The 144,179-nt window shown below is 43.4% G+C and overlaps 2 protein-coding genes across 17 annotated transcripts; one reads left to right on the forward strand and one right to left on the reverse strand.

Moving 5' to 3' along the window:
- The first annotated feature begins 5,358 nt into the window (after nucleotides 1-5,358).
- Nucleotides 5,359-79,224, forward strand: AMOT (angiomotin). Of its 11 annotated transcripts, XR_014507199.1 has the most exons (15): nucleotides 5,374-5,483; nucleotides 8,205-8,342; nucleotides 35,215-35,380; nucleotides 40,596-41,489; nucleotides 55,570-56,071; nucleotides 58,357-58,501; nucleotides 60,124-60,210; nucleotides 64,319-64,464; nucleotides 69,908-70,057; nucleotides 71,792-71,982; nucleotides 72,624-72,746; nucleotides 74,317-74,549; nucleotides 75,197-75,433; nucleotides 76,236-78,643; nucleotides 78,764-79,224. XR_014507199.1 is itself a non-coding variant. In XM_083423521.1 (14 exons), the coding sequence occupies exons 4-14, from the start codon at nucleotides 40,654-40,656 to the stop codon at nucleotides 76,334-76,336; spliced, it is 2,751 nt and encodes a 916-aa protein (XP_083279647.1). In that variant the 5' UTR covers nucleotides 5,374-5,483; nucleotides 8,205-8,342; nucleotides 35,215-35,380; nucleotides 40,596-40,653; the 3' UTR covers nucleotides 76,337-79,224. The 11 variants fall into 11 exon arrangements, 7 of the variants coding, with proteins under 7 accessions (XP_083279648.1, XP_083279647.1, XP_083279650.1 ...); XM_083423521.1 differs by having other exon boundaries at nucleotides 76,236-79,224; XM_083423524.1 differs by having other exon boundaries at nucleotides 5,386-5,866; nucleotides 76,236-79,224.
- Nucleotides 79,225-91,626: 12,402 nt separating this feature from the next.
- Nucleotides 91,627-140,856, reverse strand: ATP7A (ATPase copper transporting alpha). 6 transcript variants are annotated; one of them, XR_014507184.1, is made up of 24 exons: nucleotides 140,668-140,856; nucleotides 128,068-128,208; nucleotides 125,685-126,174; nucleotides 122,598-123,335; nucleotides 121,498-121,722; nucleotides 119,784-119,947; nucleotides 118,467-118,628; nucleotides 117,034-117,110; nucleotides 116,133-116,358; nucleotides 114,155-114,388; nucleotides 113,651-113,742; nucleotides 113,194-113,321; nucleotides 112,880-113,034; nucleotides 111,997-112,131; nucleotides 109,118-109,312; nucleotides 108,754-108,936; nucleotides 107,280-107,493; nucleotides 106,107-106,253; nucleotides 104,251-104,393; nucleotides 103,563-103,766; nucleotides 103,354-103,471; nucleotides 101,372-101,474; nucleotides 97,463-100,412; nucleotides 91,627-97,311 (listed from the first exon to the last, which is right to left on the reverse strand). XR_014507184.1 is itself a non-coding variant. In XM_083423367.1 (24 exons), the coding sequence occupies exons 2-24, from the start codon at nucleotides 130,878-130,880 to the stop codon at nucleotides 100,136-100,138; spliced, it is 4,596 nt and encodes a 1,531-aa protein (XP_083279493.1). In that variant the 5' UTR covers nucleotides 130,881-130,921; nucleotides 140,668-140,838; the 3' UTR covers nucleotides 91,627-100,135. The 6 variants fall into 6 exon arrangements, 5 of the variants coding, with proteins under 5 accessions (XP_083279493.1, XP_083279492.1, XP_083279495.1 ...); XM_083423367.1 differs by adding an exon at nucleotides 130,836-130,921 and having other exon boundaries at nucleotides 91,627-100,412; nucleotides 140,668-140,838; XM_083423366.1 differs by lacking the exon at nucleotides 140,668-140,856 and adding exons at nucleotides 130,836-130,921; nucleotides 132,484-132,692 and having other exon boundaries at nucleotides 91,627-100,412.
- Nucleotides 140,857-144,179: the final 3,323 nt, after the last annotated feature.

Raw genomic sequence — 144,179 nt, forward strand, 5'->3', positions numbered from 1 at the left:
AGGTGCTTCACATAGGCAGGAAGAACCAACTGCAGAAATATAAGATGGGGAACACATTGTTTACCAGTAGTACATGTGAAAAGGATTTAGCCGTCTTAGTAGACCATAAGTTGAACATGAATGGGATGCAGCAGCAAAAAAAGCTAATGCTACCATCAACAGTGTCCCAATCAAGGGAAGTAAATAGATCTACAGTGGTACCTCGGGTTACAGACGCTTCAGGTTACAGACTCCGCTAACCCAGAAATAGTACCTCGGGTTAAGAACTTTGCTTCAGGATGAGAACAGAAATTGTGCAGCAGGAGGCCCCATTAGCTAAAAGTGGTGCTTCAGGTTAAGAACAGTTTCAGGTTAAGAACAGACCTCCAGAACGAATTAAGTACTTAACCAGAGGTACCACTATTCTACCTTGGTTAGACCACACCGAGAGTACTGTGTGCAGGTCAGGGTATGACCATTTAAGAAATATTTAAGTGGTGTTTAAGAAGGATATTGACAAGATGGGACATGTGCACAGGAGAGGTTCAGGAAACCAAGCCTTATTAGGAATGGTTGAGGGTGTTGGGTATGTTTAGCCTGGAGAAGAAACAGAGAAGAGATGATAACCACATTCAGATATCTCAAGGGCTGGCTGCTACATGGAAGATTGAATAAGGTTGTTTGCTCTGGAGAGTAGGACCCAAACCAAGGGATTCAAATTACAAGAAAGGAGATTTTGACCAAACATTGGGAAGAACTTTTTGACGATAAGTGCTGTTTGATAGTGTCTTAAGCCAAGGTTGGGTGGCCATCTGTCATGGATGCTTTTGTTGAGATATCTGCATTTCATCCCTTGAAGTCCCTTTCAACTCTATAATTCTATGATTAAAATAAAGTCTCACAGTAAAAGATTCTGGCCCCACAGCAGACCTAAAAGGTAAAGGTAAAAGTACCCCTGACTGTTAGGTCCAGTTGCGGACTACTCTGGGGTTGTGGCACTCATCTGGCTCATCTCTGGCAGGAAGGGAGCCAGTGTTTGTCCGCAGACAGCTTCCAGTTCATGTGGCCAGCATGACTAAGCCACTTCTAGTGAACCAGAGCAGCGCACTGAAACGGCGTTTACCTTCCCGCCAGAGCGGTACCTATTTATCTACTTGCACTTTGGCATGCCTTTGAACTGCTAGGTTGGCAGGAGCAGGGACCGAGCAACGGGAGCTCACCCCGTCGCGGGGATTCAAACCGCTGACCTGATCGGCAAGCCCAAGAGTGGTTTAGACCACAACGCCACCCGCTCTTAATCTCTTAATCCTAATCTTTTAAGATTGCCTTGAGGTTACCCAAAATTTTAGGGTAAAGATCTCAGATAAGTAGGTGGTGTTTTGCACGGTTTAGAATTATTCAGAATTAACAGTTTTCCTAATACTTAATTTAATATTTGTTTTACTTGTATGAGTTTTATTGTTTTGGATTTGATCATTGGATCAAACTTGCACAGCCTTGGCAATAACGCCCCCCTTTTAAATTTAGTACAGTATAGTATGTATAGTATGTATTGTAAATCTTTCAAAGTGCTCCTAAGTGAGCATGTAACATTTTTTTAACTCTCTATAACAATTATCAGTAGTGGGCTGCAATTTTTAATGCTTATTCAGAGACAAATTATTTAATTTCTTGTTTATGGTGGGAAAGAAATTGCTTCTATTCCTTCCTTCCATGAATTCCCTAAATTTAAATTTATCTGAAATACCATACATGTACTCCTGAATTTGCTTCAAGTCTGAGGGTGTAATTCTCCATGTACAGTGGTGCCCCGCAAGATAAAATTAATTTGTTCTGCAAGTTTTTTCGTTCTACGTTTCGTCTTGCGAAGCAAGCCCATAGGGAAATCCGTCTTGCGAAGCACCTCAGAAAACGGAAAACTCTTTCGTCTTGCGAGTTTTTCGTCTTCCGAGGCATTCGTCTTGCGGGGCACTACTGTATTATATTGCATTAGCTTTCCTGATTATAATCTTCTGTCCAGTTGCTCCATGATTCACCCAGAAAATGGCAGGAAAGAACTATATACCTATATTCTGCCTCAAATTTTATCACTTTACTCCTATTTTCTGGGTTAGGGTTGCAAATAGATTGTTTCTGGAACCAATTAACACAGAAATGAGTGCCAAGTTTTCACTAGATTCCACTAGATTTCCAGAAGTGACTTTTATGACACACGAAAGTTCAAATATAATACAGAAATTAACAGTTAGGGAAACTGAATAAACCACCATACTAATGCAGCCTGAGTTGAAGGATAAAGAAGAACTTGCTATTCACTACTTCAGAGAAAGGCTAAAACATGAAGAGTGCTGATATGATAAGGTTTTTGGGGGAAGCAATAGATTGAGAGGAGACGATAATCCCTTGGGGATACAGGATAAATTCTACACTTTACCAATAACAGGATATAGCTACTGAGAAGTTTGAAGATATTTTCCTGTTACAGGAAATCCAATTATACTCTTTCGGGGGGGTTCGGAGGGTTGAATCTTTGCAGGAGCAGCATAGCTGATTTTTAGTCCGAAGCATGAGCTTTGGACTTAAATGCAAATACATGGCTGAAGTTCAAATAATTGGTCTAGCAATGGAGGTGGCAGTTGGAGAGAAGGCAGAGGAGAGCAAACATTTGGAGTACATTTAATAAGTAACCGAAGATAAAAGGGTTAAAGCAAAGAGTGTTGCACCTTAAAGGCAAACATTACAGAAGCTTTTTGAAAGTTTAAGCCATTGTAAATGTTTTGGTCTATAAGCTGCCTCAGGTCTTAGTCTGTGGCAGCAGAAACAATATATGATGCTACTCTTACGATGTATAAAGGCTAAGCTTGGAGAACATGAAGTTGTTTGAACAGAACAGAGGAACCTGGCTTGTGCCGAATAAGCACATGGGTCCACCAAGCTCAGAATTGTCAGCACAGACTACTAGCAGATACCACCTCTCCAACATTTCACACAGGTTATTTATTCCTCTGCTTTGCTTGGGGAAGCTGGAGTTTGTTTTGAACCCAGGCCTTTCTCTGTGCAAAGCCACAGGTTCTACTTTTAGAGCTGGTTTGTTAACTGTTTGTATTTCTGTCCCACCTTCTTTTCTCCAAGGAGCTCAGTGTGGCATACAGGCAGACCCCCCTTTATGCATCATGTTCAATATGTGTGTGACCATGTATACGCACATCCAGTGGCGTAGCGTGGGTTGTCAGCACCCAGGGCAAGGCAAGTAATTTGCGCCCCCTAACCCGTGGATTTTAGCAGGGGGCAGAGAGCTGCAAGTGCGAGCGAGCGCCCCCCAGATGTTGCGCCTGGTGCGGCCGGCCCCCCCCCTGCACCCCCCACGCTACGCCACTGCGCACATCACACCGAACCCAAAAGTGACCTTGAAACATCACTGAAGGGGTGGAACAGGGTGTTTGTAGGCTTTTCCAATCAGTTTCAATTACATGCGATTCCACTGATGTGAATGCCTCAGAAAATAACCCCCACATAAATGGGGGGGGGGGGCTGTACACAGTTCTTTCCCCCTCTTCAATTAATTCCCACAACAACCCTGTTGAGGTAGGTTAAGCTGAGGGTGAGTGGCTGGCCCAAGGTGACCCAGTGAGCTTCATGGCTGAGGGTCGGGATCTGAACCCTAGTCTCCCAGGTCCTAGTCTGACACTCGCTACTATACTGGCTCTCAAGACCAAAAGGGGAGGCAGATTCACCGTTCAGTGTGAGAGCTTGTATTGCAGCCAAATACTGTATTCAGGTTTTGAGTTTTGAAATGCACTTGAGGCATCAAAAATTGCTGAGAGAGAAAGAGCATAACCGCCCTTATAATTTCATCTTCTTTCACCAGACTTTCCATGAATGTTGCAGAAAAGCTGATGTAGCCAGCAGGAGCTGCTGCACAATCAATTTCTGCCCTTGCAGCCCTGCTGCAAGACAGCCACCTAGGCTATGAAGTGTGAGATGGCGGTAAGAACCTATGTCTGCTGGGAGAGCATACATGTCCAGGCTGCAAAACAAGAAAAACCCTTAACCACCTACAGTTATCGCAATTCACAGGTGCAAGCTCAAAAGGGTACGTTTGGGCTGGTTACCTCATACTGGCATCTCCTACTGGGACCTTCTGCATACAAACAGATGATCTGCCACTGGGGTAAGACCCTTCCCAACTATGTTTGAATCTTCAGCTCTTTAGAGCAGTGCTTCCCAAACTTGGGTACCTCTCTCTCTCTCTCTCTCTCTGTTTTGGGACTACAATTCCCATCACTGCTAGCTAGGGGGATGGGATTTGTAGTCCAAAAACAGCTGGAGACCAAAGTTTGAGAAACACTGTTTTAGAGGAAAAGTGGGATAGAAATTAAATAATAAACGCTATGCAGAAGCAATGCCTCTTACTTTTGTTCTTGAGTAACAGCATTATGTGGGGACGCGGGTGGCGCTGTGGGTAAAAGCCTCAGCGCCTAGGGCTTGCCGATCGAAAGGTCGGCGGTTCGAATCCCCATGGCGGGGTGCGCTTCCGTTGTTCGGTCCCAGCGCCTGCCAACCTAGCAGTTCGAAAGCACCCCCGGGTGCAAGTAGATAAATAGGGACCGCTTACTAGCGGGAAGGTAAACGGCGTTCCATGTGCGGCTCTGGCTCGCCAGAGCAGCGATGTCACGCTGGCCACGTGACCTGGAAGTGTCTCCGGACAGTGCTGGCCCCCGGCCTCTTGAGTGAGATGGGCGCACAACCCTAGAGTCTGTCAAGACTGGCCCGTACGGGCAGGGGTACCTTTACCTTTAACAGCATTATGTATGTCTGTTCACAAGCAAGTCTTACTGGGTTCAATGATGTTTACTCCCAAATGTGCACAGGATCACACACACTCCATGTGTGCTTAGAACAGTCTTGTAACAAGAGCCTTCTAGAGACCCTGTGGTGTGGTGTGCCAGCTAGAACTAGGCCTCAAAGTGACCTTGGGCCCGCCACTGCCTCTCAGCCTAACCTACCTCACAGGGTTGTTGTGAGGATAAAATGGAGAGGGAGGAGGGGACCACGTACATCACCCTGGCTCCTAGGAGGAAAGGTGGGATGCAAATGCAATGAAATTAATAATCATTATCATCATTCTACTGCCCTCCAGATGTTTTGGGTTACAACACCCACAGGCTGATGTGCTTGCTGACAGGGGCTGGTGGGAGTTGTAGTCCATCCAAGACGTCCGAAAGACACCTGGATTGGTGAAGTCTGCTTTAGAATGCGCTTCTGGTAAATCAGAAGTGGGTCCTGGTGGAGGTGCTGCTGCGATGCATGCACTGCTTGCCATAATCGACGAGACAGCAAAGGTTGTCCTGGGCAATGGACTACATTTCCCAAGAGCCTTTGCTGCTCACCGTAGCTGCATGCTGAGGATCGTAGCTGAAGTTGGCTGGTAAAAGTTAACGAGAGGAAGAGGGCGGCTGCCTGCCCTCGTTAACCATGCTGGCTTCCGAGGGCGAAGGCGCACGGTAAGGTGGATAGGAGGGAGCTAGGCGCCGCGTGGTGGGGGGCTTTGTCCAGCTACTGCCCTTGCAACAGCCAGTTTCCTGGAAGGGGGAGTTTGTGAGAGTCGGTGAGCTGCCGTGCATGGCTGCTTTGCAAGCCCCGATGCAAGCGGGGTCTGGGGCAGCTGCGGCGGGAAGGGAGCAGGGAGGTTGAACCCGCCGCCTCTAATCCGCCCTCGGAGCGGCTTCGTAGCTGCTGACGAGTAAAACAGAACGAGCCTTTGTGGGAGTTGGAGAAGGAAGGCTTGCCTGCCTCCTGCGGGGAGAAGTGTTTGGATGGGGCGCAACTTAATGGCAGAGTGTGCGCAGGTGGAAAGTCCCAGCTTCTGACCCTGGACTTTCTCCAGGTAGGTCTGGGCCCCTGGGGGACAGCCTTGGTCTGAAACCCTGGAGAGTTGCTGCCGGCCAGTGTATACAATACTGAGCTAGGTGGACAGATTTGATAAAAGGCAGGTCGGGGGTAGGGTTAGCTTAGCGCAAGAAGGTCTCGTTTGCATGCAGAAGGCCCCAGATTCAGTCTTTGGCAGCTTCAGGTAGGATTGGGAGAAAAACTCCGGAGAGCCGCTGCCAGTCAGTGCAGGCAATACTGAATTGGATGGATTAATGGCAGTGCCCGATATCATTCCCGTTCCAACACCTGCTGCACCAAGGCTGGCTGCAAGATCTGCCCGTAAATTATATATTTAAACCATTTCCTTCAAAACCAAGAAAGGAACGCCCACTTTGCTTTAGCTTTATATTACACCATTAGTGAACATAGTGTAATATTACACCATTAGTGAACATGAAATTTGTATATACACACACACACATACACATACACATATGGCTGCAAGGTCCCTAGGGCTGGAGCAGGTCTGTAGCCAGATATTGTAATATTTTGCAAGGGTAATTGCAGAGCATTGTTTTTTGTTTTCATTTAAAACTGGCCCATAATGGCTTTTCAAAAAGGCCTGTGGAGCCACATACCACCAGTAGGGGGTGCTACATTTCTATTTGCATTTACCTTTTCCAAGGCATAAAAGTGACAGGATGAGAAGAACCACCTTTAGTTTTGCTTGCCTGCAGTTTGTATGTAGGGTTGGATACATGACAGAAGTTTATAAAATCATGCATGGCATGGGGGAAATGGATAGAGAGAAGTTTTCCTCCGTCTCTTGTAATAACCCTGGTGGACATACAATGAAGATTCAGGGGACTTTAAAGAAAGCACCTCTTCATGCAGCACATAGTGTTATATTATGGAACTTGCTCCCACAGGAGGCAGTAGTGGTCGCCCACCAACCTAGATGGCTTTAAAACAGGATTAGACCGACTCATAAAGGAGAAGGCCACGATGGCTGTGCTCTGCCTCCGCAGATGGGAATTGCTTCCGAATACCAGTTGCTGGAAACCACCAGAGTGGAGAATGGCTTATAGGCTTGAATCCTGCTTGTGGGTTTTGCCTTGGGGCATCTGGTTGGTCCCTGTGAGGAGAGGGTCCTGGACTAGATGGGTCATAGGCCTGACCCAGCAGGGCTCTTCTTTTGTGTTGTTATAAATGCTGTGTTTCTAATCACAATAAGCATCTGCATAACTGGGTCATTCTCTCGGCTTGAATGGGGTTTGAATTCAGCAGAGACTCTCCGAACTTGTTCAAGGAGGCTTCCCTTGTGATAGCAGCACTTTCTGTAGAACCAAGAACATCTAGCATGGCCTGTACATGGCCAAAGCAAATTTATGCCTCCTCTGAATTCCTTGTTACAGTACTTTCTCTGATTCCAAGAAAGTGACTCTCAAAAGAATCAAGAGCCACTTCATGGTACTAATCGTAGGCATCATTATAGCATAATAGTAGCATCATAGCACCATCAATGTACATGGCATGTTCTGGGGAAGAGCCATAGCTTAGTGGAAGAGCTTTTCCAATGTGTGCAGAAGGTCCTGCTATATTAGATCAAATATCTATGTAGCATTCTGTTCCTAAAAGTGCCAGCCAGGCATTTCTGGGAAGCTTACAAGTCTGGCACAAACAACCACCACCCTTTTGTGTGGTTGGTCCCCAGGATCATGCCTAGAAATCGTTGATTTGATCCTGCCATGCTGGCTAAGGTAGATGGGAGCTGACGACCAAAATACCTGGAGGGTATCAAGTTGGAGAAGATCAGTCCAAATCTCCAATAAAGCCATACAAACTGCTGGATTTGTTTTCCTTGGACCTAACACAAGGGTGTGTGGAAGGTAGATCTGGTGATGGATCTCTTGAGTGATTTATCGTGACACCCAATCATTTTATAAGAGCAACAATGAAACAACTTTTCCCACCTAAGATGCAGACGACCACATTTATTTTTTATTTATTTCACTGCATTGCTATCCCGCTTTTTTCTCCAAGGAGCTCAGTGTGGCATCCATTGTTCTCACCTTCTTCATATAATACCCACAACAGCCCTGTGAGGTGGATTAGGCTGAGAGGCAGCGACAGACATGCCCCCCCGCCAGCAAGGTCTCCCAGGTCCACTGGGAGATTTAAACCCTGGTCTCTAAGGTCTTAGTCCAACATTCTAGCCACGACACCATGCTGGTGTAATGAGGAATGCTAACAGGGGGTGGCCTTTTGTGTCAAAGGGCTGTATAAGTTCAGTTCAGTTCTGGTGCATAAAAATTCCTCAACTCAGAATATGTATTATTCTGCTTATTTATTAGTTGCTTTTCTGGCCAAGAACTCACGAAGCTCAGAGAAGGGAGATAAAGCAACAGAGCATTAGGCAGAACATGGAGTATGGATACAGACAAAGATGTGTATGAGAGAAACCGAACTGGATCACCTAAACTCTCTTTAAGGTAATAGTAACAAATGCACGTGTTTAAGGCTTTGTTGAATGTTAGAGCTGGAGGGGACAATGAATGGTAACATAAAGAGAGTTCCATTACTGCAGGGCCGCCACCAAGAAGGCCTTGTGTGCTTGCCAGCCTAACTGACTTCAGCACTGTTTTTTCAATTCTAACTGTGTGTTTTTTTGAACCTGGCTCCAGCTGGTAGATTGTGAGGTTCTAGTATAGGGTGCACATCTATATGGAGAAGTATTCATTGAACTGCTGGGTATTTGAATGGCTCTAGAGATGCAAGCAGGTCATAGGTCTCAGACTACTTTAATCCCCACCAAGAACCTTGAAGGTAGCACCCAGATGTGCTACAAGATTTTGCAGCTATGTATATTAAAGCCACCTGATAACTGTCTTCACCCACTGGGGAGACAGGAATAAGAGAATGTAAAAGTGCTTCCCAATGACCTGTATGTGGAGCCTTTATCCTGATTTTTTTGCAGGGAGGTTAGACAGTGTGGTGCTAAGTAAGTGTAGTCCCACACTCTCCAGTGCATTTTTCTGCCACCTTCCTTATCGCGAAATGTCTGATCTTTTAGAGAAGTGGATTTGTTGCACAAGACCTCCCAATCAACTGTAAATGCACGTCCTGAATTTGCTGGTATGTGTTTGCATCCTACCTGAAAATAGTAGTGTCCTATTAATATCCTGGTTGTCTTTGATATAGACAAATAGGGAGTGGCGTATTGGGAATTTATGGGTTATTTCTGTGACTTTTAATCCATTTTAACAAATGAGCTTGAGTTAATCTCTTGTGGCATGTTTTTGAACTAGTGAAGATTCCTGCGCACTTTGCAGCTCCAGAGTTTTTAAGGAGAAAAATTCTGCAGATTCTCTTTTCAGTGGTCCTTCTATGGAAATTTAATACTGATGGCTGCAGTCTCCTGTTCTTTCACTGACAGAAGACCTTCAGGGTACCCTTTTGTTCAGCACCATCCCTGTTGCACAGCTTCTTAATAACCTGAGATAGAGCTCTTTCCAGCCACATTCCTATGGGAGGCAATGGCAACAAAAAAGGCATTTTGGAGCCTTCCAATTTGTTTGCAGAGTAGCCCTTGTGTTCTCTGTTCTTTCCGTGGACCAGAAGTAACCTTTTGCTCAGTTGTGTAACTTGGCTTGAGAAATGCACTACAATTTAGTGGCTTTTACTAGCTCCTTTCCTGCGCTGTTTCCTGTATTCTGACATTGTAGTGTGATCTATTCATGGAAAATCGCAAGCTTCCTTTATCTGGCAGGCCCTCAAGAGTGTGCTGCTGCAGCTCACGGAGTGGGGGGAGGGAAGGAGGAACATTTGGCAAAGGGAACCTGGGATGTCCTGCTCCTTTCCTTGCTCCTTTCCTGTTCAGCTCAAGTTGTCGTGTCTGGCTTTGTTTGGTTAGAAAACGCAATGCATTCCTGCTCTCCTGAAATTAAAGGAAACTGGTCACACAAGAGCTATTACAGTACAGTACAAGAGAACTGTTTCTGAAAGGGTAAAGGAACCAGCGTGCCTCTTTTCCAGAACTTCCTAGAGCTGTCTTTCAGTCAGGGCTTTCCTGACCACCACCACCATCATTTTAACCTAATAATATCTTTACACTACCAGTGGATAGCGAAAGGTTTTTCTCCCTCTCTCATAGCGCTAGAACTCGTAGACATCTAATGAAGCTGGATAGTAGAAGATTCAGGACACGGATGAAAGAAAGTCATTCTTCATGCAGAGCAGAATTAAACTATGGAACTCTCTCCCAAAGGAGGCAGTGATGGCCACCCACTTAGATGTCTTTAAAAGAGGCTTAGGCACATTCATGGGGGAGCATAAGGCTATAGGCCATGAAGACTATGCTCTGCCTCCATGGTCAGAAGCAACAAATGCTTATGAATACCAGTTGCTGGAAATCACAGAAGGGTAGAGGGTTTTCTTGTGGGCTTCTTTTTGGGGAATCTGGTTGGCCACAGTGAGAACAGGATGCTGGACCAAATGCTGGCTGGGCCATTGTTGGCTTGATCCAGGAGGCTCTTCTTATGTTCAGAGTTCCCAATTTAAGACCAGGGTATGCATTGCAATGATATCGGATTCAACATTCAAATGATCAAAGCTCACAGATTTCCCACCAATCTTCACCAGTGCCTGCATGAGTCATGGTGAACAGACTAAGCCAACCAGTTCCCAAAGGCCAAGCAGAACAAGTACATCTTCAGTGATTGTTGAGGAAACATTGGTGGGGGAGTCAAGTGTCCCTTCAATGGAAAGGATTTCTACAGCCATAGTGCCTATATAAGCAAGAAGGCCCTGCTGTGAGCCGCTGCAGAATAAGCTGTAGCAGCCCTCCCAGCAGATCTCAAGGCATGGGTTGACAAATGCTGGTTAGAAACACTCCTTGAAATACCTTGTTCCCCCAGGTTTATCCCAAATTTCATTTTCCCCCAGAAAATATGCAAAACACTTTGTACAAAGTTTTGATTGTGCTATTGGCTAACTGTAACTACTCTGGAATGGTCAACCGTTGAAGGTTGTGGACTCTCTTTGCTTGCAAGTTTTTAAGTAGAGGTTAGATGGCCATCTGTCACGGATGCTTTAGTTGAGATTCCTGCATTGCAGGGGGCTGGACTAGATGACCCTTGGGATCCCTTCCAACACTACAATTCTGTGATTCTACAATTCCATGGAAGTTGCGCACCACTGGAGGCCTCATGCCCATTTTTCTTTGGCAGGGTGGTGGAACGGGGTATGGCAAAGGGCAGTGGCCAAGAAACTTGCAGGACATAGTCCACAAATCTGGGGTCTTAAAGGCAAGTCACCTTTTTCAGTCACAAGGTTTTCATTTGTGTTACATTAACAAGGAGCCCCCCTGCCTCCAGATTCTCATTGTACTTTGTGGTGTGGGATTATTCCCAAACTATTCCTGTCCTTCATGTGAGTTTGTCAAATGCTTTGGTTCTAAGCAACTACCTAAACACTGAATGTGTCTTTACTTGCCTCTTCCCTGAGGTGACCCTTTCCCCCCCACACCTCCAATTCTTGATCCTCTGTCCTTTGTTGATTTACCTGCTGAAATGTACCCCAGTTGTGGTTGTTGATGTGTTATATGTACTTTAATTTTTTTCTTTATTTAAAACATATTTCAATAAAAAACTAAATTACCAACCAACATATCAGCCTGGATTCCTAGCTAGTCAGGGATGGGGAACCTGTGGCCCTTTAGATGTTGGTTGGAATTCAACCCCGATCAGCCTCAGCCACCATGATAAATGGTCAGAGACGATGTAATCTAGCCCAGCAACATGTGGTGAGTCAGAGGTTTCCCACCCCAGGATCAGGCAGAGTGAAGTTGAGGGTCAGGGAAGTGGTGTGCCTAAGCTAGACAGCTGTCCTTGGGTGGAGGAGAGGGGCAGACCATGCTGAAGTCTGATACAGCTGCCAGGCAAATTGGCTTCTGCATATGGAATGAGAAGGGCTGGCATCCTGTCGCTCAACACAGAGCAAAATGTCTTCAACCAGTCCTGGTTTTTTGTTAAGAGCAACATCCAAAACTGTCCCATTGGTACATCTCACTAGACCAGTGGTTCCCAAACCTTTTCAGGCCACTCCTTGCCCTTGGTTCCTTAAACCTCGTTCCCAGTGGCCCTTGCATTACTGCCTTGATGGCTGTGGAGGAAGTAAGTGGCGGAGCATGAAAGGTGTTGAAAAGCAAACTTTTTGAGTTTCTTGTCCATTGCCTCTCCCAGCTTCAGAGGCACCATTACAGTTCTTTGCCAAGGGCACAAAGGAGCCTAGGTACACCTCTGATTCTAGTATACTCAGGACTGTAGCTCTGGGAGGGGAATTGGCGGGGAGGGTCTTCTAACAACTCAGTGCCCTTTATAAACTCCATCTCTCAGAATTCTTTGGGGGAAGCCATGATGGTTTAAAGTGGCTTCCTAGTGCTTTAAATGTATGGTGGGAATGTGCCCTTTGTTTCCTTGGGATTGAAAAGGGCATCTCATGGGAACTTGACAGGACATGGCAGTGAAGTACTGTGCTGCAAAGTCCTAATTGCAACTCCAACCTTTGCCAGGACTTCACTGTGTGGCCTCGACTGCACTTGGCCACAAGGGGCCTGTCAGTACCATGCAGGTAATGCTTGCCTACCCGGCAGGGTTGTTTGTAAGAATTGCTGAACTTAATGTGTGTGAATCCGTGCGAGGAAGATGGCTTTGGGTCTTCTGTGTGAGATCGTCTGTGTCCTTGTGGAACTTAACTCTGCGTTAACGCGGGACAAGATCCTGCAGCAAAATCAGGAGCCTTTTACAAAGCCTACTCCGGAGGGGCGCTGCCTGAGACCGGGCTCTTTTGCAACTCTTTCTGCTGCAGAAGCCAGAGATGACAAAAGAACCGTGTCTCGCCTCCCTCCCTCTCCCTCTTTGCCAATGAGCGCGACTGGCAGGCCGGGCAGCCAACGGAAATCTGCAGCTGGGCCGGCTCGGGCCAGTGAGCAGGCGGCGTGTGGCTTTGGGCAGACCTTCCTGCCTGCCTCTCCTTCCAAGCCTTTGGTTTCCAAAGCGGCTGCTGTTGCTTTAAAGTCTTCGGGAGGAGGGCGCGTCCGGAGCGCGCAAAGGCGATGGAGATGGGGCGCTTGGCAAGGCTGCGGCGGCGCTGAGCGCGCTCTCCCTCCTTGGTTGAGGCTCCCCTAGGCAAGCGAGGGGCTGAGTCTCTCCGCTTCCCGGAGGCACTCCGCTCCCACTGCTCCCTCCCTCCCCCCCTCCCCGGCCATGTTTCCTCGTTAGCGGGCGGAGCGCTGAACGCCTGCGCGCAAGGGGAGAGCGGCGCTCTGGAGTTTGGCACCAGCAGCAGGCAAGCGATTCTTTCTTGCCGCCCCGGGAACGCGGGGATGGGCCGCCTGCACGCTTCTGCCTGTCCCCCGGGCAGCGGCAGCAGCTCCCGCTGAGACTGTGCAGAGGAAGCGCCCCTTTTCCAGCCTTTTCGCACGCGACAAACTGAGTCGTCGGGACGGACGCCCCTACCACCCCACCCTTGCTTTTCTCCAGCGGCACCGTTTCCGCCCCTTTGGACCTCCGCCTCCGCCTCCTGTGATGCTGGGACGCGCACAGGTTTGGTTTCTTGGGCAATATATATGTTATATATATTAACCCAACTTTTTGAAAACAAAAGTATATAATTCCTGCATGTTGAAGGCAAAAGGCTGGTGAAGGGGTTTTGCAACTGGGAAATCAAGTTCCTTCCAGTATTCCTTCTCTCTCACGGGCCTGTGTGTGTGCCAGGAATGAAAAGTTATGCACTTTTGTTTCCCTGCGACAGCAACACCCTTAAGACGAAAGTGGCTTCTCTGGCAATTCGTAATTTTACTTAACATGGGGGAAGATATGCAGGAGCTACCTGGTGTGGAACCTGATGGATTTTTAAAGTTTTAGCCCAGTTAGATTTATCAAGTTATTCTCCAAGTGGGCTTGTCAGTCTTCGCTGCCAAATGACAACAATGACAACTAATACTTTATTTTGCCACTCTTAACTTTTTTTGTATTATTTATTTTCTTGCATTTACACCCCCCACTTATTTATCCAAGGAGCCAAAGGTGGCACACATAATTCATCCCTTCCTCATTTAATTCCCACAACAACCCTAGATTAGCCTGAGACTGGCCCCCAGGGGGTCAACCCCAATGAACTTCATGGGCAAGTGGAGATTTGAACCCTGGTCTCTCCCAGGTCATGATCCAAGACACTAACCACTACACCACACTGGCAAATATGTAAACTGAACCATAACAGCATCCTTTCTCGCAATAATATTTGGATGGAAAGTAACGTTAGTTAAAGGGGCAACTGGATAGTAGAACTTGAGTACTGATTTTTAATTTGAATTGTTTATCATTAATTCCTGGCTTCCTTTGTTCCAAATCAGTTCCATCTATGCTTAAGCAGAGGGCCCAGTTGTTCTTGCCTCTTACACTTCTTCAGAAACTGCTTTCTGTGCTTTGCTGTCAAGCAAACATAAGTGAGCAGTATGACTTTTCAGTACCTTTTTTAATGGGCATTCTTTAAGTGGGTGGAAATAGACCCAAGCATATATTTTGGTAGTACTGTGTGTCTGGTCAATACTGGAGCAGAGCAACCACATTCCTTGCAATTATGTATTATTTCGTCTTCAGTTTTTCCAGTTCGTTTTTGTCAACTGTTTTCAAGTACAGATGAAATTAAAGTACAACTGAACCAATTAACAAATAACCAAACACTTCAGGCTTTTCTCCAGAAACATTGATCTAAAGAGTGCACCAAGCCTAAGAGCATTAAACCACATTCACTTGCAATTAGATGTTTTATTTCTTTTGCTAACAGAAGTGATCAGCCACAACTCAATGTTTACCTGAAATAGCACCAATACATTACTTGGCTGTGTATATAGCACACATGGTGCCTACATACACCATGCTCAGGCAAAGCATGTCTGTCTGTATGTCCTGTGGTTCCATCTCTTATTGCTCCCAGGCTGTGTCACAGGGCAGAGGAGGAATGCCGTGGAACGGGTGCTCCACCCCTCCAGTTAGCTTCTCAGTTTCCCACGGTGGGGTGTGACACAAGCTGGCTCCTTCCAGTGCTGTGCTTCTGGGATTCTTGGACAAGATGGGATTGGAAGGGGCTGGCTGGATGGGCGGGATGGAGGCATGAGCATCCTCATTTGTTATATGTGGTTTGCGTGCAAATCATTGCGGTTGCAGAATCCAGACTGTTGACACTTTGCAGAGCCAGTAAACTCTCCCAGGTCAAGTCTATGTGGTCACTTGCCTCTTCCCATTGATGGTGAAACAGTGATGGTACCACCTAACTTATACCAGCACTAAGGGTGAAGCATTTTACAACTTAAGTGAGTGGTACTGCCCCCAGGAGGTGGTGGGATTACTTAGGGGGCAGCAGGGAGGCACTGGAGGTGTAAATGACTATCAGACTTTGAAAAGATGGCATCACTTGCTCAAGTTCATCAGTTTTATTGAATTAGTTAAACTCAATAGTTTTAACTGGATTTTGAATCAATGTGTAATTAGTTGTTACTGTTTGGGATTTCATTGTGTTGCTATCTTCCTTAGTGGCTGCTGTAAACCGCTATTCTGAATAATGCTTTTTATAGGGTAAGAAGCGCTGGGGATGAGCTTATGGAATCAAGGGGGCAGTGGCCCAAATTAATCAGTTTTAAACTATGGAAGGTTTCCCCAATCAACTGGGCAGCAAAGAAGAAAGAAAATGGGTAAAGAGACTGGGTTGTATCTGAAGGCAGCTCTGTTTACGGAAGTTTTTAATGTTTTTAATACTTTGGGCTGGGTTGTCATCAATATGCTGATGACACCCAGCTTTATCTGTTGATGGATGGCTGCCCTGACTCGGCCCTGGACACACTGACCAGATGCTTGGAAGCTGTGGCTGGAGGGCTGCGTGGGAGCTGGTTGAAGTTAAATCCTTCAAAGACAGAGGGCCTCTGGCTGGATCAGGATGACATAGGGTTGGGGGGGCCAACTCCCATCTCTTGCGGGGGCTCAATTAGTGCCAGCGCCTTCTGTCAAGAGCTTGGGTGTAACCTTCGACGCCTCCCTTTCCATGGAGGCACAGGTTGCAGCCACAGCAAAGGTGGCATTTTCCCATCTCCGCCATATTAAGCAGTTGGCCCCTTACCTTTCTCTCCCTGATCTCGCCACAGTGATCCATGTGATGGTCACCTCCAGGCTTGCTCGTTGTAACGCGCTCTACGCGGGGCTGCCCTTGAAGCTGACCCAGAAACACCAGCGGGTGCAGAATGCCGCGGCGAGGCTCCTTAAGGGGTCCTTGCCGTGGGATCACATTCACCCAGTGCTTTACCAACTGCACTGGCTCCTGGTGGAGTACAGGGTCAGGTTTAAGGTGCTGGTTTTGACCTTTAAAGCCCTACGCAACCTAGGACCCACATACCTACAGGACAGCCTCTCCTGGTATGCCCCGCGGAGGACCTTAAGGTCCACAAACGACAACACTTTGAAGGTCCCAAATCGCAAGGTGGTTAGATTGGTATCAACTGGGACCAGGGCCTTTTCAGTACTCGCCCTGACTTGGTGGAACGCTTTGTCACAAGAGACTAGGGCCCTGTGGGACTTGATATCTTTCCACAGGGCCTGCAAGACAGAGCTGTTCCACCTGGCCTTTGGTTTGGACCCTGTCTGACCCTTATGTTTTGCCTCCCCTTATGGTTTTGATCCATGGGCTACTTTTAAAATGAGGCTGCATTTTAAATTGCATTTTAACCTGTATTTTAAATTGTCTCCCCCCCCCCCATTATGTTTTTATTGTAATTCTACTGGTGTTAGCCGTCCTGAGCCCAGCTCTGACTGGGGAGGGCGGGGTATAAATAAATTTATTATTATTATTATTATTATTATTATGTTTTAATATTATGTTGGGAGCCGCCCAGAGTGGCTGGGGAAGCCCAGCCAGATGGGCAGGGTATAAATATATGATGATGATGATGATCAGTTATACTCAAAGTAGACCCATTAAAAATAACAGGCAGGACTAACTTAAGTGCATTATTTCCAGTGGGATTATTCTGAGTAGAACTTGGTTCAATATAACTCATAATTTTTAATGCAGATATTAAAAAATGGAGAGTGGAAGTATCATTGAGAGAACCATTGTCCCTTTTCTCTCCCAGAGGAGGAAATACCTTATCCAAAAAGATCATTGCTACAACTTGCTTGTGTGATCAAAAGCAAAGTATGTAGGCAGAAATACTTTTACACATGCAGATTTGTGTAAACATTTTTTTAAATGGTGCAAAATTAGCCCTACTTAGGCATTGTTAACTGTGTTAAAATCTTTGGTTGGGGCAAGTTCTGCTCCCTGCCCCCAATGTCTCTTCAGCCTCACTTTGATTTTTTCTGATCTATTGTATTCCATAGAATCATAGAATAGAATCATAGAGTTGGAAGAGACCACAAGGGCCATCGAGTCCAACCCCCTGCCAAGCAGGAAACACCATCAGAGCACCCCTGACATATGGTTGTCAAGCCTCTGCTTAAAGACCTCCAAAGAAGGAGACTCCACCACACTCCACAGCAAATTCCACTGTCGAACAGCTCTTACTGTCAGGAAGTTCTTCCTAATGTTTAGGTGGAATCTTCTTTCTTGTAGTTTGGATCCATTGCTCCGTGTCCGCTTCTCTGGAGCAGCAGAAAACAATCTTTCTCCCTCCTCTATGTGACATCCTTTTATATATTTGAACATGGCTATTATAGCACCCCTTAACTTCCTCTTCTCCGGGCTAAACATGCCCAGCTCCCTTAGCCTTTCCTCATAAGGCATCGTTTCCAGGCCTTTGGCCATTTTGGTTGCCCGCTGAAGTTTACAGCAGCACTGATACTTCCCTCCCATATCACCCCACATAGGTTAATTTTTAGTACGGTACGGATAACAGAATGATCTGGTTTGTATATCGTGATAAGCCAAACCATGACTTATTTCGTGTGCAGGCTCCCATAGAAGAGGCTGTGGCCTCCCTGATCTTTTTGCTGCTGTGTTGAATCATAGAATTGGAAGTTGGAAGGAGTTAAGCTATGGTTCCGCTTAGTGTGCCACTTAAATCTGGGCTTTTGGTTTAGCTTCCTTAGGTAAAGGTAAAGGTACCCCTGACCGTTAGGTCCAGTTGTGGACGACTCTGGGGTTGCGCGCTCATCTTGCTCTTTAGGCCGAGGGAGTCGGCGTACAGCTTCTGGGTCATGTGGCCAACATGACTAAGCTGCTTCTGGTGAACCAGAGCAGTGCATGGAAACACCCTTTACCTTCCTGCCGGAGCGATACCTATTTATCTACTTGCACTTGACGTGCTTTTGAACTTCTAGGTGGGCAGGAGCAGGGACCGAACAACGGGAGCTCACCCTCTGGTGGGGATTTGAACTGCCGACCTTTTGATTGGCAAGCCCTAGGCTCAGTGGTTTATTTTTTATTTTTTATTAAGGGTTTTCTTGTTTTACAGAAGTAAGTGTAATGCCTCGTTGTTGTTTTTCCATGTAACATTTTTACAAATCCATTTCATTTGTTGAGGCATTAGGGGAGAAGAAAAGAAAAAAGAAAAGGGGGGGTGGAGAGAGGGAAAATGGAAGGGGGTGGGGTCGGGTGGCGGTGTTTCTATTGTGTTTAATGTATGTAGAGTTTGGGGTCAGCGTTGTTTGTGTTGTTCACTTGTGTTCCTTTGGTGGTGAGAGAGGTTGGGGTTGGCCTAGGGTGTGATTGTTTGCTTGTGATTGGCTGTGGCGATCTTTGTTTTCGTGTGTGAGTGAGGTGGGTGGGTGTTTTGGATCAGGTTAGCCATATTGATTTGTATGCTGTTGGTGGATTATTGTCATTGTCCTGTTGGGCTGTGTATGTGATAAAGGGGAGCCATACCGGGGTGAAGGTGTCTTCTTCTGTTTGTCTAGGCTCAGTGGTTTAGACCACAGCGCCACCCGCCTGGTGCAACCAAAGCTTATCCTAGCTCATGGTTTGTTTTGGAGAACTATATCATAAGTTCAAAGTAAGACAACATGCTATGGCAAACCATGGCTTAGCTCAGTGAGGCATAGTGTCAGAACAACCAGAAAGGAATGAAGTGACTGCAGTCTCCTCTCCCTGAGTCCATATACTCATGCTAAACTTATGGTTTGACTTGGTGTGGTGTCTGAATACCAAGTATGTTTATGACCCTTATATTGTTACGTAGCAGCATGGTAGGCCCTGCAAAGGGATTGGTCTGGGCATGTTGTTGTTGTTGTTTAGTCATTCAGTCGTGTCCGACTCTTCGTGACCCCATGGACCAGAGTACGCCAGGCACTCCTGTCTTCCACTGCCTCCCGCAGTTTGGTCAGATTCATGTTTGTAGCTTCGAGAACACTGTCTAACCATCTCGTCCTCTGTCGTCCCCTTCTCCTTGTGCCCTCCATCTTTCCCAACATCAGGGTCTTTTCCAGTGAGTCTTCTCTTCTCATGAGGTGGCCAAAGTATTGGAGCCTCAGCTTCACGATCTGTCCCTCCAGTGAGCACTCAGGGCCGATTTCCTTAAGAATGGATGCGTTTGATCTTCTTGCAGTCCATGGGACTCTCAAGAGTCTCCTCCAGCACCATAATTCAAAAGCGTCAATTCTTCGGCGATCAGCCTTCTTTATGGTCCAGCTCTCACTTCCATACATCACTACTGGGAAAACCATAGCTTTTACTATACGGACCTTTGTTGGCAATGTGATGTCTCTACTTTTTAAAATGCTGTTTAGGTTTGCCATCGCTTTCCTCCCAAGAAGCAGGCGTCTCTTAATTTCGTGGCTGCTGTCACCATCTGCAGTGATCATGGAGCCCAAAAAAGTAAAATCTCTCATTGCCTCCATTTCCTCCCCTTCTATTTGCCAGGAGGTGATGGGACCAGTGGCCATGATCTTCGTTTTTTTGATGTTGAGCTTCAGACCATATTTTGCGCTCTCCTCTTTCACCCTCAATAAAAGGTTCTTTAATTCCTCCTCACTTTCTGCCATCAAGGTTGTGTCATCTGCATATCTGAGGTTGTTGATATTTCTTCCAGCAATCTTAATTCCGCCTAGGGATTCATCCAGCCCAGCCTTTCACATGATGAATTCTGCATATAAGTTAAATAAGCAGGGAGACAAAATACAGCCTTGTCGTACTCCTTTCCCAATTTTGAACCAATCAGTTGTTCCATATCCAGTTCTAACTGTAGCTTCTTGTCCCACATAGAGATTTCTCAGGAGACAGATGAGGTGATCAGGCACTCTTTAAGAACTTGCCATAGTTTGCTGTGATCTACACAGTCAAAGGCTTTTGCATAGTCAATGAAACAGAAGTAGATGTCTTTCTGGAACTCTCTAGCTTTTTCCATAATCCAGCGCATGTTTGCAATTTGGTCTCTGGTTCCTCTGCCTCTTCTAAATCCAGCTTGCACTTCTGGGAGTTCTCGGTCCACATACTGCTTGAGCCTTCCTTGAAGAATTTTAAGCATAACCTTGCTAGCGTGTGAAATGAGTGCAATTGTGCGGTAGTTGGAGCAATCTTTAACACTGCCCTTCTTTGGGATTGGGATGTAGACTGACCTTCTCCAATCCTCTGGCCACTGTTGAGTTTTCCACACTTGCTGGCATATTGAGTGTAGCACCTTAACAGCATCATCTTTTAAAATTTTAAATAGTTCAGCTGGAATATCATCACTTCCACTGGCCTTGTTATTTGCAATGCTTTCTAAGGCCCATTTGACTTCACTCTCCAGGATGTCTGGCTCAAGGTCAGCAACCACACTACCTGGGGTGTACGAGGCATCCATATCTTTCTGGTCTGGGCATAATACATACTAAATTTGTTTTATTTCATAAAATTTACATGCCACTTGATTGTAAACAGCAACAGCAACCCTCAAAGTGGCTGTTGCATCCAAGGTATTTGAGAACTGATGTTAACATCTCACTCTTGCTTACAAGACTAAAATGAAACTGCATTGGAATGAACAGATATTATTCCACCTTTGCAGTTCAGTGCAACCCATAAAAGACTTAAACACTGCATGTTCCTGTGAGTTACAAGGCAGGTTGTGCTCTGAGTTTGACCCATTATTTTTTCTCCCTTCTCTCAGGACAAACAAGTGAAGAACTAGTCCAGTGGTTCCCTAACTTCTTTGCACCCCCACCCTGTTGGTTCCATAAACACATCCCCAGAACCCACTACGCAACACATAAAAAGCATTATTCCCCTTGCACAACCCACTAAGGAAGATAATACATGAAATTCAAAACTAATTGCGCTTTAATTCACAATCCTGTTGAAACTGTTTAGTTTAATTAATTCAAGAAAACTGATGAACTTGATACGAGCTTTTCAAAGTCTGATATTTATTTATGCTTCTAATGGCCCCCCTTTAGCCCCCTTGCCTCTTAGAGCCCCCTAGGTTATCCTCCCCAGGGGGCAGTGCTACCTACTTTGGAAACCACTGAGCTAGAGTGCTAGGTTTCGTAGTTGCAAAGATCTCTGATTAAGACAGAAATTAGTTCCTCCTGTTCCATGGTTATGCTAGCATGTGACTAATGAGATCTCCAGAACTGGTGCCATCAGTCCAATCTAATCCTAGCTTAAGGACTTGTTAGATTCAAGTGATGGGGAATAGAGAGTTTGACCCTTTAAAAAATGTAGTTTACCCTCCAAGAAAAATTCACGAAGGGAAAATTGCCCTCAGCAGTACACATGGGAAATCTCTGGCCCTCCAGTTGTGGTTGGGCTCCAACCCCCTTTCTCCTGGGTAGTGCTACGGGATAATGGTAGTTAACTACAACTACCATTATGTTGTTGAACTACATCTGGAGTGATGCATGTTCCCCATCTCTGGCCTGCAGTGAGGCTTGAAGGGTGTGTTTGTGTCTGCTGTAACATTGAAGTCTGCCAACTGGAGCCAGATATAATATGGTGACTCAAAAGGTAGAACTAATTGCTTCTTGGCCTGCCTGATCCGCATGCTGGGATGACCTGTATATTTCAAGTACTGTACAACATTTTAATTACTACTGATTTGAACGTAGGAACATAACAAGAACCCTGCTGGATCAGGCCAGTTGCCCATCTAGTCTACCATCCTGTCCCCGCAGTGCCCAACCAGATGCCCATGGGATACCTGCAAACAGGACCTGAGCACAAGAGCGCTGTCTCCTCTCCTGTGGTGTCCAGCAACTGGCATTCAGAAGCATTGCTGCCCCCCAACTGTGGAGGCAGAGCAGAGCCATCCCGGCTGGTAGCCGTCAGTAGTCCTCTCCTCCATGTATTTATCTAATCCTCTTTTAAAGCCATCCCAAGTTGGTGGCCATCACTGCCTCCGGTGGGAGTGAGTTCCCTAGTTTAACTATGCACTGCATGAAGAAGAACTTCCTCTTATTTTTTCTGAATCTTCCAATATTCAGTTTCATTGGAGGTCCGTGAGCCCTAGATTAAGATTGAGAGAGGACTGGGATCCCAATCTCCCAGGTCTTAGTCCAACCCTCTGAATCGCTACACCACATTGGCTCTCTCTATATGCATAACTACTTGATCCTGATAAGAACAGGAGTGCACACCCAGACCATATTAGTACTCCTCCTAGACTCAGGAGACTGGCAGGTGTCAACTGGTGAAACATCCCAGGGCAAGCAGGTCAACTTCCAGTATTTGATAGTTCTGGGGTGGGCATGGCAAGAGAGTAGGGCCGGGCAATATATCATCCCAAACTGGTATGAAGTCCATATCGTGACATCAGTTTCATAATTTTTGACTTGGCAATCATGATGCAGGGAAAACCGTGAAGCCAGTCAATGCCTCTACATAGCTCCATCCTTATTTCAGACATAGTGATATATCAGTGTATCACAATGTTTAGCTGGTGATATATCACAATGTTGAAAACCAGATATCGCGCAGCCCTATCGGAGAGAGGTAGGTGGGGATGGAGCAGGAGGAGGAACTCCCAGCTCCCATTGTGCAGACGGAGGAAGCTAGACAGCATTTGCAGTGTCCTGACTCAGTCCCTTTTGAGAGTTTAGTCTTACTGCCATGCCTCTTCTTAGGTGAAGGTAATTCGGGGGTAGTTTTAATAATACAGTGGTACATCGGTTTTCGAACAGCTTAGTTCACGAACAACTTGGAACCCAAACGCTGAAAAACCGGAAGTAGGTGTTCCGGTTTTCGAACTTTTTTCGGAAGCTGAACATGCTCCATTTTGAGTCTCCCTGTTGCGCTGCTATTTTGGATCCCCCCCATTGTAATTCAAGCCTTCCGTTTCCGTGATTTCCTGTTGCGCTGCTAATTTGTGCCCCCTCCCATTGTAATTCAAGCCTTCCATTCCCAATTGCAGTGTTCTGTGGTGGTATTTGGAGGTTATATTTGGTGCTTTTGTTTTTGCTATTTATTTTGCATTTTTTGTTTTGAGGCTTTTTCAGTTAATTTGTTTTTGGGACTGCGTGGATCCCAGTTCAGCTACTGATTGATTGATTGATTGATTGATTGATTGTGTGACTGTGGAAATGGATAAAAGCCCTCATCCAAACAATGACTATAACCAGTTAAATAAATTGTTTAAATGGTTAGTAAGGAAATGATTATTTTTCTCTTTCCAAAAAAGTACAGCAGAAATATTGTCCAAATATAAACAGTTAACTTATTAAACCTCACCATAATTTCATAATTATCTATCTATGTATTTCTAATAGTATATCAAATCAGTAATTTTTGATATAACTGTAAAAACTACTCTGAAAAGTTATTATTCCAAAAATGAAACCTTCATATGGTTGTAAATATTAAGATTATACCAGAAAGAATGAGTCTTTCTGTAAAAAAAATTATTTAAATCAAGCCTTACTGACTAGTGATTTAAATCGTGATTTAAATCGATTTGATTTAAATCAAATCCACCCTGTACAGTACATTGATTTTTGCTTTCATTTTATGGATCAATGGTCTCGTTAGATAATAAAATTCATGTTAAATTGCTGTTGTAGGGGTTGTTTTTAAAAGTCTGGAACGGATTAATCCGTTTTGCATTACTTTCTATGGGAAAGCGCACCTTGGTTTTGGAACAGACTAAATTTGAGAACCAAGGTACCACTGTACTGTTTTATCTAGACCAGACCAATTACAATATGTGGCATCAATTCATTAGTATATAATAAAGAGTTATACTATGATAAAGTAAAATTAAAAAGTTCTGCTGTGTGCCCTTTGAAACCCTTTCACATACCCTGGGCAAGGGATACGCACACTGCTAATGGGGAAACACTGCAACAAGTAATTGATTACTTGAGACAGGGTGTGTATCCTGCTCTTCAGTTCAACAACTTCACGGTGGTGTAAGTGCTGAGTAAAAAGTAGGTCACAAATATAAATCTGAAAATTGAGAGTTCTGTGACCAAATCCAGCAGAGCCATCAAAGAATCCATTCACCACATTAGGGCCAACCTAAATGCCACCCTGTGCTAATAGTGGCTGAGAACTTGTGTCCCCTGTTCAAACCTTGCCTTTGCCGTCCACTCATTGGGGGCCTTAGTTAAGGCTAGGCTCCTGCCCTGTCTCTGACTCACCCAATAGAGCAGCCGTGTGTCTTACCTTACAGAGGTCAGTTCTCTACAAACAGTTTGTGTGTGTCTGAAAGGCTATCCACTGCGAATCCAGTTTAAAGATCCCCAAAAGGAGAGATCAGGGAGGCCTGATCCCTAATTTGCAGCTGGGCATCAGGCTGAGTAAGCAACACAGGTCACCTGTTCACAGCAGCGCTAAGGTGTGTTGCTGTTCAGATCATAGCTATTATTACAAAAATTGTGGGTTTTTTGTAATTAGCACATGCAAATTTTATGTAAATCTGACCCTCTTCTCTTTTTCCCTTTTTGGCAATGTGCAAAGGGCCACCCTATCAGCAGGTCATCTACAATAATTATAATATTGGTCTCCCTTACAGAGCATTGTCAGGATTAGTGCGATAATATACTGCGAAGCACTTCGGCCATAATAAAAGGGCTTTCAGTGCTAAGCACAATTATAATCTCAGCTGGCATTTCTTCAAAAGTATATTACAGTGGCCGGGACAGGGGAGAGGGGGCATGGATAGGTGGGTAAATTTGTGCGCTTATCTGATCTCTCTGTGTGCACTGCAGCTTGACATTTTTGATCCTTGTTAAAAACGATATGCTAAAAAATGCTCCTCCCCCCCCCATTAATGCAGATGACATTGATTTGAGCACTAGGCAAACTCACATTGTGATCTCATGTGGTTTTCATTAACTGGGACCCCAGAGCAGAAAGAGAGGCCTGGGCTAAATAAGCAGAGGAATGGCAAAAACCACTCAAATAAATGAAGATGACGTTGAAGCATTCTTGGGATATTTGTGGGATGGGGCTTCTAACAACAGAGAGGAAAGAGCAGGACCCGGATCGCTAAGGAGCAAAGCAAAGGGAATGGAGCTGAACTATAACTCCTAAATTCCTGCTTGTGTTGGGTCACTGGCTCTTGCGATAGGAGTAGAACTGTACTGGGTAGGCTTTTTGGCCCGCCTAGCACTTTCACAATGGGTGTGTAAATATTATATAGGTTTCCCAAGTGGGCAGTGCTGTCAACCTTCCCTTTTTTTGCGGGAAATTCCCTTATTCCAGCACCGTTTCCCGTTGCTATCCCAGATTGTTAGATATCCTGTAGACTGTCCCCGGGACAGGTGAGGCTGCTGATCCCTTATTTTCAAATCTGAAAGTTGACATCTATGCACTGGGGATTATGAAGGCGGGGGCACTAAGAGGCAAGGGTGTGGCAGGGGGGTCCCTGGAGGTGTAAATGACTACCAGAAGTTCATCCATTTTGTTGAATTAATTTAACGAAATAGTTTTAATTGCATTTTGAATTAAGGTGCAATTCATTGTCTCGGTTTTGAATTTTATTCCTTAGTGGGTTGCTTAGTGAGAACTGCTATTATGAATAATAGGGCAGAGGACACTGGAGGCGAGTTTATGGAACTGAGTGGGGGGTTGCCTGAAAAGCTTTTGGGACCACTAGGAATCTTTTGCCCAACATGGGGCTCGAACCCATGGCCCAGAGATGAATGGTCTCATGCTCTAGAGACTGAGCTATCTCAAGTCCACTTGGGGTTTCTGGCTTGGAAAGAGCTTTTAAGCTCTCTGCATTGCTTGTTGGGCAAGGCCCACTTAGCTTACAGGGTCTAGGAGTGCTGGGGAAAATCTCTCTCCCCATCACATGCTAGCCACAGGGGTGGCTCAAAGAGTTTGGGTATACATGAATTTCGTGTATATGCAGAACTCTTGGAATTGAACTCCCCATGTAACATGTGATCATACTGTGTTTGGTTCACTTTGGAGAATTTGGCCCAGCAAATTATTATTATAATACTATTATTTCGGTCTGAATGTGTTCTGGTGCTCCAGTTTTGAACTTTAATTGATTGGGAAACGCTCAGATCACATGGGCTGTGGTTACAGCTTAAACTCCTTTCTTAAAATGGCAAGTGGTTGCTGAAAATGAGCTTTTGCCTTGCATCACCGGGTCATAGGAGCAATTTCCATTATGCCTTTCGCCTGTACGACTCCGTTGCCTTAGGAGCTGGGAAGCTGAGCTCATGCTAAGAATATGTGTATGTCTCCCGCAGTCTCACTTCTTGTTTCTAATTAACAGGAGGTGGTGGTGAGGGTGACTCTCACTCTCTGGAATGAGGATGTGTAATACTGGCCCTTGTCCATGCACCTGCTTGGTGCCACACCTGTGTGATCACCTGAGACACAGTTGGTAGGCAACTGGGATAGGGGTAGCTAAAGCAGAATAATTGTCAATGCGGCCCATTTCTTTGTCACTGTATTTACTTAATTGGGACCAATTGTGTACACTTCAGTATAATTGACTTTTAACTCTAGTTATACAGAAAGCTGAAAAGTCGTTGTTTTGTAAACATTCTTCTTAGCCAAGCTTTCCATTCCATGCCTTTCTCCTGGTCATTTCACTCTCCTGTCAACATGCTCCTATTTTTTCTGCTCTACCTCAAGGGTCTTGGTTACTTGAAGAAACCCCCAAGAGTTCCACAGGCTCTGAGTTGGGTCCTTTAGGATTTCTGTCCCCTCTGCTTTTGATCTCTGTTGTTTGCTTATGGGAATTTTTAGTTCTGGGCAGAAGCCACCTTTTGAAGTTTTCATTATGTACTGCACAGCCTGATGACAGTGATGCCTCAGGCTGAACAGGACACTGAGCATTTGTCCTTTTTGCCCAGCCCTTTTCTAATGGATTCACTTTCACAACTCTTCCCCATTTTACTAAAGGGGGGTTCTTTCAGGAATAGCTTTGAGTGTGATGTACACTCAGAGGTTTACTGCTGGGTTGAGGGCAGAGAAATGCTTCTGATTCTCAGAGACTTCTCATAAGACTGTCAACACAGTTTCCTTCCTCTTGCAACTCAGGTGGATGCTTGTGTTGTGCTTGCATTTTTCAAACATACTGAGAACCTTCTGAGAATAGTATGAACCTTCCACTGTGAAATAATAGTCTACTAACCCAAGCCTTTGAGCCCTCTAGTTTTATTTATTATGGCTAACATTGGATTACTCATAGGGGCAGGCCTGCCCTGGTGCCCTGCCCACAAAGGGAGGTGAACTTGTTCTTTCCAATTAGGAATATTTCCCTATTAATTTCTTGGCTGGGCTCTTTTCAGGGCAGGTTATTGCAGGTTACACCAAATCTTGTGGCCCACTTTTCTTAGTTTTGCAAGCAGAGGAGAAGCACTTGTATGTGCCTGTTACTGTTTCAGTTGCAGCAGACAATCTGACAAATACCGTATTTTCCGCTCTATAAGACACACTTTTTCCCTCCTAAAAAGTAAGGGGAAATGTGTGTGCGTCTTATGGAGCGAATGCAGGCTGCGCAGCTATACCAGAAGCCAGAACAGCAAGAGGGATCTCTGCGCAGCGCTCCCTCTTGCTGTTCTAGCATCTGGCCTAGCCCCTCAGTCCCTTCCCCCACCTCCCGGAAAAGCCCCCAAGAGCTGCGCTCCCTTTAAAGAGCTGTGTGGAGCTCTTGGGGGCTTTTCCCCAAGGAGTGAGAAGGGCAGCCGGTCAGTGACAGACTGCCCTTCTCCCTCCTCGGGGAAAAGCCTGCAACTCCACTCCACACGACTTGTGAAAGGGAGCGCTGAGCAGAGCCTGGGATGCATACAGGCTCTGCTCAGGGCTTCCTTTAAATAATTTTTTTCTTGCATTCCCCCTCTAAAAACTAGGTGCGTCTTATGTTCAAGTGTGTCTTATGGTGCGAAAAATACGGTAGCTTGCAGCACTCTCTGGAAGTAGTATGTGGCATAATTTGCAAGTACTTCATCCCCCATGTGATCACTTACATCTTGCTTATTTCATTCCATATTTTTCAAGTGGCCTTTTTGACATTTGAAGTGTGCACTGCATGGAATTAGGATAATTGAAGCGGTTGCAGGATGAGTTTGTAGCCCTCTCCAGAGAGTACCCCCGAGGCACTGCGCTCCATTAACAACACCTTTGCTTCAAAAACATGAACCCATTCCTCAAATGTCCTTGATACCCTTCCAGTCCCATGGCAATGGATCATGTCTTCTGGTTTCCATTCCCTAGCTCTGGTTGATGTGACCATCAGACACTCTCTCCCTGGTGATGAGGCAGCACTGCAGGTCTAAGCAGGGTGAGATGCCTGCAGGGTCTCTGATGTGAGGTGAAAGTGCTGTGGCCTGCTTCTTGAGGGCCCCAGCCAGGAAATAACCATTCAAAATGGAGGAAATGAGGTGACGATAAATATAGGAAGGAGAAATAAAGGAAAACACAGTATCAGTGAAATGAACAGGTGAGCAAAAATAAGTACCGTATTTTTCGCCCTATAGGACGCACTTTTTCCCCTCCAAAAATGAAGGGGAAATGTGTGTGCGTCCTATGGGGCGAATGCAGGCTTTCGCTGAAGCCTGGAGAGCAAGAGGGGTCGGTGCGCACCGACCCCTCTCGCTCTCCAGGCTTCAGGAGAGCCCCACCCCCAGCCCCACAAGCTCGGGGGAGAGCAGGGAGGCGGAACGCCGCCATCCCATTGTCCCCAGACCTGGTTTGGAGGCTGGCGGCGGGGAGAAGCCTGCTCCTCCCCATCGCCAGCCCCGCAAACTCGGGCGATAGCGGGAGAGGCGCGGCGCACCTTTCCCACTGTCCCCCGACTTGGTTAGAAGGCTGGCGGGGGGGAGAAGCCTGCTCCTCCCCATCGCCAGCCCCGCAAACTCGGGGGATAGCGGGAGAGGCGCGGCGCGCCTTTCCCACTGTCCCCCGACTTGGTTAGAAGGCTGGCGGGGGGGGAGAAGCCTGCTCCTCCCTGTCGCCAGCCCCGCAAACTCGGGGGACAGCGGGAGAGGCGCAGTGCGCCTTTCCCACTGTCCCCCGACTTGGTTAAAATGCTGGCAGGAGGGAGAAGCCTGCTCCTCCCCGTCGCCAGCCCCGCAAACTCGGGGGACAGCGGGAGGTGCAGCGCACCTTTCCCGCTGTCCCCCGACTTGGTTAGAAGGCTGGCGGGGGGGAGAAGCCTGCTTCTCCCCGTCGCCAGCCCCGCAAACTCGGGGGATAGCGGGAGAGGCGCGGCGCACCTTTCCCGCTGTCCCCCGACTTGGTTAGAAGGCTGGCGGCGGGAAAAGCCTGCTTCTCCCCGCCTCCAGCCCCACAAGCTCGGGGGACAGCTTCCCGCCCCAGCCCCGCACCTGGGGGGGGGGAAATAAATTATTTTTCCTTTATTTCCCCCCAAAAAAACTAGGTGCGTCCTATGGGCCGGTGCGCCTTATGGGGCGAAAAATACGGTAAATAAGAATGAAAGAATAGGATGGTGAATAAAATGGAGGAGAGATAAGATCAGGTTGGGGACTACAAGCTTGTGTGAGGGCATGACGTTTAAGCATGTGGGTCATTACACTAAGGCGTACATTGGACTGATGCAGGCAGGTAAAATTGTGCTGTTGCTGTTGATCGATTGAATATTGCTGGAATTTAGGCCTGCAGAAAATGGTGATGACTTTGGAGGTAATTGATTTTGAACTTGGTCACACAATCAGGAGCCAGTCTTTGTCATCTTAATCATCCCAGTCAGCATGAGAGAGGAATTTCTGGGCATTGTGGCTTATTCGTAAATATTCATTGATCCCACCCAATGAAGTAATCTCCTCTACCACCACCCCTTAAATAGATTTATAAGATTGAAAACTAGGATCTATGGAATGTTTTTGGCGACCAAAGTGTACTCTGGAGAACAGAGAAATGTGTGTCTGTCTGTTTAAAACAACAGCATGTGAAACAAGTAAATGGGATTATCCAGTTGACACTGAGAGAATATGGCAGCGAAGAGGCAGGAATAGACTTTCACGTTGTCTAATACAAATAAAGCCCCTCTTTCTTTCTAATGAAAAAAATGATTTGGGCTGCTTACAGCTTGGCAGAAGCAATTAACAGTAAGACTTAGGAGCCTTCACTTTAGGATTTGTGGTACCTCAGCAGGCTGGGGGGAGGAAGGTTGGAAAGGTGGAGTCAGATTACTTTGTCACGGCTGCATTCCTCTATTCAGGTACCCCATCTGACCTGTGTGTGTGTGTCTTTGAAGGTGACTGCATAGAATCTGTTGGGGAACTGCCAACAGTTGGGGAACTGCCACTTCAAAACAGTCTCCTTGCTGAGGTGAACAGCCTGTTCTGACCATAGTTGGTGCTTAGCCTGGGAATGTAACATTGGATGCAGTCATGGGCATGGTAACACGCATGCCTTTGTTCACATCAACCAATTGCACCTTCTGCGCATTTAACACGCATTCAACCTACACAGTTTCAGCCACATGCGTGCTGGATGAAATTGCACAAAGTGGACAGCTTAAAAGCCGTTTTTGCACCAGGTCTGCTTGGGCTCACCCTGTGTGAAAAGAGGTTTTAAGCTCTTTGCACCACTTGCTGGGTAAGTCCTGCTCAGTGTGCTAGCTCTGGGAATACGGAGAGCTATCTCTCTCCCTCCCACACTAGGCGTCGGGGCATCTCCAAGGGTTTGGGTATATGCGATTTTCATGTATACACAGAACTCTAGGAACTGAGCCTCTGTGTGAGATTCAGTCATACTGTACTTTAAGTAGGGCTACCTTTGGAAACTTCAAGGAGTCCAGAATGCTGATTACAGCCAGTTTTGGAGAGCTTGTGACTCGCTTCCTGCCACAGCTACACTGATTCCCAGTCTGTTTTCAGGCCAAAATCTGAAATGCGGGCTATGACCTTTTGAATCATTAATGACTTGGGACCAGGGTGCTTCAAGAACTCTCTTTCCCCTGATGAACTTGTCCTTAAGATTTTCTGGAAAGGCTGCCCTTTGCATCCCACCAGCATCTGAGCAGTGTGTCTGTTTGGGATGTGGTCTCTCTCTGTGGCCATTCCAAGTCCGTGGAACTGTCTTCCTAGTGCAGTGATGGCAAATCTTTTAGAGACCGAGTGCCCAAACTGCAACTCCGAACCCACTTATTTATCACAAAGTGCCAACACAGCAATTTAACCTGTATATCTCTTTTTCCCCCCTGTATGTTTCATGTTTCTTCTTTATGACCACTGTTTTAATAAATAATCCTTCATAAAAGTTATTGCATTACATTCTTCATTAAATTTTCTTTCCATTGATATATAATTTTATGGTATAACTCAGTTCTATTTTTCTAAAAAAATGTTTAGGGATACTCTCATATTGACTCAAGAAAATCACCACTGGGGGAAAAATAAATACAGTTCAAATTGGGAAAAATAAATACAGTTCAAATTGGGAAAAAGAAATACAGTTCAAATTGGGAAAAATTAATACAGTGGTACCTCAGTTTTTGAACAGCTTAGTTCTCAAACTACTTGGAACCTGAGCACTTCAAACCCAGAAATGAGTGTTCCGGTTTTGGAATGTTTTTCGGAAGCCGAACATGCTCTGTTCTGAGTATAACTTCCATTTTGAGTGCCACACTTAATTTTCCTAGTGAGTGAAGGCAGGCCGGGCAGCAAGCAAGCAGGCACCTGCCGCCCACCAGCGCTGGGTCCCTCCGCTGCCGCTGCCGCTGCCACAACAGCAACCACCCCCTCCTCCAGCTCTGGCGGGCCCGGTGCTGAGTGAGGGAAGGCTGGTTCGGCCCTGCTGGGGCAACTGCGCGCGTGCCCACTGAGAGGGCTCTGAGTGCCCTCTCTGGCATGCGTGTCATAGGTTCGCCACCACTCTCCTACTGGGTCCTGCCTGGCCCTCCTTTCTTGTGGTCCTCTGTTGCAAGAGGAGGACTTTTCTTTTACAGCAGATATTTGACCAGCTGGTCTGTTAAGGTTTTAGTCTTTGTATTTCAGTCTGAATCTGTCCCCCGCCCCCCCGTTTCCCTTGTATTTCCCTTCACTGCTTGTTATTTTAACTATGTTTGTGTTGTGAGTGGCTTTGGGCATTTTTTTTTTTTTAAATGGACAGCTGAAGTAAGAATGGTTTTAGTAAGCTCCTTGTAAAACATGCCAGAAAGGTTCTGCTTTTCTGTTGTTCTAAGACTTGGATTTACCTTTGCTGGAATGTTTGTTGGCAGATGTCTTTAGGAAGCCTTTTCCCGGCAGTTGTGCTGGCTGCGGCTGATGGTAATTGCAGTCCAAAACATCTGGGGGGGCAGCAGAGTGCCAAACACTGGTACATCCTTCTGAATCTAGCAGGAGGAGATTTGTTTTAGGAAAATAAGAAGAACCTTCGGGTTCAAGGCAGTGTCCCATCTACAGCATCCTTCTCTCACAGTGGCCAACCAAATGCCCCAATGGGAAGCCCACAAGCAAGATTTGAGTGCAAGAGCTCTCCCTCCTGTGGTTTCCAGCAACTGGTATTCAGAAGCATTACTGCCTCCAGCTGTGGAGGCAGAGCATAGCCATGATGGCTAGTAGCCACCCACAGCCCTCTCCTCCATGAATTTGTCTCGTTACCAAATTTCTCATGGCATGCATAATTTCATAAACTTCTGTCATGTCGCTTCTTATTTAACCAATTTAAATTTGATTATTTTCTTGGGTTTAGCCACAGAATCCATACAATCAGTAGCTCAATAGAGATTCTCTGTGTGTTTAATCACAAAATAAAGACTTGAACTTGGGTGAAATAATAATTGTTATTGCAATACCTACTTTTTATATATGCTTTTAAAAGACATTCCAAGATGCTATTTGGCACCCTTCCTCAGTTCCTCTGCCAACTCATCTTGCTTTATAACATATCTATAGTTCAGAGTTCCATCATTATTCAGAACAGTTTCTGTAAAGTCTTAAATGAGCCAGGCATTTGCATATACTGGTGGTGCTGAGTGACTGTCTCCCTCAATATTTGAATAAGAAATAAAACAATGGCATATTGTCACTCAACCTGTGTCCTTTAGTTACTGATTTTGTTCCTCACAATTTGCTAGAATGTAGAGAAGGGGTGTCCAACTCAAATGGGTTATGGAACACCCACCCACCCCACCCCACACAGAGAGAGAGAGTTTTGTAATAAATCCTTGATCAATTTTGGCAGAAGAGTAGGGTGTTAGGAGGATTGGTAAATTAAAGCACATCTCCTTTACTCACCCCCCCCGAATACCAGCTCTTCCTCCAAAGACCAAATGCATACAAACAACATGCTCCAAAATCCTTTCACATTGCAGAAACAGCTGCTGTTATCACATGCTTGCATACACACATGCACACACTCCTGCCAGCCAAAACAACGTCTGTCGCACAAGGCTCAGCTGCCTGTTCCCATAGCTTTTATTTTTGGTTGCAAGTGACAAATACATAAGAACAGAGGGAGAGCCTGTGGGATCAGACCAATAGCCCATCTAGCCCAGCAACCTTTTCTCACAGTGGCCAACCAAATGCCCCAATGAGAAGTCCACAATCAGGATCTGAGGATAAGAGCACTCTCTGGTGGCTTCCGTAATTATGTAAGAAGAGCCCCTGCTGAATACCCGGTGGCCCATCTAGTCCTGCATCCTCTTCTCACATGGCCAACAAGATGCCTTGTGGGATCCTCTCTAGCAGGACCCGAGTCATTGGTGAGACTCTGTTCTTTCTGCTGGACTGCTAATAATTTAAGTGCAATGGAGAGAGGCTAATGTAGTTATCATTGGGAGACCAGCCCCCTTGCCCTACAGATAACGTGCCTCTCTAGCGTTGAGGTCAGCTCTTTTATCGTCTGGGGTGCTATGGGCCACTGGGGGGGGGGGTCCGGAAAGGCTCTAGTGCCTTAAAGTGGACACTCAGTTTGCAAACGTGATCCGTGCGGGATGCACGTTCGCAACCCGCAGTGTTCGCAACCCGTGTCTGCGCACGCATGGGTTGTGATTTGGCACTTATGCGCATGCGCAAAGCGCGGTTTAGCTCTTTTGTGCATGCGCGACCACCGAAACCTGGAAGTAACCCATTCCGGTACTTCCAGGTTTCGGCACTCCGTAACATGAAGAAACGCAACCTGAAGCGTTTGTATTTGTGTCAGAACTGACATTGGCAGCATTCAACTTACTTAGATTTTAATTTTAACTGATTCTGATCTGCTCAGATTTATTTCGCTTAGGGTCGGAACTTAAGAAGAAAATGTGCTTCTTTACCTAGAAATAGGTGCTGTTTACTGCACTTCCTTTTGCTTAAAGTAATATCTTTTTAATGCATCATTTGAATCAAGCGTGTCAAAACTGGATGCAGTGTTATCAAATGCCGCAGATGAAAGTAGGAATGTTTCCTTAAAAAAAATCCCAACAATTCTTAACTTTATTTTTCAGTTTCTAAAAGGACACGTAACAAACATAAACATGTTATCCCTAACCCCCAATAAACATTCCATGCGTATACTATGTAAGAAATGCAGCCAAACATTAAATTTTTAAATAGTTTAGAGTGGATCACATCAGTTAAATGTCTCCATTGTCTAGAGTGATGATAATGCCAAGGTTTCATATTTGATCCCCTATGGGACAGCTACATATACCTGCATTGCAGGGGGTTGGACTAGATGATCCTCAGGGTCCCTTGCAACTCTACAGTTCTACTCTCTGTCTTAACAGATTTGCCCAGAGGAAGCTGTGGGCAGCTGTGAGTGGGGGGCAGCACTGCCCTTTCCAGCACACTGAATATACATGGGCCAGGGGCCATACAGTTTCAAAATCACCGTTGGCCTTTGTGTTCCTGAGCATGCTAAGATGCTTCATTCATTTCTCTATAAGGGCTGTGTTGCATAGCCTATCTCACCATGCCTCCAGAGTTAAGTTAGTAGCTGTTTTCTAATACTGCCTTATTTAATCAGTTTCCACCATTTCTTGTTTTTCAGAATTTTCTAAAGTGTCAAGGAATTGCCAAGCTAACCCAAATTTCAAGGGACCCAAAAATACGCTGCCACTCTTGACTAAGGAAGAAAAGAGGGACTGTCGTCATCTCTCATATCAGAACTCCCACTTCATGCTGCTGGAGTCGCCAATTTAAGTTTGTTTTCTAAGGTACATCAAAGGCCTCCACAATCTTTTCCCAGCAAGAAGATAACTGTGGGCAGCTTTCATGTGGCTGTATAAATCTCTGTTGGAAAATGCTTGTATCTTAGTTTGCCAACCGCGGCAAGATAGGTTTGACCGCAGGCAGAAGGAGCAAGCAGGGGTGAGCCAGGAGCTCTTCACTGCCCTCCCTTACCGGGTTTCAGAGTGAGCTTTTAAAATGCAGTGTCTTGGCATTCTTTTTTATGTATGCAAAGCTGTATTTCAGTGACACATTTTTAATATCACATTTTTCATAGCAATTGTTAATTGGGCAAACATAAATGGGATTCAGCCTTAGGTGCCGACCACAAGTCATTTGAATAATTAATATTTATAAATACTGGTCTGGGTGTAACATATTGTTCTAGATTAGTAAGAAACACTACTTGATATGACAATGATATTTTATGTATTACTTGTGCTAAATCCATAAACCGATTATAAGAAGGTAGCACTATTATCATTACAGTAGTGTGTAATACTAATTTATTTGCTAAATGGACTGCAATTTGTTTTCTAATACTCCCCCTAGCAACCGATCCAGGAGTTGGTTCTTAAAATATTTTCAGGAGCAGAGTCACACATTCAGCCTATTCATTTTTCACAATATTGTTTTGAAATCTTTCCTAAAATATCCCAGCAGTGTTTTGGCTTTCTTGTGATGATGGTGGCACGGTCCTGTTTGATTAAATTTCTATGGAGGTCAATCCATGAGGTCTCTCAATTATCCCTGTATATATGAACGATCCAAGGATACTTTGCTGGAGAACCTGGATAATGTGATAAACCTACACATGGTTTTGGACAGCTAAGTCGCAGTTGAATTCAGTGACAGAGGCATGTCAAGGGTTGTTTGCACCCTTGGCAAGGAGCTGTATCGTTCTCCGCAACCCAAAAACCCCCACTTCTCCCATGTTTGATCTCACCGCTTATTGAACATACAATTAAGCTGTAATTATCACTGGCCGTATTTTTTGCATCTCATTCCCATTCAGCTACCATCTTATAAATTTCTCCTTTGCATGCCTTGGGAGAGGAGGGGAGAGAAGATGAATATTTCAATCCATGCCTTCTGGAAATGTGATATTCAAGAGTAACGACAACAGGATTGAGGTTTTATGCCTTTTTCTAAATTTTTCCAGCATTATGATATCCTTTAAGAGATGTGGCGACCAGAATTATAAACAGTATTTCTAGAGCAGTTGCTCCATAGACTTGTATAAAGCGGTTATGATATTGCCAGTTCTGTTTTCAATCCTTTTCAAAATGATCCCTAAACTTTAATCCCCCCCCCTTTTTTTTTTACCGCTGCCACAACTGGATCAACATCTTAATTGATCCATCCACTATGACCATAAGATGTCATTCTTGGTCAGTCACCACCAGCTCAGACCTCAGTAACATATGTAATGTTAGAATCAGCAGGCATCACTTTACACTTGTTAACATTGAACCAGTTTTGTGATTTTAATTCTCATTCACCCCATTTGGAGAGATCCTTTTGGTCCCCTCATAGCCTCTTTTAGTTCAACAACAACAACAACAACCCTGTACAACTTAGTGTCATCAGCAAACTTTGCTGGACTAGATGATCCCATAGCTGTCAACTTTCCCCTTTTTTTAAGGGAAATCCTATTCGGAATAAGGGAATTTCCCTTTAAAAAGGGGATACGTTGACAGCTATGGATGATCCTCAGGGTCCCTTCCAACTCTATGATTCTGTGATCTCCAGAAAGGACTAGAAAGATGCTGCAAACCTAGGTTCAAAAAGCAGACAACATGCATCCAGTAAATTTAACTCACTATCACAGATGGATAGGACCGGAACGATGAATTAAACCAGAATGGTTTTCTTATCTATTTCAAGATATAAGAATATTTACCCTACTTTCACTCCCTGCTCCATACCAAACACACCATCAGATACACAAAATAAAACTTCAGAATGGGTAGGTACACAGAAAGGGTAAAGGTAAATGACTCCTGGACAGTTAAGTCCAGTCAAAGGTGACTATTGGATCAGGAAAGGAAACCCAAAGGAAATCTTCCTTTTTTGTCATAATTTTCAGTCTGCTCTCCCCAGCCCTGCATTCCTAGGGGGGAAAAGAGAGATGCAGCAGAACCCAAATAAAGGGGGGAAACAGTTATTCTGCAGGGAAGCCAGCAAAAATATTATTATTAGAAGAAATGAAAGCCAAAGCAAGAGAAGAGAGGCACTGCTTTGCTGCTAGAGCCGTTTTGAGAAGCAAAACCAGAACCAATTAGAAACCCCTTAAATAACCAGCCAGCACAGCAAGAGGTCCACAAGTAAAACTTGCAAACCTCAATTGGTCTCACACTGAGAGACTATCTGAAATTCCCCAGAAGATACCATCAGTTGTTACCTGCAAAGTTAGTGATTTAAGGGGTGAAAATCAGCCAGATCTCACCTCCTGCTCCTGGCCCAAGAGAGAAGTAGTCCATTTTACTGCGCAAGCAGTTTGTTTGCTTGCTTATGCAAATCGTACAACAATTGAAAGTTTTCCTCTTCAGCACATCAAAAGGCTTTCTGGAGAGTGGGCTGAAAGGCTGTCTTCGGCTCTTCTACCCAACCAGAGGAGAGTCCCAAATCTCGCAGCAGGAAATCTCAACTTGGTTGCAAGGGGGTGCTCCTGAGTTGCAGAAAACAGCTAGAAACTGGGGACTTTTTAGTGGCCATGACCTCTGGATCTTTGAAGATTTAATCTTGGATACAAACTCTTAGAAATAATTGCATCCTCTGGAGAGTGTGGATGATTGGTATATTACTTTAAAAAAAATATTTTTACTGTGTTAGGCATTATTCCCTCTCCTGCTTAGTTTTAAGCTGTTAAATTGGATTGGTTTATTTGTATTGTTTTATACAACCATATAACATTTTTTTGGTATTGATTGATTGATGACATTTCTAATTGTTTCTAGCATACGATCCCAGAAATTGCCCCACAACTAGTGAATGAGGGTTAGAAAGAGAGAATTCCCTGTTCTCCCAGAGCCTGTGTACAAATTGAGTCTTGCCCAGCAAGCAAGGCGGAGAGCTTAGAACCACTCTGGTTCCTCATGGGTTACCCAGTGCAAAACAAAGTGTTAAGCTCTCCACCTTGTTTACATTTAACAATCATTTCTGTGCTCCTTCTCTACTCCTGCTGCTGCCAGGAAACAAGTCAGAGTCTAGTTCAGTGGTTCCCAAAGGGGCAGTATCACTACCTGGTAGAGGTGGGATTATGTAAGGGGGTTCTAAGAGGCAAGGGGACAGCAGGAGGCGCTGAGGGTGTAAATGACGCTCAGACTTTGAAAAGCTGCTGTCACTGGATCAAGTTCATCAGTTTGGTTCAGGGGTCAGCAACCTTTTTCAGTCGTGGGCCGGCCCGCCGGCCCTCAGACCTTGTGGTGGGCCGGACTATATTTTTAAAAAGTAAATGAATGAATGAATTCCTATGCCCCAGAAATAACCCAGAGAAGCATTTTAAATAAAAGCACACATTCTACTCATGTAAAAACACCAGGCAGGTCCCACAAATAACCCAGAGAAGCATTTTAAATACAGTGGTACCCCGCAAGACGAATGCCTCGCAAGACGGAAAACCCGCTAGACGAAAGGGTTTTCCGTTTTTCGATGTGCTTCGCAGGACGAATTTCCCTATGGGCTTGCTTCGCAAGACGAAAATGTCTTGCGAGTCTTGAGATTTTTTTCCGCTCCCCACCCCCTTTTTCTAAGCCGCTAAACCGCTACTAGCCTTTTAGCAGCTAATCCGCTAATCCCTTAAGCCTTTAATAGCCGCTAATAGCCACTAAACCACTAATAGGGTTGCTTCGCAAGACGAAAAAACTGCTAGACGAAGAGACTCGCGGAACAAATTAATTTCGTCTTGCGAGGCACCACTGTAAAAGGAAACATTCTACTCCTGTAAAAACAGGCTGATTCCCGGACCATCCATGGGCCGGATTGAGAAGGCGATTGGGCCGCATCTGGCCCCCAGGCCTTAGGTTGCCTACCCCTGGTCTGGTTGGATCAATTAAACAGAACAGTTTTTGTTGGATTTTGAATAAATATGCAAGTAACTGATACTGTTCCAAATTTTATTATCTTATTATATTCCTTAGTGGATTATGAAAACCGCTATTCTAAATAACATTCTTTATAAGGTAAGGTTGGTGGGGAATGGGCACCAGCTTATTGGAACCAAGGGGCTGATGGGCCAAAACTGTTAGGGAACCAGTGGACTAGCTTGTTGCAATGTCCAAACTTGGGCTTTTGGTTTGTTTTTCTCCAAACAAGGAGCAAATAAGGAGCTTACTGCTTGGAAGTTTGCTTTTTCCAAAAGAAACCGCACAGCCATGAACTCTGTCCCTTTTCCTGGCAACATAGCAGGAGTTGTGGCAGTGGGCGGGGGGAGGGAGGGGAGAGAGAGCAAAGTGGGAATTTTTTAGCCATGTCTGAAAATGAGGTTTCAACCATAGTTCAACATGATGGTGTGAACTTGACAGTATAGACGCTGTCTGTATTTTAGCAATCAAACCTATGGCTAGTCTCTTGACGCTCCTTGTGGCTCTTATTTCAGACCACCTTCTCAGATAAATCCCTTTGTCTGAATTTAATTATAAATTTAGACATGGCTTGATTATTTAAAAAAAAAAATCCGCAACAACCCTTCAACGTGGTTTACAAAGGGAACAAAGCAATAAAATTATCACTAAAAATAGTAAAAAAAAAAAAAACCCTCTTATAAACATATAAAAGATTAAAGCAGCAATAAATGAAAAACAGATTAAAACGTGTGTCAGCATTCTACATGTCTGCGCAGGTAGGTCTAAACAAAAATGTTTTTAGCAGGCACTGGAAAGAGTGCATTGAAGGTGCCTTGCCTGATATCAATAAGCAGGGAGTTCCAGACTATAGGTCCAGCAACACTAAAAGATTGATTTCTTGCAAATGTGGAACAGGCAGCGCCCGTAATAGTGCTAATGCCACAGATTGAAGCAGTCAGGGTAAGGCAGTCTCATAGACAAACTGGTTCCAAGGTGCTAATGGCAATCTTTTTGTTAAGCCCCACTCGCTGAATAAGGAAAGGTATGGGGTTTTCTGCCTTCTCCCTCCGAACTTCCATCTTTCTCACTCAACATGTAGGCCAACAATCCCCTCTTTTCTTTCCCTCCTTTCCAGGTCACGGGCAGCCTGCGCGCCCCCTTTCGCATTCCACCCCCGAGGCCTCGCAGTTGAGATGAGGAATTCAGACGAGCAAACGGCCACGACAGTTTTACAGCGCCTGCTGCAGGAGCAGCTGCGATATGGGAACCCAAACGACAGCCGCAACCTCCTCGCTTTGCACCACCAAGCTACGGGCAACGCACCCACTTTCGCCAGCAACGGGAGCCCAGGGGCTCCAAGCGAAGGGCTGAGCCCTCAGGACCACCAGGCCGGAGCCCATGTTGCCCGCCAGGAGCCCCAGGGCCAGGAAATACAAATGGACAACAGTGTCATGGAGAAGCAGCTCTCCCCAAGGCTCCAGAACAGCGAAGACCTCCCAACCTATGAGGAAGCGAAAGTCCAGTCCCAGTACTTCAGGGGCCAACAGCACGCCAGCGTTGGGGCGGCATTTTATGTGACGGGGGTCTCCAACCAGAAGATGAGGACTGAGGGGCGCCCGACAGTCCAGCGTGTGAGCCCTGGGAAGGTCCACCAGGACGAAGGACTCAAGGACCTAAAGCAAGGGCACGTCCGCTCCCTGAGCGAGAGGCTGATGCAGCTGTCTCTGGCCACCAGTGGTGTGAAGGCCCACGCGCCAGTCACAAGCGCCCCGCTCTCCCCGCTCTCTTCCCAGCAGACCAACGACTTCTACAAGAACTCTGTGACAGCCCCGCCCCAGCCAAATATGAAAGGGATGGAGCACAGGGGGCCTCCTCCCGAGTACCCCTACAAAAACATGCCCACCCCTCCGATGAGCTGTAAGCAGATGGACCCCGGGCATTTCTACAGCGACCACCGCCTGGGTCAGCAAGGCCGAGCTGACGGGCCACTGATGAGGTACCAGCATCCTCCTGAATATGGATCTTTCAGGTAAGCAGCCTGCCTTTCATGCATGAAACCAAAGAAAGGGAGCAAATCAGCCCAAGGTCCTCAAAGGGCCCAGAACAAGCTACAGTAAGCCCGCAACATACACAGGGCTTATGTTCCAAGGACAACGCCCAAAGCTAAAATCGCTTATAGTCAAGACACATTGGGTTCAGTGGCACGCCAGATTGCCAAAGTCATTTTTCCTGGAACCCTGCACCCTGTCAACCCCCTTTTAATTTTTCTTGCAACATACATAACTGTTGATTGCACACAAGTTAAATGCACATAAGTTGTGGGCTTACTGTATTTTGCTGGCGCTTTTGAGAATTTCTTCTCAGCTTTTTCCTTACCTGTCTGCACAAACCATCCTTGGGAACTTGTGGTATTTTCAGGTGGTGTCTCGGTTTTGTACTTCGCTAATGGGAATCAAGAGAAAATAAGGAGCCTGCAGGATGCAGGCCAATGGCCCATCTAGTCCAGCATTCTGTTCTCACAGTGGCCAACCAGATGCTCAAGAGCCCTTTTCCTTACTGTGGTTTCCAGGAACTAGTATTCAGAACCATTTCTGTCTCTGACACTGGAGGCAAAACATGGCCATCATGGTGGCCAGTAGCCGTCCTAATGTGAAACTGGCTTTCCTTAAAAACAGCTGGAGGAACAAGAGGACTTCCTGATAGCTGCACCTGTCGCTGAAAAGTGCTGTAGGCAGAAAGGGATGTGAGAGGCCTGACCCAGGATAGAGGTTACTAGAGTGGTAATTCTCCTGCTGGTGGTTTTACATAGCAGTTACTGGGTCATCACTCAGGCTAGCAGCAGTCAGCTCAGTCAAGCTTCCCATTCACTTAGATCTGTGCATCATTCCTTCTTGGTTGCTCCTATTGACTACCAGTGTAGATCTTGTGGCAACCAGAGAAAGATATTTTGCTGGTGTAGCACATTTGTTACTCCGGCTCCCTGCTGGAGTATGTTTTAGAGTTTGTTAGAGACTGATATATATAAACAAACACTTGCTCATCTTTTTACCAGCCTCTTGAGTGACATGTTTTCTGTTTGGCATTGTTGCAGGGAGGTTACTATGGGAATGTTGTACAGTATTTGTGATTTTTGCTTACTACTGTTTCAGTGGGTTTTTTTCTTTGTAAACCATCCTGGAATTTGATAACAAAGAGCAGTTATATTTGTAAGTTAAGCAAATAACTAAAATAATAGACTGTAGAAAGCTGTGATAGTCAGAGCTGATGCTCTGTCTATCTCAGTATGGTCTACACTGAGTGGCAGCGGTTCTCCTGGGTGTTGGGCATAAGATACCTAGGGATCCCATTGAGAATTGAATTGGCACCTTCTTCATGCAGAGCAGATGCTGTACTCCTCAGTTAGCTATGGCTCCTGCTGTGGACGTCTGTGGCTTTCAAACTTACTTCCCCCAGGGCACAAGTGCCACATCAATTTATTCACTACAGAATGCTTGCCCATTGCAGAGGATTATGGGAAATGTTCCAGGGTACCCTCTTCCATGCCTTTCCCTTTTGCTCTCCATGAACAGAAACCACACTCTGCAGCAGGATGCTGTCAGCTCTCTGTGGCTGCTCTTGTGGTGTACTGCATGGTTGAGCAAGGGTTTCGTTGAATATACAGTGGTACCTCGCAAGATGAATGCCTCGCAAGATGAAAAACTCGCAAGACGAAAGAGTTTTTTGTTTTTTGAGTTGCTTCGCAAGACGAATTTCCCTGTGGGCTTGCTTCGCAAGACGAAAACGTCTTGCGCCTTTTTCTTAAAACCGTCAATGCATATCTGTGCTTCGCAAGACGAAAAATTCACAAGACGAAAAAACTCGCAGAACGAATTAATTTCGTCTTGCGAGGCACCACTGTAGTCTGAATTAGAACCTGGTGGTGTGTTCAGCAAGCCCAACCCTCTCATTAGACAGTGTGAGGCAGATTCTCAGGGGCAGCTGCAGCTCACAGTTATTGCTCCAGAGCCTCTAGCAACTCCCCTCTGTTGCACATAGCCTCCCTTTGTCCCGCCACTGCAATTTGGCCTGCTGCCTCAGGGTTGGTGGAGGATGCTCTCCCACTGCTAGTGTTCAAGTAAGATCCATTTGCCAGTTCGGTGGGATTCCAGGACCTGGAAGAGAGCTCAACCTTTAAACCTTTAAGAGCCCAACCTTTAAACCTTTAAGAGCCAGTGTGGCGTAGTGGTTAAAGTTTTGGACTAGGACCTGGGAGGCCAGAGTTCAAATCCCCACTTGGCCATGGAGCCCCGGTCACTGCCTCTTATAGCCTAACCTACCTCACAAGATTGTAGTGGGCGTTAAATGAGGAGGGGGATAAACCATGTGTGCCACCTTTCGCTCCTTGGAGGAAAAAAGAAGGGATCTAAATGTGATATATAAATAAACAAACTATCCTTTCTGTCTTCAAATCTTTATTGTTATGATCAATGTAAGAAGCACACAAAACACATTGTCCAGATATGCTGAGTAGGGTTTAAAATAAAACAATCAGTTCAGTCATTTATTCATTGCATTTCCATCCTACCTTTTCCTCTTAAAGAGCTCAAGGTGTGGTGTGCATGGCTCAGCCCCTCATTTAATGAGATTCACGGCCAAGTGGGTAGGTGGGTGAGATTTGAGTCCTGGTCTCTTCCAGGTCCTCATCCCCACACTGGCTCTTGCCTTCTTGACAGCAAATAGAATCTCTAAGCATTCTACAGGAGAACAAAGCATTAAAACAACGGACATTGGACAAAGCTGCAAGCATCTGTATGTTTGTTTACAAAAATAATAATTCAAAATACAGTTAAAATTGACAATTGAGCTGAAATATAACTAAATTGCATTTCAGCATTCCACATATCTAGATAGGCTTGCCTAAACAAAAATGCTTCTAGCCTTCGCCAAAAGGAGTACAGGGAAGGCGCATGCCTGATGTCAGTTGTTGCCTTGACCGTGTACATCCCCCTTGGTATGTGTTCTTGGAGAGGCACTGAGATATCTCTCTCTGTCTGTCTGTCTCTCTCGTTGTATGGACGCATAGGCGTTTTCCTTCCACATTGGTTCCACACTTGCCTCACTTGCTGAGGGAAGAGTCTGGTGTTCTTGAGTCTATAGGATTCTTGCTGTGCTTTTGGCTCAGGCATTGATGATGGAGCGTTTTTTTTCCAAATCTGGTGCCTCCAAAGATTGGAAATGTAAGCCTAGGCTTACCAGCTGCTTTGTTTCACTGAAGAAACGTGATCTCCCATCCAGGAGTGACTCTGTTACCTTCTACACTTCACGATACGACATGTGAGTTGTCCCAAATATCAACAAAAGTTCTGTGCATTTTTCAGATTGCAGGTAGACCATTGATGGGGTTTTGCTGGATGAATTCTGCGCTGCTTCTCTGTTTTAAGCTTTGGTTTGCATGCATGATTTGAAATTAGTTGTATAATACCTCTGAATAGAGATTGAAGAGCAGCAGGAAAGGACCCCCCCCTTTCTGATTGTTGGTTGATGTATTCTAAATTTTGTCTTTGCAGAAAAGTTTGCATTGCAGAGGGGGTTCGACTGGATAATCCTTTGGGGGCCTTCCAACTCTTCAATTCTGTGACTCTATGAAATGAGAAATATGATTGCTGCCCAGCTTGGACCAGAATTTATTTATTTGTCCCAGTCAGCAAATTGTGTCCAATATTCTAGCCAGTGGGAATATTAAAAGAGTTTACCTGAGCACATGCAGAGTGCCTTTTCCTCCCATTGAGCAAGGGAGCCACCAGCTGCTACTGCTGCTGCTGCGCTGACAGTCAGCTTTATTGAACACAGCCAAAGGCATTTCCAGTACAAAAATTATATAGTTTCTAAAGCAATGCATGAATTAAAGGAGATGCACGTTGCAGAAAGTCACAGGACAACCATTAGTAGCCATGTGTGCCATCCAGCAAGGGTAACGAAACATTGTGTTAAGATTTATAATACATGATAATTCTTGACAGTGCAAGTTTAGCTACCGAATGTGTAATGTGTTTATCAGCTAGACATTCTGAATACAGCTGAAGAATAGGGGATAAATATCTCTCTTTGGGCTCCAAATGGAAAGGGCAGAACAGCAAATTTTATTACGCAAATTTTATTCCTAAAGACTATATGTAATCTTTATTCTCAATAATGAGAATAATATTATTATCCATAGGTGCATAATACTTTTATTTTTATAAATCTTTATTATTTGTAAAAGGAATATTTGTATAAGTTAATACTTTATTATTTCTTTGGACCTGTACTATATCTTTGTACTTTTGTCCTTCCATGCTGCAGCACTTAATGGCTTAAATTTTTGATTCTTTGTTATGTCTGCACTTCGTTGCAATTATCAAATCAATAAAAGAAAAGCAGATATGCATGGAGATATGCATAATATTTTAGATCTGATTACAACTGAATATCCATATCCATTCTGCAACTGAGATTCCAAGGTGTCTCCTGTCCAAATATGCTGAGGGCATCTGCCGAAACCTAGGTTTTGTAAAAGCTCCGAGGAGCTGTGAATAGAAATAACGGCGCCTTGAATGATTGATCTTGATTTTAGGTGTACCAGATTGGGGGGGGGGGAAGCATCAACCACAGATGCTTTGTCTTGATCAACATCATGATCCAAAATCCAGTTCCTGAGAACATGGGGACTAAGATATTTCCGCATGGGGAGATTACAAATCCTTTTTCTATCTTTTATTTAGGGCTGCCATTTATCGGGGGGGGGGGATTTTGGATTCTGATAATAATAATAATAATAATAATAATAATAATAATTTATTATTTATACCCCGCCCATCTGGCTGGGTTTCCCCAGCCACTCTGGGCGGCTTCCAAAAGAATATTAAAATACTGTGATACATCAAACATTAAAAGCTTCCCTAAACAGGGCTGCCTTCAGATGTCTTCTAAAAGTCTGGTAGTTGTTGTTCTCTTTGACATCTGGTGGGAGGGCGTTCCACAGGGTTGGCGCCACTACCGAGAAGGCCCTCTGCCTGGTTCCCTGTAACTTGGCTTCTCGCAGTGAGGGAACCGCCAGAAGGCTCTCGGTGCTGGACCTCAGTGTCCGGGTAGAGCGATGGGGGTGGAGACGCTCCTTCAGGTATACTGGACCGAGGCCGTTTAGGGCTTTAAAGGTCAGCACCAACACTTTGAATTGTGCTCGGAAACGTACTGGGAGCCAATGTAGGTCTTTCAAGACCGGTGTTATATGGTCTCGGCGGCTGCTCCCAGTCACCAGTCTGGCCGCTGCATTCTGGATTAGTTGTAGTTTCCGGGTCACCTTCAAAGGTAGCCCCACGTAGAGGTTTTCCGTAAAAGAAAAAAGCTCAACAACTTTTTTATTATTATTTTCATTAATTATTTTATTTTATTTATTGCCTACCCATCATCCTAAGGTCCTGGGGGGGTTGCAATAGGAGTACTATTTAATAGATCTCTTACATGGAAGAACACAAAAATTATAACAGCGAAATAGCATTTCAAACGCTCCAACAAGCAAAGCTTAGCGTTCCAGGCTGTTTAGTCTATGACAATATCTGATGTACGCTAAACAGATTCTAGCTGCAATCAATGGACCAAGCTCAAGGCTCCCCGTTTCTGCTTCATAAACTTATTCTGCAGAATTTCCAGCTCAAATTTGGCTCCTATTCCCCAAGCTTATGCCCCACGTAACATTTGTGCTATGATTTTAGCCACAAAGATCTCAAGAGCAGTATCGATTAATTAGCCGCCTTTTGTATGGACCTGGCATGCAGTAATTTAATTGCATCCATAAGAGTTTCTCATCATGTGGATCTGTCCAAGGGCATGCCCATCTAATGACCACCTGAACTTAGGTGCCTTCTTCCTATGTCTAATGGCCTTAGTTTTCCTATTGTTTACTGCCAGCTGATCTTCTTTTACAGAGTTGCCCAAATTTGGTTAATGTTCCTTTAAAGCCTGTTCTGTTCGAGGAGAGCAAGACCAGGTTATCAGCCCAAAGCATTTCAGACAAATTACGATTTCCAATTGAAGGGGGAAAGTAGGAAGGGGAAGCTGTACAGTCTTACCTCGGGTTGAATGTGCTTCAGGATGAGCGTGTTCGAGTTGCACTCCATGGCAACCTGGAAGTAACAGAGTGTGTTACTTACGGGTTTCGCTGCTTGCGCATGCGCAGATGCTCAAAATGACGTCATGCGCAGAAGCACCAAAACGTGACCTGCGCAGATGCGCGGACACAGGTTATGTTTGCTTCTAAATGCGAACGGGGCTCCGGAACGGATCCCGTTCTCATCTAGAGGTACCACTGTACCTGGATTTAAATAGTTAATAGTTACTAGAAATTATGCCAAAATATAGCCTTGTTTCATTCCTTGCTTGATAAGAAATGCTCGTGATAAGGCAAATAATTCTCTTGATGTTGTAACTGAATAACCAGAGTATTATTTTATCAATGCTTATGCTATAATCACTCTCTGTTAAATTAAAGGCTGATGAACATGAACAGTGGCTATAAAAATGAACTTGTTTGGATTGTTGGTGTGTTCACAAATTTGCTGATAAGTCTGGTCTACAGTACTCCAGCCCTGCATGAAACCTGCTTGTTTTTCACAGATTGTTTCCTATCCCATTCTTGTAACTTATTTAGTTAACTTATATAGTTTAGAGACTACATCTTATATAGTTTAGAGACTACATCTAAAAGACTGGTAGGTCTGTAGCTCCAAGGCTCTGAGTGATCACTTTTCTTAAGGATTGGCATGGCACAACTATACGGGAACGCCATCTTGAAGGAAAGTGACCAGTTGCGTTGCTAAGTTCGCCAGAATTGGAGACCACCAACTAACAGCTAAAGTCATGTCTTCCACTCTGCTCTGAAAGTCAGACCTATGAATAATTGCCTAAACCAGATGCCTAACTCTGTGTGAGATCAGGCAGTGAGCCTTCCCGATGCACAGGGTCATCAGAGCTTGAGGCATTCAAACCCACAAAGATGAAAAACATCCTCTCCCCTGGTATGTAGTTGAGCAGCTTTGTAGAAGTCTTGGTCTACTTGCCAAGAAGGTGGTGTCCAGCCCTGAGGAGGAAAAAAACGCTATTTTGCATGGTGTCTTTCAAAAGTGGTGAGCACTTTGCTCTTAGGTTCTTTTTTTGCGTAAAAACATAAATTGGGTTTGTGCTAAGTCAGTTCTGTTGGCGCAAAGATTTCTCCTTGCACAGCAGAACTTTCCCACTTCTTCTCTCCCCCCCCCCACCTCCTAAATCTATTCTGGGGTTCCTCCAGTCCTCTGGAGCCAGTGTGGCATAATGGTTAGGGTGTGGGACTGTGACCTGAGAGACCAGGGTTCAAATCCCCACTCAGCCATGAAGCTCACTGGGTGACTTTGAGCCAGTCAGCATCTCTTGGCCTAACCTACCTCACAGGGTTGTTGTGAGGATGAAATGAGGAGGAGGAGAACCATCTACACCACCCTGAGCTCCTTGGAAGGTAAAGGGAGTTTATAAATGTAATAAAGAAAGAAATAAAATAAAGATGCAGGGCAGGGAACATGAGACATAGAGAGGGAGATGCCTTGTTGTGCTAACAGTAGTCCTTGAGCTGATTGGACACTTTAGTTCAGTGGTTCCCCAAGTGGGCAATAGCACATACCCACACCCCAGGGAGTGCTAACAGGCAAGGAGGCGCTGGAGGTTTCAGTGACTGTCAGACTTCGAAAAACTGGTGTCACCAGATCAAGTTCATCAGTTTTGTTAAATTAATTAAACTGAATAGTTTCAATTGCATTTTGAATAAATGTGTGATTAATCATTGCTGTTCTGAATTTTCATTGTCTTGTTACCTTCCTTAGTGGAATGTGCAAACCGCTATTCTGAATCATGCTTTTTATAGGGCAGGGGGCATTGGGGCTGAGTTTACGAAACCAACCTTCAAAAACAGTTCAGGAAGCCTTTGGTTTCTTTCATGCAGGAAAACCAATCTCTGTGTTTTCCTGAATACTCTGCTTTTTGGTTCCTGTTTAGGACCCTTAAATCAGGCCAACCTGTGACACTCAGTGCTGGCTGGAGCTGATGGAGGTTGGAAGGCAACAACTTCAGGAGGGCCACAGGCTCCCCACCCTTCCTTTGATTATTCAAAGACCTGAACCTCTCATGTATTATTTAATCTTTACCCATCTCATCCCAATACAGTATTTTTCTGCCCTAACCACCGGAAGACAGGGTGATTAATACATCCTGCACTTCACTTGCAAATAGCATCCCTACGGAATAGCATCCCTGTAATCGCCAACTGCCTGCACTTTCTATAAACAATCAAAAGATATCATTGATTCGAAAGGTTTTCTGTTAGGGTTTTAGTCTTGTTCTAAATGCACTTGCTGTTTTCAACTTGTTTAAATCACTTTGAGATGGTGGTTTAGAAACTGACAGATAGCTCATGATTATGATAATAAAATATACTACTACCACTAGTATTAATGTTAATAATGTCCTTTCCTAGAGGCTCATTTTCTATGGGAACTTCAACCAACAGACAGCCTTTGGGTGTTAAAGTGTATTAGAGTTATTTCTTGTCTTGGGGCATTTTTTTCTGCATTGGGGCAGCACAGTCTCCTCCACTCCCCATGGTCAGATTCACCATATTTTTATTTAAATCATAGCAATCAATTCTAAATCTGTCTCTATGCTTATAATCAGCACACCAATTTAATGCAAAATCTGTATCTTCTGGTGATGCATTTCTTCCTTTTGGGCTGTGAATCCCGTTCTGCATATTTGAATTTAAATATTCACATGACTTCATTTCCCTCTTTTTAGGAGAACTTTAGAATGCTTTTTTTGCCAGAAGCAGCTAAAATTTCACCTCTGTAATATGTACAAGGATTCCTTCCTCCCTTCTTTTTAACCTGAATAACCCCCATTGTGAAGACAGTTGTAACAGAAGAAGAGTAAGAAGACTTCAACACATAGTTCCTAACTTGTAATTTGTGGAGGGAGGCAATAGCAGCAGCAATGGGGGTGTGGAAGTGAGACTCAGATGGCAATTAATTAATATTAATATTATGCAATGGAAGCAGGGCAGCAGCGGACTAACAACACCTAAAACTTAGAAATAAATTCCTTGCCCTCCAACCAAGAGCTCAGAGCAGCTGAGAGCACTTGTAGGCTGCATACTTTTTGCCATTCAGTTCATTTTCATTGTTAATTATTACTGTACTAGAGGTTATTTACAACCAAAATATTAAAAAAACAAACCACCCCATATTTCCACCCTATAACTACAGTACAGTTGTATTTTATGCTGTGGTTTGGTTCCAGGGGTTCAATATGTGCACAAAAATGTGTACAGTTGTACCTTGGTTTTCAAACAGCTTAGTTCTCAAACATTTTGGCTCCCGAACGCCACAAACCCAGACGTGACTGTTCCGGTTTGCGAACTATTTTTGGAAGCCGAATGTCTGACGCTGCTTCCGGTTGGCTGCAGGAGCTTCCTGTAGCTAATCGGAAGCTGAGCTTTGGTTTTGGAAGTCGAAAGGGCTTCTGGAACAGATTCCGTTCGACTTCCAAGGTATGACTGTATACTCAACCTTCCTCCATACAAGCATCTCAACTTTCCAGAGTGACTGTGCTGAGAGGGCCCTGCTAATGTGAAATCTCCTGGGATCTCAAGACAGCCCTGTGAGATCTCGTGAGTGCATCCCAGAACCAACGTGACAAGGAGGGCCTTGTCCCCCCAAACAAGGCTGAGAGCTGAAAGGATATTTTTGCTCCAGGAAAACCTAGTGCAAAAAGAGCTTTGAAACTCTCCACCTTTATCTTGCAGAATTTCAACCCGTCAGTCTTCAGCTGCGTATGATTGAAGTCACATTAGTTCAATGCCCATAAGATGTACACAAAGCATAGCTAAAAGCAAACAGAATCCAAAATGAACCAGTAATTCATTTTGCATAGGGTACTTTGAAATAATACTGTGCTCACAAAATATCAGCAAATGTTAACGTTACTGTCCCCCAAAGCAACTCCTTAGCATTAATAATAATAATAATAATAATAATAATAAGTATCTGACTTCAGACTAAGAAGACAAAGCTTGCAAAATATGTAGGACAGGGTTCAACTGTTCAAGACAGCAATGAACTGCTAAGCTATTATGTATTTATATTTGGTTCAGGTCAAGCTGATCTTCTCTCGCCGATCTTGCCTAATAAACAGCTGGCTAGTGGTTGTTGTTCCTTCGGCCAATGGACAGGGCAAGACTGTCCTTTCGCCTCCTTTCTGCAGTCCCAGGCCATCTGTCACGGCTATGAATTCAGCAGGGTTGAGTTTGCATATAAGACTTAATGTGGTTCCTGACAAATTTAAGGGGGAACACGGACCCTTTTCTCTTTGCTGAAACCACACCCACCTCTTCCTTTACTGTTTGGAGGAGAAATTGAGCCAGTTGTGGTGTGGTAGCTGGAGTGTCGGACTAGGACCTGGGAGACCAGAGTTCAAATCACCAGTTGGCCACGAAGCTTACTGGGTGATCTTGGGCCAGTCACTCCTTGTCAGCTGGACCTACCTTGCAGGGTTGCTCTGAGGATAAAATGGGGCGGAGAAAGACTATGCATGTCACCTTGAACTCCTTGCAGGAAAGGTGAGTTATAAATGAGATAATTAGATCAATAATGAATACAATAAACTGTGTCTCATTCTCCCTCAATTTTTTGGAGTCGGAGGAGTAGCTTCCATAGACCAGACCAGGCACTATATGGTTTTGTGGAATCCTTTATGTTTTTCTGACTAGAACCCTGTGATCCACTAACTGGAACCAGGTCCCATATAGTGGCTTTTGCCTGATGTGCTTTTTTTTATGTGATGTGTGTGCTTTGTGTGTGTGCAGGTGCAGAACATAGATTTAAGGACCAGGGTTCCTCTGGGCATTTGCTTAGCCCACAAATCATGACTAGGTCACAGAATCCACTACTGCTGCTTAGTCTTTAGATGGTTTGGGCAGGATTTTTGTCAATTGATCAGTCATTAATGGTTGAGGGTGTGGGGTTTGTTTAGCCTGGAGAAGAGAAAACTGATGTTCTAAGACATGATAGCCATATTCAATTATCTGAACGGCTGTCACATAGGAGATGGAGCCAGCTTGTTTTCTACTGCTACAGGGGGTAGGACACAAACCAGTGGCTTTGAGTTACGAGAAAGGAGATTCCAACTAAACATCAGAAGGAACCTTATGACAGTCAGAGCTATTTGATAGTGGGGTGGACTTACCTTGGAAAGTAGTAGGCTCCTCTTCTTTGAAGGCTTTCAAGCAGAGGTTGGATGGCCATCTTGTTAGAGATTGTTTAGCTAGATTCTTGCATTGCAGAGGGTACGACTGGATGACCTTGTGGTCTCTTCTGACTTTTCATGATTCTGTGATTTATTATCCCGTCACAGACCCAGAGCATACAAAGAATAGAAACGTTGAAGATTAATTAAAACATTTCCTTGTTTAAAATTCAGTATGATGCAAAAGATAAGATATGCACATATTTAAAATACTATATGATATGGAAAATAAAAACATGAGATACAATTTGCAATTAACGTGAGTGTTTCATCTTTGGAGACCTTTCAGCTGAGAAGCAAAACTTGGTCATTAACGTTGTTATTCTTTTTATCCGCCAAGAAATATTCCATTCCTGGGTCTTGCCAGAGTGTTTCTTCATAAGGTACAAAAGCTTTTTGTTGCTTGAAGATCTGTTGGTAGATCCCAATCTACCTTCTGTCCTGTCCTACCATATATAGTGGTCATCTGCATGTGTTCTAGTCGCATCTTGTGGTGTTAGGGATAATCCTTGTTAAAGGTACCTCCATTGTTAATCCTCTTCTTGTACTTAAGGGAAATTCAAATATCTCTTTTTGTAATGTTTATTTCCCAATAAACCGAGTCCCTTCCTCCAACTCCTTAGAATCTGCATCTCGGAGTGGCAGATGTCTGTCATATCTCTCTGGCATGCATAGATGTGTGTAAATGGACATGCATGATCTCAGAATGCCAGATTGCTGTTTGCTGTGGACTAGCATACCCAGTCCCCCCCCCCCCCGGCCTGGACAACTGTCTGTCCAGATAAGTAAATTTATTAGACAGACAGGCTGTCTTTGAGTAGCATCTCTCCTAGACGTAGAATCTCTATTGTGAGATTCAAACCCTCTTGCATGTGATTTTTAAAAATATTTTTTTAAGAGAACGAACTTACCAGGGGGCATTTACCAGCACACATTGCTTCAAATGTCACGGTAGGACAGACTATTCTAAGATAAAATGGAAACCCTCTTAGAATCATAGAGTTGGAAGGGACCCTGGGGGTCATCTAGTCCAACCCCCTGCAATGCAGGAATATGTAGCTGTCCCATGCAGGGATCATACCTGAAATTTTGCTGTTACTAGCACCACACTCTTGTCAGCTCTAACCAACTGAGCTATCCTGTCTTGCAAGGTCTCTGTTCCCAATGCTGTTTGACATCTCCAAGGGCTTGCAAGGCCCCAGACATGAATTCTGGTGCTTCATGAGGCACCGGAAGTTGTGTTGGGGGTCCAGCAATGTGGGTTCTGAGCACCCACAACAAAATTTTTGTGGGTGCTCAGGCTCCTGGGGCCCCCTATAGTTGGCACCCCTGACCTGATCCAGCAGGGCTTTTCTTGTGTTAAGCAGACAATATGCTAGCAGGTGATTTCTGGTGTTGGTGACAGAGAGCATCTCACACGTGGGCTGGTGTGAGCTGCTCTTGCTAACCAGTTTGTTACCAGGTGAAATTCAAGGTGGTGAAGCTCTGCTTTTAACCTGAGCATTGATTGCTGAAGGTGTGTCTTCTTCCATATGAGACCTTCCCATTCATTACGAACAATAAGAAGATTATTTTCTTTGTATGCTGGTGGTCATTGTGTGAAGAGGGCTTCCTTGATGGCGGCCTACAGATTACAGAACCAGTGGCCTATTCATTCATTCATTCATAGCATTTCTACCCTGTTCTTTAGCTGAAAGGACTTCCAGAACTGCTAATGAAAATGAGTAGTAAGGCAGCCTTTGTCCTTAGGTTTACATTCTTAAAGTTAAGGTTCTTGTAACGGACAGCTGGTATGGAGAGTTCAGGAAGCCTGATGGAATGATTGCTGCTGGGTAGCAATTGAGGGAGCACATATGTCTTTTTCTGTACCTTAACGGAATGGCATCCAGCAGATTCAGGGCTGTGTCTCTTCAAAGGAAACTGTAAACAAGCTTTTAATATTTGCCACATCTTTTGGGAGAGGGAATGCTCACTGTCTCCTTTACATAGTTGTATTGATGTTTTCACTGCATTTTATTTTTTAATTTTTATTCTCCATCTGGAGAACAGCAGGCAAAATATTTTTCACAAATATAAATGCAGAATGCAGCAGGTAAGAAATTTTTGGGAGGTTCAGACATTGAATCTTAACATGAGAACAAAGGTTTTTGCAGTGGGGCACTTTGATCACTCTTTCCCCCCTGTGGTGTGCTAGAAGGAATTTTCTAAACCAGCCTCAAATTTTTTTATTTGCTTCTGAAATGGTTATGCTTTCAGGCTAATTTGTATTTGATGGAAAATTAATATACAGTATCTGGGCCAAACAAGCATCTAGTTCTCACTGAGGTTGTCAGTCAGTACCAACTGACTGTACCAATTCAGACTGCACATGGGGACCCATGTGATTGACAGTTCCTGCATGTCAGGAAAAAAGGACAAAGTCTTAAACATTAAAAATGAGTTCTCTAGGTTGAAGGCTTTTTGCATGACCTGCTAACTCTTCATACGTAGGAACCATTTTTGGTCAGGTACAATTCCGTGGTCAGAATCATCACCTGCAATCTGAAGTGGTACAGTGCAGGTTCTAGGTCAGACTACAATGCCCACTGGCCCCTCCAGGCCAGACTACAACTCCCAGCAACCCCTGCGGGCTGGACTACAACTCCCATCACCCCCTGCATCATATGGCCAGGCTGTAGAGGCCTTGACCGCACACCCATCTCTGTTCATATGACTTTGTCTCTTTGCCAGATCAACCCAAGTGAGCCACTGGTGTTTGTTGGTCTTTGCAGGCAGAACCCGGAGCACCAGCTGCAGCAGAGGCCTCCTCACCACCACAGCCCAACGTCTTCACTCACCTCCTTGGGCTCCATGACGCTCCTGCAGTCGCTGCCTCCCTCCAGGGTGTCTCCTTCCCAGCCTCCGAACACTCCTGTCCAAGGAGACCCTTTCTCCCAGCCACGGACCCAGCAGCTCTATCTGCCCAGCCATGTCCACCAGGGAGAGCTTTACCGGCTCTGCCAGCCTGTGGTTGGGCAGCCACAGCAGCATTTCCAGCAGCAGCAGCAGATGCAGATGCAAATGCAGCAGCAACATCATCAGCATCAGCAAGGGGACTCCTACTCGGCCCTCAGCAGGCCCCAGCCAACCCCTTCCCCATACCAGCAGATGCCTGTCGACCCTTTTGCCATTGTCTCCAGGGCCCAGCAGATGGTGGAGATCCTCTCTGATGAGAACAGAGCTTTGCGCCAGGAGCTGGAAGGATGCTATGAGAAAGTAGCCAGGCTCCAAAAGGTAAGAACTGGTGGAACCTCCCCATCCCACCCCCATTTAGTATTTCATTCTTAGGAGTGTAAGAAGCACCCTTCAGACCGCTGCCCTGCCAAGTCCAGGATCCTGTTCTCACAGCGGCCAGCCAGATGCCTGTATGGAATCTGTAGGCCGGGCCTGAGCACAAGAGCCCTCTCCTGTCCTGCAGTTTCCATCAACAGCATTGTTGCCTCTGACCGCAGAGGCCAAGTGCAGCCTCCATCATGGCTAGTAGCCGTTGATAGCTTTATCCTCCATGATTTTGCCCATTCCTCTTTCTAAGCCATCCAAGTTGTTGGCCCTCACTGCCTCCTGTGGGAGGGAGTTCCACAGTTTAACTATGCGCTGAGTGAAGAAGTACTTTGTTTTATCTGTCCAACATTCTTCCAACATTCAGCTTCATCAGATATCAGCAAGTTCTAGTTTTATGAGACAGGGAGGAAAACGATTCTCTATCCACTTTCTCCAGGCCATGCATCATTTTATGAACTCCTATTGTTTGGCCTCTTATTCGCCTTTGCTCTGAACTGAGAAGTCCCAAACGTTGCCACCTTTCCTCATAGGGGAGTGATGGCATTCCCTTCATCACTTTGATTGCTCTTTTCTAAAGCCGGAGATCACCATGGTTGTTGTGTGCAAGCATCTACCGGGAGCACCTTTTTATGGTTTAGCCTGTATGTATACTGTTGGACCACATTTGCTTTTACGTAGATCTGCAGCTGTCTTGCTTATGGCTTCAGAAGACCTTTGCACAGTGGCTGAGACCTGCTTTGTACAGAAAGAGTCCTGGCTTCAGCCCCCAGCAGCATCTCTAGAGAGGCCTGGGCAAGTCTGGCCTGAATCCTTGGAGAACAACTTCCGGTCAACGTGCATAACACTTGAGCCACGTTGACCAAGAAAGCAGCTTCCTATTACACATGTCCTAGAAATTGTGGCTTTTGTGAGGGTGTTGAAACACCTCTCGTTGACCCACAAAACTTTGCGTTCTTTGGAAAGGTGGAGGAGACTCATTTCATAGAATTGTAGAGTTGGAAGCCACCCTGGGGTCATCTAGTCCAACCCCATGCAATGCAGAATCTCAACTAAAGCCTCCATGACAGATGGCTATCCAACCTCTGCTTAAAAATCTCCAAGGAAGGAGAGTCCACTACCTTCTGAGGGAGTCTGTTTCCCTATTGAGCAGCTCCTACCACTAGAAAGTTCTTCCTGATGTTTAGTCAGAATCTTGAAGCCATTGGTTCAGGTCCTACTCTCGGGAGCAGGAGAAAACAAGCTTACTCCATCTTTCATGGGACAGCCTTTTAGGTATTTGAAGATGGCTTGTGGGCATCCAGTGAAGCTGAATGTTGGAAGATTCAGGGCAGACAAAAGAAAAGACTTCTACACAGCACAGAGTTAAACTACGGAACTTGCTCCCACAGGAGGCAGTGATGGACACCAACTTGGATGGCTTTGACAGAGGTTTAGATAAAGGATGGAGGAGAGGGTGATTGATGGCTACTAGCCAGGGTGTCATGCTCTGCCCTCCACAGTTGGAGGCAGTAATGCTTCTGAATACCAGTTGCTGGAAACCACAGAAGGGGAGAGGGCTCTTGCTTGTGGGCTTCCTTTTGAGGCATCTGGTTGACCACTGTGAGAACAGGATGCCTAACTAGATGGACCACTGGTCTGATCCATTGGTCAACCTAACTCAGTATTGTCCACACTGACTGGCAGCAACTCTCCAGGATTTCAGACACGGGGTCTCTACCAGTCCTACCTGGAGATGCTGGGGCTTGAACCTGGGACCTTTTGCATGTAAAGCAGATGCTCTGATCATTGAGCTATGGCCCTCCTTCTCCCATCCAATTTTCTCAGGACCAGACCTGCTTGCTTCAGTACCAGAACAGTATCATGTGCCTTTGGCTTACTGAGTGAAAGGTGTTCTGTTTGCAGCATGGTTGTGATCTGCGTTCTTTTGCATGAGGTCTAGTCGTTCATTCGCCCACTACCACCAGAAAGCCTATATATGTTCATGCTAAATACTGTTATATAGTGGATAGGTAGATAGATATAGATAGATGATAGATAGATAGATGATGATAGATAGATAGATAGATGATAGATAGATAGATAGATAGATAGATAGATAGATAGATAGATAGATAGATAGATAGATATAGATAGATGATAGATAGATAGATAGATAGATAGATAGATAGATAGATAGATAGATAGATAGATGATAGATAGAAAATGCATGGATAGTTTTCTTTTCTTGTTTGCTCCAGCTGGAAACAGAAATTCAGCAAGTTTCAGAAGCCTACAATAACCTGGAAAAGTCTTCCACAAAGCGGGAGACTCTGGAGAAGACCATGAGGAACAAGCTGGAAGGAGAGATACGAAGGCTGCATGACTTCAATAGAGACCTCAGAGGTAAATTTCTGTTTATACATGAGTTTAAAGCAGGCTTCCCTGGGCTTGGAGTTGCTGGGCTCCAGCTCCCATCAGCCCCTGCCAGCAAAGCCAGTGGTCAAGGATGATAGGAGTTGCAGTCCAGCAACACATTATGCCAATGTCGTTTTCTACCAGGTACAGGTGTTCCAGTTAGAGCCATGGCTACTGTGCAGGCTAATAAAAATCACCTTTGGCCACTAAGACTACCAGCATTTCTTCAGACAGATGGTTCCAGGAGTGCACACACAGGCATTAAAAAGACATTTAAAATACTCTACGTGTTAGCACTGATAGCTGATGACTGACTAATGTATGTAATTAAGATTAGTACCATGATAGAAAGATTTTTGCTTCTAATGCCACACTATTTATTTGCCTTGTAAATAATTTTTATTGGCTTACAAGTCTTAGCACGCCTCACCTTACAACAGCTCTGTGTAGTAACTTGGACTGGGAAAACATTGATATCGTGCTCGCCTGCGAAACTTGCTGTATGGCAACTCTGAAGTCTCTGAGAACTCACTCATTCATTCATTTTATATCCCACGTTCTTTCCCCCACAAGGAGCTCAAGGTGCTGTACATAGTTCTTCTCTGGCTCATTTAATCCACACAACAACCCTGTGAGGTTGGTTAGATTGAGAGGCAATGACTTAGCCCAAAGTCACCCAGTGAGCTTCATGGTTGAGCGGAGGTTTGAACCCCGGTCTCCTAGGTCCTAGTCTGACACTCTAACCCCTACTCCACACAGGCACTCTGTTCTGCTGAGAGCGTGTGACGAACTCCAGGTTGTCTGATAGGCTTCACAGCTCAAGGGAGATTTCTACCCAAGTGCAGCATTCTCTGTCTTCTGACTCTGTTGTAGCGACACAGATGTTGAATTGTGCCATTGTGGCAGTTTGCCATACCTAAAAGCTCTCTAGCCTGTTTTGAGAAATTCTATGCTTAAGACTTATATTTATTTATAGCTTTTTCTAACTACACCCTTCAGCCGGAAAAGAAGTCTTGGAGGGTGATTTACAGATCAGTTTTAGAAAGAAAGAAAGAAAGAAAGAAAGAAAGAAAGAAAGAAAGAAAGAAAGAAAGAAAGAAAGAAAGACTGTCACTGTCCTCAGGCACACCATCTAAAAGACACAGCAGAAAAGGCAAATGAGTGGGGAAGGAGGAGAAAATAAGCAAACTCAGATACCAGAAGAGATCTTCTAATGAGCAGCTGAGATATAAACAGCTCAAGCAGGAGGAAGGGCTAATAACAGCTGGTTTCTCAGGTGCTCCAGTAAAGTGACCCTGACCTCTCCTCCTCTCCCACTGCCCCCTCACCACCCCTGGTTGCCTGACACCCCTGGTTGCCTGACGGCTGTTGCACTTATTTCTTCAGCCATGAGAACCAGCCTCCATTGTGGCCAGTAGCCATTGATAGCTTTACCATCCGTGAATTTATCCAGTCATCTTTTATTGCTATCCACCTCACTGCAACTTGGTATCAGCTCCAGCCGGAGCACCGGACTGATTGAGGAAGCTTGGTGTTAGAAAAACATACAGTATGCTGGCTGCAATTAGCTGTGCAGATTCTGTAAAATGTATTTATCCTCTCTTCTGCAGAGCGTATGGAAACAGCCAACAAGCAGCTTGCAGAGAAGGAAGGCTCTGAGGATAACAAGAAAACCATCTGCCAGCTCTTTGCACAAAGTGAGTCTGAATTTCTCCTTTAATATGGTTGAGGCCTGTTGCAAAGGTGGGCTTGAAGTGACGGCTGTTCAGAAATCACTAGGGCAAGCAGTGGGTAGAAGAAGAAGAAGAAGAGTTTGGATTTGATATCCCGCCTTTCACTCCCTTTAAGGAGTCTCAAAGCGGCTAACATTCTCCTTTCCCTTCCTCCCCCACAACAAACACTCTGTGAGGTGAGTGGGGCTGAGAGACTGTGACTGGCCCAAGGTCACCCAGCAGCTGCATGTGGAGGAGCGGAGACGCGAACCCGGTTACCCAGATTACGTGACTACCGCTCTTAACCACTACACCACACTGGCTCTCTCACCACACTAGGCTTGGGAATGGCTCAGCAAAGCATAAGATGGTGAGATGCTGGCGGTGTCTGCTTGCATCTTAAAAAAAAAAATAGGCACAATCAGTGCTGCTCATAGTAATGAGCAGTTTCTCTTTCCCACCCTTCACTCACTACAGTTCTTGACTTCCACATGTTCACACTTCCCCTGAACATGTATTTGTCTACCCCTTGGTTCTCCCCCACATTACCGCTACCTTTCCTAAATTGCACTGGATATAGTTCTATAGTGCAGAACAAAGCGAGAGATTATAGGACTCTCCCAGCTCTTCCTGGAGATGCCAGCAGGGATTTCTTTTCTGGCTCATTGAACTGATGCAAAGGGAGCAATTTACTAAGCCTTCCCTACATGAGCGAACCCATTTTTTTTTGCTGCAAAGAAGCATTAAAATTGAGCTACAAGCCACAGGCAAGTACACACAAGCTGCTTTCTCCTGAGATAGAACACTGGTCCATCTAGCTCAGTATTGTCAACACTGACTGATAGTGGCCCTCCAGGCTTCCAGACATGGAGCATGCCCAGACCTTGCAGGAGATGCTGGGGATTGAACCACTCTCAGAGCAGATGCTCTACCACTGAGCTATAGTGTTAACACCTAGAGGTTTGCTTGCAATGGAAGACAAGCGGAGCACTCCACTTGTCTTCCTCCAGGCACTTCTGAAGTGCAGGGTCCTTGAGACTGAATATAAATCCAACATGGAGCCACTTGGGTGAAACTAGGCCAATCCAGACAGGAGAGCAGGATGGATGGTGGTGCTGGTGTTTCCTCTGAGGAAGAACTATACTATGCTGCTGCTTTGCTAGTGTGTGTAGAGTTAGCCTTGGGTTACAAACCCTGCCTGGAGGAGCAGATGGATCATAGTAAAAACCAATGTTACAGGTTCTTACGACATTTCCGCTGGGCTGAAATGTCTCGGGACTTAAGCAAGGTAAATGCTGATTTATTGTTCTCAAGAGCTCCACCCAGTAGACAGCACTTAACTGTGTTGCCGTTGCATTAAAATTAAAATTGCAATTTAAAAAATTGTTATTTCATGATAGGATTACTAGAATGTGGTCTATGTGGGGCTTGATCCAAAAGCTGCAGTTAGTGCAGAATGCTGTGGCACAATTAGTGATGGGAGTGAGACCCTGTCAGCATATAAACCCTCTGCTTCAGAGACCTCCACTGGTTACTGATTTGCTATCAGTCCAAGTTCAAGGTGTTACTATTAATATATAGGGGGGCACTTAACAACTCAGACCAGTTGACCTACGGGATCACCTTACCCCATAAATGTCCACTCAGCCACTTTGATCAACAGAACAGGCATTGTCAAAGGTACCACTTAAATCACATTCCACATTTGTGAGAAATAGCTCCCAGCCAGGACTTTGCTACACTCTTTTTGGTACCTACTCAAAGCATCTTTGTGTAGACAAGCCTACCCAGGAATGCAGAATGCTGAGATGTTCTTCAGTCTGGTTTTTAGCATACAGGCGTACCTTGGCTCCCGAACGCCTTGGGAGTCAAACGTTCCGGCTCCTGAATAATCAAAAACCAGAAGTGAGTGTCCTGGTTTTCAAACGTTCTTTTGGAAGCTGAACATCCGATGGGGCTTCCACAGCTTCTGATTGGTTCTGGAGCTTCCTGCAGCCAATCAGAAGCCACACTTTGGAAGTCGAACATTTCGTATGTTGAATGGATGTCTGGAGCAGATTCTGTTCAACTTCCAAGGTATGACTGTATTGTTGATTTCAATTATTTTTGAAAGTTTTAAATTGTTGGGCTGTTTAATGTTTTGGGGGTTTTTTTGCTCAGTAGCGTCCACATTACTGTCTACATTTACTGGTAGCAACTTTCCAGGATTTTAGACAAGATTCCAGCCCTTCCTGGAGTTTCTGCGGATTGAACCCAGGACCTTGTGCTTGCAAAGCAAGTGCAGTGCCACTGAGCTACGGTTCTTCCCTGGCCAGTGGCTCCCAGGCTGCCCCTGAGCCCAGCCATGATGACTATCACTGAATGCTAGCTGCAAGGGAGTGACTACCGGGGGGACGGGGGACTTTTTCTTTCATGCCCCTGTTTGTGGACTTTCTGGAAGCATCTGACCGGCCATTGTAGGTAGAGCCAGGACCTGTTGGGATAAGAATCTAGGAAGACCCCTGCTGGAGCAGACCCAAGGCTTGTCTTGCACCAACATCCATCTTCCTCCAGTTTGCTCCTAAAACATAATTGGTTTTGAAAGGGGGAAATGCTGTAGATACTCCTTAATGCCAGCACCTGCAATCTTTTTAATTACTGATGGATATTCCAGTGCTAACTGAATGAGATGCACCATCCCATTCCCCATCGGTAGGGTGTGAAAATACTTCACAACTATAGGGTGGCTTTTATAACATTTATAAACAGAGCCCTACCACTAAAAATCTCAATGTGAATACAGTGTAAAATTCTGTGTGTGATTATCTTCTGCTTCCATTCTCTCCACACCTGTAAGACTGGCACTGCTTAGCCTGTCTGCTGGCTGGATAAAATCTGGTTCTGTTAACAAAATGACTTGGTGTAATTCCTTAGGCATGGGATGATGCCGCGGCTTGGAATGTGCTTTCTCCTGTGTTGTCAGGGCTGGATGTATTTTATTCAAGAGGTGTGTATTCTACAGCTGAGTCAGTGTTGGCATCCAACTGGTAGAATGCTGAGAACCACAGCAGCTCCACAAAAAGCAGCACCCTTGGTGAATTCATTCTTCATTTTTCCTGTGCCACCTCATGCCTTAGGCATGCCTGGATTATCCTGTTTGTTTTGTTTTTTAACATAGTAGCCCGTAAAATGGGTCTTGTTTGGACACCTCACTGCAGAGGTTCCAGATAGTTCATTCTTTGTAGAACACTTCTTGTTGGATTAAAGCAAGCAGCAAATCCATTCCATTTGGGATTTATCGTGTGTGTGTGTGTGTGTGTGTGTGTGTGTCTGTGTGTGTGTGTGCGCGCGTGCGCGTGTGTGCTTGCTTCAGCCAAATCAAATGTCCTTAGTTGAAGTCCAATTTACACAATTCCCTTGTGCGGGGATAGACTCCCTTCTCTCCCTCCAATTACCCAACCCAAATCACACTAGGCATATTGTGTGGGAGTCATCCAAATCCTTAATCACTAGCACAAAATGTTGTTTTTGCACACCAGAATTGACTTTCCTTAACACGAACAAGGAATTGCACAATTAGGATCTGTTTGCATGGGTGTTGTCTGTCTCATTTGTAGCAAACTCCACTGTGGAGTTCATGTAGCCAAGGAATGGGGCGAAGGCTGGACTTCACCAAAGCAGTCAGATAATCTTCCTGGGAATTAGGTGTGCGAAATCACTCCTGCTAGCAGTGTATTGTCCTTTTCTGTACACGGTGAGGCACTGAATTCAACATCTGCTGCAAGGCCTACGATTTTTGAGGCTGTTAATATATAAAACACAGGTGGACAAACATCAGGCTTGCAGAATCGTAATTTGTTTTTTTACTAGAACTTGAGATCCATCAGTGTCAAGGCCTGTCACATGGTTGTAGCAGGGATAAAGGTGTCAGGGGGGAACCATGCCAACTGCCTTGCACTCCTTGGAGGAAAGGTAGAATGAAGAAGGGTGACACGCAGTTTAAAAGAAACAGAGATTTTAAATGGATTTCCCAGAAGATGACTCAATCTTTCTCCTTGCCCTTCTGCCCACTTTCTTAAAAAGTTTTCCTTCCATTCCCCCTTTATTCGGACAGACAAAGAAACCCAGAGGGAGAAGGAGAAGCTAGAGATCGAGCTGGCTGGAGTTCGCTCTGCTAATGAGGAACAGAGGAGGCACATTGAAATTCGCGACCAGGCTTTGAACAATGCTCAGGCCAAAGTGGTGAAACTGGAAGAAGAGGTAAGGCCCCATTCCCCAGCTCAGAGGAGCTGCTGGAGGTTCTCATCACATGTTCAGTCTGTTTCTTGTTTCACACTTTTGTGTTTGCATTCTGCCATCTACATTCACTTTTAACGGAAAAGCAAAGAAAGTCATATCAAGTTGCGCAGTAGCATAAATGATTCTTATTAATCCATACAGATTATCCAGATGCCCATCATATAATGTCCTGGGGGCAGCACAAAAGCTTTTTTCATCTATCTCAAGAGAATCATGAAAGAATATAGTTAAAGCTGTATTGCTCAGTTTAGTCATATCTGCAAAGGTCCCTTGGAGAGTTTAGAAAGTTTGGAAATTGGCCTTAAAAACAAAACATTTTGAAAAGGAAAACCTCCACTGCTTTCATCTCAGATAATTGAGATCCCATCATCTCTGTGGACAACTGTCATATTTTTAGCCAACCTGCGTTTGTGCTTAAAGCTCTTGCAAAGGGCCAGGTTGGTGCTTTTCATTCCTCTTGCAAATTAATGCGGATGCTTTTCTATGAATGAGCATCAGTTAAACTTACAAGATCTGCACTGCTAAAAGGCAGTAAGAATGGAATGTCCTTAAGGATGCCAGCTTGACTGCCGGACCCCCTTTCTTCAAACGCTCACTGAGCATTATTAAGGAAACCAAAATCCCTAAAAGACTTGCCCTTTTCTTTTTTACTGTAATTTTCCAAGACACCATTGTGTGAAGGGTGTTTGAGTTCTGAAAAGAAGAACTAGGCCTATGATTTTAGCACTGACTGGTTATCAAGCTATTATAGGTGGCTTGGCCAGATCCTTTGTGTGCTTAGTCCACATTTCTGAGCCCGTAATGGTAAATAATTTCCAATCTAGCCTTACGAAAGAGGAAGGATTTTGCCAAGTGGTGTTCTTGGCATGTGTAGATAATTGAGAGGGTGTGTGTGTGTGTGTGTGTGTGTGTGTGCGTGTGTGTTATTCACACTGCTTCTTCGCTTTTCTTGCTCCCTTGACTCTCCTCTGCTTGCTTAACCTTTTCCAGACTCCTTTTTAAGAGGATGATTGGGCATAGTATTGTGAAGGCTGTTTTTATGCAAGTCCAGTTGGGACTCTGAGCTCGCTTTTGGAAATGAAGTAGAGTGGGGTGGCTTCATTCCTGATGCCCAGATAACAAAATTGGACGGTGGCATGCTTATTCTTCAGTGCATCTGAGACAGCGGGATTTCAGTCTTTGCACAGCTGGGTATTTGGGGAATAAAATGGGGAACTGTGCCCTCCTCTTTTCTCTGTTTTTTTTCTTTCCATGCTTCCAAAAGTAGCAATGGGGGACGGGGGGCTTGTAGATGGGGTGGGCTACATCAGCTCATTGTGCAGGTGGGGGAACTGGGCTGGCCAGGGACTGATGGCTGTTGTGGTCCAGGGTATCTTGGGGGCACCAGGGTGACCAAGGCTGGAAAAGAAAAGAAAAGAAAGAAACCCTCATGCAATGGAATGCTGGTGCTATTGTGTTTTCAGTACAAATGATGGAGGATGGTCGCAGCTGCTAGATTATCTGATTTCAGAGCAGCTGCATTAAAAACCCGTGGATCAGACCCGTGGCCCACCTAGTACAGCATCCTGTTCTCCTAAACAGTTGCCTGTGGGAAACCAGCAAGCAGGATTTAGGGACAAGACCACTCCCTACTCCTGCAGTTTCCAGCAACTCAGAAGCATTCCAGATACTCAGAAGCATTGCTGCCTCCAGCTGTAGAGGCAGAGCACAGCCATTGTTGCTGGTAGCCCTCTCCTCCTTCATGAATTTGCCCTAATCCCATTTTAAAGCCGCCTTGGTTGTCTTCCCATCTCCTTTGAAGAGAGGGGTTGTTTTCTGTGACTGCGCCCTGGAAGTCTTCTCTCACCCAGATTTTAATAGGAGCTGGAGAAGGATTCATCTCTGTTACGAGACAAACATTGCCAAGCGTCTTGGGACTCATTCCCAAACTGTGGCAGCTCTAGAGTTATGGCTGAATGATTGCTTGGAATTTTTGACCCGCTGGGAAGACATCTTGTGCTTTGGGTCACTATGCAGAATATGCACCAAAAGAATTTTTGAAAATAAGGGAAGGTTTCTTGATCAGCATCAACAGGGATAATATGGCCATTTTCTAATTTACTTTCTTTCCACCGAATAACTATTGTGGTGATCAAATCCAAGCTGCTAATAGTATTTGTTTCAAAGTATACTTTTCAAATTCTGGTTTTCTCCGTTAGTCTGCAGTTGTTGTAGCCAAACTTTTCCCTTTGTTATATGGGAAGATATGAATTCCCTTTCTTTCATCAAATTCCTTAAAATAAAAAATATTTTTATTAAAGTTTTTCACAATACAATAAGATAGCTACTACTATAACTACAAGCAGAACAAGTAGAATATAGATTCCTCCCCAAAGGCAATTATCAGCCCCTCCCCCAACATATCAGTCTCTCTCATCTCTCACCTGGGATCCTTCCTTTCTCCTCCCAGCCCCTCACCCTGGGAGGAGGGGCAACACTTCCCTGTCTCCCACCCAGGGTCCTCCATGAACCATCCACCACCCACAGGAATACTTAATTCCCTGGACCTTAACAAAGGTCCCAAGCATAGGATTCCAAAGAAAAAATAGAAACAGAGAGAGAGAGAGAGAGAGAGAGAGAGAGAGAGAGAAGATTAAAGATAGATAAAACGGGCTTCCAATTTTCCATTTGCCAATTACATTTAAAAGAAATAATCTGTCAGTCCATGATAACATCCATCTTCTCCACTTTCTGCTAAACAGTATTTCTTTTAAGTCAAAGCATCTCAGAATCATTCTTTTCTTTTCCCCCACCAAAGTCCAAGTCGGGTTCCCAGATTATTATTATTGGTAAATATCAACCAAGTTTTTACTTTAATATTAACTTTACCTCCATTAATTCCATCACCAGTTTCCCCTTTGTTCTTAGAGACAGGAAGTGGCTGTTACATGTTTTCTGATTGTAAATTTTAATCAGCAGAGAAATCTCTGTAATTTGCATTTTTCTTGTCCCAGAAGTATTTAAGGAAGAGAGGATGCGGGTTTTCTTATCCACAGAGGGTTGTTACGTGGCGTTTGGGCACAATGTCAGCTCCTCAGCTTGCTGTCTCATTCTGTCACCCATCCAAGCCCCCAGGTGCAGGAAGCAGAGAACAGCCTTGATCAAAGCATTTGAGGTTTCTCCTGTTTGATTGCTCTTATCTCCCAAAATGATTTAATAGTCAGACCATCTGTCTTACTATCATCAATCACCACATAGTTATCTTCTGTCAGCGGAACTGATAGAGAAGGTCAGTCCACTATTCCTTCTCTCGGAAGCACGGGATGGGGGGGATATCACCAGATCAAATCCCAGTTTCCGTGGAGGCTTTGGGGGGGTGTTTTTGGTGGTGTGTGTGTGATTATTTTATTCCCTGCCTCAAGTGCAATATGGTTGATGTGCTCACCCAAGAATATTCCTTTTACTCATCTTTCCCCCCATTTATTGCATTTATATCCCAACTTTCCCTCCAAGGAGCTCAAGGTGGCATACACGGCTCTCCCCCCCCCCCCATCCCTATTTAATCTGCACAACAACCCTGTGAGGTAGGTTAGGCTGAAAGGCAGTGATTTGCCCCAAGGTCACCCAGTGAGCTTCATAGCTAATTGTGGGGAACTGAACCCTGGATTCCCAGGTCTTAGTGCAACACTCTATGACTAGAACACCATAGATATAACATGTCTGTCTATAGTGTGTTTGTGTTTCAAGGGCCCATGCATATGCAGTGCCACAGAAATTGCTGGGTTGTTTTTATACTGTTTTTAAAAAAACAAAAACACTCCATTTTGGTCTGTGAGTAATTTTCCAGAGGTGCTCTTTGAGGGTTATAACTTATTTTAAAATAAGCAAACAGAAAGTGGGAAAGAACTGACCGGATGGGTTTGGCTTGAGTTGCTGTTGAGGCACGGTGGCGCTTCGTGACGTCTGGTTCTCAAAGGTTCTGTGCAACAACTCAGCAATGCTCAAAACCCATTCAGAATACAGGTTTATTCACTAATCAAAAGATAAGCCAGTACATACGCACAAGAGAAGGAACATACAAGAGAAATAACTCAAGATGTAGCATTATTATTGAAGGGGGAAAAGAAACCGGAAACTTTCTATGCCAGTTGGTGGCTATTCATTACGTATGTATCCAGAATGTGTTGGCTGCATCAGTACAGATCTGACTTCCTGGTTGCTTTCCCTTTGTTAAAGGTATGTTCGTGCGTGTCCTTTCTCCTTCAGGTTTCAGAGACAATGATGATTTGATGCAGAAGATCCCTGTTGTAGAAATGGCAAAAATAGATGCTAAACAAACATGAGTGATGCTCATGCAATAGAATATGAAGGAGGCAGTGGGAGACTTTTGCATTTTTTCTTTGTATGGATATAATTGTGTCAATTTAATGTATATTAATGCAAAATCTATAAAAAGATTTGGAAAGAGGAGAGAGAAGTAATGCTAGACCAAAGCACTTGGCTGATGAAATACTTTTCAGCCATAGCAGGCATCTCCTTGAAGCAAAATTATTTGTGCTCTTGGAGTGAGAGCGCTCACTGTTTGGAGAGGCCTGTGACGTTTAGCTGGCTCGAATCAATTACTTTAGTTGGTTTAAGAAGGGTTCGATCAATTAAAAGTGTGCCTGCAATGAACATCAGTTTACAAAAAAGATAAAACAATTAAATTAGCAATACAAAAAATCAACACCATAATTTAGAATTTTCAGAAAGTTAAAATAGCAATAGACTAAGAACAGATTAAAACTTGTCAAGTTTCTAAGCAGTTGGGTAGGCCTATCTGAATAATAATGTTTAGCAGGTGCCAAAAATCACTGTGAAGGCGCCTGCCTGATGTCAATAGGCAGGGAGTTGCAAGGTGTAGGTGCTGCCATACTAAATTGTTTGAATTGTTGTCATCTGTTCTGGGACATCTTGGTTGTGGTGGTGGTGATCATCATTATTAATGATGTTTTAGACTGCAATTCTCATCAGCCCCAGATAGGATAGCTGTGCTCCCATCACCAACCCCACCAACATAGGACTGTCCTGGCTGGGGATGATGGGAACTGTAGTCCAAACCGCCTTGCAAACTCCCCAGCTGGTCAGTGGGTGTGAGAACAGAGTCCTGGGCCTTTGACCTGACCCAGCTGCCTCTTCTTATGTTCTTATAATGTCCTGCTTGCAGTGCCTTACCACTGAGCTACAGTCCTTCCCCTGATTTGGGGGGACAGCAAAAGGGTGGTTGTTGCCCTCCCCCTCCTGTGCTTTTGGGATGACTAGGGGGAGGGGGAATCTGGGTTGCTGCTCTTGACGAAGGCTTGCTGGAGCTAGCAGGTGTTGTGATGCTTCTGGTTACTGAAGGAGCTTCACCACCTACACTCCCCCCACCCTTTTTTCCTTTTAGTTGAAGAAAAAGCAGGTTTATGTTGAGAAGGTGGAGAAAATGCAGCAAGCCTTGGTTCAGCTGCAGGCAGCCTGCGAGAAGCGCGAACAGCTGGAACACCGACTGCGGACACGGCTGGAGAGGGAACTTGAATCTCTCCGGATGCAGCAGGTAAGAGGATCTTAAGCAGAACTCTACCTTCCAACTGAGTATGTTTCCGAGCACAATTGAAAGTGTTGGTGCTGACCTTTAAAGCCCTAAATGGCCTCGGCCCAGTAAACCTAAAGGAGTGTCTCCACCTCATCATCCAGGGCCTTCTGGCAGTTGCCTCGCTGCGAGAAGCCAAGTTACAGGGAACCAGGCAGAGGGCCTTCTCAGTAGTGCCACCCGCCCTGTGGAATGCCCCCCACATCAGACGTCAAGGAAAAAAACAATTTTCTGACTTTAGAGCACATCTGAAGGCAGCCCTGTTTAGGGAAGTTTTTAATGTTTGATCTTTTATCATGTTTTTAATATTCTGTTGGGAGCCACCTAGAGTGACTGAGGCAACCCAGCCAAATGGGCAGGGTATAAATAATAGGAGGAGGAGGAGCTGGGCTTCTGGTTTTTAAAAACCCCTAGTGAAACTTATTTAACTGACTGCTTTTTTGAAAGGAGGTAAACACACACAGGAACCTAACCCTAACACCACGTCAGCTGCTTCGTCCCTCTAGCTCAGTATTGTTTACACTGACTGGCAGCAGCTCTCCAGCATTTCAGGCAGGGAATCTTTCCCAGCCCTACCTGGAAATGGGATTGAACCCAGGACCTTCTGCATGTGGAGCAGACACTGTGCCACTGGCCCTAGTTAGCGACTTAAGAGTGAGCGTTTGCTTTCTGTTAGGAGACGCATCACAGGCGCCTTTCCTTCTGCTGCTTCCTGCACTGTTCATGAAGTGCCTCTGTTATGTAATGAATTTAGTGTGTGTCAAAGCAGAGCTTCCAGCTGAACAGTTGTCAGGTTGTCCCACTGTGTGGTTTTCAGCCCATGGTGAGATGTGTGCATTTTTCTTACTAGGGGATAAAAACTGTTCTGTCCAAGTGAGCCACAGAACGGCTTGGTCCCACAACTGATAATTAGCACACTTCAAACTTGCCAAGCAATCCAACATTTGGCTGACTTAGGTGAATCAGACTTTATTCTCCAGGAAGCCACAGAGTTAGCAAGTGTAATAATAATGTGATCAGTGGGACAGTCGTTCAGTGTCCCCAGTGTAGGCACACCTACAATTTTATAGAACCTTTACTTTCAATAATGATGGAGCTTGCAGGTGGAGAACATTTTTATTTTTGCATTTCTTCGATACTTATAAATGGAATATTTGTATGAATCAATGCCTTGTTATCCCTTCTGGGGCTGCGCTGTACAGGCTTCAACGTCCTATGGTTTATCTTTATCTTTATTTATGTCCCACCTTTTCCCCAGACTGGAAAAGCCAACTTACACAAATTAAAACAACTCTGATAAAATACAGAAGGCTAAAAACATGAAAGATGATAGTTTAAAAATAATTAAACTGTAATACAATTAAAGCAATATAAAAACAGGTCTATTGGTAAAAACAGCACAGTCAGTCCCAAGAGACTGTCAGAATAAAACAGTTTTCACCTGCCAGTGGAAAGACAACAAGGAGGGAGCCAGTTTGCCTTCTCTAGGGAGGGAGTTCCAGAGTCTGGGAGTAGCCACCAATAAGGCCTTCTAGGTTTACATTTTCAATTCATTGTATTCTTTCCCTTTGTATTATGTTTGCACTTTTCAACGAATATTTATCCCGAAACAAAAATAATAATAATGTGTTCAGTGGGAATTTCTGATACGGCAGCAGCCTTCATTCTAAGCAGCTTATTGGCTCGTTTTATCATCAGCGCCAGGGGACGTCTCAGCCGGCCAGTGTCTCTGAATACAACGCCACAGCACTTATGGAGCTCCTGCGGGAAAAGGAGGAACGGATTCTTGCCCTGGAAGCAGATATGACGAAGTGGGAACAGAAGTACCTGGAAGAAAGCGTCATGAGGCAGTTTGCATTGGATGCTGCAGCTACAGTTGCTGCCCAGAGGTAGGAAGCGGAGTTGATAGTACAGAAACCGGGGGAGAGGAAATAATATCTATAGAGCCCACGTCCCCACAGTGTTTTTATTTATTCATTTCATTTCATTCATGGAGTATGGCTCCGTAGACTGATGTGCAAGTAAGGCGTGTCTGTTTCAAGGGCCGAAGCATATTCTGATGGAAGCCACTGAGGTCACCTGAGCCTCAGACGACAGCAAAAAGGATGCAGAAGCTGTGTACCCACTCCTTTAGAAGAGAGTGTTGTTTGCTTTTAAAAATGTTTTAAATGTTTTTTTGCCCCTTTTGTTCTTATTTACTTCAATTCGCTGTTATACTCTTAGTAAAACATATTTAAAAAGAAAAAGAAAAAAAGAGTGGGCAACCTCCAGGATCTCATTATTATGAACCTGGCTTGTAATAAAAGTTTGTGTGCTTCTTCATACAACCACAAGGGCTAGTATTTCTAAATTTCTCAATAAAACTCAATCCGGCAGCCACCCAAACCTTGCATTGTGTGGCAACATGGGATTCTTCTGATACAGGAGTTTGGCTAGCATTTGGATGAGGTTCAGCTCCACTGCAATGGGTTCTGTTGGGTAGGGATCCTGCTAACACGCTGCCCAGCTACTAGTCCTGCTTGTTTTTCAGGGACACCACCGTCATCAGCCACTCGCCCAATGCCAGTTATGACACCTCTCTTGAAGCCCGCATCCAGAAGGAAGAGGAGGAAATCCTGATGGCTAACAGGAGATGCCTAGACATGGAGGGAAGGTAAACTGCAGCTCGATCATTTTTCTTGTGCTGTTCTTCCGTATCAGTTTTTAAATACATAATTAATTAGGATAGGAAACGTTTCTTCTCTACACACACCCACACCCTTTTTCCTGGAGTCAAAACTGATATGCTGCACAATCCATAGGATTGCAGAAAACCCTTTTTGTGGGAATGATACTTAACACAAGCAGGCTCAGTAGTACAACACCAGAGGAAGAGATTCTGGCTAGCCAGGTGGCTCCTCCACTCCCAGGATTGGATAACTTGGTCCATGGAAGAGGAGCATAACTTCTTTGACATGTGTGCACATACCCAACTCCCCTCCCTCCCATAAAGTTTCTATACTAAATTGTAAAAACAAACAAATCTCAAACCAGTTTACAAAAAGAACAAAAAAACAATAAGATTGTCAGTTAAAAACAGGTGTTCAAACCATTTAAAAACACAATTAAAATAAATGATAAGCCAGTGTAAATCACATTTCAGCATTCTGCATATCTGGATAGGCTTGCCTAAACAAAAATCTTTTAGCAGGTGCTAAAAAAAATACAAAAATGCACCCGCCTGATGTCAAGAGGCAGGGAGTTCCAAAGTGTGAGTTTTTACAAATGTGGAACAAATGCAATGTTGCAACTATAACAATGCAAAAGCTAGATATTTCTTGGTTCCTCCTTCCATGTAAACATCTTTTGTGTCCAGCATCAAATTGAATTGCTTTGAACCACGTCTGAACACTGCCCAGCAAGTCTCCTCTTGGAATGTGATTTTTTTAGTATTAAAAAATGCTTCATTTTCAAGAACCTTTATCTTTTCTCTGGCTCTTCTTTCTCTTGCCCCTGATTAGAAACCCCATTGAGCTTCAGACATGTCTTGCCAATTATATTTATACCAGCGTTAATTAAATTCAGCCACCTTCACATTATGTATAAATTTGTAACACGTGAAATTTAAGCGTTAGTTGATGAATGCTTATATTAATTTAAAATGATAATCTGTTCCTATTTGTTCTCTCATCTATTTATTTATCTCTTATCTTTTTGGCTTATTAATAATCAGTTCTTTAACATACAATTGTTGTTTTAATATTCCTTTTTCCTAGGAATTAAGTGGTTGGTTGTTGTTGTTTTACGATTTTCATACACATATTAATAAACTGATATTTATAGTTATTTATCTCTGTGGATTAATAAAGGACATTGAGAGTAGTTAACATACCATTTCAGGATCAAGAAAGTTTATGTTATTTGGAAGGGGAATTGAATTTCTGTTTCCACATTGGTTAGATTTTTCTTGTTTGTAGTGATAAAATTGTCTTGCCAACCTGGTGCCCTCTTGATGGTTTCTTGGACCTCAAGTCCCATCAACACCAGGACAAATTATCTGGGGTCTACTTGAGTGTAGCAGGACATCCCTCAGCTCATTTGCGAGAGCCCATGGGCTGTCAAGCATGCTATTGACAGACCTATGAACTCTGCCCAGTTTTCTTAATATTATGGAAGAGGGATGCAGTCAGAAAAAGCCTCAAGATCACTGATATATTGATGACTGTCCTTTTGCCCTGTCCTAGGATCAAAACACTCCATGCTCAAATCATTGAGAAGGATGCCATGATTAAAGTGCTCCAGCAGCGTTCCAGGAAAGAGGCCAGCAAGACTGACCAGCTGTCTTCCATGAGGCCAGCGAAATCCCTGATGTCCATCTCCAACACTGGTTCAGGCTTGCTCTCCCATTCTTCAACACTGAGCAGCACACCCATTCTGGAAGATAAGAGAGAGGACAAGAGCTGGAAGGGCAGCTTAGGTGATTTACACGTGTGTGTGTGTGTGTGTGTGTGTGTGTGTGTGGTGTGTTTTCACAAATCATACATGGGCTCTGAGCAGTCCAGTTGACCAGAGATCAAATCCTGCCTTGCAGGACCGGCCCTATCCTTAGGTAGAATTTAATTTTGACATTGGGGGCATGTATTTTTAGAACTTGTCCCCATGGAAGTGACGGAGAGTCAGTTCAAACTCCCATCTTGATTTATCGTTGTATTTGAACAATCACTGGAATTTTCTCTCTCTGGTGCCAATATGTTGACACCAGGCTCAAATACCTGCAGCAAGGGGTGGGGTGGACACATCTTCCTGCTTTGGGCAGTGAGGAACACGACAGCCATCAGTGAAACACATACACAGCAGCACAAACACATCTTTTCCCACTCTGTACTTCTGGCTGTGCCATTATAATCACTTGCCTAAGGTTGTACTGTTGGAAGTGTGTGTTTGTGTTGTGACCCTCTGGAATGCATACTTTAGTAAGGCTCTTGGCTCTTTTTTATTATTAAAAAACTCTACATTGTCTTAACAGACTGGGTGCTGTGGGATGCTTCCAGGGAGCAGAATATAAGACGAAGCTGGCAAAATGCATCTGGTGTGCAACTGCCTTGTCCTTTTTCTCCCCTTCAGGTGTTCTGCTGGGAACAGAATGCCGCTCCGAATCCATTCCTTCCACTCCTTCGCCCATCCTCCCCTCCCCTCCGCTGCTGTTTGCGCACTCCAAGACCGGCAGCCGAGACTGTAGCACTCAGACGGACCGGGGAAGTGAGCAAAGCAAGGTCTCCGCCTCCTCTTCCTCCTCTGCCTTGCCTCCTGTGCAGGGGAGGCTCCCTGCTATGAATCTGACCTACACTTCGGACAAAGCAGGTAATGAGGACTTTCCCCTTGGCTGAGCCAGGACTTAAGAATAATGAACAACAATAATTTAAAAGCTTTCAATGAGTTAAAGTGACATTCTGCCCAGGGGCCATACTGGCTGGGGATGATGGGAATTGCCGTCTAAAATATTTGGCGGGCACCAGGTTGGGAAACAGCTGATCTCACTAGTTAAATCACTTAAAGATTGCAGCCCTAGTTGGAAGGCATTTTGCTAGATGGAAACAAGAGCTGGAAAAGTATATTTTTGCTCTATAAGATGCACCTTTTCCCTCCTAAAAAGTAAGGGGAAATGTGTGTGCGTCTTATGGAGCGAATGCAGGCTGCACAGCTATCCCAGAAGCCAGAACAGCAAGAGGGAGCGCTGCGCAGCACTCCCTCTTGCTGTTCTAGCTTCTGGCTTAGCCCCTCAGTCCCTTCCCCCACCTCCCAGAAAAGCCCCCAACAGCCGCACTCCCTTTAAAGAGCTGAGTGGGGCATGTGTGCGGTTCTTGGGTGTTTTTCCCCGAGGAGGGAGAAAGGCAGCCCACAAGCCTACAAGCGCCACACACATGCTCCACGCGGCTCATGAAAGGGAGTGCTGAGCAGAGCCTGGGGTGCATACAGGCTCTGCTCAGCGCTCCCTTTAAAGATTTTTTTTCCCCTGCACCCCCCCTCTAAAAACTAGGTGCGTCTTATGGTCAGGTGCGTCTTATGGTGCAAAAAATACAGTAGTTGTCAATTGGCTACCACCCCTATAAACTTACACACACACTGCCACCTTTTAAACTTATTTCCTTCTCTTGCTTTATAGATACACCAGTTTTCCATTCCAACACTCTAGAAAGGAAGAACCCAGCTCAGAATTTGGGGCAGGACCTCAACGATGCAGAAATGGTGGAGTATCTCATCTGAAGAAATCAAAAGCTGAAGCAGACTAGCAAGAAGCGTCTCCATACCCCTCCCCCTGTGAAACTTTTTTTTTTTAAGCAGATCATAGTAAAGGAAGCCAGAGCTTTCTGCTGTTTTGTATATATATATATTTTCTCAAAGGTATGGGCAGGTTAACTTATATTTTGTTCCAAAATTATTAAAGTAGTTCTGGGTTGTTTTTTTAAGAAGGTTCTTTCCCATACCTTCTTTCTGTTTCTTTAAAAATACTGGATCTGATAGCATCTGGATGAAAATTAAACCAAGCTCCTAAATGCACTAAATTTTTGAAATGTCAGTATTTTTTTTTGTTTTGTTATTAAAGAACAACAACCCTGTGTTGTAAGGAAAGTAAGGACCTTATTTAGACGTTGACGTCCATAATGCCTTTTTACAAAGCCTGTTACTTCCCAGGTTTCTCTTTTTGCCAGATGATTACATGGTGCTGTCACTTTTGAGTGTCGTTTAAGTGTCCCAAATATTCAGGGGTCCCTGAGAACCATTGTACGTATGGGACTCCAAAGGGTGGGACAACATTTTTTCACGTTCCTTGCCCTCCTTATGAGAGTGTCCGTTTTCACAGAACATTCCAGGACTAGAAAAAAAATAAGTTGTTTTCCACAATGTGCCTGCACTCGTTATTTTGTTTTTTAAAAAAATACATCTTATTGTTCATATCATTCTGTCCTTTTGTTAGATGCCCCAAGATGTAAGGGGAGTTTTCTGTTTATTTCATATATGTCAAAGGGCTTCCTACCCTTGCAGCAGGATGAGGAATAATGCATCCCATTCAGGATTTCAGTGAACAAGCTGTGAGCCTTTTCTCCATGTTGTTCTGCTGTTCTGTTCCGTTTAAACTGCAGCCATTCAGCTGGCTTGACTGGAGTTACTGCTAAACTAAGCAAGTGGCAGGGTGTGTCACCAGACAGAAACTTGATTTTCTGTGTGGCCATGCTGGGGAATTTTCCCTAAACCATATTTTTGCCTCTTCCACATGCCTTCTTTGACTATAATCGATTCATTCCAGAAGTTAGCAGCTTTTTCTCTTAAAATAATTGTATATTTTGATGTAAGAATGTAGTGCCTTACTCAAGATAATAGTTACACTGGGGTCCTTTTCTAAATAAAGCAAAGCAACCCTGCAGGTTGAAAACCTTGCATTTTCCTGAAAAAACTCATTAATCTTCTGCACGAATTTAGAAATTATAATAGATTCATACCTAAGGTTTCAGGTTTTCATACCCATACATATAGACACACACCTGTAACTTGCATTATTTTGTTTCTTGGGAGCTGACATAAATACTGCAGCACTAGGTAGCAAACTTTGCAGGGATCGATTTCAAACATGCATTTAAAAGTTCGAAAAATGAATGTGTTTCTGTCGTATATGTTTTTAACAACTGCCAGCACAGATCCCAAAGTTACGTATATTAGAGAAATGAGCAAAAGTGGAGGAGTAACTAGATTATGTTATTCAGAGGCAACAGAAGGAACCCTTGAACAAAATGTAAACTGTGAGTTAAGTTGTGCCCAAAGGGAAGTGCCTTCTCAGCGTGAGTCTAGTCTCCTTTACCCAGGTGCCTCCCATCCTGTGGTAAGTGAGAGAGCATGCTGCATGCAACCTCTCCTTAGCATCTTCAGAAGATAAAGATCTAAAATGGCATAAAGAAAAGTGAAGAATCCATTGTGTCCTATGGTGCCTTTTCAACTTCAGGATAATTTCCCTTTAACAGGGACAAAGCAAGTGATCTTATACCATATAATTATTTGAGAGTGTACTCACCCCAGGCCAGCAGAAGGAGTTCTGGAGGGCTGCAGGTTCGTCCCTAAAATGTTGTGCCAAGGTGGGTAGGAGAAGGAGATTTCTCTATGCACATTTGGGGACACCCTGAATCTGCTGATTTTTATTTTTTTTTATTATTTTTTTTTGCAACTCTGCTGCTGCTGCAAATTAGTCTCATAGCAGCTGGGAGTTTTGTGCAAGCAAGTGAAGTTTTCCACTAGTCACCCACTCTTTTCATTATGCTAATTATGGGACTTTGGGAATCTGCCTGGTAATTAGGAAAATTTGTTTTCCTTGCATGTAACTTCTGGCCAGCTGTGGAATTAAGTTGGAAGTTGACACTACTTAGAAGAAGTTATGCTGCGCAATGCTCCTTCTTCTGCTTCTCTTTTCCTCTGTAAAATTTATTGGTACTGGACATGAGGCAAGACAATATAAAACCGATAACCTTTGTGCTTGAACCAAACGTTAGACTAAGAGTTTTAACACAAACTCGGGTAATAGAAGCTATGCTGTAGATGAGTCTTCCCCAGCTGGGAACACCACAACTCCCATCTTCCCCAGGCTGCATGGCCAGTGGGGAGGGGGGACAGTAGTAGTTCTAAACATCTTGAAGGCACCAGCAGGGAAGACTATGTGTAGATTGTATAGAGGAAGGCTTTGTAGTTTTTCTTTCGTGTTGCAGGGGGGTTGGACTAGATGACCCTTAGGGTCACGTCCAATTCTACGATTCTGAAAGCAAATCAACAGGTGTTGCATTCCCCCCAACCCTGTCGCAACACTCCAGGGGTCTTTCCTGCAACTTCTTCCCACTGGGAACAGACCCATTAGACCAGATGATTCAGGAACTGGTTGTAGGGGTGATGCCAACATCTTGTGTCTCCAGTCTGTTGGAAGGAGGGAATTTGCAGAGCTCTGAACATGTTGAATGTCCTCGCTTGGTGCCTCTCTCTCTCTATATATATATTTCTTCTCCTGCACCAGTATAGGAATGTGTGTATTATTATTTTTTATGTCTAGACTGTAAACCTCATGACAAAGTGTACCTGTACTGTATTTATGGAGAAAATAAAATTGTTTCTGCAAATATGTTTGCTTCAGACTGTTTTTATCGATTCTACTTTTTCAGTATCCACATCAGTGTTTAGATGGTGGAAACACAGTGGTACCTCTGGTTACATACTTAATTCGTTCCGGAGGTCCGTTCTTAACCTGAAACTGTTCTTAACCTGAAGCACCACTTTAGCTAATGGGGCCTCCCGCTGCTGCCGCCACACGATTTCTGTTCTCATCCTAAAGCAAAGTTCTTAACCTGAGGTATTATTTCTGGGTTAGTGGAGTCTGTAACCTGAAGAGTATGTAACCCGAGGTACCACTGCATTTGCAACAGGGGTGGCTAACTTGAGGCTCTCAGGATTTGAACAGAGGACTGCAAGGGCCTAGTCCAGTGTTTCCCAAACTTTTTGGACTACAACTCCCATCATCCCTAACTAGCAGGGTCAGGGGTCAGGGATGATGGGAATTGTAGTCCAAAAACCAGCTGAAGACCCAGGTTTAGGAAACACTGGCCTAGTCCAGCGTTCTAACCCAGGGGTAGGCCATGTGGTGGCCTGCAGATGTTTTGACTACACCTAACATATAGAGGGGCCATTACTGCTCTCACCACTACTACATCACAGTGGTTCTTAACTCCAGTTGTTGCAATCCAGCTCCCAGCAGCCATGCTCATTGGTCTGCCCAACAATATCTGCAAAGGTTAGTCACATACTGAGAAAGGTAATACAACAAACCTCAGAGTGTTCTCAGGAATCAATGCAAAAGGCCCACTCTGTCTCTCCCCCCGCAGCAGGCATTGTTGTTTGTGTTTTTCCTGACAGGGCTGTTGTGCCTTCAGTAGTGCCCTGCCCAAATTGTGTCAGATGACACTTTCGCCTCTCCATGCATTTTAGTGTCAGGAAATCTCGCCTTTTTAATTTCTAGCTATTTGCCTAAAATCAAAGGAGAAAAAACGTTGGCAAGCCTAACCACTGACACACAAAATTTGCAGTGGGGTGACCACCTCTTTCTCTAGAAAAATAGCACTGGTTCTTCCTGTTGATAAAGTTTATTATTTTATCTCTTGCATTGATAAACAGTGGCCAACAGAGCAAGGCTCTTAACTGCTAGAAATTGGGTAGGTCACCTTTTATGTTGCCTGGTTGATTCTTACCCGCTTCGACTTCACTCACACTTGTGGCCTGACTTGGGTAAGTTGGCAACCTGGATTGCCCAGGTTGCTGATCACCCCAGTCCAATAATCTCTCCCCTTTTGCTGGCAGAGCAAGCGGGGCTTAGGCTCTGCCCCACAGCAGGTCAGGATAAACCATTATTTATCTTTCGTTTCATTAAAAAAAAAATTCACACCATTTGATTGTAAGGGGGGGAGAAGCCCTCAAAGCCGTTTACAAAAAAAGATAAAATAATAAACTTTATCAAGAGGAAGAACCAATGCTATTTTTCTAGAGAAAGAGGTGCTGGAACTCACCATGAACACCTCTCTCGTTCTCTTATAATGGCAATGCTGCCCACCTGATTTGAGCTCCAGCTTTGGGGGGGGGGGGGAATAATGAATAACAATGTAAGACTTTCAAAAAGTTAAAATAATAATAGACTAAAAACAGATTAAAGCTTGCACCAACTTTCTAAGCTTGTCTAAAAAATGTTTTTAGCAGACGCCAAAAGCAATGCAGTGAAGGCTCCTGCCTGATGTCAACCGGCAGGGAGTTCCAAAGTGTAGGGGCTGCCACACGAAAGGACTTTAGTTCCTACAAATGTGGAATGGGTGCTATGGTACCTATAGTAGCTGCGGAAGTGGGCCAGAGCAAACTACAATTTTTAGCCATTTAAATTATAAGAACAGAATTTCGCAGACTTACAATTGCACCAACCTCCTGCCAGCTGATGTATGTGTTTGTCATTAAGGTAAAGGTAAAGGGACCCCTGACCATTAGGTCCAGTCATGACCGACTCTGGGGTTGCGGCGCTCATCTCGCTTTATTTTCCCGAGGGAGTCAGCGTACAGCTTCTGGGTCATGTGGCCAGCATGACTAAGCTGCTTCTGGCGAACCAGAGCAGCGCACAGAAATGCCGTTTACCTTCCCGCCAGAGCGGTACCTATTTATCTACTTGCACTTTGACGTGCTTTCGAACTGCTAGGTTGGCAGGAGCAGGGACCAAGCAATGGGAGCTCACCCCATTGCGGGGATTCGAACCGCCGACCTCCTGATCTGCAAGTCAGCAAGTGTTTGTCATTAGAGAATGTCTAAATCAGCTTTTCATTATGTGGTGCCTTCTAGATGATTGGACTACAACTTCCATCAATCACTACAGCTAGGTAGTCAAGGGGGATGGGAATTGTTCAAATCAACGGTGACATGCCAGGATTTCTGGAAGGCTGGTCTCAATAGTAGCTTTGTAGAGGGACGCAGGTAGCACTGTGGTCTAAACCACTGAGCTTCTTGGGCTTGCCGATCAGAAGGTTGGCAGTTTGAATCCCTGCCAGTAGGTACCGCTGCAACGGGAAGGTAAACAGCTTAGTCATGCTGGCCACATGACCCGGAAAAACTGTCTGTGGACAAACGCCAGCTCCCTCGGCCTGTAAAGCGAGATGAGTACCACAACTCCAGAGTCTGACTGGACTTAACTGTCAGGGGTCCTTTACCTTTACTAGAGCACTTTAATTGTGCAAATGGCACAATAGAAAGGCTAACTTCCTTTTCCTCACTGACATGGGCTAAAGAGAGACCACACAGCTCACCTTGCCTCTACATCTCTTTGGCTGCGGGGATGATCACTAGACAAAGCATTTTGCATTGGAACGGGGGCAAAATGAACATGCACACAGCAGAAATAGTTATAATGGAGCAGGCTGGCCCAATGTGTGGTTTACCGAAACAAGCTCTAACCCCCAAGATGACAGTGGACCTTCAACTTTTGCACCGCCCTTTCCCTGCGGGTGGCGCTGTGGGTAAAACCTCAGCACCTAGGACTTACCGATCGCATGGTCGGCGGTTCGAATCCCCGCGGCGGGGTGCACTCCTGTTGCTCGGTCCCAGCGCCTGCCAACCTAGCAATTCGAAAGCACCCCCCGGGTGCAAGTAGATAAATAGGGACCGCTTACCAGCGGGAAGGTAAACGGCGTTCCGTGTGCTGCGCTGGCTCGCCAGATGCAGCTTTGTCACGCTGGCCACGTGACCCGGAAGTGTCTGCGGACAGTGCTGGCTCCCGGCCTCTAGAGTGAGATGTGCGCACAACCCTAGAGTCTGTCAAGACTGGCCCGTACAGGCAGGGGTACCTTTACCTTCCCTGCAAAAACAGGCTGTCAAGATGTAGGGCAGGTGAGTCCCACACAGCTTTGTGGCTCACATATTGCCCTGGGCCAAAGCTCTGAAACAGGATCCCTTTTCCTCTCAAGGATGCAGCTGCCGCTTAGGGAGATGTTTGCTGACTCCTTTTTGGCAGAGATGAGAAACCTAAATCTAAATCTTTCCTGAAACATTCATGGGGCAACCAAAACATCCTGTGCATTAGATTCCAGCTTGCAGCTAGAGGAAAGTCCACCACCACAATACTGATGATAAGAAGAAACATAACTTTGGGGTGGAATAACATTCTGTACACATCTGTCATCGAAATTCTCTGCAATAAAACATGAGCCATGAAAGGATTTTGGCTGTCTAAAAAGGTAAGCTACTTTAAAAGTCAAGGCAATTTCTAGTGCCTTGTCTTATCCATGTAAACCTTTTTAAAAATTGAACTTTGCTATGATGGAAGCTGCTGTATAGTGAATCAGAGGTTCATCTAGCTCAGCATTGTCTACACTGACTGGCAGCTGCTCTTTACCAGAGTCTGAAGTCTTGCCCAACCTCATGGAGATTGAACCGCTAAGCTTTCAGCCACATGCATTTATCTGTGGATGTATGAACATACACACCTAACCTTTCTACAAAAGTACACAAAGGCACCAAACTGACACACAGTACAAAGCAGGATAAAAACACAACTAAAGACAGGGCAAAATGCAACCTAAAAACAAAACTCACAGCAGTGAAGAGCAGCAGGATTTTGTTGTTGTTTTAAAGCAGATCTCACAACACATTTATGGGACATCCTCTTTGGACCCTGGGAAAGTCCTCCTCACAAGCCAGAAGAACTTTCCAGGGTGCTCCCCATTTCCAGGTTCCACTTCCAGGCTCCCAGCACCACTTGTGTGCATGGTCATGCGCAAATAGAGCATGCATAAATGGGGAGTTGCCTGTATATAAAAAGGAGAATTATTGGGTGCCAAGATCCAAGTCTGGGGAAAGTATTTTTTGGTGTGAGAACAACAGAGATTTAAAGTCAAAAAATATGCAGTATAGTAAGGAAATATAGGATGTTAGACCTTTAAAATATCCCCTTGTGAGTTCCAAGGTTCCCCTGTTCCCCTAGCAAAGAAAAGTACCACAGGTTTTGTAAGTTAAAAATGGTTTACTTACAAACTCGCCAAAGGTAAGATTCATGTGCTTTTCCATACAGCATTCAGAAAAAGTTGCAAAGGTAGTGAAACTCGACTTAGTTCTAAAATAGTACCGTTCCTAAATAATCAATATAGGAAATTCAAGAATGGCTTGTGAGAGCCATGAACCTAAGCTGGAACAACCATTTCCATTAATCAAAATCTATTACAGTGGTGCCTCGCAAGACGAAAAGAATCCGTTCCGTGAGTCTCTTCGTCTAGCGGTTTTTTCGTCTTGCGAAGCAACCCCATTAGTGGATTAGTGCTATTAGCGGTTTAGCGGCTATTAGCGGCTATTAAAGGCTTAAGGGATTAGAGGATTAGCTACTAAAAGGCTATTAGCAGCTTAGTGCCTTAGAAAAAGGGGATGGGGAGCGAAAAAAAATCGCAGGAACTCGCAAGACATTTTCGTCTTGCGAAGCAAGCCCATAGCAAATTCGTTTTGCGAAGCACCTCCAAAACGGAAAACCCTTTCGTCTAGCGGGTTTTCCGTCTTGCGAGGCATTCATCTAGCGGGGCACCACTGTAGAACTATCTTGTTTAAGTAATTCAAAACAATTGACGAACATGATCCAGTGATATCAGCTTTTTAAAATATTTCTTTTAAGAGTTGCATCTTACACAGGGATTCAGTTCCAAGAGTTCCATGTATCCACAAGAACACATACTTGAACAATCTATATGGGAGCATCTTTACCCTTCTGTAACCTGCATGCTGAGAGGGCCTTTTTGCATTGGGTCTGCTTGGCTTACCTGGTGCAAAATGAGCTTTTGAGCTCTCTGCATTGCTTAACAGGCAGAGCCCTCTCAGCATGCCAGCCCTGCAATATCTTGCGAGAGCATCTCAGAGTCCACACACTGAGTGGGCCTTGCCTGGTAAGCAACGCAGAGAGCTGAAAAGATAAACCCTGCGCAAAAAGAGCTCAAAAGCTAGGGTTGCCATATGCTAAGGTTACCAGATTTTTTTCAATGAATCCAGGGACACTTTTCAACTCCCTACTAAATAGATGGATTTTGTCAGGGGACTGATCTGGGGACTGTCCCCAGGAAACGGGGACATCTGGTAACCTTACCCTATGTCAATATGTCATATCCGGAATACTGCAGTTGGCTTACTGCCAAAGAAAACAGCTGTCTGTGTATTACAAGAAAACTAAAGTCATGGTGTTTTCAAGAAACTATAGGGCCCATAGATGGTATAATCAGTTGATTGAACAAGTTAAAGTCTTTAAATACTTCGGCCTTATTTTCCAGGCAACAGGGTCATGGGGAGCACTTCAGAAATATGCAAAGCAAAAAGCATCCCAAAGTGCCAAAATTCTGACACACTTTTTCCATACAAAAGGTGGCAATCACATACCATCAGCAGTTGAAGCGCTTAAAACTAAACCCCTAGCAGAGTTATTATATGGGGCTCAGATTTGGACAGACCCTCACCTTGGATCTACAGAATATGCTCAATCTAAATTCCTAAGGCAAAAAAAATTCTGTTCCATCCTGTGTTCCAAATGCTTCATTGTACTTAGAGGGTAACCTACCCTCTGTTTAATTACAGATTTGGCGTAGGACATTTAAGTATTGGCTTCGCCTAAATTTAAACCCCACTGGTCTACTACCCTTAGTATCACAAGCTTGTCATGAGAGTGCTTGGACTAAAGCTGTCAACCAAAAGCTTTACTTTTCTGGTTTATCACCACAACAGTTATTAATACTGGACTTCAGTAAAGCAAATAATTTAATTTGACAGTGCATATATGATACTGAGTGACAGAATAATCTGGCCACAATAAGGAAATTTTGGCCATGGTATGATTATTTTCCAATTAGTCATTATGACACTTTGGCAACCTATTTGCAAAATTTAACAATTCCAAAATACAGGTGCGCTTTTCACTTTCACAAGATTGTATTTGAGGGTCGATTTCAAAAAATTCCACTAGAAAAATGGTTATGTCCCTGTGGAGATGGCAGTATTGAGTCAGTGGCTCATGTGCTTCTGACTTGCACTCTTTATAAAGATTTGAGAAGTGAGGTTATTACCCCTCTATTATTGTTCTTGCCAGGTCGCTCAACCATTGCTACTGTGTTCTTTCTTTTAGCAGATCAAGATGCAGATCAAGATGAGCAGGTGACAGAGAAAACTGCAATGTTTTTGGCAGGGGCAATTAGAATAAGATCTGCTATTTGATTGTTGATGTAACCCCCCCAAATATATTTTCTATAGTTAAGTTTTAACCTGTATCTTCAGTACATTTTATTCAGTTTTATTGCTATGGCTAGTGGCTGATGCAAATAAAGATTCTTCATCTACTGCAGTTGACAGCAGTATCTGTGCAGGAATCGGTAAAACATACAGGAAAATTTGGACGTATGGCAGTGCCGTTTTCCCATAAAAATAGCTCAAGGAAGGCATTTTCTAAAGTGATTTTGCCCAAAAAGCTCAACAACTTTGGGCAAAGCAAAAAAAAAAACAAAGCTGAACAACTTTTCTATTCAGATTTTCACTGTTGGAAATATGGCAACCCTATTGCAAGCTCCCTGCCTTCCATGTGTGTGTTTGCAACTGCTTAATGTGTAAATTTAATGTGCATAGTATGCAATCACACTGTACCCCTCCAGTGCTCCCCTGCCAGCCCCTTGCCTCTTAGCGACCCCCACTCCCAGGTAACCTCACTGCCCCCCAGGGGCAGACAGTGTCATTTGAAATTTCATATAAGTATCTGTAGGATTCAGCTTTTACTGTAGTAATAAAGTTTGGCTGCACTATGGGGACTGGCACAAAGGGATATTGGATAGCAGCAGACTTCTGTACCAACTGTTAGGGGATTGCCTTAGGTCAGTGACGTTGATGATTCAATTTATTAAATCTGCATACCACCCTTTATCTGTAGATCTCAGAGCGGTTCACAACACACAATTACAATATAAAAAACACAAAATATATAATACAAAAACATTGTGTCAATACCAGGATTTAAGATTCTTGATTGATTTAAGATTATAAGATTGTATGATAAGATGATTGTATAATCTTAAACAGTTGTATTATTTTGGAAAAGTGTGTGTCCATGGCTATCATGAATGGACCGTGCACTTTTGAATCCACCACTACACGACTGGAGGCTGGTGCATCAGGGCAAATGAGGCCCTGCCCCACCTCCCCGAGTCTTGATTCCTACAAGCCCACCTCCCTACTTACTTCCAACCAGTCCCAGGGGTGATTGGCCCTCCCCATTAGTCTCAGGGCTCACCTTGACTTTCTTTTCTTGCTGTGTTTCTAGGCACAGGCCCACACTTTAAAGCATTGCGTCCAATCACTTTTTCTTCCCATTTTGTCCTGCAAAACCTCACTCTTTACCACTGAACTGGAGCAAATGGCAATCCATGGAAAATCTGAATCACCTGTTGTTCCAATTCCAGACCCTCCAAGTCTCCCTGGAACTGGGAGGTGCTTGAATGTGTGCCTCCAGCCCTTAGGACTCCGTGCTCTCAGGCTCCTGGAGAATGTCCTTGGGCAGGTCTGCCTGCCCTTCTACACCTGATTTGCCTGCCTTTCCTGCTCCTCTCCAAGGCAGCCAGTGTGTCAAGGTGCATAGGAAGCTGCCTTATATGCAATCAGACCATTGGTCCATCTGGCTCAGTATCAGCTACATGGACCAGCAATGGCTCTTCAAAGTTTCAGGCAGGAGTCTTCTCCTACTCCTACCTGGAGATTCCAGGGATTGAAACTGGGAGTCTCTTCATGCCACGTAGATGCTCTACTGCTGAGCAACATCTGTCTGCCTTGCCTCCCCATAACAGGCAGAGGCTGCCAGAGTCTTCATCACCCATTCCTGTGCATTACAAACAGCCCAGGCATCCAAGACAGTTTTAGCCTCCCTTCCTTAACAGTGGAACAAGACTGGCCAAGAGCCCAAGGGCTCAGGGTTAAGGTCAGGCTGACCAGTCAGATCCAGAGAAAAATTCCTTTGGCAGCTGGTTTGTGCAAGCCAGAGCAGACACCAGAGGTGCTCAGTCCTTTCCTGTTTCCCCCCATCTCCCCTCTTGTTGCTACACTGATTGTTGGCTCAGTGTTTCAGGAATGTGACTCTTGGCAGAGAGGTTGTGAGGGGATGATCAGCAGGAAGCAGATTGAGGGTGTCCATGTTTGTGTTCTGTGGTTGGCCATGGTGGGCTCAGCTCATCAGTCTTTTTGGAAATCTGGTGCAGGTCTGGGTGTTGTCTGGAAATGCAAAAAGGAATGAAGCTGTCTTAAATATCTAAGTTGTTTAACATTCTGGAAATCCATAGGGGGTGGGAGCATCCTCCCTTGCTCACTTCCAACCTTTGCCTGGAAGCGCAATGTCTCACCATAGATGGGCAGGGGGACAGACATTTTATTGATCATGGCTTCGCATGGTCTAGGTCTCATTTAGTTCTACAGCGAAATAGTGAGATTGCGGAGAGCTGCCTGCATCCCAAAGCCTGGGGCGCACAGCGGAGCGCACCCCGGGCTTCGGGCACCTCTCCGCAAGCTGTGGGAGCCCGGCGGGAAGTTGCGCCGGGCTCCCACAGCTTGCAGAGAGCTGCCTGCATCCCGAAACCTGGGGTGCACGCCCCAGGCTTCGGGCAGATATCCGCCAGCCTGGGGAGACCGGCGCAACTTCCCGCCGGGCTCCCTAGGCTTGCGGATAGCAGCCTGTTCTGGGGGCTGGGGTCGGGGAAAGCCCCACGCCTGGGGGGGGGATAATATTTTTTCTTTATTCCCCCCCCCAAAAAAAACTAGGTGACCCTATGGGCCGGTGTGCCCTACGGGGCGAAAAATACGGTACCCGAATATAAGCCACTCCCTTCCTTGCTGCCCCTGGCTGCATATGGGGGGGGGGGGAGCCACGCTGCGTTGCTGGCGGCCTTTCCTCTTCCTTGCTCTCTCCCTTCCTGGCCTTGGGGGAGAGGACAGCACGTGGGGAGGGTGACGCTTCACTGCGCTCCTGGCTGCATACCGTAAAGTTGCGAATATAAGCCGCACTTTAACTTTTCAGGGTTGGAATTGGGCGGGGGGGAGTGAGGCCAATATGGTAGTCATGGCTGCAACATTTGATGTTTGCTGCCCTGGCTTTTTTTTTTGGAAAGGGTGAGAGGCAAATATGAGAGCCAATGTGGGATAATGGTTAGAGCAGGGGTTGTTAACCTGGCCCCTACAGTCCACTAGTGGGCATTTCAGAATTCTAGGTGGGTGGTAGGGGGTTCTACGGCACAAGCTGAATCCTCCTTCTTCCCTAGAGCACTGGTGGGCGGTAAGGAAATTTTACCGTCAAGAAAGATGCATTAGTGGGCGGTAGGTATAAAAAAGGTTGACTACCCCTGAGTTAGAGGGGTGGACCTGGGAGAGCAGGGTTCAAATCACCACTCAGCCATGAACCTCATTGTGTGTCCTTGGTTCAGTCACTACCTGTTGGCTGAACCTACTTCACAGGATTGTTGTGGGAAAACTAATGAGGGATGGGGGAAATCATGAAAGCCACCTTGGAGGAAAAGGTGGTGTATAAATGTAAAAAAATGTAAGTAAATAATAGTACTTAAGCCTGGCCAGCTGTTGCTGTACTTGTGAGCTTCTAGGGACCACTTTACGTGCTACGCACAAATAGAAATGTTGAACAGCGTGGAGACTAGTAGTTTGAAACAGCACGAAGATGACAAGGCAGAGATGAGCGAGGTGGATCACTCCTTTAACCCCCACTCGAGGCAATAGGTCACCCATTTTACAGAAGGAAAATTGGTTAATTTTTCCAAACAGATTTTACCCCAAAATTTTACCCAGATTTTACAGTGGTACCTCGGGTTAAGAATTTAATTCGTTCCGGAGGTCCATTCTTAACCTGAAACTGTTCTTAACTTGAAGCACCACTTTAGCTAATGGGGCCTCCTGCTGCTGCCGCCGAGTCGCCACTGCACGATTTCTGTTCTTATCCTGAAACAAAGTTCTTAACCCGAGGAACTATTTCTGGGTTAGCAGAGTCTGTAACCTGAAGCGTTTGTCACCCGAGGTACCACTGTACTCTAAAAACTCAACTGATTTAGGGCAGTGGAGGGTGCTTTTTGTGTGTGTTTTTGGAAATCCACATCACTTTATGGCACACACTTTCTGCTTATGATAGTAGGACCCAAAGTATATTTAGGAGATCGATCCTTATCATCCCACCCCTACAAGTTTTGAAGGGAAAGGACCCAGCAAATGTTTTCAGAACAAAACTGTACTACATATTACCTGATGAGAGCTTGCATTTGCTGAATTGAGCTTAGCAGAGGAAAGCTAGCCTGTCAGTGCAAGGAAGGACAGCAGATGCTTCAAACTGTGCTCTAGTATCTAATCTATGTAGATTAAAGCAAAGGAAATGGATATAGATATAGATATAGATATAGATATAGATATAGATATAGATATAGATATAGATATAGATATAGATATAGATATAGATAAGGCTTCCAACATGGGATTTGTGAAGGACAGATGTATACAGTGCTCAGATTTTAACTATATGCACTCAAAAACTTTTATTTGCACAAATGTAATACAGAGACCAAGTGCACAGAATGGGACTAGCCAATGTGGTGCCTCCAACTGTTGGACTCCAGCTTCCATCAGCCCTTGCCAGGTGGTCTATGGACAGGGGTGATTGTAGGAGGAAGACCACAGGTCATCCATCCAAGGATTAGTTAGTGAGTCAAGGACCAGTGATACCATCTTTCTTCTAATCTCTTCTTTTCTAATGATGATTAGATGATAGCAGTCAAGGTAAGAAAAGTGAGAAAAGCTGCAAGGGCAGGACTATAGCCACAGGAAGCCTGATTGGTTTCTCTTTAATAAGAGCATTTTGCTTATAACTCTGAGCAAGTCCACCCTCCTCTGCTTTTGCCTTTTCACATTGTCAACATCAGCCTCTCCCAACTTTGTGCTCTCCAGATTCAAATTAATCATCTCCAATGAACAAGGCCATAGTCCAAAAACATCAGGAGGGCACCATTTTGGAAAAGGCTGGCCTGCATGTCCCTGTTGATTATAGATTTCCTTTAAGACATTGAAAATAGCAGCTCCTTGAGGGCTAGGGGACACTTGGGGAGAACAGGGAACACAGGGTTGTTTGTTTGTTATTATGTCTTAACTTCTTGTCTTCATTTTGAAGAGGGGGAAAATAGCAGCTCTTAAAATTATATAGCTATATGGTTCGAGGCATATTCTAGGGGTATTCACAGGTACGCAGTACCAGCACCTCTTTTGTTCTTGTTAAAAAGTGTGGCACTTACTGCAACAACTTCATAGTGAGTACCAGCAGCTCTTTTTCTAGCAAAGAAAGCACGGGTACTGGGCAAAACAATCTGCTATCTACAGGAAGTCTACCTTGGATTGCCAGCTTTATAAACTGGGTTGCGCTGTAGTTTGGAAGCAGATTTTTTTGGATAGAACAAATTGCTTAAGTACCTAAAAAACCTTGCTGAATAAGGCCCATCTAGTCCAGCTTGCTGTTCTCACAGTACTCAAGCAGATGCCTCTATGAAAACTACAAGTGGAACCTGAGCACAAGAGCCCTCTCCCCACTTGTGATTCTCAGCAATGGATATGCAGAGGCACATTGTCTCCGACGGTACAGGAAGAATATAGGAAAGCTAACCCTAGCATGAATCCATTTGGCACCCATTTATACAGATACTAGTTAAGTGACGTGGTGCTTTGGGGTTGGCTTTTCATCCAGAAGGTAGAACCTCTTCCTTTTTTCCTTGCTCCCCTTCCTTTTCTTTCTAAATATATTGCAATGGGAAAGAATCCCACAGGAGTGTTGCATTGTGGTGGTGGTGTGGCGCTAATTAAAGAATGTAATTTTGAATGGTGCTTAGCTAGGTGAGAGATTTCTGAACAGAAACAGATTGAATGAAACCATAATGGGGCCCTTCAAATAAAAATCCACACACAACCAGTCTTGTAATGTTGTGATATAACATTTATAGAGCTGAAGGCACATTCTTGACAAGATTATAACTGTGGCATACCTGCCAAATGTAAAATATTATGCATTAAAAGCAAATATTGCACAAAGTTGTTGGTTTTTTTGTTTTGTTTTACAGAGCGTATCCTGAAAATCAAGACATTACATATAGTCATGGCAAGAACTTATGATTTTTTCAGCTGAAAATTAAAAGCAACCCAATGTGTACTCACAATAGTACTTTGTAGAACCCATAATCAGAGTCCCAAGGAGATGAAAACATTTCTCGTTTCCTTAAAAATGCAGGACAGCTTTACAGGAGATTGGGAAAGGCCATTCTTATTGTCACAGGTGACCTACAAAACTGGGCTCACCCAAAACATTTGGAAGGCACCCCAAAAATAATAATGGGTGTGTGCACACTAAGCATGTTAGATTTGCTTACTGAGAAGTTGGGACCAGCGGTCGCAACAAACAAGTGAGCTGTCATGTAACTTGTAAAGCAACCTTCAGTCAAGTTTTCAGAAATCCTGGACCTGTGTAAGCCACCAGTGAGTCACCTTTGTACTAAAATACCTACATGTTTTATTTTTAAAAAAGCAATGGGAAAATGCTATGTAAGCTTCAACCATCTTACCAGTTGCAGGAGTACACATACACACATCATGTGAGCATTGAACCACCAATGGAACTGCACTCACTGCATTTTGTTTAGATTATCTTATCTCCTAGTCCACTGGCCTTCAACTGGTAGGTTGGGACCTGCTAGTGGTTGGTGGCCCAATCCAATATGGGTTGCAACAGGGGCACTGCCACCATGAAAAATATGGCAACAGATTAAGAAATGGGTCCCCAAATGAATGTTCGGGTTAGAAGTAGGTCCTAGGTCTGAAAAGGTTGGAGAGCCCATCAATACTGCATATTTGCAGCAGATGGATATAAACCAGTGACATCACCAACCCAACTCTTATCTGAAAACAGTTTTTCATTTTTTAAGAAAACGTAATTGCTTTTAACAGACACACCTAAAAAGAGAGAGATGGGTGTACATTTAACTGAATAAATGTACATGTAGCGCTTTAAAAAACTAACAAGGTAGACATCCTACTTGGCAAAACAGGGAGGGAAGGACAAGACAGATGATTAAATCAGCATTCAGTTTGCCAGCCAGCCAAATGTGATCTAGAGGAAAGGGAAGCCCTGACTTGCATTTATGTCTGGATTTACTTTTTGGCTAGTAATTTAAATGAAGCAGACAGCAGAACATCTTGCCTAACAGTGGAGAAGAGCAATAAATAAATCAAATAAAATGTAAATGCATAGCTTTTTCTACAGCTTTTTTAAAATAGCTTTTTTGATATTTTAACACACATGAGTTAACATAAAACTGTAAATAAATGAAATGTGCTCAAGACAGGAAACAAACCATATTTACAGGCAGAGTACATTTTATCGGACTCACTTGCTAGATCATCACCTTGTCGTGGTGAGTGGGCTTTCACGTTCCTATGACCCTTGTGAAAGAAGCTGTTGGAAGTCTTGGACTCCCAGCAGGTTCACGCAAGGCAGTAAGGTCAAAGGGGAGGAGCTAGGCAAATAAGGATCCAAGAAGTCCGCAACGGCAGAACAGGCAGAAGATAACAAGTGTCATGTTACAATGGATGTGAGGGCGGATGAAGGCTGCAGCAGATAGGAATCTACCAATCGTCATGATACTCATGCCATCGGAATAGAGCCTTACTGCAAAGACTGTGTCATGGTCAGCACACACTGATCTACACACATAAAACAAATTCACGCACAGGCATCTTTCAAAAACCCATCCCAAACCCCCCAAAGTCCCATGGTGATTGACAATGGTAATGCCGGCAGGACCATGAAATCTGGAAGCCCCTAGTCATAAACCGGCACATGGGCGGTGAATACAGATTCAGTTGTTCTGACTCAAGGAATGAGGCAGTTGAGCAGCTCAGCAGCTGTATCCATGACTGAGCAGCCCTTTTTAGCATACACTCTGCTCACCCTGAAAAGGGGGAGGGGCTAAAAAATGTGCCCTAGACGTAGTCTACCCTCCTTTTTCCCTGACTGGATTACCACACCCAGTGGGGTCACCACCCAGGGGTTATAAAAGACAATTGAACTTTGGAAGATGGAATATATGGATTTTGTGGAATAACACAGAAAATGAGCACCCTGAATGCAGAACTGTCATCATTGCAATAGAGCTGCAGCATTTTAACATTGACATTGCAGCGCTTCAAGACTCTCGAAGAGCAGGTGAGGGACAACTGAAGGAAGAAAAAGGAGGCTACACATTCTTCTGGAAAGGTCTATCTGAACAAGAACATCGAAAAATGGGGTAGGCTTTGCTATCAAAAATGATCTTGTGAAGCTCTTGTCAGAAGTCCCTACCGGCATTAATGAGCGACTGTCAACCATTTGAATAAAGCTCACCAAAAACCAACAGGCTACTATTATAAGCGCTTATGCACCAACACTGGATGCCAATGAAGACATTAAAGAAAAACATTTACTCTCAGCTGGATACCATCCTATCAGAGACACCTAAGTCCTCCTGGGTGATTTTAATGCAAGAGTTGGGCAAGATTTCGATCTGTGGCCTGGGACTATTAGAAAAGGAGGAGTTGGCAACAGCAACCAGAACGGAATCTTACTTTTGACTATATGTGCAGTAAACAACCTTGATATTACTCATTTCCGGGTTTGAACTCCTCAGGTTCCAAGTAGTTCAAGAACTAGGCTGTTCAAAAACTGAGGTACCACTGTATTTTCCCCCCAATTTGAACTGTATTTATCCCCACCCCCCGTGGTGATTTTCTTGAGTCAATATGAGAGTACCCCTAAACATTTTTTAAGAAAAATAGCACTGTTATACCATAAAATTATATATCAATGGAAAGAAAATTTAATGAAGAATGTAATGCAATAACTTTTATGAAGGATTATTTATTACAACAGCAGTCATAAAGAAGAAACATGAAACACAGAAAAAATGAGATATACAGGTTAAATTGCCGTGTTGGCACTTTGCGATAAATAAGTGGGTTTAGGGTTGCAGTTTGGGCACTCGGTCTCTAAAAGGTTTGCCATCACTGTCTTAGACTATGTAGTTGTCCAAGCTGAAGATCACTGTGATGTGCTCCTTACCAGAGGTATGACAAGTTCCGACAACTGCTGGACAGATCACCAATTAATACGCTCCACAACGGCTATCAAGATACCCTCAATGCAGGCTTCAAGGAAGGAAACAAAAGTGCAAAGTGAACACTCAAGCCCTTCAAGATCCCATTAAGTGGGATTACTTCCAAACGACTTTTAAGGACCACCTGCTTTCGGAGTGCGCCACTAAGAAAAAAACCTATGCCAACGCTAAGGCTGAGGTTCACAGAGGAACCAGAAAACTAAACAATACCTGGTGGATAAAAAAAGCTCAAGAAATCCAGCACTTAGGCTGACACTCATGATGCACAGTTTCTTTAAAGCCACAAACACCATCTATGGGCCAATAAATCATGACATATGCCCCCTACACTCAACAGATGGTACTACACTTCTAAAAGATAAATAAGCTATTCCACTGTGCTGGAAAGAACAATACCAGCATCTCCTTAACCACAACTCTGCCATAGCTGCTGAGGTCTTCTCACAAATTCTGCAAAAACAAATCAGAGATCAGCTTGCAGTATCTCCAAATCTGGGAAAGTTGTGTACAGTTATTAACCAAATGAAAAACAACAAAAACAGCAGACCTGATGGGATACCTGCCAAAGTCTTCAAAGTGGGCGGAATTGAACTTACACAACAACTTCACAAGCTTATCGAAAAAATCTGGGAGAGAGAAGAGATCCCACTTATAAACGCCATCCCCAACTCCACGAAAGATTCCATCAACGGTGTCTCTGAAAAGTTTTACACATCACTTGGGAATACTGGCAAACTAATGCCAGTGCACTGGAAGAAGCAAAGATCACCAGTGTTGAAGCAATGATTCTTCAACATCAACTTTGTTGAACTGGTCATGTTTTACAGATAGATCATTATTGTCTTCCAAAGCAATTACTCTATTCCAAACTTAAAAATAGAAAGCATAATGCAACAAAAGAGGTTTAAAGACTCTCTCAAGGCAAATGTTTAAAAATGTGGTATAAACACCGACAACTGGGAAAAACTGGCCTGCGAGTGCTCCTTTTGGAGAATAGCCTTTACCAAAGGTTTCATGGACTTTGAAGACACTTGAACTCAGGATGAAAGGGAGAAACGTGCTAGGAGGAAGGCACGCTTGGCAAACTCTCACCGTGATCAACTCCCATTTGGAAACCTCTGTCCCCACTGTGGAAGGACGTGTGAATCCAGAATTGGCCTCCACAGTCACTTACAGACTCATTGCTAAAACCGTGTTCATGGAAGACAATCTTACTCGGCTATGAGTGATTGCCAAAGAAGAAAGAAGAAGACATTTGATCGGAACACTGTACAGTCAAGACAGTAAAGCAATTTTGGTTCTTTGAATTAAAGCCAAGTATAAGCTATTATTCACAAAGCATCAAGATGAACATTCCAAAAAAGTTTAGCAAATCACACATAGAAAGGGAAGACACACTGGGTGGGCTTCTGCATCAAGTATGTGATAGCAGTACATTTCAAACCACCACAGAATCATAGAATTGTAGGGTTGGAAGTGACCCCAAGGGACCCCCTACAATGTAGATAAAAGCTACACACTAACTCTGCTGCTGAGGAAACAGTGCCTTTGGATCCTCTTTCATTTTTTAAAAATTAGATTTTATTAAAGCTTTTTCATAATACAACTAGATAAAAGAAACTAAAAAAAAAAGAGAAAGAGAAAAGCAGAGTCCTTTGTCAAAGGAAGCTTGTAACTTTGGTCTCACACAGGATGTAGTGAACTCTCCCAGCTGCCACCTGGGAGCTTTCCTTTCTTCTCCCAGTCTCTAACCCTGAGAGTTAGAGAGTCTTCCTTTCCATGCCTCTCGGTCAGGGTCCTTCCACCAATTATCCACTATCTTCGTGTGTATGTAATCCTTGGACCCCAATAATGTCCCAGAGCAGAGGAAACCAAAGATGAAAAATAAAGATAGAGAAGAAAGAAGATAAAACACATCCTCTTTCAGATCTTTTCTGTAAGGAAGCCACTAAAATACACTATCCTATTTCTTGGCCAGTAGCCCTTAAGAGGACAGAGAGGAAACCAAATCTAACAGCTGGCAGTGAAACAATATGGATTCTACCTTCTATTTTCTGCCACAAGAGACACAGAGAAGAGTGGAAGATTGTTATGACATGATCATGAATGGCAAATGCTCGTAGCTCATCTCCTGCCAAAAGATAGCACCTACTCCCACAACTTATCTTGTGAATGATCAAAGTGATGTGACAGCTGAAATCCTGTAAATGTTTCATCAAAACACGTCACAAATATTTTTCGAAAGGGGAAAGTGCAGATTTGTTCAGCCTCAAAAAACAAAAACATCCACCGTCAACTGATACAGACCCGACTGTGTGGTCCTCCACACCAATTCTCTGGTTTCTCCCTAGCTATAATTCAACTTAGATATCAACCCTTTCAATACAAGCCTTGACATATAACTGTTGCTCCAAAGGAAGAAAACTGTAATACTTCTAGGACAGGCATAGGAAACTCGGCCCTCCAGAAGTTTTGGGACTACAATTCCCATCCTCCCTAGCTAACAGGACCAGTGGTCAGTGATGATGAGAGTTGTAGTCCCAAAACATCTGGAGGGCTGAGTTTGCCTATGCCTGTTCTAGAATAATACCATTTATCAGGCAACAAACAGGAACTAAACTGAGGTATCATATGGGTCAGATTTTCTTGAGGTGGCAGGACAGGAAGTTAATGGCTCTTCACTGCAGGCTTAACGGGCAATGAAACTGCAGAGCAAGTAAAGTGGATATTTATTCAGGCAAGTAAAGGCTCCCAGACTGGCATGCCATTAAAATTTTAAAATATCTGTTTCTCAGAGTGAAGCCATCACCAGCTCTGCTTTAATAGGCTGATTCCATCAGAAAGAAATTGGCTGCTCTTTCCAACTAATATTTCAAGCATGCTTTGTGTAAATTACAAGGGAGGGGAGAATATAACTTCAAGGGCAGAACTGTGAGATGCAGAAAAATAAATTTATTTCCAAGATTTCTGTTTCACACAGATCAAACATCAAAAACTATTCTCTGTAGACCCTCGCCCCTCAGTATCTTTCCATAATTATTACTATTTTGAAACGCAACATGATTGTGAAAATATTTCATTGAGCTTCCCAGCCACTATTGGGCAGTCAATATGGTGTTCTATGGTCAGTTAAGCTGCAGTCTTACAAACATTTCTAGTTTAAAGATTTTTAAAGCACACAATTTACTTAGTTTCAAATACACATATTTTTTCACCACTCTTGCCAGCGGTGTTTGATGGCTGGCACAGGACCCAACACTGGCATCTAACATGCCAGGGGAAAGGGGGCAAAGTGACAGGAAGGGGCCCTTGGCCCTTGCTTTTCCTTTGAAGCCAGCCCCACTCCCTTTTCTGGTAAACCCAGTCACTTGAGTCAAACTGAGGCTGCAGGGGGTGAGTGGCCACATAACTGCCAAGGAGAAGGGCCGGTGCGGGCCAGCATGATTCCTGAATGTGGGACAGACCTGCACAGGGTATGTGCCAGAGAGGGTCAGGGTTCTGAGTCAGATGATTACTTACTCCCTGGCAGTGGACTTTCACTGATATACTTTCTGCACTCTTATTATCCCATCATGACCTGGGGTGGGAGTGAAACAGCTGCAGTTTGGCTTCATTTCCCCCCTAAGTATGGCTTTAGGAATGGGATTAATGATGACTAAAACTGATGCATTGATGCCCCTGCAGGTCAGGAACAAGAGCCCTGGTGATTTCTGAACCGTGGTCCTCTCTCCTGCTACTTTAAACACTATAAAAATGCCTCTATTATCAGGTTAAAGGACTCTACAATGTATGTCTTCAACTATTGTTCAAACATCAACTTGGCAATATTCACTCCAAAGGATTATAATCTAAGACCTGCTGAACTGTAAACATGGTGAGAAACGTGGGCAAACCTAGCGCAAATCTCTTTAAAAGTTAAATAATATAACAAATGTATTTTAAACTCTGTGATGCAGGGAGACAAAACAATAGCTTCCCATCAATGCAGAACCCACACTTTGGCTTAGCACTGCCTTCCCAACCCTTACGCCCTCGAGATGTTCTGAACTGCAAAACTCCCGACAGACCCAAGCCAGCATAGTTGTAACTGTAGCGGTAGCATTGCGACAACCATGACAATTTTTTAGTTGAGCAAAATGGAAAAGAAATTAAAAGTTCCAAGATGAAATTTTGCGATCTGCTCAGAAATAAATAAATAAATAATGCTCAGGAGCCTTAAAAAAAAAAAAAAAAAACCTAAACAAAAAAACCTCAAACTCGAAATGCAAGAATGGGAGCTCCCTGAAAGCGCTGAAGGAAAACACATCTTTTTAAACTCTGCAGTTTCAAACATCTCAAACTCACCAGCATACATCTCAGATCACAGAATCATAGAACTGGAAGGAACCGTGAAGGACATCTAGTCCAACCTGCTGCAATGCAGGAATATTTTTGCCCAACATGGGGCTCAAACCCACGACCCTGAGATTAAGAGTCTCATGCTCTGCCGACTGAGCCACTCCATCTTTATGAAGTTACAAAGACATAGACCTTTGAGTAATGAAAAACATCACAAGGCATGGCCCTGACTCCTTGATTCTTTGTGTGGAAGTGGCTGTGGCAAGAGTGGAGCTCCTCTACACACTTGAAAGCACCGTTCTCACCAGTAGCCTCGGGTGAGTGCACTGAATTGTCTATAGATCTGCAGCTGGGATGGGGAGGAGAAACAAATAACGGGAATTGTTTCCCTTTTATTCAAATCATGGGAAAACCTGTGTTGCAATGTTTTCTGAAAAATGCCATTTTACACATAGCAAATTAGGAAGAAATTATGAAGACAACCATTACAAAATAAGGCACATCTGTGTTTCAAAAAAAAAAAAAAAGGAAAGGAAAAAAGAAACCATGGTTTCTATCCTTACTTGTTCACACTCTATAAAATAATGTCGCATTGCATGCAAAGACATGGCCTAGAAACCATGTGCTGGTGACTGCCCTTTCATGATCCCAGCAGCTCAGCAGTGTCTTGCTCTGCACTGGCTTCCAGTGCATACTGTGGCTTGTGAGTGTTGATTTTGGATAAGCTCTGGCTTGCTAATACTGGCAAAGCACTGCAGAAACTGCCAGCCTCTTGAGTTAGAAGTGATTTTTTTGGGGGGTGGGGATATAATTGCCCTGGTCAACTGAGCAATTGAAATCCAATTCAAAACGATCGGAAACACAGTGCAGCTGGTCAACCTCCAGAATAGATCAGTGCATGAAGAGAGACCAAGTCCACTTCTCAGCAAAAAGAAGACTTTCAGAGAATTGTGTCATCTTCCTCCCGTGAATCTACAACTAGAAGGGAGTGCTTGTCTGGCTCACTGAGGACTATGCTGCTAAGGGACCGCTTGTCAGAGAAGAGGGAGTTTAAGGAAGCTCGGCTGTAAGTGACAATTCGGTCCATGAGGTTCAGTTTTGGGGATCTTGGTCCAGTTTCATCAATTCCAATGTGGACACTGATTTCGGAAGGGCTCTTCTGCCTCACCTGGCCATGAGTACGCCGTTCATATTTCTCACAGGTAGGTTTCTTATAGCTAAAGGGAAGGGAAAATGCACAAAAATCACCTCTGCATCAGTAACAGGGTTGCAATTTAATCATTCAGGTAATAATTATTAAAGCTTGTAGTCTGGACTCTGGATGAGAACCTAGAGGCTGAGAGGGAGGGTGTGTCAGAAGGAAGATGAATTGATATTGATTTTATATATTCATAAATTTGTATTAATGTAACATTTTTATATGTAACTGTGTGTTTCTGTAATATTTTGCTTTAAGTTGTCTTTTTTGTACCCCTCTTAAAGAGATTTTTAAAAAAAATATTAAGAGGTACAGAAATTAAATAATCAATAATCAAATCAAACTGTGCCAGTTTACTCCCCTGACTGGCTCCAGAGGTACCCAGTTACAATATCATCCATAACCAGAACAGACCAGGCTGAGGAGCCAGACAGTTCTCTATGTTGCCTGCAATGTCTTTGTGCAAAGGGAGGAATTCCTAACTGGGATGGAAGTGTGGATATAAAGTCTCCTTCTCTTAAAATGCTGTCCCGGGGCTGAGGAGGACAAAGTGGGAATGTGAAAACCATGGTAGTTCAGCAACTAACAGTATTTGTTAGTCTGGATAGACAACTTTAATTTGATCCCCAATTTAACCAAGGATCAAATCAGTAATTAGGCTAACGAGCTCAATCAGCAATAACTGCAAAAATTGGCATGCTCTATATAGAGTTGTGATGAGGCTGAATGAGACAAGCAATGCATTAAAAATACATTATTGAAAGCTCACTGAACTGAACAGCAGTTATGGGGCAGCGGATTCTTCTGGAAAACTGCAGGCACAGGTAAGTCCTACCTGAATTTTCAAAAGGTAGGACAGAGCCCAGCTTGCTGGTTATCCTCTTTGGAAGAGCAAATTATTTTTCTCAAAATGCAACCATGGATTTCACAAGCAAGTCATGAAAGTAAGAATGAGAAGCTTGAGGATACTGTACTTACAATTTTAGCAGCAGAGAAGACAACACAACAGAAACGGAAGAGGCAGCCATTGCTGCAGAGCCCATCCAAGGCTGCAGAACCAAACCAACTGGAAGGAAGACACCTGGGGAGGGAAATTGGAAATAACTCTAGGGGATGTTAAAGAACAAAGTCACAAACATGATTCTGAAATGCATTTAAAAAAATCAAAGCATGTTAAATTAGTGTTTATGTAGGTGACAAAGCAGAGCTGAAGGCAAAACCCAAGTTTAGGATTTATGGACTTGCAGAGGACCTAGTTAGAGTGTCAATTGTAGAGTTTTGTAACACTGCATGTTTAATCAAACAGCTGGAATTAGAACAGTCTGGAAACTGCAGCTGGTCCAAAGCAAGGCCAGATTTGGTCCATTGACTTTTCCCATCACCTTTTAATTGGTTTTAACCTTTAAACTCATAAATGTGTTGGAACCAGGTTTTTCTCATGTGTACCTGCCTACCCATTGCTTAAGGCCCTCTTCTGAAGTTCAGCTCACTCAAATAACTTTGGGTTATGGGGCAGCATGCAAATGCCAAAAATTAAGCAAGTAAGTAAATCTAATCCAGTTTGTTCACTGAGGTCCAGTTCTGAGGGCCTTCTGGCAGTTCCTCATTGCGAGATGTGAAGCTACAGGGAACCAGGCAGACGGCCTTCTCAGTAATGGCGCCTTCCCCATGGAGCACCCCCCATCAGTTGCCAAGGAAATAAACAACTATACAACTTTCAATAGACATCTGAAGGCAGCCCTGTATCTTTTTTTTTTTTAAACATAATTTTTATTAACAGGCCAATCCAATCACATTATTTCCAAATCATATTACTTCCAAATTATACAGCCAAATTTTTAAATTTTTGTTGGGGGTACCCATACATCAAGCTCCGAACGAGGATCAAAACATCACTTCTGTTACTGCTTTTATCAAACAGTTCTATCCAGATCTGTCCAGATAGTCTCTTTATTACTTTCTTCATCTTCTTGTTGTTATCATGTATTCCTTTCTTTGCAATCTCTGATAGTCTTCACAAGCAGGTTAGGAACAAACAACATCTGAGTGGGTTTTGCACACTCCAAAAGTCATATCTCATAAGGACAGTCGCCATTCCTCCCCTTCTTCAAAGATTTGTCCTCGGTTTGTCCTATTAATTTTCCCAAGCTTGCCACGTATATCACAAAGGGGCTCTGCCAGGTTATCACATTCAATCCATCATTCACATTCCAATGACCCTGGTCCTCCTCCCCTCGTTTTTCTTCAACAAGCCTGTCTTAGCAAGACGCCATTAAAAACTGCGTCATAGAATTTTTCCTCCGCTCTCGAATATTTACCAGTCCTCTCTTCAATCAATAATTCACTCCACACAGCTCTTAAATTCTTGCTTGAGATTAGTAAAAGGCGACGATTCGTCTCTGGGGTGGAGGTTTATAAATACAGTGGTGCCTCGCAAGACGAAATTAATTCGTTCTGCGAGTTTTTTCGTCTTGTGAATTTTTTTGTCTTGCAAAGCACCACTGTGTATTGACGGTTTCCCATAGGAATGCATTGGCGGTTTTAAAAAAAAGGCGCGCTGTATCAATAAGCTTTTAAAGTCTGAAATGTCAGTATTTTTTTATATTCTGTTGGAAGCTGCTCAGAGTGGCAGGGGGAAACCTAGTCAGATAGGTAGGGTATGTATGTATGTATGTATGTATGTATGTATGAATAAATAAATAAAACTGGAAAAGCTTCCCTTTTTTCTACCCACTATAATTTGCATGAACATTTAAGAATGAGTTTGGGTATCAGTTGCAACCCTTTTTCCTTTTTCTGTGCAACATATTTATATCAACTGCAGCTTTCTTCTTTTTATCCCACACAAATTTCTCTCACATAAGGAATTTTTAATTGATATATACTTGCAATTAATGTTCCATGGAAGAAAAAAAAATGCAATACTATACACATTGTCAAAGTCCAGAATCATCACATACCAGCAGCTACAGGAACTCCGACAAGATTGTAAATGAGAGCAAAGACAAAGTTGATTCGTATCCTTTTAACAGTCTTCCGTGATAAATCTATGCTTGCCACCACATCCAGCAAATCATTCTGCCAAGTAAGAATTAACAAGACTAGTTACATTGGTGGCATAATTTGTTTTACATTGAATTAAGGGTCTTCACTCTATCCAATCACTTACCCTAATCAAAACCACATCTGCTGCCTCAATGGCCACATCTGTGCCTGTGCCAATGGCAATTCCAACATTAGCCATGGCAAGAGCAGGGGAATCATTGATCCCATCCCCCACCATTGCTACGCGTTTCCCTTCTTCCTGCAGTTGCTTTACTTTGGCAACCTTGTGGGAAGGAAGGACTTCAGCAAACACTTTAGTGATGCCAACCTGAAAAAGAAAAGGAAGTCCAAAATCACACCAGAAGATTCCTCTGACACAAAAAAATACAGCTGTTAAGAATAATGAGTTCTGTGGAACTACGAGATTCTCATCTTCGAAAAGCATTCCCCCAACAATGAGTGGCATTGCTTAGAAATATCAAAGCATTATTTAACTCAGTACATCTCAAGCGATCTGATGCTGTAGACCAGCAATCCCTGCCTCCAAATGTTCCAGGGACCAGTAGCATATCTGGTCCCTGAAGCATCTCACCCAACCTGAGCTGTGGTACAGTCACCAGGGACTGGCAGCTGGTGGCTCTCAGAACCTGCCTGTGGACCACCACTTTGAGTAGCACTGATTTAACTGATGCTCTGATGACTAAGTAAGTAACCTATTGCATTTTTAAAAATTGAAGAGGGGAAGCTTTGGACCTTGTAGGCATTAGGAAAATTGCCTGAAGCAAGGCAAGCCAACATATGGAGCAGCTTACCTGAGACGCAATAGACCTGGCTGTTTTGCTGTTATCACCTGTCATCAGAACAACTTCCAAACCCATAGCCTTCAAAGTACGGACTGCCAGCTCTGCTTCAGGTTTCACGGTATCAGCAATAGCTACCAAGCCACAGAGTTCTCCTAGACAGACATGAATATGTTTCCATTAATCCTCTTTGTTTTCTGAAGAGCACAGAAAGACTATTTTTTCCTCTTTCCTTCACCCCCCTTTCTTCTTCCACCCACAGGGCATTGCACAAATTTAAAGATGGGTTGTTCTTCTCACTTTCCAAGGCAGTGATACTGGCTTCTTGGAGGGAAAGCTTCCAGAAAGTTTCCCAAAGCCCTAGAACTATTGGTATTTAGCTTGTCTTACATGCAGAACACAAAACTTTAAAAGTACAGTGGTACCTCGGGTTAAATACGCCTCGGGTTAAATACGCTTCAGGTTACAGACTCCGCTAACCCAGAAATAGTGCTTCAGGTTAAGAACTTTGCTTCAGGATGAGAAGAAAAATTGTGCTCTAGCGGTGCGGCAGAAGCGGGAGGCCCCATTAGCTAAAGTGGCGCTTCAGGTTAAGAACAGTTTCAGGTTAAGAACGGACCTCCAGAATGAATTAAGTACTTAACCTGAAGTACCACTGTATGCCACATTACATGCCCCCCTTCCCTTTCTCTCTCTCTCTCTCTCCAAATCTCAAATAATATTTCTAATAGCCAAACCTATCTGAATCGAGGTTCTGTGGGAATCAATAATGCACATTAAATGTCGCTTAAATATTATATGCAAATGCATTTACTGGCAGCTTTACTTGGAAAGCATTTTAACGGAAGTAATTGTAAATACACACAGGTCCTGCTTTGCAAACATAATCTGTTCCTGTGAAACAGTTTGTAAGGCGGGCGCTCACATAGCAAGCTCCATTCCTTCCTAGGGAGAAAACCACAACATGCCCCCAAATTGTTTAAATAAAACCCTGTAAAACCATTAACAACATTACTATAATGAATAAAATCACAAACACTGTTACAATTAAACTACGTACCTGTATTTATTCAACAAGAAAACAACGAAACACAAGCCAACTCTTTGTGGCACAAAGAGTTGACAAGGGAGGAAGGGAATGGGGATTTTTCGGTGAATGCAATTGTGTATCTGTAAATTTGTCTCTCCGTATATCTGTCTCTATGACTGTTGTTCGGAAATCTGATTCAAGACATTCACTTGGTAATGTTAGGTTACAAATCCTTCATGTGTAGATACCTGAAGACTTGTATAACAAGTGTTTACATACTGGGACCTGTGTGTATTTTAAGACACAAGTCAATTGAAAATACTTATTTACATTGCTTAATGTTTAAAGGAAAATGACACTGCATAGGATTACTGTACTGCTTTGTATATATATTTATTATAGGAATAGTCAACAGGGAAAAAGAAGTTAAGAACAATGTTAGACCTGCCAGCTTGACAGGCTTTGTAACCACACATTGGGTTATCTATTAATATTATGAAACAATTCATTTTGAGAACTGGAATATTTTATATAGGAAAATATAGCATACTGTAAGAACATAAGAAGAACCTGCAGGATCAGACCAATGGCACATCTAGTGCAGCATCCTGTTATCATATTCTGCTCTCATGGTTAGTAGCCTTTTGATACCTGTCTCCTCCACAAATTTGTCTAATTCTCTCTTAGAGCTCTCTTTTATCCATCTTGAAAATATTTTGCTCCTTATTGCTTGAAGTACAACTTTTTCAGTCTCTGTTTACTCCTCAGCTGTGTTCTTCCCTGCCTTTTCAATGTATCACACATAAAATCCAATCCTAATCCTCATTATCAAGCTTACCATCCACAGCCACAAGAACAGCAGTGCGACCTCGACGTTCGTGCTCAATCATGGCATTATCAACTTCATTTCTGACAAGCAGACCATTTCTAGACATCCACTCCCGGTTTCCAATTAGAACAGAATACTTGTGGGAACCCCAAGTAGCTGAAAGGAAAATATTACTGCAGTTTCTGAGAAACAGGTGACCTGTTAATTACACACTACTGCTGATGCATGCTAAGTTTGCAGGAGCATTTACTCATGGCTATTCATGAACATTTATTTACTAGGGACCTATGGCTAGGGACCACAGGGGTGTGGTCAGAATTATCCAGATTATGCACTTGTGCAACAGTGTGATTACAGCTGAGCTACATGAGCAGCATAGTCACATGGTACAACTTTAGTTGGGACTGTATTACTTCAAGCTGAAGGTAGGGGAAATTGAAGGCACTCCCAATGTATTCGAGTCTAGTTTTAATCCTGACAAAAGCTTATTTGGGAGTGGGGAGGGAGAAAGATTCAGATACACATCCGACCTGATCTCCAGTAAGAGATGATTCAGTCCAGTGAGAACTGCAACACATGTTTATCCCACTTGGAATGCCTTGCAATACTTTAAATTGATAAAATAAGGGAAATAGTTGACTAAAGAAAACTAAAAGAGAGTGAGAGATGCTGCTCCAGATAGGAAAATATACTAAACTACGGCTCCACTGAGTTTTGGGCTAGCATACACCCCATTTTACTCTCTTCCTCATGCAAAGATAGAAAACTGAAAGCTTTCACTTTTGATGCCAAATAAAAGGCAGTTTCCCAATACAGATGAACTCAAGAAACCAGTTTATAGGAAACCAAAAGCTGGCACTTTCAGTTGTGCTTAAAGGAGGGAAAGAGGTAGTGTACACACTCAAGGCTTACTTCATCTCATTCTTGTGACACTAAACCACAGTTACATCGGAAGTGGATCAGAATAAAGAAGATCAAGAGGAAATTGCCCCCCGTTCCCCTCAGAGCTTTTACAAGGCACAATTTAAAACTATTGGGCTGGTATTTTACTTTTTTTAAAGCAAAGGGGACCTCAGATCCCACCCTCAGTGAAAGAGAAAGGCTGGTGCACCTCTAGCAACTGATGCCAAAACAAGGCTTCTGCTTACATGAAGCACATTCGACAGATTCATCCCAACTTACTTGGCAACTGCTCATCAATAATCAAGGCAGGATGCATAATTTCCTCAATCTTCTCATCCATTTTCACAAGCGCTGAATTCCTGACATTGTTCTCTTCCATGGTCTCACTCCTGCTGCACAACAGGGCTTCAATATTGGTGACTTTACAGCTAATGCCACAGCCAGGGACTACTTGAAAATCAGTACAAGTTCCAAGGGTGTCTGTGTCCAATTCCTAAAGAGAATATATAATCAGATAGTGCTTGGGATTTGGTAAATGCATACTAGACTTTAAAAGTCATTCTGCAAAAGCATATACACATCCAAGATTGTAATATGAGAAACTGAGCCTTCAGAGTCATTGGCTCAGTCCTGTGGAACACCCTGCCACTAGGGATTCAGCAGGTGCCATCTGTGCCAACTTTTAAATGTGTGAAAACTTTTCTGTTACACCATGCCTATGAAGGCAATAAGGAGTATACCCCCCACAATGGCCTGTTGATACTTGTATTTAATTTCTTTTTTCTTTTAACTAATTTTAAACTTTTTTGTTTTTATTGCTTTTAAATTGTTGTAAACTGCTGTGATATATCTTTATGACGCAGTGGTATATCAATATTTTTATAAATAAATAATACATAGTAGGTTGAGGGAACAAAAGTACAAAGGAGCTTAAGACTAAAGAGGTGCTAAGAAATAATCACATATTTGTAAGACCTGTAAATAATGAGGCTCTTCAGAAAGCCAAGTGAGGTTCATTAATTTCAATGGGTCTTCTCTGAGCAGAACCTATGTTATATACTACCCCATAGATTTCTAGACAATTCAGAATTAATTATAATTATTAATTATAATTATTAATATTAATTATAATTATATTAATTGTATTAATTATAATTATTTAAATATAATTCATTAAGTAAAATTAACCAATTACTAAAAATATACTGTAGTAAATATCTTTGTGGTGCCCATTGGCTTACCTTGTTATCCCACCCTTGTTCCAAGCAGCTCAGGGTGGCATGCATGATTCTCTCTCCACCCCAACCCGCCCCATTTGATGACATCCTGATAACCATCCTATGAGGCAGATAAAGCTAAAACAGAGCAACTGGGTCAAGGTAACCAAGTGAGCTTCATGTGTTAGTAGATATTTGAACCTGGGTGGCCCCATCCCAGTATGACATGCTGAGAGAGACTGTAGGCGCACATCCCTCTGCTGGTCAGAATATTGCAGCTGTTCCTTTACCTCAGAGCATGCTATGAGTTCAAAATCCTGTACTCATGAGCTCTCACTCCAGAGAGAAATCTGAAGACAAAGACAGCCTTACCATGTCACAGCATTTCCAGATAAGGTGTGAATATGTAGCAAATGCGGTTATTTCACTGCATGGCAGGAAAGTTCAGACATGGCTGTATGTCCCCCACAATTAAGTTGGTGCTTGGCAGATAGTTAAGAGGGTGAATCAAGAAATCTCTGTATTAGCTCCTCTACCTGTTTGCAGTATTTGGTAATAGCTGCTCCCAGGGGGTGCTCACTGTTGCTCTCAGCGGTTCCCACTAGTGCCAAAATCTTATTACGTGGCATCCGGTTACTCTCCACTAGGATCTTCACCTGCATCACCACTGGAGTTCCATGGGTGATGGTCCCTGTCTTATCAAATACCACAACCTTAACCTGTAAAAAGAACGCAAACCACATTAGAAGCCAAGTGCTTTCTGTCCCCGTCCCCCCCCCTTTTTTTTTTTGCAGACTAAAGTCATACAAGCTTTGTTTGGTGAAAGATGAAGTTAACCAGATCCTGTTTAGAAACATGACAGTTTGTGGCCAAACTGTAAAGGAAAGTCTGATTTCTTACCTTGTGAGCCATCTCTAGAGGTTCTCCACCTTTGATCAAGATGCCATTTTGTGCTCCTACACCAGTACCCACCATCACAGCTGTTGGGGTTGCTAGTCCCAAAGAACAAGGGCAAGCAATACAAAGCACTGTAATGGAGGCTTGGAAAGCAAAGCGGATTATCACTTCGTCTTTGGAAATGCTCTTATTGTACCCCTATTGACAAACAAACAATTAGGTATGAGCAAGGGTTTCTCACAAGAAAAATACAGCTTATTCTAAAGCAACTTTGACTAATCACTAACTGGCTCACAAATTTATTTAGGGCTTAATTCATAGTATGGTGCTGACCTACAAAATTCTGTGTGGCCTGGGCCCCACATATCTATGGGACCACCTCCACTTCAAGGCCAACCTAAATCAATTTACAGGTGAAACTTGAAAAATTAGAATATTGTGGAAAAGTTCATTTATTTCAGTAATTCAACATAAAAGGTGAAACTAATATATGAGATAGACTCATGCCATGCAAAGCGAGATATGTCAAGCCTTTATTTGTTATAATTGTGATGATTATGGCATACAGCTGATAAAATCCCCAAATTAACAATTTCAGAAAATTAGAATATTAAATGAAATTAGCAAAACAAGGATTGCAAATAGAGCAATATTGGACCTCTGAGAAGTAGAAGCACACATACGTACTCAGTACTTGGTTTGGGCCCCTTTTACAACAATTACTGCCTCAATGCAGCGTGGTATGGATGCTCTCAGTCTGTGGTACTGCTGAGGTGTTATGGAAGACCAGGATGCTTCAGTAGCAGCCTTCAGCTCTTCTGCACTGCTCGGTCTCATGTCTCTCATCTTTCTCTTGGCAATGTCCCATAGATTCTCTATGGGGTCAGGTCAGGCGAGTTTGCTGGCCAATCAAGCACAGTGATCCCATGGGCATTGAATCAGGTTTTGGTACTTTTGGCAGTGTGGGCAGGTGCCAAGTCCTGCTGGAAAATAAAGTCAGCATCCCCATAAAGTCTGTGGAAGGAAGCATGAAGTGCTCCAAAATCTCCTGGTAGATGGCTGCGTTGACCCTGGACTTAATGAAGCACAGTGGATCAACACCAGCTGATGACATGGTTCCCCAAATCAACACAGACTGTGGAAACTCACACTGGACTTCAAGCATCTGGCACTGTGTGCCTCCTCATTCCTACACCAGACTCTGGGTCCTTGATTTCCAAATGAGATGCAAAAGTTGCTCTCATCAGAAAAGAGGACTTGGGACCACTGAGCAACAGACCAGTTCTTTTTTTCTTTAGCCCAGGTAAGACGCTTCTGACGTTGTTTCTTGTTCAGGAGCAGCTTGACAAGAGGAATACAACACTTGAAGCCCATCTCCAGGATCCATCTGTGTGTGGTGACTCTTGATGAACTAACTCCAGCCTCAGCCCACTCCTTGTGAAAGTCCCCAACACGTTTGAATGGTCTTTTCCTGACAATCCTCTCCAGGCTGCAGTCATCCCTGCTGCTTGTGCATCTTTTTCTTCCACACTTTCCCCTTCCGCATAACTTTCCATTAATGTGCTTTGAGACAGCTTCGAGACTTTGGGAACATCCAACTTCTTCTGCAATTACCTTTTGAGGCTTACCCTCCTTATGGAGGGTCTCAATTATGGCTTTCTGCACAACTGTCAGGTCAGCAGCCTCCCCCATGATTGTGCTTCCTACTGAACCAGACTGAGAGACCATTCAAAGTCTCAGGAACCCATTGCAGGTGTTATGGATTGAATAGCTACTGAACCTTTTCACAATATTCTAATTTTCTGAGATTGTTAATTTGGGGTTTTCATCAGGTGTACGCCATAACCATCACAATTATAACAAATAAAAGATTGACATATCTCGCTTTGCATGTCATGAGCCTCTCTTATATATTAGTTTCACCTTTTAAGTTGAATTACTGAAATAAATGAACTTTTTCCATGATATTCTATTTTTTCAAGTTTCACCTGTATTTCCAGGTTTCAAGGCTGGGCACTCTCGGTGGCTGGACCTCAACTTGGGAATTTGCTTCTGTGTTTCACTTGACACTTAACTAAGCATGAATCTGGGCGTACTTCCAAAAGCTACACAAGAAGCATTTGTTGAAATTATATATTGACCCACATGGAGTGCTTGGGAAGAGGTGGACTATAAGTACAATTAAATAAAATTTCAAGGTTTAAAATTCTAAAAAGTTATAATTACCTCTGCAAACCTACATTTGCCCCTTGGTGCTCATATAAATCATGTAATTAAATCCATTACCCTTTTTAAGGCTAGTAATTCCCGATCATGCCCTCATTAAAAACTGCATGTAAACAGATTGGTCACCTAATAAGCACATCAAGAATAAGCGCAAATGTTCCCACCCTACTTCCATGCTTGAAGGGAAAGGGGGCTGCTTGTTTTCGCTGGACATGCTTCCAAAAGCAGCACTGGGAGAGAGAAGTGTTCCTCCTTCCCAGGACTCCTCTTTGAGGCACTCCCATGCACCTCAGTGATAAGCAGGAGTGACTTCTCTCTCCACTGACGAACATGAAGGGAGATCAATCCAGCTTGATTCAGGTGCACAAGAGCTCCCTACAAGAAACTCTTTCTACCTCACTCAACATGCTCAATTTGGCTGGGCTTTGGTATCCTGGCTTCAAAGTACCGAATCCCCTGGCATCATTTGTGACATCTCCTGACTGACAGGTGGATGGCCCTGCAAGGCAGATCTTTATAAGGATCTGGTCTGCTGAGCCAATAAGATTCTCCAGCCCTGCATTACTTCCAAAGACAATGTAGGGAGTGTCAACAGCATTAAAGGGTTGAAACCTGGAAGTGAAACAAATCTTCCCAAAAAAGAATACCAGACTTACAAGAAAATAGGTTTCCACAATTTCGAAATCAACAAATCCGATCACTATCCAGGCAAAAAGTGTAAGCACAGAAACACCAACAATAAATGGAACGAAGTAGCCACTAAGTTTGTCTGCAAACTGCTGAATTGGAGCCTAAAGCACAGGGAGAGAAAAAGAAAATAAATTCTAGCCATCTTCTCTGAGGCTTGAGGTTGTCTCAGAGATTGTCTACACCAGGGATGTCCAACAGGTTGATCTACTGGTTGATCCCCAGGAGGTTTTGGTAGATCGCAGTTGATTGCTGGCTCTTCCATCCAGCCCCGCCCTCTAGATTGCTAGAACAGAAGAAGGAGCTTTTGCTGCGAGGCTGACTGTTTCATTAGTTATCTCCCCCCCCAAAAAAAAACGGGGCTTCCTTCCCTTAAAAAAAAGCTCAACAAGTTTGACCTGAACCCCTCAAAAAGGGGTAGTTCACTGCCAGTTTTTAATTGTGTGTGTTGGTTGCAGTCTTTTGGAAGATGGCTGTCCCTGGTCTACACATTTGCCTAAGTAGCAAATTCACTCTGAATAACAGGCAGTCTCCCATCATTGGCACCTTTGCACTTGTGTCTTTTTCTGCTGTCCTAACAATACATCTTTTTTGCAATGCTTTGCTTGAATAGCTTCCAAACTACACAAAATGATTTGCTTTACGATCTGCTTACCAACTGCCGTGATCAGAGAACGTGAGATCTATAAGGATGGGAATTTTAAGTTGACTCTCTGCTGAAGACCAATTTGGTACACTAAGTAAGCATGTAATGATGTCAAATTTGATTCATAAATTTGTTGTACTGAATCAAAGCCAAAGAAACAGGCTAAAAAACTTAACTTCCTTCCTACTATTGCTTATTGAAAGTACCTTGGATGTCTGTGCTTCTTCCACAAGTTTGACGATCTGGGAGAGAGTAGTGTCACATCCAACGTGGGTTGCAGAGATCAGCAATGATCCATTCTGGTTAATAGAGCCTGCAATGACTGTACTGCCGGGTTTTTTAGTCACAGGCATAGCTTCACCTGCATAAATTGATTTGCCAGCAAAACATTAAGAGACACAATTCTTTGCATTTCCCCCTCTCATCCCCTAGTCTTAATTTTCATTTTGTCTCTTTTCCTTCCTACCCACACTATTACTTAGTTTCAAGCACCCGTTGAAATAAATATAACACAGCTTGCCTGTGATGAGTGATTCGTCCACCATAGAATGTCCCTCAATAACACGTCCGTCCACTGGAAACTTGCCTCCTGGAATCACTTTGACAATGTCACCCCGCTGAACCAGCTCAACATCAACTTGCTCTTCACTAAGAGGACACACAAAATTCCTTAGGCCTTATTTATCCACAACTGAAATAAAGCCTTAGCATGTGCAGCTGAATCTGTGCATATTCATGGTTTGACCATAAGTCTTGCCACATCTTTCTCTCCCCCAAATACCAGCAATTTAGACTGCAAGTTATTTAGGGTGAAGGAATATGTTCTGCTTCTATTTCTCTACAAAATGCCATATATATTGATGGGGCCATACAAAAATAAAGACCATAGGGGGGAAATCAATGAGCACAACATACTAAAATGTATTCAGGTTGCCTTTCAAAAAAAATTATTAAAAAACTACAGTAAAGCACAATACCTCAAGAGGATGTTGTCTGGGCCTAAAGTAACAATAGTTGCTTCAGTTGCTTGTAGTGAAATCAGTTTTGCAAGGGCTTCTGATGTTTTACCCTATAAAAGCATAGAGCCACATATGTTAAATTCAAAGTACCACCTAAAAGATCATTGCAAGCAACAAGGTCATATGCAGCACAAGCCATGCTTCTAGCAAATAAATTAAGTTCTAAGTAAATAAAACAGTCTTCTGTTATTCTCCTTGGGATGAAGATGGACTTAAGTGTGGGGGAAGCATGCATTCCGAAGTATTTGTCTTGAAAACAGTGAATGTATATTTAACACAATTCTGCCACATACAGAATGGCATACCTGTACTCCCTCTTGGATTCCAACAGGCATCATGTAACTGACAAATAACTGAGCACTAAACTTTTAAGATAATCTTACAAAACTAGCAGCGCCAAGTCTGAGAGTGCTTTAATAAATGCCCCCCTAAATATATGAGCATTTATATTTTTATATTTACCTTGGCCACATGCTCCAGCCATCGCCCCAATGCAATGAATACAAAGAGCATGGGTGGTGTGTCAAAGAAAGTCACAGGGTTGACTTTTGCCCTCTCAACCATTGCAACCAAAAGAATAACAAAGGAGTAGGCAAATGCAATGGTGGTCGCCAAAACGATCAGCACATCCATATTGGCAGTCTTATGCTTCAGTGCTTTGTAAGCTTGGATGTAGAAATACCAGCCACCAAATAACTGCAAGCACAGCAAAATTCACAATGACATTTTGCACATAAACACACTATTGATAACTCTATAAGGACTGGAGATCTGTGAACTGTCATTCTCCTCCTGGGTTCAGATAATTCTCCCTGGTAGGGTGGCTAAGCAAACAGGCAGCCGACTGCCTAGAAAAATCTGATGGATGCTCAGCTTTAATAGAGAGGCATTGTTGAAGTGTGGAGCTTATTCTTGCATTTTGTTCCATCATAATAAAACTTAAAAGGAACAAGCATTAATATTTCAGATTTTTGTCTAGAGGGGTGGCAATACAGTAAAGGCAATACAGTACAGGGCCTAATGTGCTTTCAGCTAATAAGAACACAAGAAGATCCTGCTGGGTCAGGCCAATGGTCTATCTAGTCCAGCATCCTATTCTCACAGTGACCTACCAGATGCTTGAGGGAAACCAGCAAGCAGAAACTGAGCAAAAGGGCCCTCTTCCCTCATGTGGCTTCCAGCAACTGGTGTCCAGAAGCACTGCTGCCTCCAAATGTGGAAGGAAGAGCAAAGCCTTCTGGTTAGTAACCATCAATAGCCCTCTCACCCATGAATTTCTCTAACCCTCTTCTAAAAGCACCTACCGTATTTTTCACTCCATAAGACACACTTTTTTCCTCCTAAAAAGGAGGAAAAGCAAGGCAGGAGGAGGGACAGACGGCAGCCCCTTCCGCCCCTCCTCCCAGCTGATGGGAGAGCTGCTTACACGGCTTCTGTCCCAGCGTCGTCTCCTCCTCTTTTTGCTCCGGTTCCAGCATCACCTCAAAGGCGAGGCAAGGCAGCTGCCCACCACAGGCACACACAAATGTGAAGCTCTCCCTTTCTTTTCCTTCCTGTCTTCCCTCCCTCTTCCAACTTGAATAAAATATGGGGGGGAGGGGGAGGGGCCAGGTAAGCCCCACCTCACATACCATAATTCACCCTTTGTCATCCTGTGGGTCCCCAGATGTTGTTGAACTACAACTCCCATCGCCCCTAAGTTTATTAAATAGTTTAGTAAAATATTTGATTCAGAATATTTTTTTTCTTGTTTTCCTCCTCTAAAAACTAGGGGAGTCTTATGGTCAGGGACGCGGGTGGCGCTGTGGGTAAAACCTCAGCGCCTAGGACTTGCCGATTGCATGGTCGGCGGTTCAAATCCCCGCGGCAGGTGCGCTCCCGTTGCTCGGTCCCAGCGCCTGCCAACCTAGCAGTTCGAAAGCACCCCCGGGTGCAAGTAGATAAATAGGGACCGCTTACCAGTGGGAAGGTAAACGGCGTTCCATGTGCTGCGCTGGCTCGCCAGATGCAGCTTGTCACGCTAGCCACATGACCCGGAAGTGTCTGCGGACAGCACTGGCTCCCGGCCTATAGAGTGAGATGAGCGCACAACCCTAGAGTCTGGCAAGACTGGCCCGTATGGGCAGGGGTACCTTTACCTTTACGGTCAGGTGCATCTTATAGAGTGAAAAATACGGCAGCTCAGTGGCCATCACTGCATCTTGTGGGAACAGCATTCCCCAAGGGATAATACGCTGGGGGCTGGATCTAAAATGGGCAGGGCATCTCCTTTTCTTCCCTTATCTCTGTGCCATTCCCCACCCCCAAGCACGCTCAAGAAATTAGGCCAAGGGTTGGCAGCAAGTTTGTCCACCTGCTTTATTCCATACGGTTCATTCAAAGGAATCTTGGCATGAAATTTAAATACTATTATACTAGCATTTGATTTATTTCTACTTGCCTGCACAGGGACACACAACAGAAAGGAGAGCAAATTCATAACAGACAAGCCGGGAAGGATCTGGCGCTCTAAGAACATTGATGAATGATATGCTTCCATTTCTTCTTTGGTCATGTTTGCAACCTTGTGCATGGATGACATCTGGCTGTCTATAACCATCATGTAAATCATCAGTCCCATTACAGGAATGCAGAAAATTAGGCTTACAAGGAAGGATCGTTTCCATCTTAATAAATAAGAGAACAAGATAATAGTGAAGAAATCATAACAACATTGAAAGGAAAGTGTTTGACTATGGAGAAAAATTCATGCATCTAGCACCTTGAGCATGACAGGAAGTATTTAGTAGGGTGTATGATTCACTTTAATGGAAGGTCTCCCCCAGCCCATCAATGTAAGTTGCAGGTGCAGCAGACGGCTATGGTTTAAAGACCTCTAGCCCAGGATCCTGATCCAGATCCCCATGCTGCCAGTCCACTGGGAAAAGAAGAACCAAAGGGAATCTCTTTGCTCAATGCAAATTGCAATTAGGCTGTGTGTACACTATTGGCTTTAAAGAACATGCGAAGTGCATTTCCACCATTCAAAGAATTTTGGGTGTTGTAGTTTAATCCTCACAGAATTACAATTCCTTTAACTAAATACAGGGCCCTGAATTCATTGAGGGGGGAAATGTGCTTTAAAGGTACAGTGTGTACACAGCCAGAGTGAATGAAAGAGAATATTCATGAATCATGGACTAATAGGAACATGCAGCCCATTGAAATGCTTCCGAGGAAATAGAGCTCTTCGGAAGAAAAAGGTTCCCCACCCCCGCTTAAAACAGAACTGTATTCTGGATTCTCAAAGAAGGAATCAAACATCTTGAATGGGATTGGAGCACGAATAAAAGAATACTCACTGCCGTATCTCCTGTTTGTGATCTAAGTGACTAGCAGATCTATCCTTCTTCACCAGCACAGCATTAAATCCTAAATTCTAAAAAAAAAAAAGGGGGGGGGAGATTTGTTGCAGTGTACAAATGTTGCAGACAGTTTCGAAAGCTAGGGAAAAACACATTCAGAGTGCAAGAAAGCAGATCCCTCCCACAAAGCTGTTTCAAAATGTTAGAGGAGTTTTAACTGTATTTCAGTAAATGATGCAAACATATGACTCAAACACATCATGCTTCTTGAGGATACCATGCAGTTGTCTAGATATCTGCATATCACCTGTGCATATATTGCTAATAATAAACACCTTAAAAACATGGTGCTGTACAATATGCAACATAAAACAATGTACACCTACCTACAGGAAGGTTTTGGCCAATCTAAATCAGAGATGGGGATCCTCTGGTCTGTTGGCCAAACTTGGCCTGCCAGTCATCTCCCTTTGGCCTGCAAGCCTCTTTGGAGAGGCCATACTCACCTCCACTATACCAGACATCAAATATGACATCAGTTGTGAGGCAGGTAAGGGCAGAGCTTCAAAGAAACCATCAGGATCTTAAAGTGGGCTCTCACGTGTTCCTTTGCTTGAGTGAGGCATGCTTCCAATGGCCCATCAGCTGAAGGAGGGAGTAGTAGTTCCAGTCACTGGAAACTGCTTCTCTCTCTAAGCCTCCCTGCACAGCTAATTTCTACCTCTGACATCCTAGAAGAAAAGGAGCCAGTCGGGGTGGTTTGCAAATCCTCCCATGTTTTTCCTTTCAACTTGCAACATCAGGATTGGAGACCAGCGGGGAGGCTCACAAACAGGCTGAGGTAATTTTCTCTCACTCCCATTCACCTGTTCCATTGTGGGAAGCAATGGAAAGAAGCCTGCATTTTAAAGTTATCTCCTTCTCTGGCTTCACACAGCAGAAGCAAGAGGGGGAATATTTTAAAATGCAGGCTTCTCTCTTGTGTGAGCAGCTGCTGGTGCTCCAGAACCCTACAAGGGATGCTCATAGGTGGGCAAGACAACCCAACAGTCAATCACAGTGTCATTATACGACATCGTGTGATTGACCAGAAAATGAGGCCCCCAACTGTCAGATTGGCCCATGAGGCCAATCTCGATAAGAATGTGGCCTGTGGAACCAAAAATGTTCCCTGTCCATGATCAAAGCAGACAAACATGAGGAATTTAAAGATGGAAGAATGAAGAAAGGTAACTGAAAAAGATAAGAATTGGGGGAGCAAGACAGGGACAGAGACAAAGTCTCCAAGATTACAATTATCTTTATACTGGTATCTTTACTATCCACAATGGGCCCAACAATCTTCAGCTGCAAAATATGTTCCACTAACACGGTAGTATTTATATGTGAAAAATGAACCAGCAAATTGCTACATTCACAAGACTACTTACCTCTATAATCCGTATAATATCTCTTGGGCCAACTATCTCAGGATCATACTTAATATGTGCTTTATTTGTTGCAAGTGCTACAGAGCTGTACAGAATCCCTTTTGTTTTCATAAGCGTGGATTCTATTTTATGAACACATGAGGCACATGTCATTCCCCTCACCTGTTAAAACAAAAGTTTATTGTTTGCAGAATATTCTCTCTTCAGAGATAATTTTGCATGCATCATAAATAAGTAAGTTGATAAGTAATTCCAATCGGAAGATGGCATTGTTCCCAGTCAATGACCCAAAATTGCACTAACTTTCTTTTATTGATTCTGTAGCACAACTGTTTCACAGTGTTATTTTAATTTACATAGTACACCAAGTATTTCAGAAGGAAGGCAGAATACTTTTTTATAAACCGATGCACCTTAAAGTTGTAAATATTTTTTTATTTTACTTTTTATCTTTTATAAACCACTTCAAGGTTTTTTACAATCAAGCAGTGTATAAATGTTGTGAAATAAATAAATAAAGTATAAACGTAAACCTAGCTGGCCAGCAGAGAATACTGTTGCTCAATTGTATTATGAAGCAGACACACCAAAATAAAATAAATACTTGAGCTGCCAAGGCAAAGGGCTCATTCACACTTACCTCTACCCCCACGCTTTCAAGGCACATATCTGCACTTTAAAGCTTCATGTCCAAGACCATTCCCCCCCCCCCCCACTTTCCCTAGGAAAACCCGCTCCTTAGCACTGACTTAGAACAAATGGCAACTTGGGTTTTCTGTGGGATGCCTTTTGCTCCGATTCTGCAGTCTGGAGAGGGTTTTCATGGAGAAAGTGCCAACAACAACACTCTGACACAAAGCTTTAAAGGATGGACTTGTGCCTAGAAATGTGGCACAAATGGGCATGAGATCAGACTTCCCCTCTCTTAATTCCACCCCCCCCCTTTTTATACTGAAAACTTGATTAAATGTTTGTTGCCCTAACACAAGCTGACATGGAGGCTGAGTTTAAATTTTAAGAATTAGCTTCACTCCACCCCTGCTACAGTCCTGACAAAAATTGTTCCATACAAACACCAAGTGTCTCTAGCTAATGGCTGGAGCTTGCCAAGTAGTAATCTCTCTGACATATACTCTCTCACACATGCAAAGGAAGAGGAGGTGGGGGAGATAAATTACTCTAAATGCTTTTGGAATCACGGTTACTTACACACAATCTGTAGAGGAATTTTCTTTAATTAACTCTGTCTGTATGAAAAGCTCACTAGGTAAAATGGCTGAGTGTTAAGTGGCATTGATTATTAAATTATTTGCTTACGACAAGTTCCAGGGTGCCATCTCCTTCATCATAGTTCTCCAGAACTGTAGCTCCAAAGCCCAGGTCCCTAATCAATTCCGCTACAGCTGATGGCTGGATGACGGAAGGATTATACCTCACTTCTGCCTTCCCAGCCATTAGAGCAACAAGAACAGAGTGTATTCCTAGAGACACAAGGCCACACAAAGGAACATTACATAAAGAAATTAGGAGTGTAATATACAATGGGTTGATCTTGCTCAGCCTTCCGCAATCAGGTAGTCTTCAAATGTTATGGACAGCCACTCCATTGATGACTGGGGTTTCATGGGAGTTGTAATCCAAAACATCTGGGGAGCACCCATTAGGGAAGGCTGAGTTACGCCATATACCTCTATACAGATTAGGCAAGAACAGAAATACTGGAACATAATAGGCATTACTTGCAACAGCTAAAGTAGCCAACTTATTCACAGAATGTCGTCTGGCTCTAATCTGAATCAAAGTAAAGGCTTTGATAGCCACCTTGATTTTTTTAACAGGTAGACAAGCTATAAATACTAGAATAGATAAATAACTACCTCTCCACATTCCACTTCACTTCATATATGTAGATTAAAGTTAGAAAAAAAGTGAATATGGGTTTTGTGTCCATTACAAAGAAAGTATACAATATTGTTTTGTGTGGAAGTTCCCAATGCAGCACCTGTGGGAACCACAGTGTCCTCAGACAACCTCCCTAGCACCCTCCAGTCTGTCTCCTCTTCCCAATTTCTAATGCATTACAGTGGCACCTTCTGGTTACGTACTTAATTCATTCTGGAGGTCCGTTCTTAACCTGAAACTGTTCTTAACCTGAAGCACCACTTTAGCTAACGAGGCCTCCCGCTGCTGCGTGCCACCCTCACACGATTTCTGTTCTCATCCTGAAGCAAAGTTCTTAACCCGAAGTACTAATTCTGGGTTAGCGGAGTCTGTAACCTGAAGCATATGTAACCTGAAGTGTTTGCAACCCGAGGTACTACTGTACATGTCTTTAGGCACCAGGCAAAAAAAATTATTCTTTGGCCATTAAACACTCTATGGCCTTTTAAAAGTGGGAGAGGGGGGAAATGTTATTAAGATTATTTCTGTGATAGTTTTGCTGTTTTTTATTATTATGCTCTGTAAATTATGTTTTTAATGTTGTACACCACCATGGGATCTTCAGATAAAGTGTGGCATATAAATTGAATATATTATAATAATAAACCCCTGCAATGAAGGGGAAAGCAACACAGTCATTGTGCTGCTGTGACAGCAGTGCCTTTGGATCCTCTTTCAGATCTTTTCTGAAAGGCAGCCACTAAAATACACTATCCTATTTCTTGGCCGCTAGCCTTTAAGAGTTCAGAGAGGGAACCAAAACTGATATCTGGCAGTGAAGCATTATGGATTCCACCTTCTATTTTCTGCCACAAGAGACACAGAGAAGACTGGAAGATTGTTACGTCTTATGATAATGAATGGCAAATGCTACTAGCTCTTCTCCTGCCAAAGGATGGCACTCACTCCCACAACATATCACTCCATTCCTTCATCCCTGCTAAAGATGCAAGCCTCGTGATTTAAATTGTATAATCAGAATCCCTGAAGGGCCTACATATATGCATCACCTGAGCTTTAAAATGTCAGTTTAAGCATCACTAAAATGGTGTCAGGAAACTTAAAACCATTTTACTAATGTATATCTCACCATCTTCTCTCTTCAGATTCCTTTCAATGTTCGCCACACAGGAAGCACACGTCATGCCAGTGACTTGAATGTAGCACTTGGAAGGTGCATTTGCATCCTGGTTATTGTGGATGGGGGAGAGGTTGGAGTGAGCTTCCATTTTGAAGTGTTTATTATCCTGAGATTCTGCCAGCCTTTCCTGTGAGGGCTGAGTTATTAGCACCAAAGGTTCTGTACTTGTGGGACCTGGGAACAGAAAAGAATAATTTTAATGTGTTTGAACAACTGCTGCAACTATGTTAGTCCTAGGGGCATTTGATGCATTCATTTCACATCTGGAGGAGCCAAAAATATCAGCTCTCCCAATCTACCTTATTTCTGAGCCAAGAAGATACCTTTGAATTTGAGATGTAGAAAATAGCAAATCCCATGCTTCCTAATTGGAAAATTACCCTTAGGATATCCTTTCCAGTTAAACAGAAACCATAAGGCATCTCTTCTCTTTGGGGGCATGCGTGCTTTCTATATGTATGCTCTACAAACATGTGTTTCAAACAATTGTTTTGTGTTCCTGCTTATTATCTTAGAGTATATGTAGTGTTGTGAGTGGCTGCTAGCCTTTATGTCGAAACATAAAGGTTAGCAACTACTCACAACACTACAGATATTCTAAGATAATAAGCATGAACATGAAACAATTGTTTGAAGCACATGCTTGTACAGCATACACGTAGAAAGCAAGCACGTAGAGCTGGAGGAGGGGCATCTTCCCAGATCTTTGAAGAGATCAGCAAAACTCAATCAGATACACCTTTCCATGTGGCATCTTACAGACCTATTCATTTCAGTGGGGCTATGCAGAACAACATATTGTTGGAATGTACACAATGGGGCAGACCTGCCCATCTCCAAATCAGCTGCCTTTAATGACACCCAATATTTCCTTTCCTGTACCGTCACCCTAAAAAAACTAGGGTGAGTGCCTCCTGGTTAGGCCATTTCAGAATCAGTATTAAGAGATTATAATTAACATGTGGATCTGCACAACCCCCTCCAGAGAAAGCTACCTTTCAAAATAGAAGTTGGATTTGCTCTATAAGCATAATTTAAAGAGCTATCACCTGTTAAGGATGCATCAAAACCCATATCCTCAATGCCATTCCTTAAGTCATCTGGAGAGGTCTGCGTGGGGTCATATTCTATAGTCCCATTATGGTTCAGAAGAGACACGTGTATTGCCTTCACGCCTGGCTTCTGGGAAATTACTCTCTCAATTGATTGTACACAAGAATTGCAGGTCATTCCTTCTATATTTATCACGGTAATGCATGTCAAGGGATGGTGTATGATGCTGTTGACAGCTCTTGGAGATTTCAGTGGAGATTTAGGTGTGTTCAGAAGTGCAGCATTTTCATGTCCGTCAAAAAGGCTGACCTTAAAAGTCTCTGGGGATACTGCTTCTATGGCTCTTCTCAGTGCACTTATGCTGATTAGGCTGGGATTGTACTTTACAACGGCAGACTTTTCCTCTAAAGAAACCGCTATACTAGTTACTGCAGGGAGTGCTGATATGCTGCTTTGAATATTGAAGACACATGAATTGCAGTGCATGCCATCAACTCGGAATGTTATGGTCTTCAAACATTGTGTGTACTCTGGAGATTCTTGCAGAGCTTTTTCTGAGCATTTGGGTTGTGTGTTCTTCAGCCGCTCTACATCAATAGCACCAAGTTTGAGGGGCTTAGGCTGCTTCTTTATCGATGCCATGAAACCGGCAGCTTCTATTTGGTTTTTTATTTCCTCCGATGTGATGAGATGAGGCTGATAAACCACCACAGCTTCCTGATTGTCCAGGGAGACTAGAAGATAAATGGTGAATTGTTAGTATGTTTCCCTAATGGTGTTTCACCTAAAATCCTGGTTTCCCCCTCCATGTTTGCAGGCCAATCCAATTTCTTGCCCACCTCTGAAAGGTCTGCTGCCACTGGCAAGCCAGGTGGGGAAAGGCTGCAAAATCACAGACATACCAGTGCATAACACAGTGTGCAACACAGACAGGTCACATGCCTGCAATGGTGGGGTTTAGCTTTCAAAGTGGGAGGAGCACTGTCCCTATGGGAATGTGATAAACTGTGTCATGCAATTGGGGAAGGAGTTCTGCCACCCTCAAATGAGCCTCTGTCTACTAACATAGCTTTGTCTTCTTTTGCTATTAACAGCATTCATTCTACAGCACACAATTGCACCACAACAGAAAATGGAAATTGAATATACTGAACTGGGTGTGAATTAAAGGATATGTAACAAGAAAAGAATTATGGAATATTATTTCAACATGCGATCACAGTGGAAAGACTTTAAAGAAAAAGCACAGCTGAAATTTATTACTAATAAAAATAATTGGAGATCAAAGACCACTTTCAGAGTTGGTTGCATTATCGACAACCACATGAAACATATAAAGAAGACAGTAAGAAAGGATTTAGTTATACTAGATCTAGGTTTCAAACGGAAGTGATTGAAGGGAAAGTGAAACTACTGAAGGCCGCATATAGCATATTATTAGAATGGGAGATGAAAGATGAAGAGGTAAAATCAGTTAAGATTAAATGGGCACAAGATGTAGGTCACAACATTATGATGGAAGGTTGGGTTAAATTATGGAAAACTGACTTAAAATTTACAGATTGTTCCCTATTGAAGGAGAATTACATGAAGATGATGTACAGATGGTACACAACACCAGTGCAGTTAGAGAAAATGTACAAAACTAGTTCAAATATATGTTGGAAGTGTAAGGAAAAGGAGGGAACATTTTATCATATGTGGTGGGATTGTAAAGTAATTAAAAAAATTTGGGAAATGATATACAATGAATTGAAGAAAATGTTCCATTTAACATTTGTTTAAAAACCTGAGGCTTTTTTGTTGGGGATTGTAGCTGAAAAACATTTTCATGTATGCGACAACGGTTGCGAGAGTTCTGGTAGCACAAGGATGGAAGACTGAAGAAACCCCAACTAAAGAATCATGGCAAGAAAAATTGATGGACTATGCAGAACTGGCAAAATTGACACATAGGTTACGGGACAAGGATAACTGTGACTTTAAGGATGAATGGGAACCTTTTGCAAAGTATTTGAAGACGCAACAAAGCGAACTGGAGTCCTTGGCAGGTTTTGAATAAACATTCACAATTTTTTTTACTGATAATAATTAGCTAAACAGATTGAAGATCTACACAATTCTGTAACATGCAGAAAATAGTGTTATTGGAGAAACCAAAGACTGGAACTGAGGGAAGTTGGGGGGGGGGGAGGATGGGTTTTGTGGGGGGGAGGGGGGAAACGGGGGGTGGAATAAGGAAATGTTTTTGGAAAATATGTTTTGTTATAACTTTGAATAAATAAATTAAAAAAACTAATAAAAATAATTGGGAACTCTTCTTGGACTTTTGAAGGGAAAAGGAAATGAATGATTTTGAGAGAGTTGGACTTAAGAGAAATACAGGCATTAACAGAAAGTGGAGAAGATGGATAGTCCCATGAACGTATTAAATAACTTTTTGAAATGAAACTGGCAGATGGAAAATCAGAGTACTTTTTATCTCTTTATTGCTTCTTTTCTCTTTCTCTCATTTTTAAAATTTCCTTTCCTTTTCCTTTCCTTTCCTTTCCTTCTCTTTCCTTCCTTCTTTCTGCTTCTTTGTTTTTCTTTTTTCCCCTATTTCTTTTGCAGCTGTTTTTGTCTCTTTTTAAATTTACATTAGTTTTCTATATTTTATTGCATTATAAAAAACTTTAGTAAAAATCTTAATACAAAAAGAAAACTTCCTAGGTACAAAATAAAGAAGCTGGCTTCAAAATAGGTAGTGTGTGTCTGAAAGCCCCCAGACACATGTCTGATCAGCATGGAGGATAAAGCAATATCTCCTTTGTTACAGAATACCTGCCCAGAGGAGGCAGGAGAAGTGGACACATAAAGGGTCCTCTTTATGAACTCTCTGTGTACTAGCCTGTGCTTGTCCAGCAAAGCATGCATTTGTGATTGGGCTGCAAACTCTACACAGAGCAGGGTAAAAGAAAGAGTCCACTCAGTTACCTAGCTGGGTATACCAAATAAAGGGTTGCAATACTGGAAAACTCATGGGAAATGATCAAGCAACATATAAGGCCAGGAAAAACCAAACTCTAATCCGTTTTAATTACCTTTAATTCGTGTGACACCTTGCAGTTTGCCAATCTTTCCTTCAATAGTGCTAGTGCAAGAATGGCAGGTCATCCCCTCTACTTTCATCCTTAATGCAACATCACTTGTTTGGAATAAATTTGAATCTTCAGACATTCCAGGATTTATTTCATGCACTACATTCTCTGAACTGAATTCTGGCACTATTTGGTTGATCTGCTTGCCATTTATAATAGAGGAGACAAAAGTTACAACTACAGACTTTCTGTCAGAAGAGCTTTTCACATCCAAGATGCCCTTGGTTTGCAGGAGGTTGGTACGGATTTCTTCACATGTTAATGCTGATTGAGCTGGTATTGTAAGAAAAATGGTGTCTGCTAAAACAGGTTTAGAGTTTGCATTAGTAAGTGTAGCATCAAATCCCATGTCATCTATAGCTTCTTGCAGTGACTCTGGAGTTTGCTTTTTGGGGTTATAAATAATGGCTGCATTCTTATTTTCCAGTGAAACCTTGAGGGGAAAGCAGAAAAAGAAAAAAGAAAAAAACATGTTAAACAACTTTGCCAAACAAAGATTAAAATCTCAAGGTGGCATTAACATATCAGGCAGCTTTGTCCTATTATAGTGACACCCTGCACGTGATTCCACTCATCTGAGAAGGAAGTGTAAGACTGTACCTATTAAACCACAAATTAACTTGGATTTATCTGTAAGACAAGATGACCGGCTACAAGATGAGTCACAATAAAAGTGGCCAGATTCTTTCTGAGTATCACACACATAATACAGTATAAATTTCTCACACAGCACTTTCCAAAGTGCCCTAAGCATACATAACACTCTACATACAGCGAAGATTATACTAATCCCATGTTGCAGTGTCCCTTGCACTGATCAGGCTTGAAATGAAACTCTACAGGTTAAAAGATTAAAGAGAGAAAGAAAAAAGCTGGTATAGACTTAGAATAACTGAACTGCAGAGTTCAAAGGGATCCTGAGAATCACCTAGTAGTCCAACCCCCTGCAATGCAAGAATATCAACTAAAACATCAGACAGATAGCTGAACCTCAGCTTTAAAATCTCCAAGGAAAGAGTGTCCACCACCTCCCAAGGGAGTATGTTCCACTGTCAAACAGCTCTTATAAATCCTTTCTTGTAACTTGAATTCATTGGTTCATGTCCTAGCCTCCAAGCAGGAGAATACAAGTTTGCTCCATCTTCCATGTGACACCCATTGAGAAGTCTGGAGATGGCTACCATGTCTTCTCTCAGTCTCCTCTTTTCTAAGCTAAACAAACCCCGTTCCCTCAACCATTCCTCATAATGCTTAGTTTCCAGACCCTTTAATATCTTGATGTGTTTGTCAAGTGACTTCCCACTTGTCCAGATTCATGATCCCTGCTGTCGTCCAGCAGGAGTCCAGTCATATCCCGGGTGGCTGATACTTGGAGGAGTGACCCATGTCACTCTGAACATCTCCATCTGTCTTCAGAGTTACCGTTCTCACCCACCCACCTTGTTCTAGTTCACTGATTAGTGTGATGGTTTCAGCAAGAACTATAACATTTACTCTGAATTTCTCTTCCTTCTCCCGGCCCCATAGAACTGAACGTCTGGTGCCTGAGCAGCTAATCAAAACCTGCTCCAGGAAAAACAGCCAAATGATGTGAGTGACAAAGAGATCTTTGAAAAAGAGAGGATATATTTCATTTTGAGAAATGTAGCTGTTAAAACTGTTTTAAAACTGATCCTGATCTTTTTCAATAGGGATAGAAAAGTCAGGAATTCACTAACTAGGATAGAGAATAAGGAACTGATGAATTAGTAGCAGAAGAAAATAATTTGTACTTCATACACAACCTTGCTGACATCACTAGCTTTTCACATCAGACAGGGCAACTGTCTCAAAATTGGATTTGCTTTCAACAAGCTGAGTTCTTTTCTGACTATTTCAATTTTCCAAAGGGCAAACTGATGCCACTAAAAAGCCAATTACATTAATTCCAAATTTTATTATTTTCCTTAGGCAAAACACAACCAGGAAGCCACTCTTATGATCTAATTACACAAACGTAATCTATTTAACTAACATAGCTTCTCTGCTCTGCGTTTGCCTAAGGTAGAAATGATTGATTTACCTGCAATTATATGTAAGATAACCAAAATGCATGCTCTCCGAAACAGCAATAAACGTATACTATTTCCCCCATCATTAAGAATATATTTCCAAAGTGCACAACTTAATCCCTTAGTGCACAACTTGATCTCTTAGCAAGAACCCAGGTGGTGCTCTTCAAAAAAAACTTTAGATGAATTATATCCTGTGAACTGCTTAGCCGAACAAGGCCTACCACACCTCATATACCCTTTGATCAGGTAACAATGTGAAAAAAAATACTTACTTTAATATGGTGAACCCCATTTAGTTTTCCAATATGCTGCTCGATAGTCTGTACACAAGAATTGCATGTCATTCCCTCCACACAAACATCAATTGATCTGGCACCTGATACTGGATCCATTCTATTGACTGCTTCACATTCCTGAAAGATGTAAAAGAAGAATAACAGATGTGGCATTTGTACTCAGGCAAAAAATGGCCTATGTTAATTTCCAGCCCACTGGACTACTTATCTTACATGAAACTTAACAAAGACCATATGCCACCTGTAAAGACAGGGCCATAGAAATTCTCAAAGTACTTCCATGCATCCACTAAAATTGTCATTATATTTTAAAAAGAGTATTATCAAGTGTTATCTTGTGACCTAACTGCAGAATCCAGTACACATTAATTGGGGATATCCATCTGAAATACTGGATTTCTACCCATCCAAATAGCAGAAGCAGCACAGGAAGGTTTCAGTTATGAAATGCCATGAAGACACCTGGGAAAGGAAGAGTGTGTTGGAGAAAAGCCTATTTTTTACATAGCAAACTTGACGGCTTTATGCAGGTATCCCCACCACTTAGGTGGAGGTTATGTTCCAGGCTCCGCTACATATAAGTGAAATCACATAATGTGAGGAGCATCCTCTAATGCCAACTTTTTCCTGCTCTCCAGCTTTCTCTCCCACTCTTTCTCCAATCCAGACCAAAATATCTAGGGTTTAAGCTCTGGGGCCAGTTGGAGGCTGGAGGATGAGCAGGAAAGTGGCTGTAGCCTGCGCTACCCCACACACCAGCTGTAAGCATAGTCTAAACAAAGCCTGATCACACCTCAGATCCCTTCAGGGCTTCCTCCACCCTCACAGACAACCTCATGGATGTCCAAACCACAAGGACTCTCCAGCTATCTCCTGCCATTTCCTGGTAGGATTCTATCTATATACTGGCACCAGTGCTGGGGAGACACAGGGTATGCATACCCCTAAACATTTTGTGAATCTAAGTTTGGCCTAATTGAGGGGCAGTATTTAAACATGAGTAAGAAAATGAGAGTACCCCTAAACATTTTGGGGGGGGGGGGAAAGCACTGACCAGCAACATGTGTATACATGGTCATGTGTGAGTGGGGAGGTGCCTGTACAACATTATGCAGTGGACAAGAACAGCAGTCCAACTTTTTTTTTTAAATGTCAAGGGCAGACACACAGTAGGGGGGAGGGGAATCCACTGCTGTATTTTTCTAAGCCAGGCACTCCAACCTGAGGCTCAGGAGCCCTGCTGGGGTGATACACTGACAACCTCATGCACACTTTTTTGGGATTTACTCCATCTTGGGCAGGTTCAATAATGGCTTTGACTTCACCCAATCTGCTGTTATCAGGGTGTATGACACACTGGGACAGGGTAGATGGAAGGCGTAAAGGGATACGTAATGTAGGGAGGGGCAGTCAAATCCTTTATGATGCTACCCAGCAGGTCTGATGTAGAAGGCAAAATAAAGGGTGTGCACATGGATTGGTCACAAAGGCTGATAATGAGGCCAAACTTAGATTCACAAAATGTTTAGGGGTATGCAAAGGCTGGGCCAGAAGCAGTGTTAGAAACTCAAATATATGTTAGGCACCAAACGGCTCCTTAGACCAAGGTTGCAGTCACCAAAATGAAATGTCTAGTTGCCATTTGGGAGTAAGGCGGCTCTAAAGTCTTATTTTTTAAAAATGATGGGTTGACTGTGATTAACAGGTGTATTAGTATACGTCTGGGGTGGGATAAGCGAAGACAAGCTACAACAATTAATTCTAACATTGTTCACTACACCTGCTCCGGCTGCAGAGAAAAAGCATTTTGGTTCCTGAAATTCATTCTGATTCTGCAGATAAAATATAACTGACAGAACTCTACTGGATGTAGTATTAGTGTGTGAAAACAATCAAGATCCAAAGATCCCCAGGCATGAACCTCTAGGTGGTGGAGACGTCAGGCGCCACCCTGGCACCCAGGCATCTTCATATGGTCTCAAGTGGCCGATAGTAAGGTGCAAAATGCACTTGGCGCATTTCGAAAACTGACCAGAAGGTCTGGTTGGTCCATGCAGATGCCAGGCTATTGGTTCATGCAGCACCCCTCCTGATTGATTGAGCCATATTTGGAGTGAGGATCCCCCCACTTCACCTTACGTAGTGAGGGGTTATACCCTGAATTTGAACTTTATGCAAAACACATTTTACTCAGGTGAGATTCCATCTGCAGCCTCTGTACACTCAGCATCTATGATCAGCAAATGTTTTCAGCAGGGGGCCAGTTCACTGTCCCTCAGATCTTGTGGGGGGCCAGACTATTTTGGGGGGGGGGAATGAAAGAATTCCTATGCCCCACAAATAACCCAGAGATGCATTTTAAATAAAAGCACACATTCTGCTCATGTAAAAATACCAGGCAGGCCCCACAAATAACCCAGAGATGCATTTTAAATAAAAGGACACATTCTACTCATGTGAAACACGCTGATTCCCGGACTGTCCGCAGGCCGAATTTAGAAGGTGATTGGGCCAGACCCGGCCCCCGGCCCTTAGTCTGCCCACCCATGAGATAGGGAGCTGTTCCACAGAGTTTGCATTGTGGATTTGTCCCATGAGCTCCACTGTTTTTGTCCAGAAATTGTTATCTTTTTGCCAGTCATGCAACTGGAAGTGGGACCCCTTCCCAGATGTATACTGAGTTCCCATTTGCTGCATGCAGTGAGCCATTGGAGGCTGCTACTCTGTGTGTCTATGGCTCCCACCTTGTTGCTTCCCCAGCACCTTCCTCTGCCTGCTTGTCTGTCCATGGAGCTACATGGGTGTTGGGTGGGCTTCCAAATGTCAAGTTCTAGAATATAAGATCCTTGGAGCTAATTTTTGGAGGGATGGAGATGGGACAGGACTTCATAAAATATCATGTACATTGATCAAGATGCATAATCAAACAAAGCATTACTTGCATTCAGTAATTTTTCCAAATAAACACATAAACTAAAAGAAGCCACCACTACGTCACAGGCCATTATGTGATGCTTTAAATATATACCTTCCTATGACAAGCAACCTGCGATTTCATTCAGACTATTTTATCCAAAGGTAAATAAAGGTCGGGGGGAGTAGAGTACATGGTATCGTCACCAATAAGCACTGCAACCTGTACTTGGTCCAAAAATATCCAACAGCAAAAAGGATGGCAGGCCTACAATTGTACCATCATCTGTGCACACAAATCCCTAGAAGATTGACCCAAACAACAAATGTGGAATAATACAATTATCTCTGCAATTCAAATGTGACCAAGCCCTTGTTTACATAAATTCCAAACAGATAGAATGAGGTCATTAGGAAAACAGGTAATTAAAGCCTTCCTTTCATGCTGACAATATCATCATCTTTGGAGAAACTGGGATACTGTATAACGAATGAACAATTCATTCAAATTGTATAAATTTCCAAAATAAAAAATGGACATACAGCCCTCATATATAACTACCCTCTACATAATATTCCTGAAGAGTTCACAAGATGTTTGGCAATTTGTAAATTAACACTTGATCAGATCAAAATAGAGAGTTTGCTATTAAATTGGAGTACAGTGGTACCTCGGGTTACATACGCTTCAGGTTACATAAGCTTCAGGTTACAGACTCCGCTAACCCAGAAATAGTACTTCAGGTTAAGAACTTTGCTTCAGGATAAGAACAGATATTACCTGAAGCGTATGTAACCTGAGGTACCACTGTATTCAGTTTGGGGGTAACACAAAACACAGGGTTTGCACCACAAAACTTTGGCATCAGTTTGGAGGGGATCCAAAATTTCAAGGTTACATGTTAATGAAGCTTTTTTACTTCCCAAAATCTCTTGAAAAACCCTAAACACAAAACATGTACAAAACAAGGGGTTTTAGAATTTCATATTCACCTGCTGCTAATTTTACACCTTATGGTATAAAAGCTCTGTTTGTCACATAACAATTTCAATAAAGATTATTACCCTATTACAAATACAGACACAGAACAAGAAGTTTAGGTGGCAGTTAAGTAGCAGGTGCAAATCTACTTTAACAAAAGATGGTTTTCACGTAACTAAGTTCAAATAATAGATAAAAGGGGATTTGGCTAAGATGCATTTCCCACCCTATTATGCTCTTTACCTTCTTTTAGAAGATTGGTGTAACAACTGTAATTTGAACAGGTTGAGACGTTTTCTGTAAATATTAGTTCACTGAACAACTACATTTTAACCTGACTAATAATATCATGCTATATTAAACCACAATGGTATGAAGATTAAGTAGTCAATGTGATCTTCACAGCCCCTAAGAATAGTTGAAATCTGTCTGTCTTGGGAGACCATGGAGGAGTGCGCCTTTGGGGGTGAAGTCAAACTTTTGGAAGGTTACAGCACCTGCTGTGGCTGTAGAGACTGATATAGGGGTGAAATGTTTTGTTACAGCAGAGGCAGATGAAGGTGTCCAGTTGTGCTGCTGCAGATGAACCATGGCATTTCTGCTCTCTGTTCCAAGTGGCCATTCCTCCTCTGGTCACTGCTATAGATGTAAAACCTGACCATCTGTTTCCAGGAACTGCGTCATCTGAAAACAAAATCTCTTGGATAAGGATCCGCAACACTTTTGTCTTGGCGCAGAGACATGCCAGGTTGAACAGACCCCCATTGCTCCAAAGGCATAGGAGACTGCCAGGGGGAAGTATTTGCCAAAAAGAGTTGGGGCAAGAACACTACCCTGTTTCACACCTCTCTATATAGGGAAGGCGTCCAGGAATGCGCAGTAATGTATTACATAATGTTAAGAAAATAAACCTTGTTTTTTCAGTGAAAACTAGCTAAAATATGACTAGAATCTAGGCACAGAACTTCAAACTTGGGAATGTAAACAAAAACGTAACACTAGCTCAAAAAGAAAAAAATTGTGTAAAATTGCAGAAAGCTTAGCTTGAAGCTTCACTGGTAACTGTGTTGCTGGACAAAAGCAGAGAGCTTGCCTGTGAATGCACAATTGCGGAAGTTAATTTGCTTACAGCTCAGCTTCCCTGAACTTAGCACTCTGAACTTCCCTCCTTGCCAGTCAGTTCTAAGCACTGACACCCACTGAGTTCAGATAAGCCAACCAAAGTTTAAATTCTTGGCTTGGCATACACTGGCGGAAGTCCAAAAACTTGCCATAGGTTCACACCCATGATACAATTGCAGATGAGCAAATATTTTTATTTTTATGTTCTCTTTCATTAGCACACTTCTGAAGGACCAATTTACTTTTAAAACTCAACTAAGTTTCAAAGTATGTCCTGTGAAATGGCACAAGGGGCTGCTGTTTTGGAAATATAAGGTACGGTAATCTAATGCCCTCATGGGCACAAAAAGTTAGTTGTACAGTTCTCTGCATCCTGTCCTTTATATACATAATTTACATTTTTGTGCATCATGAAATTACGGTAAGCAAGTCCTGTCAGAGATACTTTAAGTTTAATAAACGTATAACTTGCTTGTTAAAAAAAATTCTTCACAAAGAAGCATACAAAAAATAGGAAACAAAGCACATGCAAGACAAATACAATTTAAAACTTATGACCCCCCCAAAGTTCTCAGTTAGTGTTATCTTTTAACTAAAGAGATGGAATAGCTCATCAACTGCTGTTTTTCATTCAAAGAGCCTGAAATGATGAATTGAGGGAGGCTAGTCTCTCCAACTTTCACACTACACTCTCATGACAAAGCAGTAGACAACGCCCCTTTGTTCTCTCCAGCACTAGAAGAAACCACTATAGAGAGCTACTTTACATTTTTTAACATTAGGAAGCAGAGAGCAGAGCCAAGGGAGTACATGGATATAGTGTTAAGAAGAGATTAAAATATTCTCCCAAAATAAGGAACTGGAGACAAGAACACCTTGGTTATGTGTAAAGATGTCACCATAATCACTTAGATGACATCACCAATGCACAAGGCAAATAAAAGCAACTTAGTAGTGTGTCTTTAACAAACACACACATTTCTCCGGTCTTCTATTGCAACAGCAAGACCTACAAAGAACCCATAAGAATCAAACAAACCACTAAAATATGGTTATTTTTAAATCTCTCCTTATAGGACACACACCTACTTTGCTATTTTCTTGTATTTCTCAAGCCCTCTGTGTAAACCTAAGGAACTGTTATCTACTGAATCTGGGGAAGCTTTTTGTTTTGGGGGGAGATTTTAAGAAAATAAATATGGGGGGGGGGAGAGAAAGTGATGCAGGAAGATTACGAGAGAGGTAATGCAGGAAGTTATGGGCTGCAAGTTAATGAAAGGACGGGCCACCCCCAGGGGCTCCCCGATTGCTCCTCAAGTCCCCCCAGGGTGCCACAGCCCACTGGTTGCAAACCACTGGTCCAGCAGATTATACTCCATGTCTTGCTCTGTGTTCTCACCTTGGTGGGTCACACAAGTTGTGCAATGTTGGGTGGCCACTTCACACATGAACAAACCAAGATGAATTGAAGAATTAGTTGTTTTTTAATTCCACATGCACAACGGGCATAACATTTCCATGTTTCAAAAATATGCACTGATTCATAATCTAAATAATGATGGGAACTGTAGCCACTCTTGCTGTAGATAGGCAGCTACAACTCAACAGTGGCTTGCTCTGGACACTTAGTAAATTCATGATGGAGACAGTATTTGAATACTAGGCATTATAATACAGCAATTAACTTACATATTATTTTCAATACTTCTATTCTGCAAACCTGCAACTTGCACAGGGGTTATGTTCTGAAGACCGCACCTAAAGCGAAAACCATGTGTTGTCAAAACACAATGGTGCAGTAGCATGTGGTATTGCCAAAGTCTTTTTCTCAGAGTCTGCCCCCTTTTCTCCCTCTTATTTTTTTTTTTTTTTTGCCAAGCACATAAAGCTGAATGTGCACAAGTTAAATGCACATAAGTTGCAAGTATACTTTGCTGCCTTTCTACAAGGCATTGAAGTATCATTTAAAGTACAAATACTTCTAAAATAAGAAAAAAGCCAATAAAACTAATAATTTCTGGCCATTTGTGGTCTCCAAATAGTACATAAACTCTCTGGTCTGGGTCTTTTCTCCTTTGCCTTCCTCTGAGGGAAAAATGATTCATTAACATATGACCTTCCTTTTTAAAAATAACAATAGGAATGTTTGCTATCAGTTCTAGGACCTAACCAAATATTTCTACATATAAATGTTTCTTGTTATGCTTAACTGATGCCTTTGTTCACTTCACTAATGATGAATAAGGCATTTGTATGCCAAGCTGGTACTTCAAATATATTTTAGTTAATTACTCACCTAATTTATCAGTATAGGTGTGTTTTTGTGATATGAAGGAAGTGCAAGGAACACCTATAGCTTCATACATATCACCTGCCAGCCATTGTTGGAAGGAAAAGCCACATACAGTATTGTCTTCTTCTGTTGTTACTCACACGCCAGAATTTTTAAAAAAGCCCCAGAATATAGCATGTACTCCATTATTCTCACCAAACAGTCAACTAAAGGTTTAGCTAATAATTAAATTGGATAATTAAATAACCAGTGTTACAAACTCAGATATATAAGCTAGGCACCTAATTGCTCCTTAAACCCAGGGACTCAGCTACATTAGTCCAAAAAACTCCAGATGGTGCTGGAGAGCAAAACAAAATATTTCATTGTGATTTTCCATAGTGTTTTTCCCTTTTGTTATAACAATTTAATTTCTAACTTATTTATAGCATTTTCTTTCTGCTTGTAGATCCACCCCCTGTTACAGTCACAAAAATGGAATGTTTAGTTGCCATTTTTGGGCAAGACAGCTCTAAAGTTTCATTTTTCAAATGATGGACTGACTGTAATTGATTCTTACTTAAGCATCTGCTTAGTTCAGATGACAACCTTGTGCTAGGTTAAGAACTTTGAAAACTTAAAGTAGAAAAGTTGCTTTATCCAGAAAGAGCCAACATACATATTGGCCTATTCCTACCTCTTTTTCTTAATGGTGACACAGACCATTCATAAGAACATTCTTTACAACTGTGAGCAAGACAGTGGGGGTAGAGTGAGGACAAGCTACAACAATTACTGGTAACTCTAACATTGTTCACTACACCTGCTCAGGCTGCAGAGAAAAAGCATTTTGGTTCCTGAAATCCATTCTGATTGTGCAGATAAAATATAACTGACAGAATTCTACTGGGTGTAGTATTAGTGTGTGAAAACAGTCAAGATCCAAAGATCCCCAGGCATGAACCTCCACGTGGTGGAGATGTCAGGCGCCACCCTGGCACCCAGGCATCTTCATATGGTCTCAAGTGGCTGGGAAAGGGAAAGGGAAAGGGACCCCTGACCATTAGGTCCAGTCGTGGCCTACTCTGGGGTTGCGGCGCTCATCTCGCTTTATTGGCCGAGGGAGCCGGCATACAGCTTCCGGGTCATGTGGCCAGCATGACTAAGCCGCTTCTGGCGAAGCAGAGCAGCGCACGGAAACGCCGTTTACCTTCCCGCCGGAGCAGTACCTATTTATCTACTTGCACTTTGACGTGCTTTCAAACTGCTAGGTTGGCAGGAGTGGCTGATAGTAAGTGGCTGGAAGTTATAATGCAATATCAGGAGGGTTGCCTACCCCTGCCCTAAATCCTGTCTTTCTGTATAATGCTTTATTGCATCCCCATACTTTTTATTGCTTTTTTAGTAGTATGTATTGATGAGGTTATTATATAGTTTGTAACACCTAATGGTATTTAAGTGTCTCTGTCCACAGATTTCAAGTGGCGTTAATAGCACCTTTCTCCATATTACATTCAGTGACTAAAGTAAGGACACTAGCCTAACATATAATTATTTAAAGCTCTCAGAGCATCTCACAACAAAAAAGTGACACATTGAAGTTCAATAAAAATAAAAGTGTTTAAAAAAGCAAGCAAAAGAGTAAAAACATATGAAACAAATGAAAAGCCTAGGAAATTAAAAAAGGTATCCACCTAACATTGAAATGACACCATGGAGGTCCCAGGTGAGCATCCCTGGGGAGGGCATTCCACAGTTAAGAGCGTCACAGTATGTTCTCTTCTGTAGCCACCTTCCACACTTCACTTTGTGGGGGCACTTGATTCATAGCCTCTGCATCAACTGGGCTTGGAAATGGGCTGGACTGTGCTCAAGTGAAGATGGTGAAGCACCAGCATACTGTAACTGAAGTTTCTGAATCATTTTGAAAGTAGCCCTATGTATAATGCATTGGAGTAGCTTCCAAATGGGAAGTTACCAGCTGAAAGATAACACAAAAGGTTATCACTGAACACATAGGGTTGCAGCTGGTGAAGCAGCCAAAACTGATAAAGACACTCTTGTACACAAACATTACTTCTGCCTCTAGTGACAGGTGGATCAATAGCCTAGAGGTGCTTATCTTGGCTTATTAAGGTGAGATGATACCTGAACTGTTTGGGGAAAGGTAAAGGTAAAGGACCCTGGACGGTTAAGTCCAGTCGAATTTGACTATAGGGTGTGGCACTCACTTCTGCTTTCAAACAAGGGAACTGGCATTTGTCCGCAGATAGCTTCATGTGGCCAGCATGACTAACCCACTTCTGGCACACAGAACACCATGACGAGCACCTTCCCACCACAGCGGTACCTATTTAACTACACACACTCGTATGATTTCAAACTGCTAGGTTGGCAGGAGCTCGATCAGCAAGCCCAAGGACACCCTGATGGCGCCAGAAGTGGTTAACAATCTAACTTTAGCATGTCTGAAAAGCTGGGTGCATAGATACACTGTGCGCTTTCTAGGGATAGCTACTTATATAAAGTTTAGTATAATTTTTATTTTAGATCTACCTAGTATTGTGTCCATTCCATTTGCCAAATCTGATGTTTATTGTATTCATTCATTACATTATTAATGTTATGAAACTATTTCTAAAATCAGAAAAGTTTAGTAGTAGTGGAAAATGTTGCATCACATACAACTTTACTGACAGCCAGGAAGCCCCTTTCGATTATACATAAAAGGGAAGGAGGATGTCTGATGTATATAGGAAGCAGTTATGGCTAACAACTTGGATGGCTTTAAAAAAAGATGAGGAAAATTCAGTAGGAATAAGGCTATCAATGACTACTAGTCATGATGGCTATACTCTGCCTCCACTGCCTGAGGTGGTAATGCTTTTTAATAGCAATTGCTGGAAACCACAGGAGAGAAAGAGGGCTCTTGTGCCTGAGTCCTGCTTGCAGGTTTTTCACTGGAATCTATTTGAACAGGTATGAGAACAGGTATGTTGGAACAGATGAACCATTGCCCTGTTCCAGCAGGCTCTTCTTTTGTTCTTATATGGCTCAATCAGTTACGGACTTTACACGGAAAAACAATTCACTGAAATCACTGCACGTTCATGTAAGGCACCAATCTTAACTTCACTAACCACTTTATTCATCATTTGAGTCGTCTATTACAGATATCACTTCCATTTAAGAAAAAAGTTGTGTGAGTATTTTATACTATTTTACTCTAAAAGAAAGTATGCCTTGGCTCATCACCCTAAATTACAAGAATGAGTTTAAGTAGAAAGATCAGTTCTCCACTTGTATATTATCAGAACAAGATCTGGATCTCATTAATAATTATTCATTATCACCATTTCTAAACCAACAGAACATGTGTATACTAAACTGTACCATTATAAAGAACAAAAGTAGTTCAGCTTGTTTTTTAAATGCAACTGTAGCAAAATAAAGTGTCCCTATAATTACCTTAATAAGGTCTAGTGACCTGTTTACTGTGTAGGATTTGATCAAAATATTATGCAATTACATATGAACATACCAGCTTTCCTCCCTTCAAAGCCTCTCATACATATGTCAAAAAGAGAAGAATCATTTAGTGATTCCATGTTTAGTGTTTGTATATTTATGAAATTTTAAAGTGGTTGATTTGATTGTTGTACATTACTTTGACACTTACATGAAAGGGAGTTTACATAAAACTTTTAAACAAAAAAGTAAGAAGAAACTGAAACAGCTTTAATCAGCCTTCCTGAACTTTTTCTGACCACCTGTCATACATACATATATATTTCCTACCTTAATTAGTACACACTTACAGGTTCAATTTAATGATAGCATTTTCCTACTGCATTATACTTAATGCATTTATCACATCCAATATTATGTTGAAAGAAGAAACAGTTGAAGGACTATAATTATATTTGCACAAAAATGGATGAGGATAGTTTTAAAAGAGAAAAAGATGGAAAATAAATACGAAAGGGGGAAAAAACTAGTGGGAAGCAGTGATTGAAAGAGTAGTTAGAATTTTGTTTGCACATTAATTTATCACAGAAAACAGGGACCAAAGAGCAATTTCAGACCACTCCAATCATATTCTGTCCCCAGCCTCCCATAAATCAGCAGACTTAGCCACCTATTCCTTATCACAAACTGCCTTGGAAACACCTCTCAGTTACAAAAACAGCTTGTCATGTGGAATGAGAGATTGCTATTTGAGAAACATAAGTCCAAAATTGCACTGTTTTGCACAAAACAAGAAACACCAAGTCCACAATGTCCCACATAATTGTCCTCTGGGAACAAGCTAAACACCTTGAGAAGATAAGTAACTAGCCCTAATATCACAGATTTCACAAGGCTGATTCAACAGAGGGAGGAAACTTGACCTGTTCATTACATGAGGCAGCATCAGCACCCCACTGATCAAGGGGCTTTTACTCTGTGTTCTTCTATATGCTAGCTCTCCTTGGTAAACCACCTCAATGCTAACAAGGGACTAAAACAAAAGCAAAAACTTTTGCACATCACAAACATGTATTTCCAAATCAGGGGAGAGCATCTGGCCCCATCCTCTGGCCAAGGTGGGCAGACATCTCTAAAACCCAGGCACAAGATACCCAACAGAATGAAACCTCCACAGGTGGGGCATATCTGCAGCGGGCCTTGCATCCACAAGCAGAATCAAATGCTTTTCAGGAAGGTCGACTTTAAAGACAGACACACTCAGCAGCTACATCAGCATTAATTAATGAACTAAAAGATGCCTCTTGAGGGACATATTCTGGCTCTCGCTTGCTCTCCCTTTAAGAATAAATAAATAAAAATGTCTAAGTGAGTGGATTGTGCATTAATTAAGTTTGCTTAACAGGAAATTTTAAAAAAGATTGTTTATTCTTTAAACAAAGGAAGAGATCCCTGCCCCAAGAGGCTACTCTCCACAACAGGCGCTGTGGGAAGATGACGGAGAGGGAAGCGAAGCCGACCAAGAGAGCTCTTGAGCCTGTGCAGAGTGCTTCCCCATGCCGCCCTCCGACTCCAGCACGCTAGTCCTTCCACGGAGGGGTCGACTGCGGTTACACACCCAGCAGTCTCCGCTCAAGAGAATAAGGAAGCTGGAGGAAAGGGGGGGTGGATGCGTCTCATCTATTGTACTTATAATATTTCTTCATTCGCAGCCCACCTTTTCCACCTCCAAGGAGCTCGAAGGGGTCCACATTGTTCTTTCCCCTTCCTCGTTTTGTCCTCACAACAACCCTGCTAGGTAGACTGAGGAGCGCTTTACCTCAGGCGCCAGCGAGGGGTGTCTCGTTCGTTCTTTCTTCCGTCTGCCGGCCTCTCACGTGGCAGGAGGGCGCTCCTCTCCGCCCGGACAGGCTCTTTACCTGGCCAGATTTCTGCCCCTCAAGAGGCGCCGGCCGACCGCAAACAGCGCGGCGGACTCTTTCCCCTCCTGTTTCCCTAAGTTCCCCCCGCCCCCTTGAGGCTTGGCCCCGCCCCTCCCAACGACGGTTGCTACACACTTTGCGCTGTCATCGCGCTCGTCGTTTCCCTCCTTCCGCCCCGCCTGTAAAGCAAAAGGAATCACGTCGAAGAGAACGGAGGATCATGTGACAAGGAAGATGACGCTAGGCCACATGATGCCCCGCCTCAATAACCTCTAAGGCAGAGCTGTAGGTATAGACTAGAGCCCGTTAAAGGGACCCGCTGCTGGACTCCAACTCCCATCAGCCCCAGCCAGCAAAGGCGAATAGCTGAAGGGCGGTGGGAGCTGTAGTCCAACCGCACTGTAACCCAACCTTCGTTTCTTACTCCTGGTCTAAATGGAAGGCTGGAAGTGTGTAGAGGCAGCTTTGCAGGGGTGAGGGCTCAGTTTAGAGAAAAGGAAAATTGATGCAGAAAAGTTTTCCCCCTTCTCTCATAATAATGAATATAAATAATAAATGATAGGAATCCAATAGAGCTGAATGATGGAAAATCCAGGACAGAATAAAAGGAAGTACCTCTTCATGTAGCGCAGTTAAACTGTGGAACTCACCCCCACAGGAAACAGCAAAGGCCACCAACTTGGAATAGCTTTGAAAGAGGATTAGACAAGTTGATGGGAGGATAAGGCCATAGATAGCTACCGGCCATGAGGGATGTATTCTTTGTCCACTAATATCACACAGTAATGCTTCTGAATTCCGGTTACTGGAAGCCTCAGGAGTGTTGCCCTAGTGTTCAGGTCCTGCTTTCTGACCTCCCACAGGTAGATTACTAGATTAGATGAGCTATTGGCCTGATCCAGCAGGGTGCCTTTGGACAGATGCTTAAAAGCCTGCCTGAAGAAGTGACACTTTGCCCTGGGCCCAGGCATGAGGGAGCTTGTTCTTAACATATTATGGTTTGGGTGGCATTGCAAGTAACAAGAACAGCCCTTTGTTATGCAATGATTTAATACAAACTTGAGTGCACTTCAATAAAGCTAGTATCTAATCCTCTTAGAACTGCTTTAACTTGTTTTAGGATGTGGCTATAACTGTTGCAAATTGCACTTTAGAAATGTCCCTTTAAGAAAAAAAAGAAAGCATCCTTGTGCTTATGGCAGTGGTCTTATGGTGCATGTTCCAGTGTTGTGTTATCCCCTTTTCTGTAGATGAAACTAAAATTTTAAGACCCAGCTGATGAGGGGAAAGATGCTATTCTCTTGAGTTGCAGAGATATAACTGTCTACCGGTTTCTTGCAGGAGTCTGGCAGTTTCTAAAGTTTAGTCAATTTTCTTGTTTCTCACAGTGTTAACATGAAAAGTTGGTTTGCTACACTATATATTGCATACCTTATTCAATCAATAAAAGGCTGAAAGACTGACAATCACATATTTAACTACACTAGATGTCAATTATACATCTATACCATGAGGCAGCCATTCCAACATTTAGTTTTAATTTCCCAATCCATCAGATAACAAACCTATTTTTAAAATTAGACATTATTCCAGAAAAAAGTAATACTTTTTTCCAGGTAAAAGGGGTTGCTATGGACAACCCAGTAGCTTCCATCACTGCCTGTTTACATATGACTGAGCTTAAGAATACCATAAATTCTACCATAACCCCTTTAAGAAGTATTTCAGATATTATGGGAGATGTTTTCCAAGGTGTCTTTGTTTTTTTGTTGGATTAACTCAATTAACGATAATGTCAAGTTTGCATGTCATATGTATCTAAAGAAAAATCCATTCTTGGATGTCTTTGTGTAACAGGGTATACTAAGCCTACGGACAGAAATTCATTGTTACATCGTTCTAAAAATTACCCCAAACATCTAAAGAACAACCTATCATATGGACAGTTTCTATATTAAAAGAGAAACTGTACGTCATAACAGTTTATAGGCTGATCAATTCTCTCTGGATTTATACAAGGGCTTCCCAAAACAGGTGGTTCTTGAGTCCAGATTGAGAGCTGAGAATATCAGCAGAGAGAACAAGCTGGTCATCGCAAACACGCTTTTCCAACAACACAAGAGACGACTCTACACATGGACATCACCAGATGGGCAGCATCAAAATCAGATTGATTATATTCTCTGCAGCCAAAGATGGAGAAGCTCTATACAGTCAGCAAAAACAAGACCTGGAGCTAACTGTGGCTCAGATCATCAGGTTCTTATAGCAAAATTCAAGCTTAAACTGAAGAAAGTAGGAAAAACCACTGGGCCGGTAAGATACAATCTAAATCAAATCCCTTACGAATACACAGTGGAAGTGAGGAACAGGTTTAAGGATTTAGATTTGGTGGACAGAGTGCCTGAAGAACTATGGATGGAGGCTCGCAACATTATACAGGAGGCAGCAACTAAAACCATCCCAATGAAAAGGAAATGCAAGAAAGCAAAATGGCTGTCCAACGAAACCTTACAAATAGCGGGGGAGAAAAGGCAAGCAAAATGCGAGGGAGATAGTGAAAGATACAAGAAATTGAATGCAGATTTCCAAAAAATAGCAAGGAGAGACAAGAAGGCCTTCCTAAACGAGCAATGCAAAGAAATAGAGGAAAACAATAGAAAGGGAAAAGCCAGAGATCTGTTCAAGAAAATTGGAGATATGCAAGGAACATTTCGTACAAAGATTACCATAATAAAAGACAAAAGTGGAAAGGACCTAACAGAAGCAGAAGACATCAAGAAGAGGTGGCAAGAATACACAGAGGAATTATACCAGAAAGATATGGATGTCTCATACACCCCAGGTAGTGTGGTTGCTAACCTTGAGCCAGACATCCTGGAGAGTGAAGTCAAATGGGCCTTAGAAAGCACTGCTAATAACAAGGCCAGTGGAAGTGATGATATTCCAGCTGAACTATTTAAAATGTTAAACAATGATGCTGTTAAGGTGCTACACTCAATATGCCAGCAAATTTGGAAAACTCAGCAATGGCCAGAGGATTGGAGAAGATCAGTCTACATCCCAATCCCAAAGAAGGCAGTGCCAAAGAATGCTCCAACTACCGCACAATTGCACTCATTTCTCATGCTAGCAAGGTTATGCTTAAAATTCTACAAGGCAGGCTTAAGCAGTATGTGGACCGAGAACTCCCAGAAGTGCAAGCTGGATTTCGAAGGGGCAAAGGAACCAGAGACCAAATTGCAAACATGTGCTGGATTATGGAAAACGCTAGAGAGTTCCAGAAAGACATCTACTTCTGCTTCATTGACTATGCAAAAGCCTTTGTGTCGACCACAGCAAACTATGGCAAGTTCTTAAAGAAATGGGAGTGCCTGATCACCTCATTTGTCTCCTGAGAAATCTCTTT

This window comes from Podarcis tiliguerta (genome assembly GCF_965153285.1).
Source record: "Podarcis tiliguerta genome assembly, chromosome: Z".
Classification (NCBI taxonomy): Eukaryota; Metazoa; Chordata; class Lepidosauria; order Squamata; family Lacertidae; genus Podarcis; species Podarcis tiliguerta.

What these genes read in the sequence shown, in the direction of transcription:
- AMOT (XM_083423522.1), top strand. Translation starts at nt 40,654, where the DNA reads ATGAGGAATTCAGACGAGCAAACGGCCACGACAGTTTTACAGCGCCTG. An exon ending in CTGCCAGCTCTTTGCACAAA is followed by an intron (nt 60,211 to 64,318) that starts GTGAGTCTGAAT and finishes TTATTCGGACAG; the next exon opens with ACAAAGAAACCCAGAGGGAG. An exon ending in GAGCTGGAAGGGCAGCTTAG is followed by an intron (nt 74,550 to 75,196) that starts GTGATTTACACG and finishes TCTCCCCTTCAG; the next exon opens with GTGTTCTGCTGGGAACAGAA.
- ATP7A (XM_083423366.1), bottom strand. Translation starts at nt 132,577, where the DNA reads ATGGTTCATCTGCAGCAGCACAACTGGACACCTTCATCTGCCTCTGCT. An exon ending in CCAGACAACATCCTCTTGAG is followed by an intron (nt 113,322 to 113,650) that starts GTATTGTGCTTT and finishes GTGTCCTCTTAG; the next exon opens with TGAAGAGCAAGTTGATGTTG. An exon ending in AAGAAGCACAGACATCCAAG is followed by an intron (nt 112,132 to 112,879) that starts GTACTTTCAATA and finishes CCTGTGCTTTAG; the next exon opens with GCTCCAATTCAGCAGTTTGC.